Genomic DNA, 144,179 nt, shown 5'->3' with positions numbered 1-144,179 from the left:
GAGTGAGGCTGACTGCATAGCACTCCAACGCTCAAGTTAGTAAGAAAAATGAACAGTGAACTTTCAAATGGAGAGTGAAAATCGTACTTGTAAATGGCATGCTATCTCCCTTTAAATAGAAGAGTTTGTTAGCAGATGAAATTTGAAAGTGAGCGTGTAGTGCGGATGGCCGCAGGATAGATCTGACGGTGGAGAATGTGTTCTCCGATGGGGTAGTGTGAGAAGACTTAACATTATATCTGTCCATTCTCATCACGCTTTGTGTTCTTCTGGTATTGGACTTTACGCTATATTGGGCCTCTGCAAGCAGCCCAGAACATTATCGATTTATTTGAAGTCATTTGTGTGTTGGGGTGCTCATAAGTCAATGAGTTTCCACAACGTCTCAGCAGTGTCTAAGCATACTCTATCCCAAAAAATGAAAGGAAAAAAACAAAAAAGTGATTGTTAAATTTTGTTATTCCATCAAAATGTTTAATTTGACCTTTTGATGATTGGTAATGCAGGAGCACCATTTTTCTTTGTTGCAACGCGAGACTGAAAAACTTCGTAATGACATAGACAAGATGAGAAGTGAATTGAGGTCTGCACCTTAAGTTTTATATACAGATGTTTTCCACCTGAACTGAATTTGATTTCCACTGCCTTAGATTTTATTATAATGTATTTTTGAATTATTTATTAATTATCTGTGACAGATATGAGATTGACAAAGTAACCGCCGGGCAACGATTGGACTTGAATCTTGAAAGAGGGTAAGTGAAAAACTGAAAACGTTGTTCTATTTTTGCGGCCCTCTTGACGTAGTAATCTTGATTTGGTATAACTATAACCCTAAGTTATCGTCTTATTTATTTTCAAATCTAATCACAGACGCATTCGAGATGAGCTTGCTAATCAAAATGCTGAAACCACCAATTTGACAAACAAACTTGATCGAGTAAGTTATGATTTTTATTTATTAGTTGTTAATGGAATGAAGAATGTATAATTTGGATTAAAGTCTATTCTATACTGCTTTCAGGAAATCCATGCATTGAGAGCCCAATTAGAAGCCGCAAAATATGATGTGATCAAATACTGCATAGGTACCCTTGTATCCATATCTGCAGTGGGTCTGGCTGTGATTCGGGTCATATTGTAGTCTTCCGTGAAATCAAAGGTGAATTGTACTACGGTCTCTATTTTCATTTTTTCTTTAGCATTTCGGAAATCAAAAGAGTACCATTGGTTTTCATTGCTACAAGACCCACGATTCCATTTGTAACATTTTTGGGTAAGCTTCATAGAATTACCCTTAACTTCATGTGTAGTATCTCCTGTCCTCATTAAAATGCTAGAATTGATTAGTTTAGTAGTTGCGATTGAATTGTACCAATCAGAAAGTAGATAGAATTATTATTTGTGGATTAGAAGATTAATGAAAAATTGAAATATCATTGTTATCAATTGAACGTTAGGATGATTTACTCTTAAATCTTGATGTTGAAAGCATTTTTTTTTCAAACAATAGTTTACTTAGTACTCCTCTATGAATTATCTAGGCCGGCCTTTGATAATTTGCAATCCCTAGATTCCAGGCAACTTGGAATTTAAAGGGTTGTGTACTCTCTGAGTTTTGGGTACTATTTTACTTCCTTCACTCGCTATTAAAAAACTCTCCATGTTTGTTGACTTGTATGCATGGCTAACATAGTCTTCAAAGAGCGATTGAGAATGATACATGTTCTTGAATTTGATTGTTGGAGAAGGCATAAACTAGTTTTCAAGTCTCACGTCTCTTTGTCAGCCCGGAGTTCTCCATGCTTAGCTAGATATTTGCATACGATATCATTCAACACCTGAGCCTTTGAAAGAACCCGAACCACGGTGGGGATGTAAGCTAGGAGAGACTTTTTTTCCCACGTCTGCTCCATTCCCACCACCTGAGCAAAATATCAATTCTAAATTCTTTACCCGATAAAAAGATTGTAAGTTGGAAAGAGTGAGAAGGGAGAAAACAGAGGACCCATCTATTTCATCTTCTCAGGTACTGCAATAGTTGCTGCTACAAGTTTCCAAGCCTTGCTACAAAGAAAATCAAAGAACATTGCATAGTTATTAAATTCATTTAAGTATTTGCTATTCGTTTATCAAGTTAATGCAAGTGAGCTAATACAATCAAGCAACAAGTGAGCTAATTCAAATGGATTTTGGGCATGAGAGCACAAGGGCTGGGATTGTAAAACTACTTAGTGGTCTCCGCCAAGACAACTGATTAAGTCATCACCGTGGCATCTTTCATCAGTTAAAAGGAGTATGTTACGACTCAAGTTTTTTTTTTTTTTTTGATAAGCAAGATTAGATTAATAAAATAGATGTGAGTACTAGGGGTACTCACAACCCAATACAATATAGTTAACTAGCAGATTTTAAAGCTTCCAAAGGAGCTTGATACCAAGAATAAAAAGGGATAAAAGGGTAATGTTTCGACCCGACCGACAACCAAATCCAAGAAACCATCTTGATGCTCACAATGACTTCATCTAAAACTATAAGGGAGTTGTTAAAGATGAAGTTGTTTCTTGTGATCCATATAATCCATATTGTTGACAGCCATATGAGGCACGCTTTCTTCCGCTTCGATTTTCCTTTCAGAGCCTGCAAGAAGTAATATAAATGCTCATACCCCTCTAACGGTTCATCCAAACTAATCTCTAACCAATTGCCTATGTTACTCCACACACTCCTTGCAAAAGAACATAGAAAACACAAATGATCCAAGTCCTCGTTTTCATCCGAACACATGACACACAATTCATCTTCAATCGAATGAAGGACATTCCTCTTAGCTAATTGATCTTTTGTTGGTAGCCTGTTTAGAAAAAATCTCCAGCCAAATACTTTAATTTTGGACGGCACTGAAGATTTCCAAATTCGGGTAATTGCTGCAAGCTTATTCGCCTCCACCACGTCCTCTAACTGACCGATCCTCATCAAAGAGCAACAACTTTTGACAGTGAACATGCCTTCCCTAGATGGCCACCACTTGATAGAATCCGCAACTCCCACCGTTGGCCTATAACCGCCCAGAATTTCCAATAGTTCCATAGCCTCCTGCAAAAGCTCCGGTGTAGCCAGCATTAAGTCTGGATCTACATGGAACTCCCATTGCCATTGTTGATCACACCATACTCCCATCTCTTTGACAGTGGCTAAAGGTTTTGTAGAGCTGTTGTAGAGCAAGGGAAATATATCTTTGAAGGGAGTCCCTCCCAGCCACTTGCCATACCAGAACAGAATTTTACTGCCATCTCCTAAGCCAAAAGAAACATGCCCTGCAAAATAGTCAATTTCGTTAGTAAAACCGGTGCTTGCCGTCATCAGATCTTTCCACCACACCGAATCCCTCCTTTTCACTTTAAAATCGGACCCCATAACAACAGCATTATGTATATCACCATATCTTGCCTGCAAAATATTCTTCCACATTGACTCTTCTTCCACCAAAATGCGCCATTTCCATTTAATCAACAGCGATTTATTGAACAGACCTATATTCTTTACGCCCAGTCCCCCTTCATTCTTTGGTTTGCATATGTTAGCCCAACTTACCCAATTGATACACCTCTTATCATCTTTCCCACACCAAAGAAAACGGCTCTGAATACGGATAATTTCCTTCACAATTTTAACCGGAGCTTTGTAGAATGACATAGGATAGATCGGTAGGCTTGAGAGGACTGCATTGATCAGTGTCACTCTACCACCAATTGACAGAGTTCTCGATTTCCAAGTAGATAATCTATTTTTCATGCCGCTTAGCACTGCGTTCCATGAATCTGCTCTTCTCGGGTTAATTCCCACTTGGATGCCTAAGAATTTAAACGGCAGTTTCTCCCGCTTGCAACTCAGAAAGTGAGATGCTGCATCCAGAAAAGGCTCTGGAATATTGACTCCCAAAACCTTACTTTTAGAGAAATTCACCATTAGTCCCGATATCAATTGAAATCCTCTGAAGATTGCTTTGATCGTCCATAAGTTTCTCCAAGATTTCTTCCCAACGACGACGGTATCGTCTGCAAATTGCAACAACTTAGCTTCGGGTCCACTGTTAACACTGTACCCATCAAAAGATCCACCCTGCGATGCGGAATTGAATAAGACAGCTAAAGCTTCAGCAATTAACGTAAAGAGAAAGGGGGATAGTGGGTCTCCCTGTCTAAGTCCACGCTCCACAACGAAGTCTTTGGTTGGGCTTCCATTGACTAAGATTGACATCGAACTATTGAACACACACGCTTCCATCCACTTGCACCAATTATTGCCAAAACCAAACGTGCGGAATAGGCATCTCAGAAATTGCCAATTAACGCAATCATACGCCTGTTGAAAATCAACCTTAAAAAGAAAACATTCCTTTTTGCTTTTTTTTGCGTGATCTACAATTTCGTTAAGAGCCAATACTCCATCCAAAATCTGCCTCCCCGGGACAAATGCAGATTGGGACTGAGAGATTATAGAATGTAACACCTTCTTGATTCTATTAGCTAGGACCTTCGAAATGATTTTGTACAAGCATCCTATCAAGCATATTGGACGATACTCGTTGAGACCCTGGGGATTAGGATTTTTGGGTACCAAAGCAATGAAAGAGGCTGTAACTGCCTTGGGGAGAGAAGCCGAATAATAGAAGTCCATAACCACCTTGATGATATCCTCCTGTAAAAACGCCCAGCATTCTTGGATAAACTTTAGATTAAAGCCATCGGGTCATGGACTTTTGTCACCATCAGTATCCCATACCGCATCTCTGATTTCCTCCCTAGAGAATTCAGCATCTACCATGGTTCTTTGCTCCGCTGACAGTTTTTTAAAACCCTCTGAAGCAAGAGTTGGTCTTACCCCCAGAGGCTCTTTGAATCTCCCCTCAAACACACGGAATACAGCTTCTCGTATACCATTGACATCCTCAATCAAGTTCCCATCTCCTAAACTAACAGACCCTATGAAGTTTCTTCTCCTTCTTTCTTTAACAGAATGATGAAAAAATCTTGAGTTTAAGTCCCCCTCCTGCAGCCACTTCTGTCTTGATTTTTGCCTCAAGAGACTCTCTTTGAGTCTTAAGTTTTTCCACAGTTCATTCCTTGCCTCATAGCATTCCCCATTAACAACGCCACTTGTATTAATCTTCTTTGTGGCCTCTTCTATGTTCAAATCTATCCATCCAAAAGTTTCTCTATTCCATTTCCTCAACACACCTCTCAGGCTCTTTAGCTTCTCTTTAACTATATGTATATGACTTCCATCCACCTGAAAATTCTGCCACGCTGATTCTACCATGTTACTGAAATCATTCTCCCCAAACCAACAATTGTTCACTCGGAACGGTTTAGGCCCCCAGTCCTTAACACAAGAAGATAACCATATTGGCGCATGATCAGATATGTCCCAATCTCCCACCTTCTGCCCGACAATATTCCACTCCTCAATTAATTCTGCCGAGAGTAAAAATCTATCCAATCTACTCTTTGCACTCCCTTCCTTATTTGACCAGGTGAATCTTTTGCCTATAGCTGGCACATCTTCTAAATCCAGCAAATCAATGAAATCATTGAACTCATTAGAAACACTGTGGCTATCATTCCTTTCACGGCCCATTCGTTCAGTAACCTCTTTGATGGAGTTAAAATCCCCCCCCACGCACCACCACCCCGGATCAGATTTATTTTTAACATTCACCAGATCAGCCCACAAGAGTCTCTTCCCAGCAATGTGACAAGACGAGTAGATATTAACATAATAACAAACCTGACCTTTAAACTCTGCTCCAATGCCCAAAAATCCTTCAGAAGCAAAACTGAATAGTGGAGTTATGATTCCTTTCTTCCACATTATTAATAAACCCCCCGACGCCCCAACTGAATCCTTGCTTGACCATTCAAAATCGTCTGTTCCCCATAGGCTTCTAACAAAATTGATGTCCACTGCATGAGATTTAGTTTCCTGCAGAAAAACCATATCTGCTTGCCCATCTATTATCATTTTCCTCAATCTCCTTCTCTTGATCGAACTGCCACACCCCCTTATATTGAAGGACATTATATTCATTCCAAACACAATTTTTTCTCCTTCAAGCGCTCCATTCTATCTGAGTCCAGTCTTTCCATACCCTTAATCAGTTCAACAAATAGCTCCTTCTTTTCTCCCCCCGAAATACCTAATTGAGAAATTTCCTGCCACACCTTATCAGCCACTTCCTGCGATTCCCCATACATTTCTTTCTTATCACCACCTGAAGACAAAGGCATCAACGCAGAATTACTACACAAAACCGTGCCTTCAGAAGATTGAGCCGAATCACCATGATTTCCCAACACTTGCAGAGGTTCACCAATTTTTAGGGTTCGCGGTCGGGACAGAATTGAGAAGAAGGATTTGGATATCTGAAAGTTAGAATCTTGAGGTAAAGAATTGCTGAGAACCTTATTCTTTCCTTTAATTAATTCTTTGGCTAAACTTTGGACCTTATCTGCTCTAAAATCTCCACCTACACTTTGGGCTTTTTTGGACCCCATGCATTGGGCTTTTGTTATATGATGTTGTTTCTTGACCCAATCCTCCACAGCCCCAACCGAACTTGCCTTTTGTCCATTTTGGCCCAGTTTGAAAGTACTATCCTCATTCCAATTACCTAGTTGGATTCCAGAGTAATTAGAATCCAATTTGTCTACCTTTTTCATAAAGTCAATATCCAACCTTCTATTGTCAGATAATATCTTCTCTTTTTCCAGTGCTTTTTGAAACATCATTACATTCTCCTGCGCCACCTGACCATTTGTACTTTCATTTAATGTTTTTTCCCTCAAGACACGTCTCCTCGCCGCCGCCCCCTTAGATACATCATTAGACTCTTGGACAAAAGACATCATTTTGTCCACTGAATCAACACTACCCCAACTGCCGGAATCATCGACTGAATCCTCCCCTGAGTTGTTGCATGAACCTCCTTCCTTCTCATCATCTTTCAACTTAATTCTCAAGGGCCCATGGTTGTCTTCGACCACTTTAATTCTAAAGACTGATTCATTAATGGAGATGTTGTGGATTTGATTCAGGTCCAAGCAATATTTCGTTCTAACTAAAACCCTGGCCACATCTAGGTTTTTTAAAATCTTTGTATCTTCATCTGTGCAGATGAACACCCCCACCAAGGAAGTAATGAACTTAAATATTTTATCCTGCCAAGCGTGACAAGGAAGACCGAAAACCTTCAACCAAGTGACTCTTTCATTGTCAATATCAGATGGGCGCCACGGCCTTATCTCATTGAACCAGTGCGAGATCCAATCGGAAGCTTCAGCTATAATAGCTTTTAATGCACCTTCTTCGTTCTCCTCCATCAAGCATAAGTTTGCACCCATTGGAGTCACCTTAATACCAAAGTGTCCTTCTTTGTTAAACCTTTCTTGCATGTTATAAGTTTCACCTGGGATTTCCACTACTCCTACAAATGCCTTTTGGAATCGTGTTAAATCTTCATCTTTCACATTATACTCCAAATGCGCAAACGGTATTTTCTTTTCAAATCTCTGCACATTATTCACCTGCTCGCCTCTTACCATATGTGCGTATGATTTCCTTTGATTACCTTCTTGATTTCCTATATTGTTTTGCCCACCTGACTTCCATTGAAACGGTTGATTGTGCAGTTTTGGGCCACCCCAGGACACTGACTGTCTACCGGAATGCTTCTGGACATTTCTCCCTCCCTTATCGCCCGGCCACGTCCTGTTAAATCTTGGAACATTTGCATGGATCTTTCTGGACTCAATGATGATGTTATCCAATTTCAACGCCATCATACGCTCATCTTGCACGTTGAAGAACCTTACGAAACCAAATCGTTTTCCACGCTTATCTCTTCTTGGTGGGAAAATGACTTCGTCAACCTGACCAAACTCCTTGAATATGTTAAACATTTCCTTAGCACCATAATTTTCAGGGACCTCCGTGAAAAAGAAAGTTGACACTGAACTCCTGTCCCCACTGTGGCCACCTCTCTCCGTTTCCCACCTGGGCATGTTTTTATCCCTACTCCGCTTCCTCCTTGAAACCTCCGTCCATTCCAACTCTTCCTGTCTAACCATGATTCTTCTATTCTGGAGTGTATTGCATAGGCTGTGATAGTGGGTGTGGAAAGAGAAGTTTTAGAGAGAAGTCGGACCTTCTCTCTCTAGTTGGTAGGTCTAGCTCAAGTTAAACAACTCACTCAAAACCATGCATTCAGTTTTATAAAGTCAAAATATTGCTTTTCTCAATAGTAAAGTTTTACTTTTGTCTTCTTTAATTTAATTCCTTGGGGCAATTTATTTCCTAAAGGCTCAAGCTCCATAGGATCAACGGTCGAAATGAAGATGTGTCTGAGATGTTGGATATGATCACGTTTAACTTATTCAACTTTTTAAATTATTATTGATGTTGATGTATCGGTGTTATGTCCGGTATGTATCGGTGTTCTGAAGTCCGGAGCATTTTTTATTTCTTGCAACGACCAAAAATATGAAACAATTGCAAAGTGAGTTCATTAGGAAAAGGACGTTTGTTCCCCTCTAGAAGAAAAGATTGAGATAAGTGACATTATCTGCAGCTTTAAATGTTTTTTTCTTTGGCCATCCTTCTACAAAAGTGAACTTCTTTTTTATCTGAAAAGAAGTGGCTTCTTTCTCCTCCTTTAAACATTTGTCTTCTTCTCATTCTCTTTCCGTCTTTTGCTTTTGCACGTTTTCTGCCTTCGATAATTATTATGGCTTATGCGTGAAATGGAAATTGATATATTCTCTCTATATTTTAAAATAATTGTTTTTTAAATTTTTTGAAGAACTAATAATATATCCGTGCGTCCGCACAGGTAAAAATTATTTAGTAGTATAAAATTATATTATAAATTAAGAGTTATGTTTATGATATTTAGTTGCTTAGAATCTAATTGATTGTGTTCCATGATACTTCATAAAGTATTACATTCACATTTTTAACATTAAAGACAAGTGCAAATGAGTGATAACTCAACATCTACTAAATAACAAATTATCTTGAGAGTAAGAATGAATCGGTTCATCAATCATATTACAATGAAAAGATAAGAATACATATTAATATTTAAAATATTTTATCATTAAAATGGTCATTTTATGTATGCCTTTTTGTTTATATCTAACTGATTGTGTCTAGTGTCATTTTATCAAATGCAAATTAACTGTTATACATGTTTTGTTATTTGGATCTAACTTGTTGTTTCTCATAACATTAAAGACAAATGCAAAGCTATAATTAGCAAGATGTAATATGATTTTGAGATAGATATTGTAAAAATCATAACAAAGCTAAATAATAATTTTATGCAGTAATGAATATATATTGAATTGTCATTCATTTGTGTATTTATATAGAATTGTTACTTAAAATAAAATAGGTATCGTGTTGATAGTGCCCCGTAATAAAAATAGACAATTTGACATTTAAAAATAAGAATTTTGTATCTCAAATAAAGACAATGGTTAATTAAAATAAAATAAGTATTTTGCTGATAACGTCCCATAAAAAAATAAAAAAAATTGACATTTGATAATAAGAATTTTGTGTCTCAAATAAAGACAATTGTTAATTAAAATAAAAAAGAAATTTTGATGATAGTGACCCGACAGTAAAGTAGAAATTTTGACATTTGAAAATATTTTTTTAATAATTATGAATAATTTTTTAATAATCATAAAATAATTGTGTTTTCGATTGAGTAAATTTTTACGTAATTCTCTTTGTTCCATTAAAAATATTCAATTTATTAATTTATTTATATTTTAAAAAAAAATTGAGGGAGAAAAAATGAAAATGAAAATTGTGAAGTGTGTAGGGTGTTTAATAAAGAGAGTGAAAGATAGAAATAGTTTAATTTATAAAAGGAGGAAAAATATAATTTAAAATGAGAAAATGAATTTGTATTGTCATGTGTCTATATTTTATTGATTAGAGAGTGTAATTATATTGATCTTTATATAAGTACTAATATACCCTTTTTGCTTTGTAAATTTTAAAAGAGGAAAAAACATTTTTGATAGAGTGATGCCATCTTCTAATAATAGTTAGATAATAGATATAATAATATTGGCATAAAACATTGTATTTTTAGTATTTAATTTTATTTTATATATATATATATATATATATATATATATATATATATATATATATATATATATATATATATATATATATATATATATATATATATATATATATATATATATATATATATATATATATATATATATATATATATATATATATATATATATATATATATATATTGAAAATAGTGTATAGAATAATACGTAAATAACACAATTCAAGAAATAGCAATAATTGCAATATCATCAACTATCAACTTTCTATACACTACTAAATATCATATATTATCCTTTAGTGTTAATAATATTTACACAATATTAAGGACTTTTTTGTAATAACTTAATATATCTATTATTCACATTCTAATTCAACAAGAACATGACACGTGAGTGTGATTCCGATTCCATTACTTATTCAAATTTCAAATTTCACTCTAATTTTTCTTTTCTACACTTTTCACTTTTATTTTATTTTTCTCTTTCTCCATTTTTTTTTTATTTTTTTAAACATAAATAAATAAATAGAATTTTTTTAATGGAATGAAGAAAACATTATTATTTTTAAAAAAATTTACTCAACCGAAAATATTATTATTTTATAATTATTAAAAAATTATTCATAATTCTTAAAAAAAATTATTTGAGCAAAATACCTATTAACAAAATTTTTATTTTTTTCACGGGCTACTATCAGCAAAATATTTATTTTATTTTAATTAACAATTATCGTTATTTGAGACACAAATTTCTTATAATTTTTATTTTTTTCACAGGTCACTATCAACAAAATACCTATTTTTTTAATCAACAATTATTTTTATTTAAGACACAAAATTTTATTTTTAAATGTCAAAATTAAATTTATATTAAGATCATTCATTTTATAATTAAAAAAAATCATTTCAAATTTACGCGTATATTTAAATAAAATTTATATTATATTAAATAAATTTATTCGTGCAGACGCATGAGTATCTTACTAATTCAAAGGTAAAAATATCATTCATTTTAAAACAAAATTTATTTGTTAAAAGATGGTCATTTTAAAACTGAAGAAATACAACAAAAATGTGTATGGAGTTTTGGTGTCAAAACAAAGAATTTATTAAATTAACCATGTGGTAATCATATTTCATGTTAACACAAATAAACTAGCTAGCTAGGATAAAATTGAGGTAATGGAAAGTTTTTCTCTACGAGGTAAACTTGTGGTGAGTGTATAAATGTAAGTTGGTTTAGTAAATTTTGTGAACTATAAATAGTATTATCAATTTATCATAAACAAAATTTATTATTTTGTGGGGGTTGAATCCATTTTTATAATGTAATGGTAAAAAGTAATCTCTCAAAATAAGTAGGACTAAGAGTGATAAAACTTCTCAAAAATATATTATTTATGTATTTTAAAAACTGACTTCAACCACATAAACACTGATCAATCATGAAAATACATTCTTCATTCAATAAGAAAAGTAAAATATAAAAAAAAAAAAATCAACTTTAATTTTTTGAATCATCTCAACAAAAGCGATCCTATTTTACTGTTATTTTTGATTTTTTGCGGTTGAAACGATTTTATCTCAATTTTACCGACCTAACAATTTGTTGGTCCAAACTGAATCGGATTAGACTACAGTTTAAGGTTGAGCCAATTCAACTAATCGATTTCGTCCGATTTTTAAAACATTGCATCAAACTCTAGATTATAGTGATTCATTCTTAAAAAGTCAAAATATTCCATTTTAAAAATATAAATAAATAATAATTTGATGAAATTACAAGAGATCCTTTAAGAGTGACCATTTTATAAAAATTGTTCATTTATATATGGCAATTTAAAATCTAATGGTATAAATATATATTTACATAAAATATTAATTTGAGAGGAAAAAAACTTAAGGGATAACTTTGAAAGAAAAAAAATCAAACTTAAATGATTGAATTAAAATTTTGGCTTATAAAATAATAATAATAATAATAATAATAATAATAATAATAATAATAATAATAATAATAATAATAATAATAATAATAATAATTACAAATAAAAACATATACTATTTTTTAATCATAAAAACATATACTACACAACACTAGGTTTAATTTATTTCCTTACCTTGTTATATTTGTTTGTTAGCTCTTAACTTTTTAACTTTGTGTTAGTTAAAAAAGCATTATTATATCATGATCACATGGAGTGATCCCTCAAAGTGGTGGGCAAGTCATGTCCAAATAGCATGGACCTTAACCATATGCTTTTTTTTTAATTGAGATTATTTCAACTTTCACTATTCCATAATTCATTCTCATCCACTCAAACGCACGTTGTTCATTGAATGGCTGCTACTACCTATATATCGTCATTAATTCTTGATTATTTTGTACTATAATTACAAATAATTTCATGCCCCACAATCCAACAACTATTCACCCACATGCTGTCAAGACTTAGATTGTAATGGAAGGACTTTTCCTATTGTTGCACTAAAAAACAATATCACACTTCACTTGATACAAAATGTTTAATTAATTGAGGATTAAGACGAGGAGCCCATGTTTTCAAGACCTTAATTGACTCACTAGATGTCAACGCATTAAGAAGTACAGCTGTATTTGTTTTAGATTAATTAAATAGAAAATCGTGGGGATTTTGGAACAATTTAAAAATGGGAATGTTAATCAGTGTCCTCAAGGTAATGGTTAAGACTTTAAAATAGTAAATTTATCTCGGTAATCTCCGTATTTAATGTGTTGAAAATTGAAATATATTTGTTGCGTTGCGGAACTAGTTTACGCGGAAATAACGATGAAACATAGTTTCCGATGCACTTAACATCGTGGATTGAAGGATACGATCACGATACTTCTTGAACTAGAGGTATGAATCTTGATGCAGTGATGTTAACCGATATTCGATGTCTCTGATACGATTGATCTTGTTAAGAGAAAAACTAATTCATGTTGCATGTAATCGGTTGTACTTTTATGTCAACCGCCGATTACACCTGTGTAAAATTAGTTGAAAAACTAAAATAGTGGAAAAGTTTAATCGGTTGATATAATATGTCAACCGATTACGTTCTGAAAGTTTTTAGTTTTATTGTTAGTTAATTGTATCTCATCTATTGTATTGTTATATAAATACCCTAGGGTATCTTGTGATTAAAATGAATGAGAATTCACCATATTTCCACCCTCAATTACTCTCTCTCTCTCTCTCCACACTCAATTACTCAGTTATTTTCACCAACCTTGTGGTTCCAAGTTCTAACATTTGACTTTAATAGCCTGGTTTGATCCACAAACACCTAGTGTGCAATCATTAATTCAGTCTTCAATGAAAGTATCTCTGCAAACCTATACATCCTTGATGCGAAGAATTACGACAAATTGTGCAATCAAATGAAGGTGTTGTTTGGTTATCAAGATGTTCTTGAAGTAATCAAGAACAATGTAAATCCTCTTGTCGAAGGTGCAACATATTCACAACAAACATCGCATAATGAAGAAAATAAGAAAGATTTCAAAATGTTGTTTTTAATCCATCAATATGTTGATACGAATAGTTTCGAGAAAGTCGGTGATCGTGAATCATCGAAGTAAGCGTGAGAGATTCTTGAGAAAGCATACACATGGGATGACAAGGCGACGATTGTGAGGTTATAAACTCATAAACGTCAACTTGAGTTGATTCAAATGGAGGGGAAGGAGACTATCAACAATTTCGCATTGATAATTACTCGTTTGGTAAACCAAGTAAAAACATATGGAAAAATGATCACGGAGCAGTATACTGTCGCGAAAATCTTGGGTTCTTTGACGACAATATTCGATAACATAGCCGTAGCGATCGAGGAATCGAAAGATCTTACAACAATGAGAAAAGAGGAGTTGTAAAGCTCTCTAGAGGGACATGATCAGAGAATATAGGAAATGAATGTTGACAAGGAAAAGGTGGAGATCGCTTAGCAAACCCGTTTCAATGAGATAGACAAGAAGGCAAAGAGAAAGTGTCATATGAGCAAAAGTAGTGGAAATTTCAGAATTTTGGTGGAAGAAACTCCCAAAATTCTAAGAATTCAATATTAGTAGTAGTAGAGTTGTTGGATCAAACAATTATAGAGGTGGAAATCTAATAGGTAAAGGTGGAAAAAGAATGGTTGACAAGAGTAGCATGCAGTGCTTTAATTGTCAAAAGCTTGACCATTTTGCAAGCGAATGCAATTCCAACAAGAAATAATCCCAAGAAGATGAAGCTAGAGTTGCACGCCAAGTGTTCGATGAGGAGAACACACTCTTTGTCATGATCACAAAGGAGAATGCAGCAACAACAAGGTGCAAGGCAGCAACAGTTTGAAAAATGTTGCAAAATTGAAGTGTAATCGGTTGCACAATTATGATAATTGGTTACATACTAAAGAAAATTCCATGGTGACTTTGAAGGAAGTAGTGCAGTGCGGATACCAATGGTATTTAGATTATGGGTTTTCTACGCATCTGGAGGGGAGGAAAGATTGGCTTGTTACAATCAATCGTGCCATGAAAAATAAAGTGAAGTTCGCTGATTAAACCACTCTAGCGACGAAAGGGATCGATGATGTATCAATCGAGACAAGGAATGGTAGAAACTCTTTGATAAAGGATATGTTATATATCCCCTTAATCAAGTGTAACCTTCTAAATATTGGCCAATTGCTTGAGAAGGGTTACAAGATTCATGTAGAGAACAAGGCACTACATGTTATAGATGCAAACAGGGTTTTGATCCTAAAAGATCCTATGGCTTCCAATAGAAATTTCATGTTTGAGCTGAAGGTTGCGTAGGAGTCTTGTTACAGTGGATAGTCAAGAAAAGTGGTTATGGTATTATAGAATTGGGCATCTCAACTTTAGAGATCTCAATGCCCTGTAAAAGAACAGAATGGTAACGGGGGTGTCATTGATAAACATAATGGCTGAAATTTGTGAAGAGTGTGTGCAAGAAAAGCAACACAAGGGAAAATTTAGCTAGAGTGCAGGTTGTAGAACCAAGAACTACATGTTATGCATGTAAATGGGGTTTTGTTTCTAAAAGCTCTTACGGCTGCCAATAGAACTTTCAAGGTTGAGCTGAAGCTAATGGAGCATAAGTATCTTGGTACAGCGGCTAGTGGAGAAGACTGGTTATATAATTATAGGCTTGGGCATCTTAACTTTATATATCTCAATGCCTTGAAAAAGAATAGAATGGTAACGTGGCTTCCATTGATCAACATACCGGTTGAAATTTGTAAAAAGTGTGTGTAAGCGAAGCAACACAGCGAAAAATTCAGCAAGGATGTTGGTTGTATAACCAAGTGTCACCTTGAGGTGTTGTACCCAGATATGTGTGGACCAATGCAAGTTAATTCAATTGGTGGCAATAATAATTTATCACATTCATCAATGATCATAGCATAAAGCTATGGACATATCTAATCAAGATAAAGGATCAGGTATTCAAAGTGTTTAAGAAGTTCAAATCGATGGTTGAAAGGCAAAGCGGACACAAACTCAAAGTTCTTAAAACAAATGAGTGAGCTTATGAAGGAGTTTAAGATGATTGACCTTGGCCTCATGACATAATTCCTTGGCATTGAGTTCCACAAGTCCAAGAAGAGACTGCTCATGAACCAAAGAAGGTATGCACTTGAGATTTTGAAGAAGTTTAAAATTGAACATTGTAATGAGGAAGTTACTCCTGCTAAACCGAGGTTGGAGTTGTTAAACAATGAGGATTAGCAAGATGTTAATCCAACTCAGTAAAGGAGGCTGGTTGGATTCTTGCGTTACTTTTGCAATACGAGACCAGGTTTGATATTTAGTGTCGATATTATGATTAGATTCATGGGAGACCGAAGGTGTTATTGAAGGAAGGTTGAAATTGGAGTATTGTAGAAGTGAAGATCAAGTGGCTGATTTGTTGACCAAATGACACCAAGGTATCAAACTTATTATCATCACGCCTCCGATAATTTTGAGTTGTTAAAACAATTAATTTTGGTCCATTTCATTAATAAGTTAAATGATTTCTGATTGATATTAAATTTTATAGACAAGACCTTATATAATAATACTTTTATTTAACAGTTAATTATTATACGGATATGCAGTGAAAAATCACTGAAAGTGTCGTGATACTAAATTTGACATATTGATTATATATATATATATATATATATATATATATATATATATATATATATATATATAATTCAATCTATCTATCATTAAGAAAATCCATTTCAAAAAGAAGAAGTAAATATCAATCTATCAATCTTCATATCATTAAAAAAATTTCCACCATAAGCCACTGGACCCCATCAAGTGGCGGCAATATCACATTGTAGGGTACTCTTACTCCAATTAGTGCCACCTAGTATTTTAGTTAAATGCTTCCATCACACTTCTAGCTTGTGTGATGTGTCTTAGACTTTTATGGTGATTAATTTAGTTTAATTAATTAAATTTTTTTTAAAATACTCTTAAAATTAATTAGTTGGTTTGTTATAATGTTTTTAAAAATTAAAATTATTTTAAATAAAAAGTTGTTTTTTATTTAAAGTGTTTATTGGTTCGAAAAAATTTGAAATAAAACGAAATTCAAATCAAACTATGGTGTTTGGATCAGACAATTTTTAATTCGGACAAAAATCAAATCAAATCAATAAAATCCAATATTAATTAATTCGGGTAATAGATTTTTAAAACTCTACCCACAAGTCCATTTACTCGAACTAATCATATTAATTCATATAATTTATATCATCATCATAATAAAAATTATTATAAAATATTTAATTTAAAAAAATATGAAATATCATTTATTTATTTATAAATAAAATATTATGAATTCGAATTCCCGGCTTTATATTTTGTGTTTATGCATGACTAACCAAAGTTTAACGAAACAAAATTTATCTAAAATTTAGCATGTATGTAAACCAAGAAAATTTAATCCATATTTCAGCGATCCATATATAATAACAATCATCGATTTATTGTACATCATTTTATGTTATTCAATCTAATTTTGAAAGTGAATTATATAGTTTAGACTAGAGATATAATAAAATTCAGTTAATGCTGTCTTAAATACTAAAATAAACAAAATGTTTAAATTAAAAAATAAACTTTACAGATCCTAACTAAACTAAAGACTTTGTCAAAAAAAAAAAAAAAAACTAGACTAAAGATATTAAATCCAGTCCCTCTAAATTAGCGGGATACAAATTCAAATTTTACACACTCTGAACAAAACTTTAGCGTATAAAGTGAAGTACTCCTAATTAACTTTAATTGATTTTTGCATAATTCCAATTCTGAGTCTGACCCATCTCTCCCGCTCACACAAAAATCAAAAAAATACTATTAAACTTAGTTGAATAATTCATTCTCTTGCTATAGTGTTTGACAAAGAAGCAATCAAAATATCTAACTCTAACCAACCATATGTCAGCTTGAATAAATGGCTAACTTCACACCTAACTTCATTTTCTTGACCCAATTTCACATCTTAATTACTATTTCTCCAACTACTTTTCTTCATGCAATTAACTTAAAACTGTTTTTGTTAAAAAAAAAAAACTTAAAACTGTATTAGATTAATTAAAAAGAACAAAGCTAACAAAATGGGATAAAAATAAAAACAATCCATACCTTCCTAATAATATCCCTTACCTGCTGCCTACCTGACCTGACTACCACTACAACTACAACCACTAAATATTTTACAAAAAAACATGAACCCGGTTCAAACCAACTACAGCTCTTTCCTAATCTAAACTCAGCAACTCGTAACTATTTGGGTCTGAGCCGATAAACCGGATTCCTGTCCAACCATCCCTTTCCTCTTCCTCATCTCCAACACCTTCCGGTGGCTATTGGAATGAATTTCGCTGCTAAAAGTTGGGCTACAAGCCGGTCTATACTCCGAAAAAAGCCGACCGGATTTATACCGAACCCCACACGCGTTGCATAGAGTTTTAGCTCCTAACGGACCGGTTCTCCACTGCGGTGTCTTCTGCACTTGGCAATGACTACACCGTCGCTGTAAATGGGCCTCCTCTTGGGCTTCAACCCCAACAACTTGAGTCTGGGCCTGGGCCTGAACCTTTTTCTTCTGTTTCTTTGCTGGCGGCTCTACAAAAACCGTAGACGGGAAAAATGGACGTAAAATCAAAGGACTAAAAGCCCAGGCTCGAGGGTTTGGTTTTCTGCTCTTGACGGTTCTGGTTTTTCTGGTAATTTTTTCATGGTTCGGTTCATTTTGAGGATTCTCGTTGGTTTGAACATGAACCGGGTAGAGAAGAGAAAGCTCTGGTAGAGAATCATCTACAAAGTGAGAAACCCATTCAAGGCCTGCCACGTCATCATCCTGTAAATAAAATGTTTCAGTTTCAGAAACTTACCGTTTCAGTTACAAAACGGAGAAGAAGGTGAAATTTATAGAGACTCACCGGAACGAGCAATTCAGTTGAGAAAATGGAATCGTAGGAAGCGTCGTTGGAATTCGAGTTGCTATCTTCCGAGAGCGAGTGAGAGGAAAGAGATAAACTATCTTTTTCTTCTTCGTCTTCCTCGTTGTGTTGCTCATGGTGAAGAACATCGCCGTTGGAAAAATCAAGGAGGTCGTCAACGGAGAAATCTTCACCGGCAACCACCGTATTGGAGTTAAGGCTAAAAAGTTCCTCACCAAGCGTTTGTTGAAAAACAAACTCCCTTCGTAAACTCGGTTTCAAAGCTTTTGCTACCGCAAACTCCATTTCTCTGCAAATAAATTAAACTTTTAACCAGTTTCAATTTGAGGTTTAACTTTTTGTGTTGAGTTTTCATTATTATTATTACCTGTAAACAAGAAGAAGATGAATTGAAGTTAGGTTGAACTTGAAAGAAACTATGAATTTTTCTTTCTTCTCTTTCTCTACACTTATTGCTATAGTTTTTTTTTAATTTTATTATGGAATTTAAATACAGTAGCATATCTTCCTTTGTAAAAAGGGTGATCCAGCATGCGTGTGACATTTGGTCACGTGGTGGGGCTTGACTATTATTGGAATAGTTATAGTTACAATTATAGTTTTTTTATTTTTTATTTGTTATTAATTAATGAAACGTAAAGTTTAAATTTTCTTTTATCGATGATTTTTATATTTTTTGATGGCCCGGTCCAATGCAAGTGGTTGGGTTGAGCCGGCTAAAAACAAAAAAACGTTAAAATCAAACGCCGGTTTTGACTGTTGATGGAGATGATAAATCAACGGCTGAGATTGAACGTTTTGAAAAACAAATTCCGCAACGCAACGAATTTGTTACTAACAAGGAAACCGCCTTGGATGAAAAAGTGGGTCCAGTTTATTTGGGTATTTGCGAAAATAGGAATGGTTCGTTGCGTTGATTTTGCCTCGTGACGTGGATAATTGTTTTTGATAAATAAAAATATTTTAATTTTGTTGATGACTTTTTTGTTGAGGACTGTTTGGCGCGTGAAGTTATTGACTTTTAAAAGTAGTAATGTGAGTGAGATTCGTGGCTTCAACTAAGTTATCACGTTTGGACTCGACTTATTTTTGGCGCGTTTCTTTTATGCTTTGTGGACTCTTAGCTGTCTTCCTTAATATGTAAAATAATGTTTTCTTTTGCTTTAAGCGAAATACTTCTTTCTTTATTTTATTATTAATACTTATATTTTTTTACTTTACTACTTTTGTTTTAACATTTAGAAAACTGCTCTAAAATTCTTAGTTTCAAATGATTTACTCAAAATAGTTGTTCACATTTTTCTTATATTTTTTTAATACAAGCCATAACTTTAATTACACGTCACTTTTAGATTTTATTTGAAGGAGTATCTAGTCTAGGATTTAGAAACATTGCCGAATGAAGGAAAATGAAAGGAATTAAGAGATGTTATAGCTATTAATTATAGTGGGGAGATTTCATAAGACTATGAAACACAATTGAAATTTTCATTCACTCTAGTTATTACCTTTTTTTATTGACTAATTTTTTTTGGGAGTAGTCTAATTATTAAAATTAATCTTTTAAAAATGGATAAATTAAATGTTTCAGGTTTGAATTCATCAGAGTCGATTTTGACTTTTTAAAGCTCCAAGAAAAATAATTAAAATGTATTCTTAAAAAAAATTGAGCAATTAATTAAAAGTTTTAAAAAAAATGCTAACTAGTGCCCTCAAGGCAATGGTTAAGACTTTAAAAATAAAAAAATTTATCTCGGTAATCTGCATATTTAATGCCTCGAAAATTGAAATATTAAATTTTCTATAAAATATTTTCCTTTTTTGGAATGTTTAACCATTGCCCTGAGGGCACGGTGTTAGACTGTTAGTGATGATGTCAGCCGTCCTTGTTGATTTAGTCTTTAATTATATTTAATAAGTGTCCTAGTTTATCGGATGGTGATGTTAGTATTTGATTCTGTTTTGCTGGACCTATTCTTAAGCAAGTATTCAGGTCCTTTAGATTGTGTTAGACGTGACCTGGTTTTTAGCTCTTTCTGTTTCTTACCATGGCTATTTAAGAGCCTTAGCTTTACTTAATTTAATAACTCATTTATTCAGAATTAAGTGTGTTCTATACCATTTGAATTTTAACAATTGGTATCAGAGCTCCGAAAGGGGCCTGATAGTGTGAGTAAACACAAAGAGATCAAGATGTCAACCTCAGAAAAGTTCGTGCAGCCGTCCATTCCCAAGTTCGATGGCCATTATGATTTCTGGTCAATGACAATGGAGAATTTCCTCAGAAGCAAGGAGATGTGGAACTTGGTGGACGAGGGAATTCCAGCACCGGCAATCGGAAACGCAACAGCAAGTGAGACACAAAGAAAGAGTGTGGAGGAGGCTAAACTCAAAGACTTGAAGGTGAAAAATTTCTTGTTTCAAGCTATTGACAGAGAAATATTGGAAACAATTCTCGACAAGAGAACATCGAAGGCGATTTGGGATTCAATGAAACAAAAGTATCAAGGGTCCACGAAGGTGAAAAAAGCGCAGCTTCAAGCGTTGAGGAAGGAATTTGAGTTACTAGCCATGAAAGAAGGAGAGAAAGTAGACAGCTTCTTGGGGCGGACTTTAACAGTGGTCAACAAAATGAAGACAAATGGTGAGGTGATGGAGCAAAGCACTGTGGTTAGTAAGATACTTAGATCATTGACCTCCAAATTCAACTATGTCGTCTGTTCAATAGAGGAGTCTAATGATTTAAGTGTCTTGAGCATTGATGAATTGCATGGAAGTCTGCTTGTTCATGAACAAAGGATGCAGGCACACCAGGAAGAGGAACAACTACTGAAAGTGACCTATGATGAGAGATCAGGAAGAGGAAGAGGTAGAAGCATGAATAGATGAGGACGAGGTAGAGGACGAGGCAGACATGCTTTCGACAAGGCTACGGTTGAATGCTTCAAATGTTATAAATTAGGGCACTTCCAATATGAATGTCCTGATTGGGAGAAAAGGGCCAATTATGTAGAGTTGAATGAAGAGGAGGAACTTCTATTGATGTCCTATGTTGAGAATAACCATTCAAAGAGAGAGGCAGTATGGTTTCTTGATTCTGGTTGTTCTAACCATATGACAGGGAACAAGCAATGGTTTGTGGAACTAGATGAGCAATTCAGCCAATCAGTAAAACTTGGAAACAATCTCAGAATGCCAATGAAAGGGAAGGGCAACATCAGACTTGAAGTAGAAGGTGTAACTCAGGTAATATCAGAAGTTTATTATGTTCCTGAGTTGAAAAATAATTTATTGAGTATTAGCCAGTTGCAAGAGAAAGATTTGGCTATCTTGATACAAAATGGAGAATGTCGAGTCTATCATCCCAGAAGGGGGCTAATCATGCACACACATATGACATCTAATAGGATATTTGTAATATTGGTTAATGTTGTATTACATACATCACCTACATGTCTAAGTGTGAAAAGTGGTGATATTGGTGAGTTGTGGCATAAGAGATATGGTCACTTAAGCATCACAAGTCTGAATTTATTACAGCAAAAGGAACTTGTCCGAGGACTTCCCAAGTTTCAGGTGCCAACCAATGTGTGTACAAGCTGCATGAAAGGGAAACAACATCGGGAGATCATTCCAAAGAAAAGCAAGTGGAGAGCAACACAGAGGCTGCAACTAATACACTCAGACATTTGCGGACCGATCACTCCAGAGTCATACGGCAACAAAAGGTATTTGTTAACCTTTATTGATGACTTTAGCCGGATACTTTGGGTCTATTTTTTGAATGAGAAGAGTGAAGCTTTCACAACATTCAAAAACTTTAAAAATGTTGTGGAGAAGGAGTCTGGTCTATCTATTTGTGGATTAAGAACAGATAGAGGAGGGGAGTTCACCTCAAAGGAGTTCACAGAGTTTTGTAGACTTGAAGGCATTAAGAGGCAATTGACTACGGCCTACACACCTCAACAAAACGGGGTTGCCGAGCGCAAAAATCGTACTATTCTTAACATGGTGCGATGTTTGCTAGAAGAGAAGAAGATGCCTACTTCCTTTTGGCCAGAAACTGTGAAGTGGACGTGCCACATCCTCAACCAAAGTCCAACCTCTGCCGCAAATAATAAGACACCAGAAGAATGTTGGAGTGGAATCAAGCCCAGTGTTGATCATTTTCGAGTGTTCGGATGCGTAGGAAATGTGCATGTACCAAATGCAAAGAGGTTGAAGTTGGATGCTAGAAGTCAAAAGTGTGTGATGTTAGGGTATAGTGAAGAGTCCAAAGGATACAAAATGGTCAATCCTATGACAAAGAAGGTGATAATTAGTAGAGATATTGTATTTGAGGAAGAGAAAAGCTGGGATTGGAGAAGGACAGAAGAAGAGGCAAAATATGACATTCTTGATTGGGGAGAAGTTGATGAAGACACATATGCCTCTAGTGATAAAGAAAGTAAAGGTGAGAATTCACAAGAAGAAGGAGAATCTGATCATAGTGACATCTCCATTGATGCTACAACACCTACACTGCCTGAAAGAAGAATCATTCGAGCACCAGCGTACCTTCAAGATTATACAAGCGGAGAAGGAATCTCAGAAGAAGAAGAAGAGGTACAAAATTTAGCTTTGTTTATAGCCTCTGATGATCCTATTTACTATGAAGAAGCAGTGAAAATAAAAAGATGGAGGGATGCAATGGATGTTGATGCACCAAAGGAAGTCAAAGTAATTGGAGTAAAGTGGGTCTATAAAACCAAGTTGAATGAGAATGGTGAGATAGATAAGTGTAAAGCTCGGCTTGTAGCTAAGGGATATGCACAAGAGAAGGGAGTAGACTATAATGAAGTCTTTGCTCCAGTTGCTAGATGGGACACAATTCGTACGGTGATAGCCGTGGCAGCAAGAAATGGATGGACACTCTTTCAACTCGATGTCAAAAGCGCCTTTCTTCATGGTGAGTTGAATGAAGATGTTTACATTGCACAACCTCCAGGTTATGTGGTCAATGGGGAAGAAAAGAAAGTCTACAAACTAAAGAAAGCGCTATATGGTCTGAAGCAGGCACCAAGAGCGTGGTTTAGCAGAATTGAAGGCTACTTTATTAAGGAGGGGTTTGAGAGAAGCGGCTATGAGCACACCTTGTTCATCAAAAGAGAAGAGAAAAACAAGATCCTAATTGTAAGTCTCTATGTTGATGATCTCATTTTTACTAGCAATAATTCAATTATGGTGAATGAGTTCAAAGAGTCTATGAAAAGGGAGTTTGAGATGACTGATCTTGGTAAGATGGAGTATTTCTTGGGAGTTGAAATACGGCAGGGCTCTAATGGCATTCACATTGGTCAAAGGAAGTATGCTGAAGAAGTTCTGAAAAGGTTTGGGTTGGAGAGTTGCAATGGAGTTAAGAATCCCATGGTTCCAGGAAGTAATAGACTGACAAAACAAAAAGATGGAAAAAAGGCAGATGCAACATTATTCAAGCAAATAGTGGGAAGCTTGATGTACATGACAGTCACAAGACCTGACTTGGCTTATAGTGTGTGTCTGATAAGTCGTTTCATGGCCAATCCTATGGAATCTCATATGATGGCGGCCAAGAGAGTTCTCAGATACATTAGAGCTACTACTGAGCTTGGTGTATTCTACAAAAGGGGATGTGAAGATGAGATGCTAGCCTATACTGACAGTGACTATGCAGGGGATTTGGATGATCGAAAAAGTACTTCAGGTTATGTTTTCATACTAAGTGGAGGAGCAGTGGCTTGGTCATCAAAGAAGCAGCCAGTGGTGACTCTTTCAACCACCGAAGCGGAGTACGTGGCAGCTGCTTCTTGTGCATGTCAGTGCATTTGGTTGCAACAGATACTGAAGCAGATTGGAGGTACTCAAAGTAAAAGTGTCAAGGTTCTGTGCGATAACTCTTCTACAATAAAACTTGCAAAAAATCCAGTTTTTCACGGAAGGAGTAAGCACATTGATGTAAGGTTCCACTTCTTAAGGAATCTCACAAAGGATGAAGTGATTGATGTAACACCCTTCTAATACCCCGCATAAATATTAAACAATAATCAGAGTAAAACATGAAAAGGGCATTACAACTGCCATATAAATAAAATAGTACTCATGTCATGCCATAAAAGAGAACGTCAACCAAATTTATTCAGATCATCATGTTTAACACAGCGGAATTATCTTTAACATCTGAATAACAAACAGCCAAGTCACAGACTTAAAACACCAACATAAGAAATCCACCCAAAATAAAAAGAGTTTAACAAGTAACTCTAAACGACGCCCCCAGTGTTACACGACCAGAGCATGACACGGACCCAACTGACTCTAACGAACTACTTGACGAGCTAATCCTCACCAAGTACGAGAGCTACTCCTCAATCTGAAAAATAACAACAGTAAGGGTGAGTCTCATTCACATTTAACTAATGTTATAAGATATAGATAATAAAATATCATTTCACATGCCATTCACCCAATCACAGTTATGATCAGATTCAAACCATACGATCAGTAAGCAAACAACCAAATTAACACATATTATAACATTGGACAATCTTCCATTCATGTTATAATAGCAAAACAGCCTAATGCAATGCAACTACATGCATGTGGTACCAAAATCTGAGATAACTCAACTCACCGACCCACCATCGTCAAGGATACGGTAACACCCACTCACTAATTCCACACAATGGGAATTAGCTACCACTGATCCACCATCGTCAAGGACCAGCCACATAATGATTATGAATGCATGCCTCAACCATAACATGCTCATCACCCACATAAATCGATCAATATCATAATCATTAATAAAACACATATTTCACACCAACGATACATGTATAATAAACACCAGTTATAACCATAACATCATACAGGTAAAACATTCATTAGTGTACCTATAAGCATATCCTACCACAAACAAATAAGATCGGGTGTTTTAAAAATAATTCAAGCCACAACTCAAAACACCATTTGATTATATAAATTATTTGATTAGCTTCACTGTACTCGAAACGACACCAAAATCCGGTATACGGTTTAAAAGTTACACATTTTTAAACTTTTCAAAACGGCCGGTCGCAACAACTAACAGCACGCGGCGCCACAAACATTTCGCGGCGCGGAACGAATAGGAACTACGCCTTCGCGGCGCAAACAAGGGTTCGCGGCGCGGAACGAGAAGGAACTACGCTGTAGCAACCGGCTTAAAATTTTTCGAGTCGCCACCATTATTTTTATCTTAATGGAAGGGAATTAAATGGATAACCCTATATTTTTAGAGATTCTAAGTTCGTGAGTTAATTAAATAAAGGGAAGGTGTTAGGCACCCTTTACTTCCCTTGTACTCAAGGGGACCCCCTCTAGATCTAGGTTTTTTCTAAGATTTCGAAAGCATTATTTTCATATTTATAAGAGAAACATGATTTATTTATTTATTAGGGGACTCGCTTCAATTTTCGATTGAATGCCTACGTATCTCCTTATGGAGAATCAAAGTCCCAATTCGTAGTTCGGGTTTGGTTTGCGTTTTTTATAGGATTGTACAAGTGCTTTCGAACGATCCTTTGAAATTCGTCTGGTTTGAAAAATAGCGTAGTCGTAGGCGTAGTTCGAAGTAGAATTTGAAAGAAAATGCACAATCCTCTTTTTGAAATTTGATCTTGATTTTTTTTATTATGTTGATAAAATAGTCTTAGATGTTTTTTTTTTTTTGAGATTTTTATTTAAGATACTTAAGGTAGTTAGTAAATGATGGAGAAATATATTTAGAAGTCAATAAAATAATTTTATTTATTTATTATATCAACAATTAGTAAAATGCGATTATGTAATATAAAAATATTTTACTTATTGAGAATAATGATTATTTGATTAATATATAGACGAATTATAGATATTTAATAATAATTAGAATCAAAATTACAAATTTAAAAATTATAGCCGAGGGGTGTATTTTATTTCATGATAGTAAAATTTAAGGTGTAAACTGTAAAAGGAATTAGGTCCAGATGTGAATCTGAATCCAATAAGCATAGGGGGTGCGAATTACATAGCTTTTGTAAAAAAGAGTAAAACAAGGGGTGCTGGGCCCAAACAATATTTTTGTTGGAAAGAGTCCGCTGGATCCAGTGTAGACTGGACCAGGGACGTTACGGTGTGCTAACCTAATTTGATACGTTGATCAAATCAAACGGCTCCCAAGGTCTGGCCTCGGGGCCATTGATCTAAAGTAGTTTGAATGAATGGCTATGATTTAGTTTGGACCGAGGGTGTACGTGGAAAAGGGAAAACATAGGATTTTGTGATGATAAAAACGTGGGGATCACTTTTAATTCATTCCTTCCATTTATCCCAAAACTTTCTCTTTCTTCCTCCCTAACTCTCTCGTTCTTATCTCTTTCAAGAACAGTAAAAAAACAAATTGATATAAACTCTAGATCTAACAATTCATCCCCAAATTACCACACAAATATTTCAAGAAAAAATCCAATCAAATTCAAGTTCTATAACAATCAAGTAATCAATTTCATCCTAAAGCTAAGTTTCGTTTGAGTTTACCTAAATCCAGAAATTCTTTTCGTATAGCTTTCCTTTCCGTCTCTGATTTTCCTTCTTTGCTCTGAATCGCAGGTACGGAAGAGGATGAAGAGGTGCGGCGGATAGGCGGCGATTTGGGGTTTCAGACGTGAAAACCAAATTGAGAACGACGGCAATCCTTTTTGTGACTTTCGGTTTAGGGTTCCACCTATTCTACTTCTTCTTCTCAATTTTTTTCGGTTAATTTTTTTGGTCCCTTAATTCATTAGTTTTAGGTTTAAATTTATAGTGTTAGGGTTCAATTTGATTTAGGAAATATTCTGATTGTTGTTTATGAGATTTGACTGTAAATTGATTTCGGATTCAATTTGATTTAAAAACATATTGATTCAGACTTTAAGTTTTTGATTTGTTTATGTGTACATTTCTTGCAATATATATTCATTCTTTATTTGATTTGGAATGAGGATTTGGATTGAATGATTTTGATGGTTTCTGATTTGTGTTTGATACATTACGCAAGATCTGGTTCAATTTTGGGATGATTGTATATCAGTGTTAATTGTGATTAATTATATTTTATTTTGGGACTTTTGATTCTTAGGCCATTTCAATTGAGTTTTACTTTTGGAATGATTCTATGCAACTTATTAAAAGTTTGGATTTGATTTTAATTAATTTGATTCATTTTGCAATCTGTGACTTAATTCTACTAATCAATTTTGAGGACTATGTATTTGGAAAGTTTGGATGAAATGTGTTGCACTTGAATTAAGAAGGGATTTGATCAGTTTTTTTTTGCTGTGGTTTGCATTTATTCTTGTTTCGGTTACATTTTGATTTGGAATAATTTTAAATGCAGTTCTACTTTTTTGATTGAATTATACGTGAAGAAAATTTGCACATTCTTTTGGACAAATAGAATGTGATTGGTCTCTTGGAATATTTGATTCTTCCTCATTTTTTTCCTAAATAAAAGCCTAACAATTAAATTATCAATAAAATCTACATTTACATTTTTTTTTTTAAAAAGATTTTGACATGCTATTAACTATTGTGAATACAATTCTTAAGCTAACAATAAGACCCTAATTAAAATATAACATCTAATAAAAAAATATGAACCTAGGATACTACTAATAATAATCATAATAATGTTTAAGAAGATAATTTGTTTTTTTGTTTTGTTTTTGAATTCATTGTTTTGAAATTTTTCCCTAATTGAAAAAAAGTAGTAACACTTATTCTAATCGTTTTTTTAGTGATATTCTAATAAAACAACAATCCTAATAAAATTATAAGTGACAAAAATCTAAAACAGAACAACGATTCTATTAGTTCATAGTAGATAATAATTTCATAAGCCTAATAAAAGAAGAAAAAAATGTTAGATGCAGGGACCAAACTCATGTACTCGTATTACCTAAAATCCCTTGCACTTTCTTCAATACCGCTAAGCTACATCGATGATTTAAAATAGAAACGCGCCTGAAATTTTACGAAGACGTGGGCAATTTTGTTATTTTAAGAATACAAATAGTCTAAATTAAACTATTATATTCTTAAATACACAAAAATAATTTTTTATTAAAATGTTAGTAAATTTGAACCAAAATCTTTATAAAACCCAACGCTTAAAAATAATTTTGACTGTAGCACTAAGGCGGACAAATTTGGGGTATGACAGCTGCCCCTATTTAATATTGTTCGATCGAAGGGCGTGAGAATACGGAGTTCTCGCGTGTCTGGATCGAAGATTTATTAAATACCGGAAGACCCCAAAATTTGACCAGAAGCTAGAAAGTAATAAGCAAGGTTGACTTGGAAAATTCACCAATGCCTGAGTACAGTAATTGTAAATTTCGAATTCTTACCGCAACCTAAAGGATAGGTTACGCTAGTTCGGAAAAGATAATCTGCAAAAGCCTTTGGGATAGATATAGCAGATTGTATTGTAAGTTTTGCGTATTCGTCACAACCTAGAGAACGAATAAAACAAGTTTGGATAGCTCATTGTCGTTTATGGACTGACACAACGGACTATATCGTAGTCAATGTGTACTTATCGCAACCTAGAGGATAAGTGACGCAGATCAGATAACTCACTGCTGCTCAGCGAACTATCGTGGATTCCTTTATATCTTATCACAACCTAGAGAATAAGAAATAATGGATTCTAAACTCTTTTTAGATTTTGATCCAAGTAGAGCTTTGGAAAGATGGAGAACTGACTTGCCACGACCTAGAGAGCAAGTAGTCGCCAATCTATTCTTTATATATCACGACCTAGAGGATAGATAAAGTTTGCGTTTAACCAAGATTAGATAGTATAATGACTGTAAATAATCATATCTTATTCTAATTGGTAAACGTTCTCACCAAATGTTTGCACCAAGCACCAAATGTTCTCACCAAATATTTGCACCAAATTGATCACTGCCAGGGGACTAACGTGATAAGAAGGAAAAACATATATCTTCGCACATTTATCGCAGCCTAGAGGATAAATAATGCAAGTTTAAATAATTCATTGCTGCCCAGTGAATTATATCGTAGATTTCTGTTTATCTGCCACGACCTAGAGAGTAGATAACAAAAGGGAAGAACTCACTATTGCTTGGAGACTAACACAGCGAGTTGTCGTAGATTCTAGATTTACCACTACCTAGGGGGTAAACATAGCTGATAGTTCATTACCGCTGTGAACTGTATCGCAGATTCATATACCTATCACATCCTAGGGGATAGATAAAACAGGTTTTTGAACTTACTAACGCCTGGAGTGGGACTAATATAGTAAGTTTATCGCAGATAAGACATTTCTACCACAACCTAGAGGGTAGATAATGTGGGTTTAAAATTTTAATTGATAGTTGAACAACTAAATTGCAGATATATTATCTAGTGTCACTGGTTTGTGACGGTTGTGTCTGTTCTCAACCTAGTCTTGATATTTGTAATAGTAGAACTGAATTTTGTTAAGCTTGTATATTTAAATTTTGTAAGTGTTTTGGTTGAGGGATAGGCCTCGAGATTATTCGCAGTATGATGCTTATGACATGTCATGCAAATGCACCAAGTGTTTATAAATATTTTGCAGTTGTGTAAAATGTCCTCGTTGGATCATTGGATCTTTTGTTCAGAGGAAATATGCATGTCTGATTTCAAACTTCGCTTGTGCTCTCCTGTTTGATTCGTATTTGAACATTTTGAATTTGTTCTTTTTTTGAAGTTGATTTGAAAAAAGCATACCAGACGGTACTGGGTTTTGAAATAACATCGGTAAGGCTATCGAGAATCATCAATTAGGTGATTGGGTACTAGAATCTGTACTTAAGCTTGACTTGAAATTGGCTGTTTTGAAATTTCTCTTTGAAATTGACCTTTGAATGTTCCGTCTCGAAGTTGTTCTCTTTTTTTGAGAAGCTAATATTGGAATCGAGAATCATGCTTTTGAATGATGATCTTGGAATCTTACCCCTCATTGTCTTGAGATTGATTTTGAAAAAAATTGATCTTCGTACGTTGTCTCGTAGTGGTGCTTTTGAAATTTTATATGTTGACCATCCTTGTGAAACCTGAGTAAATTTTGAATACTTGTGTGCTCTAATGAAGTGTTAAGTGCGTATTGGGAACCATGGATTTCCTTTTGATTTTTTTTCGATTTAAAACACCTTTACCGTTTTCAACACTTTTGATTATTTATGTCCACGTAGTTTTAATGTATCGTTTATAAAAATAATCGTCGTATTTACAAACAAGCAGTAGTGATAATAGATTAGAGACACTAGAAATGCACCAAGTAAGAATTTATAGAAAATTGAATTTTGTTAAGAGTGGGGCCTGTAAATAGGCAATTGTTTTAAGATGCAATCCCTTGAAAGAGGTAATTACAAAAACGAAAAAAATAAGAATGGCAACGCAATTGGGTTTCAACACTGCTATACTCCGTATATTTATGATATCTCAGATACTTTGCTTTTGGAGGATAATGATTGGCTTGATTTGTCCCCTCATCAGTTGCTGTTGGGGAAAGAGTCCTCGGATCACAGTTCTTTTGCTTTGTTTGTTTTTGTCATTTTAAATAAAATCCCTTATTTTTGCCTGGATCGCCCTTTACGGGTTTTCAATCCACCGGGATGGTTGAGTATATTTTTTTTGTGCCCCTAGTTTTTGCCTGAACCGCCCTTTGCGGGTTTTCGATCCATCGGGACGCTCATTTTTGCCTAGGTTGCTCTTTCGAGTTTTCAACCTAGCGAGCTTGTATATTTTATGCATAATTTTTCTTTTGACTGCGTCCGAGTGTAATTGTTGTAATCAATCTCCACTGTTCGTTGTTGTAAGTATTGAAGCTCCCGAGAGGAAGGTCTTCTCGATAATATAGGGCTTTCATAGTTGAGCCTTTATTCTCCGTGCGTATCGAGTCGAGGTAGTAAAGTCTTATCCAACATCAAGTTGTCTTTTGTATTCGAGGGTTTTTTTGTAAAAGGTTTTCTCCCATTGTCCTTGATATAATTGCCCCTAACATAAGATAATTGAAGTTCTTTGATCGCCTTTGATGGAGTAGTGCCTGCGCCAATGTAGATTCTCCAAGCTTAGTTTTCATGAGTACTCGTGTGATTGAATTTTCTCGAGTACTGTTTTATGCTAATATAGAGGACCATGGTTGCCCCCATTTTCTGAAGTGTATTATGTTATACCAAATCGTGACCCAAGGATTTATAGAAGAAGTCGTCTTCGTGTCTTCATAGTCATTCTTGATTTGATTATATCCATGAGTGAGAATATAGGGTATCGGGATGTGCTATCTACCCGTGCTTTGATGCGAGGTAATAGACAATCATATTTGTTTTAAAGTTTCGATAATCCCCACGTATACAAACTTGGTCGTCTTCCTTTGATATTTGTAATTTGTTGTGGATATTTTGTAACTACTAGAAGACTTGTGTTGAATTGTGAGACTTCTCCATGAACCTTGAGTGTAATGTTTGATTGTGGTAAGCTTGGTGTAATTAGTAGGCAATCTTCTTCGGGTGTCAGTTTTGTTTGCCCTAGTACTAGGGTCAGGGCATGGCATGTTTTGATATAACCAAGCGAAACATGTTTGTACATTTGCGCAAACATTCATCCTTATTCAAAGCACCTCTGTTTTAACCTCCTTCTTGTTTTCCTTAGTGCTAAGGTTGACTACCTCGATCGCTTCTTGGTGTGGTTGTATTGTCTTTGACTCATGTGTTAGCTAACTCTTCAAGGAGTTCACAATCTTCCTCACCATCCCCTTCGGCTTGGTTAATCAGAGGATCACGGTCATACAGGACGATAGCAGCATTGTTACCAATTAATTTAGGAGAAGATATAACATTTGTTTATTTTATTGAATGAGAAGTGTATATGAAAATATTGCCATTTTGAAAAGAAAGGGACTAAAAGAAAAATGATCATAAATCGAATGCAAACACGACTTTTATTAAGAATAAACAAAGTTTTTAAAACAACGTGGGTGCCCTTATGAGTTACCACTAAGCTTTGGGCAAAGCATAGGGATTTGAAAACAACAAAAATGCTTTAAAAAGAAATAGATCTATGGGATCTCCATGGTAATCCAATTTGTTGAGTTTCTTCATCTGGAGCATTTTTTATGACGAGACTGTATACCCATTTATTATCAAGCAACGCTGGGTAGCTGCGCTTGAACTGGGTAGTAATGAGAACCTTTTGGATAATTGGAAACTGCCTTATTCGATCTTCTTGGTTATACTACCTTTATGGATGCAGTAGACTATACCATGATTGTTTTTATCATATGGGATGTTTAAAAACTTGCCCCATTTTCCTTATTCTTGATAGCGTTTCGTAGGTTTCCCCTGGATTCTTTGACAGTTTCTGATTTCCCATTCTCCACTATTTGCGAGTAATAGCAACACATGTCTCTAGATCGTTGAGACTTGTATGGTATTAGGTTTCACAAAGATGTTACCCTCGGCTAGCAATGATCATTGTTATCTCGACTATGCTTTGTATCTTTTGACTTGGAGTTGGTGGTGACTGCCCCTGTGTATCCTTGGTATGCCAACGTAATAACCTGTCTCAATAGTAACGTAGGATATAAGTGACCATGTCTTTGTTATAAGGTCCACTTCTTGAGATGGGGAACCTTTAACACTATCCAAGTTTGTGGTGCTTAGCCTCCATGTTATGCCTCATTAAGGTGAGCTTAGACATCGTATTTAGAGATGCCCCATTGTCAATCAACGCCTTTAGTATGTGGACGCTCCCACCTTTGTTCAAAAGTGTGGAGCCTTGATTATGAATCTCCTTCGTGGAATCAATTGTATCAGCCTAGAGATGCTCTTGAGATTGTACTTGTGATTACTCCAGAAAACAATGATATTTTTGATTGCGTGGTTGGAACTTGAGGATTTACACCAATGTATGTTGAGACACAGGGCTTCGAGAGCGACGATATGCTTGAGATCTTTGAAAGTGCTTTGGTCAAATCTTTTGTATTATCTTTTGACACTTGGCATATTTTGAATGATTAATCTCCTCGTGCATCTTGTTTGGGTTCCGTCATCATTTTGCTTTTGGCTAAGGCCTCCAAGTGATTGCATTTTATAGGAGCAAGAATCGTATACACAACGGTGACGCGTCGTGCCCCTTGTTGTTCATGATGACAACCTCTTTGATTTATTGGAGGTGATCTTTGTAGTCTTGACCCCCTTGACGTAGGTAGTGGGGATATGCCCCCACAATATACACTTTCCAACTTCTTTGAGGAGACGGAGTTGACGCGGTGATTTCCTCTTTATCAGTGCAATGATCCAATCAAGGAAATATAACTTTTTGTTTTTTGAAAAGGATTTTTGAAATGCATATGCGTGCTAAAACGAAATTTTTATTCATTCATTGTCTTATCCACAGGAAATTTCTTTCATATTTTTTTTAGGTTTTTATTTTTTTTATGGTGAGTACCCCAAGAACACAAAGATGAAAATGGAAACGAAGTACTTTTATTGATTAAGGAAACCTTTTAAAGGGAAGTACAATTGAACTGGACAAAATGGAAACGCCAAAAACCTAAAAATACAACTTAATGGAAAAACTGGATAAGAAATAATGGAAACTGAATCTTCTACTGTCGCATTGAATGTCTTACCCAAAGCCATGTTCATCCTTGTACTTCAGATGCTCCTTGTGAAGTTTCGAGATTGTGTGCCTTGTTATCTTTGGCTACTTGAGACAAGACCAAGTATTGTTTTCTCCAATACTCTTTTGTCTTTAGCAAATCTTCATAGCTTTGCAACATAACACGATGATGGATTCAGAGCTCTTCTAGATCTTGACGTTTCTTCTCATGCTCAGTTGTTTGTGCTAAGAGGAGTGCTTCAGTTTCCACCCTACGAGAACGTTCCATTATTTCTTGCCTTTTGCTTTCTCGGAGGATGCTGAGAAGATTCAGGAATCGAGCTTCTTGAATTTGATTCTCCTTCCCCAACTCTCGGATTCGTTGGTTACTTTGATGGAGGTCAGACTGTAGTTGGCTCTTTTCACGGTAGGCTTCGTAGAAGTGATGCTCTAAGTTTTCTTTTCCTCTTTCAAGTTGTTCAATGGAAACCATAAGCTCTTCCATTCCTTTGGCTGATGTTGTTGCAATTGGCGTTTGTGATTGATGGAGAAGATTGACCGTGTGAGGACGTTTGTTGATTCGAATTTTCTTGCGCTTATGAATCTCTCCCCAAGCTAGGATAATTATTTGGAGTAGATCGGTGTCACTCTGCCCCATATCATGAAGGATTAGCTGTTGAAGCTGTCCATCAGAAGGTGCATTTTCCCAAGGGTATCCAAGTTGCCGTAAAGCCAAAGTGGGGTTATAGTTAATGCAAGCCCGAGTCCCAATCAGAGGAACATTAGGGAAATCTCCACAGTTAAATATGACCTCCTTTATTTCAAGCCTATTAGGACACCATACAATAAACTCAGTAGTGAGAGCCTTTGACTTTTGCAGCCACTCCTCTTTTGTTAAGTTTTTGATCATATATCTCTGCTTACCAAGGTGTGACAGAAGCCATGAATATAAGAGAGGAATGCAACATTGTAGTACTCCTTCTCCTCTCCCGTGTTGTACATGAAGAGCATAATATATGTTGGCGAGCAAAGCATGAGTAGGGTCTTTGCCTAAGACCTTTACAGACCAAAATATGCCAATAGCGTCCGAGTCTATGAAACTCGTAACATTGGGGAATAAAATTAAACCAAAGATTAATAATGCAAAGATATCTCTACAGGGTTCCCATTCACCTTTGTCTGTAAGGGAGAGAGCTTTGGACTCTTAGTATTCCTTTTTGATTCCTCGGACTTTACCCTCTTCTTTGTAGTTAAGTCTAAGGCCCTTCAATGGTATAGCCCATGCTTTAGATAAATCTTCCACTTCAATGACTCGTCCAATTTCTTTGTAGGGCCCTTCTTTTATCTTGGAGAATCCTAGAACTTACTCAAATTCTTCTAGTGTAGGCGCCAACTGGAAGTCTTGGAAAGTGAAACATTTCAATGGAGGATCATAAAATTGAGTAAGGGCGAAGATAGCCCCTACTTGTCCATTTATCCTTACTAGGTCCATGATGTTGCCATAATGACTAGTAAAGTCTTCCCTAACATTCTTGGGTAACTTCCCTCTAATCATATTCATCTTCTCCAAATCAGGTATCATAGCTCCAATGTAGATTGTCGGCTTCTTATCCATATTCATCCTTTAGGGTACTCACCAAAAACCTTTATCTTTTTTTTTTTCATATTATTTTATCCAAAGACAATTCCTGTGAATCTGACAAATGAATTTATTTTTTTATTTATATTTTCAAAAATACAAAAATGCAAATGTGATGCAATTGCGTAGTGAGATGATGATAAGGGTATCCTTAATGGGCAGGTTCATAAATTCGTTTTAAGGATATCCTACCCTCCCCACTCGGGGGGGCTTTTCTAAGGGTATCGTGGATTACGCTATAGGGAAAGGCACAGGGGCCTCCCTTAAGCGGAGCCTCTTTGTAGACCGAGACTTATCTCATAGGTCATGCAAGGTCTCACCATGATGTTTTATTTTTGGTACAAAGAGTCATTGGTCAAATCCTAAGTCCTGACTCCAAGAGAGGCGAGCCCTCTTGAGACATTTCTCGAAATTTGACCGACTCTAGGCGAAGTTGTCGCAAAGACTCGTAGGGATGTTAAACCCCTTTGGCCAATTGACAATCCTTCTCTTAATGTTTCTCACTTTATTTGAAATACGATCCCACCAACAATACATATATGAAAAATAAATAAATAACAAAATAACAAATAAACAATATAATAAATAAAACACAATATGAAAAATAAACGCAAAAATAACAAAAACCCCAACAGAAAACCTAGACCTAAAGGTAGGGAATACTCTATTTTAAGAAAGTCCCCAGCAGAGTCGCCAGCTGTAGCAACCGGCTTAAAATTTTTCGAGTCGCCACCATTATTTTTATCTTAAGGGAAGGGAATTAAATGGATAACCCTATATTTTTAGAGATTCTAAGTTCGTGAGTTAATTAAATAAAGGGAAGGTGTTAGGCACCCTTTACTTCCCTTGTACTCAAGGGGACCCCCTCTAGATCTAGGTTTTTTCTAAGATTTCGAAAGCATTATTTTCATATTTATAAGAGAAACATGATTTATTTATTTATTAGGGGACTCGCTTCAATTTTCGATTGAATGCCTACGTATCTCCTTATGGAGAATCAGAGTCCCAATTCGTAGTTCGGGTTTGGTTTGCGTTTTTTATAGGATTGTACAAGTGCTTTCGAACGATCCTTTGAAATTCGTCTGGTTTGAAAAATAGCGTAGTCGTAGGCGTAGTTCGAAGTAGAATTTGAAAGAAAATGCACAATCCTCTTTTTGAAATTTGATCTTGATTTTTTTTATTATGTTGATAAAATAGTCTTAGATGTTTTTTTTTTTTGAGATTTTTATTTAAGATACTTAGGGTAGTTAGTAAATGATGGAGAAATATATTTAGAAGTCAATAAAATAATTTTATTTATTTATTATATCAACAATTAGTAAAATGCGATTATGTAATATAAAAATATTTTACTTATTGAGAATAATGATTATTTGATTAATATATAGACGAATTATAGATATTTAATAATAATTAGAATCAAAATTACAAATTTAAAAATTATAGCCGAGGGGTGTATTTTATTTCATGATAGTAAAATTTAAGGTGTAAACTGTAAAAGGAATTAGGTCCAGATGTGAATCTGAATCCAATAAGCATAGGGGGTGCGAATTACATAGCTTTTGTAAAAAAGAGTAAAACAAGGGGTGCTGGGCCCAAACAATATTTTTGTTGGAAAGAGTCCGCTGGATCCAGTGTAGACTGGACCAGGGACGTTACGGTGTGCTAACCTAATTTGATACGTTGATCAAATCAAACGACTCCCAAGGTCTGGCCTCGGGGCCATTGATCTAAAGTAGTTTGAATGAATGGCTATGATTTAGTTTGGACCGAGGGTGTACGTGGAAAAGGGAAAACATAGGATTTTGTGATGATAAAAACGTGGGGATCACTTTTAATTCATTCCTTCCATTTATCCCAAAACTTTCTCTTTCTTCCTCCCTAACTCTCTCGTTCTTATCTCTTTCAAGAACAGTAAAAAAACAAATTGATATAAACTCTAGATCTAACAATTCATCCCCAAATTACCACACAAATATTTCAAGAAAAAATCCAATCAAATTCAAGTTCTATAACAATCAAGTAATCAATTTCATCCTAAAGCTAAGTTTCGTTTGAGTTTACCTAAATCCAGAAATTCTTTTCGTATAGCTTTCCTTTCCGTCTCTGATTTTCCTTCTTTGCTCTGAATCGCAGGTACGGAAGAGGATGAAGAGGTGCGGCGGATAGGCGGCGATTTGGGGTTTCAGACGTGAAAACCAAATTGAGAACGACGGCAATCCTTTTTGTGACTTTCGGTTTAGGGTTCCACCGATTCTACTTCTTCTTCTCAATTTTTTTCGGTTAATTTTTTTGGTCCCTTAATTCATTAGTTTTAGGTTTAAATTTATAGTGTTAGGGTTCAATTTGATTTAGGAAATATTCTGATTGTTGTTTATGAGATTTGACTGTAAATTGATTACGGATTCAATTTGATTTAAAAACATATTGATTCAGACTTTAAGTTTTTGATTTGTTTATGTGTACATTTCTTGCAATATATATTCATTCTTTATTTGATTTGGAATGAGGATTTGGATTGAATGATTTTGATGGTTTCTGATTTGTGTTTGATACATTAAGCAAGATCTGGTTCAATTTTGGGATGATTGTATATCAGTGTTAATTGTGATTAATTATATTTTATTCTGGGACTTTTGATTCTTAGGCCATTTCAATTGAGTTTTACTTTTGGAATGATTCTATGCAACTTATTAAAAGTTTGGATTTGATTTTAATTAATTTGATTCATTTTGCAATCTGTGACTTAATTCTACTAATCAATTTTGAGGACTATGTATTTGGAAAGTTTGGATGAAATGTGTTGCACTTGAATTAAGAAGGGATTTGATCAGTTTTTTTTTTGCTGTGGTTTGCATTTATTCTTGTTTCGGTTACATTTTGATTTGGAATAATTTTAAATGCAGTTATACTTTTTTGATTGAATTATACGTGAAGAAAATTTGCACCTTCTTTTGGACAAATAGAATGTGATTGGTCTCTTGGAATATTTGATTCTTCCTCATTTTTTTCCTAAATAAAAGCCTAACAATTAAATTATCAATAAAATCTACATTTACATTTTTTTTTTTAAAAAGATTTTGACATGCTATTAACTATTGTGAATACAATTCTTAAGCTAACAATAAGACCCTAATTAAAATATAACATCTAATAAAAAAATATGAACCTAGGATACTACTAATAATAATCATAATAATGTTTAAGAAGATAATTTGTTTTTTTGTTTTGTTTTTGAATTCATTGTTTTGAAATTTTTCCCTAATTGAAAAAAAGTAGTAACACTTATTCTAATCGTTTTTTTAGTGATATTCTAATAAAACAACAATCCTAATAAAATTATAAGTGACAAAAATCTAAAACAGAACAACGATTCTATTAGTTCATAGTAGATAATAATTTCATAAGCCTAATAAAAGAAGAAAAAAATGTTAGATGCAGGGACCAAACTCATGTACTCATATTACCTAAAATCCCTTGCACTTTCTTCAATACCGCTAAGCTACATCGATGATTTAAAATAGAAACGCGCCTGAAATTTTACGAAGACGTGGGCAATTTTGTTATTTTAAGAATACAAATAGTCTAAATTAAACTATTATATTCTTAAATACACAAAAATAATTTTTTATTAAAATGTTAGTAAATTTGAACCAAAATCTTTATAAAACCCAACGCTTAAAAATAATTTTGACTGTAGCACTAAGGCGGACAAATTTGGGGTATGACATACGCCTTCGCGGCGCAGCTAGGGGTGGCAAAACGGGCCAGGCCCGCGGTCGGCCCGTTTGACCCGCCATTTTGGGCGGGCTGGGCTGAGGTTTTCGGCTCGGTACCTTAAGTTGGCCCGCCCCGCCTAACCCGCTTAAAAAATCGGGCCGAGGCGGGGCGGGGCGGGTTTTGCCCGCGGGCTTTTTGTTAAAAAAATTAATTTTTATTTAGAATTAAAATAACTTCAACTATAAAAACAACACTCTTCTCTTATAATTATATTGATTGAATTCTATTCTAAATTATTATACATACAAATTGAATTATAATTGTAACGTTCTTTCTATAACTTTCTAATACATGTGTTGATTGGAAAAGCTTGAAATAAAAGAACAGTTGTATAACATGCATAATTATTAAGTTGTTAATACATTAGCTCACATGTTTTCTTTAGAAAAAGATATTGATTTTAAGAAAAAGAGGGATTTGATGAGTCTATAAGTGTGACAAATTTTAGATTTCACTATTAAGGAATCGCTTAATATAAAAGTTTATTAAGGAATCGCTTAATATAAAAGTTTATATGAAGTAATTACTAATTAGTGAGAAAGTTAGCTGTTGATATTTTATGCACTACTATTTTATGCACCGTGATGTATTATGCGGTGTAATTGTTATCACTGTCTGTTTTATGTAAATTCTTAATTGGAGTTTTTTAGTAGTTAGATTTTAAATAGGATTAAAGTGATATGTATTATTTATTTTGATACGCTTTTTTATTGTGATTGAGTTTATTTTGTTATTTTTTTTGTTATAATTGATCTTTATTTGTTTTATTTTTTGAACTCTTTAGACTTAAGATATGTTGAAGTTATATTGTGCGTTTTTAAAAAAATACTTTATCGACCTTTTTGGTTATAATTATTTTTTTTGTAAATTATGTGGTAAATCAAATTTAAAATAAAAAAATAAATAAAAATTGGCGGGCCGGCCCGCCAACCCGCCAACTCGTTAGTAAACGGGGCGGGCATGACTTTTGAGCTCGAACACCTAAGTAGGCCCGCCCCGCCCCACCCCGCTTTTGGATGGGCTTAAATGGGGCGGGTCTAAACGGGGCGGGCCACCCGCTTTGCCACCCCTAGGCGCAGCCATATGCTCGCGGCGCGTACTGAACACAACAAAACTTCCTGGCCTTCTGCCAAGCAGTTCGCGGCGCCAACTCCTGGACGCGGCGTGAACTGGCGATTTCCAGAACTCCGAATCGCAGAAAACAGCCTGCGATTTCGTCCCTCTTTCACCGAATCACTACCAAACCAATCTCATTCCAACCAGATTTCGCATACAGTGAAATAACACATATTATAACACATTTATAATACATTCAACCATCCAATTATCACCATACATGATCAATACAATCGTTACAAATCAATTCTCCCAAAAACCTAACATTTCTACAACCTAAGCATAACCCAATTGATACGAACAACACGATCAAATTCTATCATACTACCTATAATCTCATAATAGAAGATAAACGGAAGAGTCCCCCCTTACCCGAAGGTTGATTCTTCGTTCTTCCTCGCGTCGCACTTCTTCGCTCTTCTCCTCTTTTCACGTTCAGACTTCTTTTCCCAAAATGCTGCAACCCTCTCTATTCCACAACTCCTTCTATTTTTCTATTTTATGAAAATAAGCTTATCATTAGTAATGGGCTTCACCACTGACACCCCCCCTTCTACTAAAAGCGACACTGGCCCATTAGTCTCATTATTCCCATTTTTCTCAGTTAACTCAAATAATTCTAATATTTAATCCAAAAATTAATTAAGTCAAATAAAGAATTTTATGGGGTGTTACAATTGATATGAAGCATTGTGGTACAAGTGAGCAGTTAGCTGACATTATGACTAAGCCTATGAGGTTGGAGCTGTTTGAAAGATTCAGAGAAGCACTTGGAGTGAAGTCAGCTGAGGAGGTAAACTGAAATGCTTCTAGCATGTTCAGTTTAGGGGAGCAATTGTTAGACTGTTGGTGATGATGTCAGCAGTCCTTGTTGATTTAGTCTTTAATTATATTTAATAAGTGTCCTAGTTTATAGGATGGTGATGTTAGTATTTGATTCTGTTTTGCTGGACCTATTCTTAAGCAAGTATTCAGGTCCTTTAGATTGTGTTAGACGTGACCTGGTTTTTAGCTCTTTCTGTTTCTTACCATGGCTATTTAAGAGCCTTAGCTTTACTTAATTTAATAACTCATTTATGCAGAATTAAGTGTGTTCTATACCATTTGAATTTTAACAGATTTAAATATAAATAATACTAATTTTGTTAATTTTTTAATATATTATTATAAAATAAATATAATAATTTATCTTTTTATAAAATAAAACCATCAATAATTGAATTAAGTTTGCCTACCATTTTATTCATTTCTCGCTATTAGGAGAGTCAAATTTGTAAGTAGTAATTACATAATGATAGTTTTTTAAAGTTATTTTGTGACACTTTGCTAAACCGTCAAAATTTATTGTAATTGAAATAGAAGTATGAAAAAAAGTTGAATTAGTTAAAGATTTATAAAATCTTCTAAATATTGTGTTAGGTTAGACTAACTTAAATCAAGTTGTTTAAAATATTTTAAACTTATTAATTTAATTTATTATTTATATATTCATAAAAATTAATTGAAAATAACATTAATATCCAATTTTGTAAATATATTATTATCAAATAAAATTTAACAATATGTTTTTTTATAAAACAAAATCAAACCATTAATAATTATATAATAGTATTTCTTAGAATTTAATCATAAAAATAAATTTTTGAATATTTAATTACAAAAAGTATATATTACCTAAAACTTATATTTAAAAAATAAAATCAGAAAGGTTAATAAAATTAATATTATATATATAATAAAAAGTAACAGTTAGCATTGAAATTATCCACTTGATTTGGTAATATATGAATTTCTTGATCCAAGTAGTTTTTTCATTTTATTAAAATAACTATTAAAAGCATAATGTCTTGCACCAAGGCTTCAACCCACAACAGCAAATAAGATGCAACCTCCCATGATCGGATCTGAATCACCTCCTGTTGGGTGTCTGTTGTCTTTCATTCTATTACAATCTAAGCCATTAACTTAATCTAATAGCATGAAAGAGAAAAAAATGAAAGAAGATTAACCTAATAAAATTAAATCCAACGGCCAATATTACACAGGAGAGATGGCAAAATTAAAAAAAGCTGGAGGGGATTTGTTTCTCCCTTAACCGTTGCACCGTAAACATCACATGTTGGTGTCCCACATGTCGATGTATTTCAAAATAAGACATATATAATTATTTTGCATTACAATTTATAAAACCCACAGCTAAATATTTGAGGCCGCTCTTTTTTTGAGGTCCTTGATTGTGAGCCTGCATACCCAGGCCTAAGATCGACTCTAGAAGTTACACCCTAAAGTCTATTGTCTTTATATAGTTATTAACTAAGTTGATTTAATAGGATTACTCTAGTTACTACTTATTGATTACTTTGTTGGGCTTGATTTAGTTTTGTAACATATTTCTAATTTTTAATGTTTAAAAATAATAAAATTTAGGGTTAAATAAGTTTTTAGTCCCTAAAAATATTGTAGTTATATTTGTAGTCCCTCCTGGATTTTGGTAATGGTTTTGGTTGGTTTTTGTAAAAACCGTTGCCTAAAGGCATGGAGAGACTAAAATTGAAAACTGCAATATTTATAGGGACCAAAAACCTATTTAACCCTAAAATTTATTTGATATAAGTAATTTATTTTTACAAAAATATTTTTAAAAACTTTTTAATTGTTTATGATTTTTTGAAAACAAAGAAACCTGAATAAGTTTTTAATTTTTAATTTTAAAAATTGAAAAGAGAAAAAAAAAGAAATAAAAACTAAAAAAATAGTACATTTTCATTATTGATTATAAGTAATATTGTCAACTTTTAAAATGTAATTTTGTTTAAATAAATCATATTGTTTTATAAAAATAAATATTTTAAAATCACAAATAAATCTATAAATAATATTTCTATTATGAGTTTAGCGTAAGAACGAAAAAGACAAAGTCTAATGCTGGTAAAGGCAAAACGAGGCGAAAGGATAAATGCATTTCACGTCTAACATAATTCAGATTAGCTTACTCGTAAAACCTATCTTCACCGTCCATATCCATTTGACGGCCATCTGCATCTTACGCTCACACTTGTATTCGGTTACTAACTAACTCTTCTATTTAAAGAGATAAATGCGCCATTTGTAAGGTAGGAATCTCATTTTCCATTTAAACTACACTTCTAACTTTCTTACTAACTTGAACACTGGAGTGTTAACCTTGTAAGCCAACTCCGCTCCATCACATAAATACCTTGAACCCCCACAGCATCACACCAGTTCAACCTCTTCGATCGTCATTCAGTTCCATAGCAGAATATTGGCATCGTTTGTGAGAATCGGCCTTTAATTCCTACGATTTCCATAATTTTCTCAATTTGACTAATTAGAGTAAAATCTCCTTCAATTGAAGTAGGTATCTCCATCTTCAATTTAGCTCCCTTACGATTCAGAATCAAACTTTTCAAACCAAACTCACCAGATAATGACACCATCGAAAGCCACTCGTTTCACCACTAAACAGCAAGCTAAAGCAACAAGAAATCCCCTTCTGCCTCCGTAAAGGAAGGACGGCCAAATCTCAGTATCCACTCCTCCAATTCCTACACCACCAAATTTCATGCAACTTGAGACAGTCTAGAGAACCTCTCAATTCCCTTCATTTGTTGGCCTCATAAATCGTTGAACGACATGTTCTAGATGATTCAGCAGTAAAACTTATAGGTCCTTACAGACAACCCCACTCTAATTAAAGAGAGCCTACACAATGATATTCTAAAGAACAACATTGTCCAGGAAGCGGATTCGTGTAAGGTCGTCGAGCCGAGAAATGACTCAAAAGAGGCAGTCACACTCTCCCTAAAACTCATTGACCAACGAGAAAAGAAAGGAAGGAAGAAGAAGCCCCCTCTCAATCGTGGTTTGATACCATTTTTCTTCCTCTACGTGAAAACCCAATTTGATGTTGACGTAATTTAGACCCACCACTGCCTCTAAAGTACCTAGCTAGCAAGATAAGGGTGAACCCGTAATTACAACTTTGTGGCATGTTATTTGTATATCAACATTGGCACTGTGGGCTTTGATTGCTTTATTCATACATTTGTGGCGTTTATGACATCACCCGTAAGTCATTTATGATGGGGCTTTAATTTCTTTTGATTGTACGCCAATAACGTTTGTGAGGGGAGGATTGTCATGTCTCTTAACTTCCTGACAAGGGATACTATGTTGATTTCAATAGCTTTGTCTTTTTCCTCTGTCTTATTCTGCTGCAGGGCCCTGTATATCCTCTTTGCCTAAGATAGGTCGCGCTCATTGTCACTGGTTCATTGTGGACTTTAAGATACCTTTGCTTGAGGTGGACTAAGGTGACCACAGTGTCTAAGGTAGCTTCAAGGGTCTTCCTAGGATATAGTTATAGATGCTTTTGCAGAGAAATACCAAAAATTGTAAGTCAACCATCTTGAAATTGTAGACTTTATGAAATTATGAACTAAGGTGATTGATGAGAGATTTGGAATTGATTGAGGGAGACTCCATCTTGAAACTAATCGTTCTTGAAGATTTGGTTCAAATTTTCAGGTAGCTTGCAAGATTGAGGTTGTTGTCATTGAGGCTCTTCTCTCCAGATTACCTTGGTAGTGAGTGTGTGGAAGGCTACGGACAAGGTGGAGTTATTCTCAAATCTCCAGAAAGTTCATCGCTCAAGGAATCAGTGGAATCAAGGGGTGATTGCTACACACTAAGGCTTGAAGCAAAATGATGAAGCTAAAATATTCAAGAAGCATGAATCGAGTAAAGATTACGCAAAAGAGTTTGGTATTACGCTGTATACAAGTCAAGATCCAGATAAGAGATTTATTTTTCTCAATATTATTATGGATTATTGATTGTATGAACTCTTGCAAGTTTTTGTCAAAATAAAAAGAAACAAAGCATGTTCCAATGGGAAACCATTAAAGAGTAAAGTAGGCAAAGCGAGGACGAACGCCGAACCACTATATATTCCAGTGTACTATCTCTCTCTAACTCTCGCATTTAAATTTCATAGGATATTACATGCTTAGGTTTTCAATTATTAGTGTATTTTATCGTTTATTCAATTGGTAGAGATTTATTACATAACATAAGATGTTGTTAGAATTGGTGTCTAATTGAGCTTTAGTGATGATTAAGTTTTATGGAATTAGTACTGTTAGAATCCGATTATAATTGAAATATTGTATAGGATACATCTTGTGTAATATACAATTGTTCAATTATTCATTGCTGAATAATCTGTGAGTTTTGTGAATTGTGTATATGTCAGCGTGATCAAATCCAATAAAAGTATAATTCTCATATTTTTCGTTTTAAACTTTTGAAAAATCCTCAGATATTCTATTTTTCGGAAAATCAGTCGGATTTTGTTTTTAGTTTATTCATCCTTCCTCATTTGAATTGTTTTCCTATATTATCGCCCAACAATTGGGCATCAAGAGCTGGTCTTTTGATTAAGTCTAAGCGACTCCAAAAGTTTGAGAATATGGCGGACAATGACGATCCAAATGGAGCTTATGATAGAGCCATGATTTTCAAAGGTGAAAAATATACTTATTGGAAAGCGAACATGTACATACACTTAATATCAGTTGACAAAAATCTATCGTGTGTTGTCACCGAGGGACCCTTTATCCCTACAGGAGATGATGAAGTTGTCAAACACCCAAAAGAATGGTTCAATGATGAAACAAAAAAAGTCTTCATATAATTTGAAAGTGGGGAGCATACTTATCTCCGCCTCAAGCGCGAAAGTGTTCTATGCAATTTCACATCATACAAGTGTCAAAGGTATGTGGGAAGCTCTCCAAACTCTCTATGAGGGGACAGATGATGTCAAATATTCTAAGATCAATATGTTTATAGAGGAGTTAGAACTATTTTGTATGGAATCCAAAGTATCTGTGAATTTCATGCAAACTAGATTCCTTCACTTAATCGACAAATTAAGCAACTTGGGTAAAATCTTTTATAACAAAGATTGTACTAGCAAAGTAGTGAGATTTATGTTCAGGGAGTGGCAAATGAAGGTTGCCGCTATAAAAGAATTTAATGATCTTAATACTTTGGATATTACAATTGTTTGGGAAATTAGCCAAGCATGAAAATGAATTGAAACGACTCGCAGATAGTGGAGTAAATTCGAAAAAAGAAAGAGAAATGGAAAGAAGAGAAACGGGATATTTCTTTGAAAGCTTCGTTTTAAAAATGAAGAAGACAAAGGAAGAAAGTGATAACTCTGGAGAAGAAGATCTTAAACAATAGGAGATGAATTTATTTGTTAAACGCTAAAATAGATGCTTAAAAAGAAACAAGCTCAAGCATTCCAACAAAGGATTGATAAATTTCATAAATACTCACCCGCCTAAAAGAGAACACAAGAAAAAGGATGATGACATTACTTGTTACAAGTGAAGAAAATCGGGACTACTTGTCCATGTTCATCAAGTTTGATGAGAAAAAAAAAGGTCATGTCACGTATGGGGATAACACAAGAAGTAAAATTCTAGGAGAAGGTATTGTGCAAAATCCCTCCACAATCACCATTGAAAATGTGCTTTTAGTTAAAGGGCTATAACATACAAAAGATACAACGTGGTTTTTGATACTCTTAGTTGTTTAATTAAGCATAAGGCAAGTAAGGATCTTGTGTTTAAGGGTTCTAGGATTGATAATGTATATATGCTTTATCTAGATTGTATGTCAATGCATGAAACTAAGTGTTTTGTCACCATGGGTGACGATTTTTAGTTATGGCATAGACTCTTAAGTCATGTGCATATAGACGTGTTAAATAAAATAGCATCCAAGAATCTAGTGATTGGTCTTCCTAAAATTAAATTTTTGAAAGACAAATGGGAAAGGAAACGAGAGTCTCGTTTAAAATTTTTTTTAAAAGTTTGTTTTGACATCGAAACCTCACGAGTTTCTCCATCTAGACTTGTTTAGCCCTTCGTGGACAATAAGTTTAGGAGGAAGTTACTACGGGTTTGTGATTGTTGATGACTACTCTACATTCACTTGAACGCTATTTTTGACCCATAAAGATGAAACTTTTGAAGCTTTCTTTAATTTTTCTAAGCTTGTCCAAAATGTATTTAGTTTGTAAATTATCACACTTCGTAGTGATCATGGTGGTGAATTTGTTAACCATTAATTTCAAAAAATTTGTAACAAAATGAGATTGCTCATAACTTTTCATGTCCTCCACAATAAAAATGGTGTTGTTGAGCGTAAAAATCGTGTTTTAGAAGAATCGGCATGTGTCATGATAAGTGAAATGAGCCTACCTAAATACTTTTGGGCAGATGCGATTAATACTGCATGTCATATCTTAAATATGGTGTTTATTTGACCTATCCTAGAGAAGACACCTTACGAGTTACTTAAAGATAGAAAACCAAATATTTCTTATTTTCGCATTTTCAGTTGCAAATGTTTCATTTTAAATAACGGAAAGGACAATCTTGGTAAATTTGATGCTAAGTGTGACGAAGGGATATTCTTAAGGTACTCATCTATGAGTAAGACTTGTAGATTTTAAAATCATAGAACTGATCCAGTAGAAGAATCTATTAATATTGCATTTGATGATTCCTAACAAAAGATGGGGAAAGGTATTTGTTCTGATGTTTCAAGTGTGATAACATAGAACTTGATCAATGAAGAAAGTTTCAAAGTGGATCCTACTCCTTCAACAAAGGACGAGGATATTAATGAAGATAAAGATGAAAACTTACATGAGGATGGTAAACAAGAGACCTCGAACCAGTTGTCTCAAGATTGGACAATCACAAAGAATCATTCGTTAGATCAAATTTTGGAAGATATCAAAAGAGGTGTAAGTATTGTGATCTTAATAACTTTTGTAAGTACTCTGATTTCATTTATAGGACTGAACCTAAATTGATATTCGATGTTTTACTTGACGGGGGATTGTTACTTGCTATGTAAGAAGAACTTGTCTAATTTAAATGTAACGACGTTTGGGACCTTGTTCTACGTCTAGTTGATAAAACCGCCATTGGCACTAGATGGATATTTAGGATCAAGATGGAAGAAAATGGCGTAATCACTAGAAAATAAAGCAAGATTAATGGCAAAAGGATATAGTCTAGCTTAAAGAATAGATTGCGATGAGACTTATGCTCATGTAGCTTGTCTAAAAGCTATTAGACTCCTTTTGAAATTCGCTTGTTGCCTGGATTTTAAGCTTTATCAAATGGATGTTAAATTTGCTTTTCTTAATAGTCCGATAAACGAAAAAATATGTATGTCTCAAAACCCTCGAGTTTTGAGGATCACAATAATCCTAACTATGTTTTTAAATTGAAAAGATCCTTTTATGATGTCAAACAAGCTCCTAAAGCTTGGTATGAGTGATTGAGTGAATTTCTAATCAAACAAGGATTTATTCGTAGCAAAGTCGACACCATTTTGTTTATTAGACGTAAAGCAAAACATATTCTTTTAGTTCAAATGTATGTCGATGACGACCATGGTCTCTAACTTCAATATATCCAAGTTAGTGATGAATGGCATAAATTCCTACAATATTATGTGCTCAAATCTCTTCGAGAAGATGGGATTGATGAAAGAATTTTTTTGCCAAAGTTCTGATTTGCAGGCCTTCAACGACAATGTAACTCGCCCTTATGAGTATGTAAAACTAATGGCTACCTTTGGGGAGGGAAGAGATATTAGGATCGTCGACTCCCAGCTCGTGTACAACTATATCCTAGGCATACCTTTTGCAACAATATTGGATGCAATGGCCCTCCAATCAACCTCAAGCTAAAGTACCACAACGTGTATGATGATCCGACAACAATCAACGCAGATGTTTCTAGAGGCAAAGAGGAACTACAAAGCCTTGCAACATGACTAGAAAGAAGGTGAGGCAAAGGGCTAAGACTATAAAGATAAATGTGGCCTCTTTGATTAACAGCTAATTTTAACTATTGCCACCAAAACTCCTCCGAGTAAAGCAAGTAGTCAAGACCTGACGAGCAAAAATAATTGACTCAAGACAAAGCCCAAATACTTGAAACATTCCATGACACCCTCTATGGCCAAGAACTTGTTGGAAGCACCTCGTACTTCTTCCAATTATCAATCCTGTTCAATGCTAAGATCCTTGACTCATTCATTTAGCATCTTCTTCTCGTGTCGAAGACGGTCAGACAAGAAAACTTGTCCTCGACCAGCATCCCCAAACGCCAAAATGGTCGACATCGACGAGTATAAAAATCCATCTTATCGAGATCCATTTGACGATTTTCCTCAAAAAGATCCAGGAAATAAAAATTAATCTTCATTAAAAATTCAATACTTGAACTCTTTATTAGTCTCGGGCCCGGATAAGCTAGTTGCACAGGATGTCGCTCCACCTAAACGGAAGCTTTCCCTTTTACAATTATAAACCAGGAACATTTATGAGAAGACTTCTATATTTAGATCTCTTCCAGCTTGGGGTGGAGGTTAACCGTCCAACCGCGGTTCAGACGGAGGAATCTTGAACATCCACTCGAGGGGAAGGAGTGAATTTTCGAACGAATCGTGCGACAACCAGGCCAAAAGGCGTTCCATTTGGTGTGCTCGAGGCAGAAACTCCCCCAATAAAATGAGAGTTTCAAATTTCGATCAAAGCAGCAGTTGTTCGAATCTGCTTCTTCAAATGTCACATTGCATCCTCATTTTTCATCACATTTGCACGGTAAATGACATAAATATCAGGATAGGCTCAAAAAAAAGGAAAAAGGAAAAGAAAACCCTGGCTCCACTCGCCGAAGATTTTTTTCATCTCCCCTTTTGGTTTGGCATCCAATAGCCACTGGTCTACATGCCATTCTATGATCGACATCTCGGGGCACCATCGACACAATTCAAATCCTTGCGAAAAGCCACCGGCTGACTTTTCAGATACAATTCCTCTAGGGACATACCTTCTTCTTTGTAAGTATATGAACTAACCCTATCAAGTGGTGACTCTGAGTCCAGTACTTATGAAAAATGTCTGAACAAACAGGTGTAAATCTAAATTCCAAGCAGCAAACCTTTGCTCAATCAAAAGGTCTAATAGTAAAAGTTAGGATTAAAAAAACTCATACCTGCGGGTATCCGCATATAAAGTCTGTCGGCGATACAGGGCGGATAACTTAATGGATATCCACGGATAAAATAAATGGATATTTAAATACCCGTTTGTTAATAGATATGCGAATTTAATGATACATGTCCGCGGATATCCATATCCATTAATAATTTATAAAAATTATTTAAATATTAGTATTAATTTTCTATTACCATGTCTTTTCATCTTTTAAAAAGTTTTTTTCTTTTTTGAAATTTTCAAAATCTTTCACATTTCTTACAAATCATATTTAATCATTTCATATTTAAATACTTTAGACTTCACTTCAACAATTTCATCATACAACCAACTAGTAGCATCTTTCCTCTGTCTAAACAGTATCTCCTTTCCTATTCCTCTGTCATCCAGGCTTCCACCATAACTCACAATCACAATATCTTTTATTTGTTTTGGTTAAAATTAAAATGTATGATTATTATATTTGGATTTATTATGTTTTGATGAAAAAAAAGAAAATTATTAAGATAAATTCTTATTGTTAAATTGAGAGTGAATTGTGTAGATGTTGTGTGATAATAATTTTGTATCTTCAAAAGAACCTAAATTTTTTTTTTTAAATATAATTTTATAAAAGATGTTATTCATGAATATCTGTAAATATCTGGAATCTTACGCCTTGCATATTGAGATGTGTTGTAAACAAAAATGATGCAGGTACAACAAAACAAAGCATGCAAACTCAAACTCAACAGCATCCAAAAAAAAACTTGAACCACCATAACTCACCATGAATTCAACCTCTCAAATCATCAAGAAGCTACAGAAAAAAATTATTTTTTATTAACTAAATATTAAAAAAAAAAATACATTATAGTTACGCCCATTCCGCTGACGCATGACGAGCTACCAGCACTACAGAGAGAGAAGATTATTAGCTACGAGCAAAATATACGTGTTGTTAAGTGTAAACAACACTGAGACGTAAATGGTCTAGAATTCCACCACCAAATTTAAACTTTCTTCCAAAAAGAAAAATTATTCATTCATTAAATAGCATAAAATTAAAAGTTTGTTTAAAGCTATTATCATGAAAAAGACTATTTTTTTAACAATCAAAATAAGAAACAACTGCTAGAAAGTTTTAATGTTCAGATCAGTATACGAATTTGAATTTACTAGTAAAAAAATATTCACTAAAATTGGTAGTTAGAGAAAAGGAAATTTTTTTACACCCTTTAATCTTCTTAGAACCTTCTTAAAACTTCTAGCGAAATTTACCCTCTAACTTTGAAGATGTATATCTAAACGTACCATATTTTTCAATTTTTGAGATGTCTTTCTAAATTCACCCATTGATGAATTTCAGAAATACATATCAGAAATTAATTTTTTTTTTTTTCTTTACTTATTTCATTTCCTCATTCTTATGATTTTTTTCGTATCATATTATGCAATCCGTCTTTTTTTCTAACTATCATAAAAATTTTGTCAAATTACTCTAGCGTTTTTTTTTACAATTCTTTATACCAATCATCATTTATTCATTTTAACTTTAAAATGGTGGAGATGAACACATAATAACATAAATATGTCATAAAATCTTGTAACTATTATTTAAACTACTAATAAAAATTAAAATAATTAAATTAAAATTGAAAAAATAATTCATTATAAAAATTTAATAACAAAATATATGTACTGTAAAGAAATAAAAATCTTAACCATCTATATATCAAAATAAAAATAGACCTGCAAGGAAAAAAATAAGGAAAATAGTTAATAAGTGCGCACACAAAAAAAAAAGAAGTAGAAGAAAAAATTAATCTCAATTTGTTAACGAAAATACAAGGAAAAAAAATAAGTAGAAGAAAAAATTGATCTTAATTTGTTAACAAAAATGCAAAGAAAATATAAAAATAAGATAAAATAGATTCCACGTCACCATAAAAACATAAATTGCAGGGTATTTTCAGAGATGTATTTTCGAAACACCTTAAAATTTGATTTGAGGTGCGTTCGGAAATACATTTCCAAAAAACATTCCGAGGTTTTCAGGTTTTTTCACTCCTAAAAGTTACAAGGAAATTCCCATTAGAGTAATACTAAGAAAATCTGACTTGCTGCAATTACTGTAACATGCACAAAGACATGTGCAGTAGCGGATCAACTGTTTTCGGACTAATAGTATGTTTAACAAATCAACACAATCAAGATGACATTATGATTTTAAACAAAATCAAAAACATGGTATATTCTAGTATAAAATTTTAATGCTCCTTTAAATGAGAAACTTCTCACGGACGAATTATTTTGCAAATCCTAACAGTCTAATCATATTATTGGTGACAAGTTATATTAATTTTAAGAATACTTGTATGATAAAATGTAATTAAAAGTCTTTATATAAAATAACCTATCAAATTAAATTTATAATGTGAACAAGTAATATTATTTTACTAATACACCAAGCACTAGTTATATCACCATGTGAGGTTGGAAACATCATAGGGTGATAAATGCAAAGCATGTAATTTGTGCTCCAACAACCGGGCACTATCTCTAATCCTCACACCTAATCACTCACAACAAGGACACGTAGTTGGAATATCTTTAATTGAGAACCTGAATATCATATCCAAAATAGCAGAACCACATGAAAATTTAAGGCACGTCCTTTTGATTGACCCTAAAAAAAGGTATGGTCCGGAGGGTCCATTACAAACGTTTGTGTGGTTCTTTCTTCTATCTAAATAAATATGTGTAAATCAGAGGTACACTATACATTATTACTGTAAGAGAATACATTATAGCTATTACAAACGTGATATCCGGGTTTACTACCAAAATTGGATGACTCCACTCCAATATGCCAACAAGGAGACAGAGAACATATATCAAAGTAATCTTCCGTTTAATAACATAAAATTACCTTGAGAGGAAACTACTATAAGTTAAGTTTCAACACACCTCACCAATCATGTAACTGAGAAGTGATGTTTTTCTCAAGTGCATGATATTGTGTATGCATGTATCTCCTAGCTTTCTCAGAACCAGGCTGCTCAAGCCACTTGTCATATAAATCTTTAATAATGGGGTTGTCGAATGGTTCTGCTGTCAAAACCTATCACATGGACAAACATAATCATTCCCAGTATAAAATATTGAACCTCTGAAAAGAAACAATAGAAAACCCCGGTGAAGCTATTTACAAATTACTGACCGGTTTGAAGCAAGTTTTAGGAATCCAGAAAATTGGGTTCAAAATAATAAATAGTGTTAAATCAAAGACAAAGTTTTAGGAATCCAGAAAATTGGGTTCAAAGAAAGAACACTATTTTATTAAGATTAATAAAGAATGGGAAAGAAAACTATCTTCCAAGGGTTTCTCCTTCTCCGATAGAGTTGCTACTCTATTTACAAGAATTTACAATACTCAATTAGCCCTCTCTAACTCCATAACCTCTTGATTTATACACGATAATCCCAACAGCCCCATTAGTGAATATTTTCCTCCAAGTCCTTACCTCATATCCTAACAAATCTCCCCATTTAACCTATATAATAACAATACACCCCTTCTCAAAACAATTCCGTCCTCAAGATTAAAATCTAAATTATTCTTGTTTCATAGGTTGTAAGAAAAACAAAAGTATGTTTCTTGGAGCCCACTGTTTAGAGCTTGATAAAACAGTTTCTGTTTTAGCCCACTTCATATTTCACAGTTGAACACTTTCCAGCCATAGCAACCAACCTAGAACAATCCTTCCCACACAACTTAAGTACAACTTCTGATTGGTATCCAAACAAGCATACAATTGGGCTAGATGTGCTTTGGGTTAGGCCCATTGGGTATATTGAGATGCTCACTCATAGAATGTACCTCTTTTGTCTATGCTGTGCCTCCTGATTTTCTATTCACCGTGTCCTCTCCCCTACTGATCTAAAAAACTGTCATGTGTAATACTGGCAAACGAGCACAGTTACCACCCTATTATGTGCTTCCAATTTCTCGTTTAGTCAATGAACCTGCCTCCAAAAAGGAATGGACAAAAGAGAAACACATGCAGAACATATAACCTTTTTTGGATACCCAGCAACCCCACCTCCAAATTTTGTTGCTGCTCCAAACCCATGTCCCTCTTTATTGTCTTTGGCATTTGACCCATGTTCCATTAAAGTTGGAATCCTTTTCGTTTTTTGAAAGAAATAGAGGGCTCCATTTAGAGAGATAGAAACAAAGAAATTCATTTTTTTAAGAATTTAATGATAGTGGGATTCACTTGATGTGGGACATATTTAGATCTTAACCCTTAACTTGAGAAATCGAGTGGATCCTAACCCTATGGCATCATATAGATCTTACTTAAAGGACTCGAAGTGGGGATGGTGTATGCATCATAAGCTACAACGACAAATGTTGCGAAGGACTGACTTGGGGCTGTAGGGAACGACCTTTCGTCCAATTCCTAGAGATATCGTCTAGCATTGGATACAAAGGTATTTGACACTGGCCTACTCAATAGATTATGTATATTTTTAGATTAGGCAAGTCCCATAATGTTTAGATGTTGACCCGATTCGAAAAATGCCCGCTTATCTTTGTTATCCTCCTTTCTTGTCTATATCGACCCTATGACTACACCCACACAGGTGCTTTCTTCCTCATCGACCCAGCAGTTGTCACATGTAGACGTCTGGGCTCTCAGCAATAGTGCAGGGCCATTCAAGAGTCTAGTTACTTGGTTTTCTATGCAGGTTTGTGTACGATTTCTGATTTTACAGTTTTAACAATGACACAAGGCTGACTGAAATCTTCTGAAAACAAGAATAGGTCTCTTCACTACCACACCGACCCAGTAGTTGTCACATGTAGACGTCTGGGCTCTCAGCAATAGTGCAGGGCCATTCAAGAGTCTAGTTATTTGGTTTTCTATGCAGGTTCGTGTACGATTTCTGATTTTACAGTTTTAACGGTGACACAAGGCTGACTGAAATCTTCTGAAAACAAGAATAGGTCTCTTCACTACCACACCTCCACTTCTTGTCAGTCTTTTCACCCAATGTGAGACCCAGGATCTCCCTAGAGAGTCATTTGTTGCTTCCGTTTCCGTCACAAACCCAAGTATTTCTTTTTTCGACCCCATCTCGCTTGACAGTGTTGGATTTATGGCATCCTGTATCTTTGCCTCCCACACTTCAGATTCCATTTTTGGCATGTCCTCTCCATATGACAGACTAGCAATAAACTGTATGTTTTCATTTTTTTGCAGTGTATGTATGTTACATTCAACATTGACCTTGCTCCCTAGTACTGATCACCAAATTTTCTAATCAAAACTGTGGAAAATGATTCCCAGATGAAATATGGGTTTTCTTGATGCCAAGAACAGTGTATGCAAAAACGAGAGTCAAGACGTAAAATCGTACGATTCTACGTTCCAAATCCATGCCGTCGTGCTGAGACTCTGTTGGAATCGGAATCCCCAAACTCGGAGAACTCGTACGAGTTGTGCAGCAAAATCGTTCAGCGCTAAAAAGATTTGGCCGCCCCTTTTTTGGGTTTTTTTTTAAAAACCCTAATTTTTTAAATGAATATGGATCCGGGTCGGGTTTAGTAGATATTTTAATTAAGAATATGAAGAAATTTGCTAAACAATGTATTAATTCTTTCTGTTCTCAACAAACTGTTCCAATTCCACCCATTAAAACTCTTCTATTCCACGTAAAATCTATGTCATTATTGCTATTATTTTTTGTCTGTTCGTTTTTTGACTAATCCATTCTTTCCTATAAATAAATATTATTTCTTATAATCAGGAGCTTTATTACAAAGAATCATTAATTCACTATAATAATTATTATCACTATTGTATTACTATTAAAATGAATAATAATTATTTATTATTTATTATTCACTATAATTTTTTATAAAGATTGTTTTCCATATGAATTAAGTTTTTTTTTTTTTTGTTATGAATTTATGGATATGATGGTGAATTTAAGATTTTTTTGGAATGTGTTTCCTTTATTTATATGATTATTTTTAGACACGTGTATAAAATTATGCATATATAAATATATTTTTAATCAATAGTAAAATCTTACGTTCCGTGTTACGATTCTCGAGTTACGATTTTTCAATCCTCTATCGTTTCCGTGTAAACTCTCGAGTTTTTAAACACTGGCCAAGAACAAAACCAAAATAGTGTTGCATCGTCTATGCTCATGAACCCAATGCAACTTATGGAACCCATGAATATCCTAAACCTCAAAAACAAATTCTGCACTTGCCATCCACCCAAAAGGGTCTATCCCCATAAATGTTAGCAGATTCCATTTACGCACTTCCTCCATCTCAAGCAACATTGGCACTCTCTCAATTGTTAGGAACCCAAAGAATTGAATTCATAGAAAAAAGTATTTTATTGAAAGAAAACGAAAGAATAAAAAGATATAGAAATGATTGGAGAGAAAACTCTCCTCCAATATTTCCCCTTCCAGTTGCTACTCTATTCACAAAAGTATACAATATTCAATGATGCTCTCAGCCTCTACTTCCCCTCCCATTTACTAATACGTAGTATCTTCCTCGCTAATTCCTTATGAAATATCCTAAAAAACTCCTTATCCTATACTCAAACACGAATTGTAGTACATGGACATAAGCAAATTTTGTAGAGCATACATCCCATGTCCTACAAGAATCTAAGGATCTTCGGTTATAGAAAGTATTTTATGTTCTCAAATATTTGTGCAAGACGATAAGAAAAAGTCTTTTTTACTCTTTTACAATAGAGAACAGTGAATGCAAGATAACAACTTTGTGATTAAAAATTAGTGTGAAATCTGAAAATAAAAACATAGGCATGTTTAGTTTTAGAAAACATCTTTTGTTTTTATTTTCTATTTTCATTTTCAATTTGCAAAATTGCCCTTGCTTTTATTCTCTTCCCTGTTTTTAAAGATTTGTACAAGGAATATTGAAAACTAAATATAAATGTTTGAAAACAGAAACTAAGGGACTGTTTTGCCAATAAAAATGAAAACAGGAAACATTTTAAAACCAAATAAGAACATCACAAGTCTAAGCATAGCTCGATACTTCACTGTTCCCGAGCAAGTCATACTTTTAAAGAAAGGAAGTAAAACTTGAAAATCTAGCAAATCTAAGATAATACTTACATTTTCCATGTAAACTGATTCTAATAACTGACTCAGCCCTTTAGCGGATTGCCCTGAAATTGGTTTGATTTGACCACCCCCATTTAAGCAACCTTCATCAATGAGCATTGTTTTCAGTTAATACCTACCCTATTTCTGAGTCTCTGGAAAAAATTAATATTGAAAAACACTAAAAGCAACAAATTAATGCAATTCCAGATAATTGAGAAATATGGTACCTGAAGGGCATGCCATGATTTCCAGGAAATGATAATCAGATTTCCCTGTTTTAAGTTTTCGTGTGTTTTGCAAATTCCGGAAACCATAACAGAGAGCAAACTTCAACACTGTTTCTCCATCCACCTGTATAGACAATAAGATTTAGAATAGTGAGCACGAGTAGTACTAGCCTTCCCGAAATAGGATGCAAACACTCTTAGAAGAAACCAATATCTATCTATCCATTATTGTTACATTAGAAAGGTATCTCAACTGTTTGATATGGACCCAACATAGCCAAACAACCCAATACCAATAAGATATCATATTCTAAGCTGGAATGGGAATAATCCAAAATAAAGACGAAATCTCAATAAATAGTAAGAACTAACCCCAATTTACAAATCCTGATTCAAAAACTAATAACCTAATCTTAACAACAATGTGATATGAAATGACATTTTAAAAAATATGAAGAGGTCGAAACCCTGATTTGTAATGTGAATTGGCAGTATCTAACCCTTGTTTGGATCTTGTGGAAGCTTTATAACACCATATTCCTCTTAAGTAATTAAATAATGGTAAATTCTTTGGTACCCATGAGTTTAAGTTGGGTACCAGTACCTTTAGTACAAATTGAATTTTACTTTTAATTTATTTTCAAATAAAATAAAATATAAAAGTGATGTGGCATTGAATTCTACTATTTGATTGGTTGAGGATACCGGTACCCAACTAAACTCAAGGGTACCGGAGTGTTCACCTTAAATAATATAAAAAAAAAGAAGTGGAACATGAATTTTATATACAAACCTCACAAAAGATGTATATATTATTATAAGCAAATAACCTGGTTTGCATGATAATCATTCCCTTTAGAAGGGAATCTAAGGATTGCTTAGGGGCTGGGGGGATTTAAGGAGAGGAGTGACAAAGAGGGATCGAGACTCTTAAGTTTAAACCCCACTCCCGACATAACTTCAGCAGAGCATCTGACTCTATTTTATTGCAAGTCTCCTATTGCACCAGTGTTGTTAATATCGGATCGCGGAAAATATCGGATCACCAAAAATCCGATATGAGAAATATCGGATATCGTAACGGGCAAATATCGGAAACCACAAAAGCGATTAAAATAAAACATGAAACACAAAAAAGCTACTTGACATAAACAACTTTTAAATTAAAAAGTTTAAATAAGATTAAACTCAAAATGACAAGTTCTAACAACCAAGTAGGTCAAACTTCAAAATTCAAAATCAAAATGACTTAAAACGGTAGTTCTTCTAAGCATAACTTCTAAGCTTCAAACTTCAAAATAAGGAATAACTAGTAGTTCTTCTAAGCATAACTTCTAAGCTTCAAACTTCAAAATAAGGAATAACTAGTAGTTCTTCTAAGCATAACTAGTGATAAAGGTCTAATTATTCCCCAACATAATCATTGTCCTCATTTTCCGATAGTGAGGCATATCCTTCAGCTTCTTCAATTGAATCATCTGAAATAATATCCTCAAATTCTTCTTCTGATTCTACAAAAACAGGATCTTGCTCTTCAACCACATGTTGCTTTCCTTTCCTAGATGCAGCCGACTTCTTTGTTTTAGATGAAGTGCCAATAACATTGGGGTTTGGAGTTGCTTTTCTCTTTTTAGTTGTTTGTCTAGTACATCTTGTAGGCTCTCCAACACCTGCTGCTCTCTATAAACAGCTTCCCAATTATCACTTCACCTCTTCAAATACTGTGCACCTCTTCACAGCCCATTATTAATTATTATGTTAATATCCATACTCTTGACCACGTAATTATTACTCCACCTCTTCAAATATTGTGCACCTCTTCACCTCTTCACAGCCCATTACTAATTATTACTGTCCATCTTTTACTGTCCCACCTCTTCACCTAGCCTACTTTAACCTTCCACCTCTTCACATTCAATATTTAAATTATTTTTTAATATAACTTGTTAAAAAAATAATCAGAAAAAAATAATTTCTGATATGGAATCCAAAACCGGTATACCGGTATAGGGGAAAACGGCCGATATGCGGAGCGTCGCGAAATTGAAACGGAATATCGGATCTCGTATCGGAAAGGCAAATTCCGATATGGAAAACCAGGCAAATTCCGATATGGAAAACCGGTATATCGGCGATATAACCGATATTTGACAACACTGTATTGCACACATCTCAAAGGTCTATAACCTAAATAAGCTTTTGAAATACTGAATTGCTCTGTATTTTAAGCACACTCCAAACATCTTGATAGTAACCATTGCACAAGTACATACACAAGTACTTGTATTTATTGAATACTTGTTTCCTCTCATTCCATTTTTGCAGTTTTTAACTTTAGGATTGCTTCACAACAGTGCATACAACTGGTCAACTCCAGCATTCCGAAACCCACTATATTTTAAGCACACTCTAAACATCTGCATAATAACAATTGCACAAGTACTTTTATTTATTTAATACTTGTTTCCTCTCATTTCATTTTTTGAGTTTTTAACCTTAGGATTGCTTCGCAACAGTGCATACAGCTGGTCTACTCCGGCATTCCGAAACCTACTATATTTTAAGCACACTCCAAACATATAGATAATAACAATTGCACAAGTACTTGTATTTATTTAATACTTGTTTCCTCTCATTCCATTTTTTGAGTTTTTAACCTTAGGATTGCTTCACAGCAGTGCCTGGTCGACTCTGGCATTCCGAAACCTACTGTATTTTATAACACTTCATAATATTTCATACTTGTCAAATCCTGGAATTACAAATTTATATTTTGAATTTTTGCATGTAAAAACACCAACAGTTTCTCTGCCTGAGAAACAAAACTTATTAAAGTAAAAAGCTTTTAGTTTGGGACAATTTTGGAGCACTTCGACTACCTCATTCCTGTCATGAATGGTAGTATGAAACCAAAATAGTTGAAGTTCAATTAAGTTTTGAAACAGAGGGAAGGTTTTAAAATGACATTTTTAAAAATATGAAGAACATACACAAAGAGAAACAAACTCTGGCTATAATGGACAGCAATCTCTTGAATTTTATCTTGGTAACGTCATGTCAGAATAATAACTCACAAGAAATAGAGAGATGAGTTTCAAAACATATTGCCCCTGTAAACTGCTGAAAATTCATGTCATTATGGAATAGTTCTTCACAGGTAGATAACAACTTTTTTATAGTAAAATACAATAGATAAACCTTTCCTAAGGTGGATAACAACCTTTATAACATACATGGTTCTTCAAATGGCTCTTCAGTTAGTTATTATGCTAACATAAATACCAATTTTTTGTTTAGCTAGATATTCAAATCAAAGGTCCTAAGATCTGACAAAATTCCTGAAAAGAATATTTATATATAAAGAAGTTTGTAACAACTTACCTCCAAAGTAACTTCCTGAAAATCTGAATTTCTAATGTTTCTAAAGTTCAAAGGGCCATCAATATGTCTTCCAAAAAGTGTTTTAGCAGCATATCGGAATATTGTTTCTGCATAACCTCCAGAGCTTCCACGGACCCCGTATAGGTGTCCTTCTTCATTAATATTTGTTAACCTGCAAGCACCACACTGTGTCAGAATATCCTTGTTTGACAATCACGGCAACTTAAGCAAAGGAAACAGTTATAAGTCTCTTACAGTTTATCCAAAGGAGCCTCTTCTATGCTCTTAAAATCAACTTCTTTTGACTGAAAGATTGAACCGCAAACATGAGTTAATATACACATCAATAGTAAAAGAAAAGAATTCTCACAAAAAATGATGGTATGCAGGTATGCATAAAATTTACTAACCTGAATCAATTCCAAGATCTCTCCAGTTGTCAGTACTGAATCTACCTCCAAAATCAAGTTATCTTCTTCGCCTTCATGCCCTTCAGCATGGGGCTCTAATTGAAAAACAAAGTCATCCCTAGAAGCCTCTAGCTTCTTATCATAACAAGGCATAACTGTGACATGGTATACTTCTTCTGGCCTGTTGAAACAAATAGTCAATCATTTTAATAACCATGTTACTCTAGTAGTTGCAGCATGCCAAACATAACATAGGTTGTAAGATATCATCAAAGGATTAGTTAACCCTCACAAATTTGGGGTAAGTGATGATGAAGACAACCTAGATTTTAATGATTCTTGAACTTTTATTAGAGGGTTGATGTTTAGTTATTTTAAGATTTAGATGTAAGTGTTTGTTTTCTTGAACTTTATTGCTATTTGGAAGTATGTTGGAATGTTTTGGAAGTATTTTATTGCTCAAGACTTCATGAAATTTGAGTTTTTATTGGTATTTATATGTTTTCAGCCTGTAAGTGCTATTAAAATATTTATTTTTTAGCGTCCTCGTAGCTATAATAGCGCCCGCGCCGCTCCCATTTTGGGGTTGACCGCGACATGCCGCTTTTCGAGATTAACAACATAGCTCTCAAGTTATTATTTGGATTTTGGAGTAAAATCACAACCTGAGTTTCATATCTTCGCATACATAGCGCTTTATGATAGTTCCAATTGTTTGTTGGGGGCTCTTCACTGTTGAAATGTAAGGTAGAATAAATGATCCAAGTGTCTTTTCAGCATAGCATATCCAACCTGCATATGTTCACACCAATAATCAAAACGTAAGAATATTTCCTCCACGACTCAAGACTTACCACTAAAACCTATTAAAAAGTAATCATGCTCCTTTCAGTCTTTCACAATAAAAATGAGGAGCCGTGTCGGTGAAAAGCATGGATCGTAGTAAATACAACTTTCTGAATTCCAGTTCAATTTCCTACTTCTAAACCCAGGATTAAAATAATCATACCATCCAACATATCTTCATACCTTCTACCTAAGTTTAAACACGTGTCAAATATGACTCCTAGAAATATAGTTACTAATAAGTTAATACCTTAGTAAGGTAACCTTACATAATTTTTAATAACACTACACTGAGTTTTGTTCTTAGATTTGAATATTGCTATGTCATTATGCATGTTTCAATTCATGTCTAGCATCCAAATATATACGCTTCACAGAAACGATAGGCCAAACTTAAGTTGAATTTCTATACCTGGGCATGCAGATGCAATCATGGGTAGGCTTGACTTACTCCTCTCATCATCTACCAATTGATTTTGTCTATATCTTGTGATGAATTCCACACAAGATTCGACTAGGGTCAAGTCTCTACTGCAACTTGTATCAAAAATAGCCCTCACTCCCAAAGATTTGAAAAATCTTGTCAGTTTTTTGAAAGCCTGAAAGATCAAAAGTTATACACTTAACCCTGACAGATCAAGAACTTGGAACTTAGCTTCCCAAATTTATTTCAAAGAAGCAGCTTATAAGAAACACTGAGAATTTGTGACCAAGAGCAAAGTGTCACCTGAATAGGAGAAACACCAAAATGGGCTGCAATAGAAGCCCTCGATTGAGGAGAAACAGACACTATCACTGCCTTTCCTTGATTAATATTGGATAGAAACTCATCCAAACCTTGCTTCTCCAGCAAAACTGTCTCTGCTGATGTGACACATCCACTGTATTACCAAACAAACATTATAATTTCGTAAAACACTTAGTAACTTGCGCTTTGACATTAGCAACTACATCGTAGATTTAGAAGCATAATCAACATCAAGCTTTTAATTAACCTTTTATGTGCACTTAATACAGAAAATACAGGATGAACTAACAACTATATATCTAAAGCTCAAAGCAAGCAGCATTTATTTAAGGCTTTAAAATGCTCTTCTCCAATGTTTGCGACTTGTAAAGAATCGCTTGGCCCCACTCAAGCATACTTAGCAAAAAAAAACTCCACAGAACCAGAACATTGTAGGGTTGAATCCATCACCAAATAATGTGATTTTGTCGGTTCTCAAGTGTTCACATGACCAGTAAAATCAACTCGCAGCAAAAACAAAATAAATTATTGCCAGTACTTCCAACAAGCCAGTCATTTGTGAACTGAACCACCTGCAACCAACACATTCTTCACCATGAATCTCATTTCCCTTGCTTGAAAACATCAATTTAGAACCAATGTGGCTCCACCAAGAACTACTACCTACAAAACTAACCCTAGCCAGTGAAACCACGTTCAAAGCTTCAACACAAACAATAACCTCCTTCTTACATTCATTTCCAAGTTCCAACACAAACAATAACCTCCTTCTTACATTCATTTCCAAGTTCCAACACCAAAGCATGAACCTCCATAGAAGGGACGGAAGAGATGGGAGAGGAAATGGAAAGGGGAAGAGGGGAGTCCAAAGGGTGAGTGTCGTGCTTTTCTACAAAATAAATGTATTAGCTGGTATCTTGTCTAGACAGATTATGATGCATGTCACCATTTAAAATGACTGACAGCTTATCTACCCTTAGATCAATATAAACTCCTGAGTAATGTTATTGTTCTTATCCCCTAAATCCCTCTAAGATGAAGAGACAAAGTATTTTCACTCTGCAACAATATCATTGGGCATATTTACCAAATACTTAAAAGACAAACATCACAACAGCCAAAAACCAACAACGACGATACGAGACAAAAAGTAGAGAGAGAAAGAGCTAGAGAGAGATGATTACCTGCATGCCAAACAATCCTTGAGCGAAATTTTAACAGGTTCCGACTTCACTTGTTTGTCAGCGATTGACACCTAGAGTTAAGAAAGCAAAGCAAAACTTAAGAAACAAGCTTTCTTCGGTTTCACAACTATTGAGCAAATTAAAATGACTTTATTAAGTTAAGCTGCAAAACAAGAATTCAAAACTTTCTACCTCGACTTTATTGGGCTTTTTCGCCCCTTTGAGAGAGACTATGCATGCCTGTGACGGTGCAATGAAATCATTGAGATCTCCTATCCGAAGCGCCGGCGAGAATTTCTCAGACATCTCTGACAATTGGTCAAGGATTTCTTTCGATAACTTTAAAAACTAAGAGCTACACAATAACAGTAACCATTAAGTTAACAAACAGGACATGTTCATAAAGAATAAAAAATATTAGGGTTTCAATTTGAAGGTAATGGAAAAACGAACACGAACAGTAATCGTACTTAGTATGAATTGAACTTAGTATGGATGAAGGTTGAAAGGGAAATACTATAGAAGGAGGTGGTGGAGATAAAAGGTTACCGTGCGGGAGATGCCGGTGAGATGGAATGGAAGACAGAGACCTGAGAAGCTGTGAAGACAACGGAGAAGATGGTGTGGCGGCTGCAAAAACGCAAGTCGTGGCGAGGAATTGTAATGAACAGCAACGTAAAAAAGATTAGCTCTGCGATGAAGGGGGAGAACGGCGGCGCAGCGAGAAAAGAGAAACTTACGGCGAAAGTGGTTGTGCCGCGAACGAATGAACGCGCGGAGAAACGATTGGAGGAACGGCGGTGCTAATTTTAGGTGTTTGAATCAATTTGTTTTAATTTTTATCGGTTTAGTCATTATTATAAACAAATATATTTTTTTATTTCATATTTGCTTATAATTTAGGCCGGAGAAAGTAATAATTATTATTTTATAAGTTACTCTAAATTTGAAAGTTTGAAGAGGAAGTCAATGGAGAGTTTTGAAAAATATGAAATATTGGAGAAAATATCAAAAAGATTTTAGTTTGGAGAATTTTTATAACACCAAAAATTCTTTAATTTGAAGAACTCAAAAATTATATTAAAATTTTTTTTTGAAGATTTAAATAAAATATTCAAATATAATTTTTGTTGTTATAATATTTCAAAAAGTAAAAATACATTAATGATTTGTTGTTATAATATTTCAAAAATACATTAATGATAAATATTATTTTATTATTTTAAACAATTTTTTTTAAAATGTTAACAAATTTTCTATATTTTTTTTTAAAAAATAATAATTTTCGAAGTCCTTCTTGTCCCTCACCTTCAAACTCTAAAACATAGCCTTAAGAATATTTACAATGGTTCATGGATTCAACTCCCTTCTTTTTTTTAATTTTTACACTCCAAATCATCTTCTCTCTCTTTCACCTAATAATTCAACATTCACTCAACTTTTACTTACTTACTATAATGGTTTAGTTTAATAAAATTCAACACCCCACCCCACCACTTTTATTTTATATTCTTATTTTCTTTTATATTTTTGTGTTTGTGATTAGATATTAATAACAATTATCGATTGAAATTAAATTTAAATAATTAAAAGTTAAATATTTTTTTTAATTTAATAATTTATTTGAATTTTATTTTTCTAATTTTATATTTTTAATTAATTTTTTTCATTGCAAGTATAAAGATGATCATTAAAAATAAAATTACAAAAAAACTTAAATTGCAATACAATACAGTAAGTAGAATTTTGGGTGTTAAAAGGGTTATTGTTGGGATCTATTTCACTAAACAGATGTTTAGAACTACAAATAAGAATTTATTGGAGCCTAAATAGAACAACCAAAGAGAAAAAACACGATTTTTTTTGTTCAAATCAAATTAACCAAGTCTCTATTTATAGACAACAAAATAATGAATTTTGGTGAAAATAAAAATAAATTAAAAATTGATTTATTATAAAATAATTGTCCCAAATAATTATGATGAAATAAAAATCTAAATAATCAAAACAACCAATAAGATTTTGCAAAGTATATGATGTGGTTCTCACTCTCTTCTTATTCAACATGTTGAATATATTCAACACCAATTAATCCACATCATGTTCAACATTTCATTCAACACATAATTGGAAACATTCGACTATTAAAAAATTATTCAACATCTCCATTGTAAGTAGGGGTGGCAAAACGGGTCATGGCCCGCCGGGCCGACCCGCGCACCCGCCAAAAAAATGGCGGGTTTGGTTGATATTTTAGGCCCGTCGTCCGCCATAGTCCGCCGCTCCGTTGAAATCCGCTATTTTTTAAGTTAATTCTACTAATTCTAATTCTTGATGGTTTTATTTTATACATTTATTTGTTAATATATGCAATTTTTTTAAGTAAAATTTGTTAAAAAATGCTTTATAAAAAATTGTTTTAAAAATTATGTAAAAAATCCAATTAAAATGTAAAAAAATCTATTAAAAAAAGAAAAATAATAAATAAAAAAATAGGCAGGCAAGCCCGCCGCCCGCCACCCTAGCGGGGCGGGCTAGGTTTTTATGCCCATTTTAATTTGCGGGCTTGCCCGCCCGCTTTTTTTTTTTTTTTTTGCGGGCATATGACACCGTCCGCTTTGCCACCCCTAATTATAAGTGGTTTAATGTATGAGTTTGGATCTGCTCCAATTACTAAAGTTCAAGTTTTGGTCATGTTGCTTAAGCCGATGATTGGCACGTGAAAAAATAAATTTTAAAGGTTGTGATTTAATTGAAATATTAATTTTTAAAACGAAACTAAATGCACTAATCATCTTCGCTTTTACTACTCATCTCTTTTTCGCTAACTCTCTCTCTCTCTCTTGCAAAATATTTTCTCATTTATCTTCTATCTTCTACCTTATGCAAAATTCAAAGAACTCAATTCCTTTTCTTTTTTCATTTTTATTTTACTTGTATTGTGTTACTCACTGCTCTGCTCGAAGACTGGCCACCGCATCACCATAAGCTGCAGCCTCTTTGTTCGATTACTATTTATCTCCTTTTGTTTTTCAATTTTTTCTGGTAGCCATTTTCACCACATCACAATTGTTTTCAGTTTAGCGACGACATTACACTCGACGGCAAGACAATATGGTAGTCATGACAATGAAAATTGTGGAGTTCATTATGGGTTTGAAGTGTTAAAGATGTTTAGGCAAAATCAAAATATTATTTTATTAATAAATAAACACATATATTTCCTTTAATCAACACCATTGAAAAATATGAATATATGTGTCAAAGATTAGTAAGTGGAATTGAGTAACTGGACAATTCAGAAAATGGAGTGGATACGGACTCCTAATGTATTCTAAAAGAATTGAAAATATCACATTAAATTTGATACGTTTTTTTTATGTTTTTTCTAAAACCCGCTTAAAGAATATTACATTAGGATTAAATATATTTTTATTCTTTATTATGGATGGAAATAGGTCGGGTCGGTCTTCAGTGTCTATAGTCTAGTCTATTTAAGGTCATATCAGACTTATTTAATAAAAAAGTCAAATATATACTTTTTTAAAAGTCTATTTAATTAAATATGTCAGACTTGTGCTGTTAAAAAAGCATACAAAGTATTATAGGCCGACCTATATTTTCATGCATATTAAAATTATTCTAAATAGACTGGTCTTTATATACTTATATGTTAGAAAAATGGTTAAATAGGTTGGCCTATATATGCATATATATTAGAAGAAAAAAATTAAATAGGTCGACTTATATAGGTCATTTAGAAAGCTTCTTAAGTAGTATGGATTAAGTGAAAACCTTAATGAGAAGTAGGTTTTTAAATAGATCAGGTCAGGTCAGACTTTTAAAAAGATCAGACAAGGCCGAAAAAAAGAGCTTATACTAGGTCATAAAAAGAGCCTATAGTAGGCAATATGACAAGCTCAGGCCATATAATTTTATCGTAGGTCAAGCTCAGGTCTTCTAAAGCCTAACATATACGAACTTATTTTCACTCATATTCCTTAAAAATATTTTAAAATTTATTTTTAATCCCTATTAAAAAAATGACATATATTGGTTCCTGTGAAAAATTTATGCATGTAAATTTAGTCTCTTTATTTTCTAAAATTTTGAACAAATTTTATTTACCCTTTAACTTTTTAATTTTTTTAATAATCTTTTTCATACATCTTTAGAATACTGTAAAATATTTATTTATCAAATTTTAAAAAATTTTAAAATTAAAAGAATTAAATGGAATTTTTTTTAATATTAAAAGATAATGATAAAAGTAATGAAAATTTTGACTTAGAAATTAAATTTTGAGTTTTTTTAATAAATCTTTTATATCATTTTAAACATGTCTACAAAATAATTATTAAAAAATACACATTGATTTAACAACAGAGACTAAAACATATTTAGCCCATTAAATTATATACATACTATGATTTTGAGAAAATAGAGTGTTTTTAAAATAAATTTACATTATTAATAAACGATGTGTATCTCGCTACATCAAACATATAGATTGATAATTTACAAAAATGAAAGAAGAAGATTAAAACAACATTTACTTAATAAATAAATAAATAATGAACATATCATTAAGGATGGACACATTAAAAAATGTAATCAAAGAATTAAAAAACCATTATAGACTCTCACGAAATGAACGGAGCGGAATGAAGCAGAGCAGGGTGGGATGGAGCGGAATAAGACTAAATGGAATGAAGATAGCATTCTATTGTTTTGAAATTCTATGACGGAATAAAGTAAATTGTTTATTCCGCCCAAATAGGAGGAGAAAAAATATGGCGGTAAGTGATGGAATAGAATGAAATCCATATCACTCCTTTCCGTTCAGCTCTATCTGTTTTTAAATTATCCAAACAATAAAATATCATTTTATTTCATTCAATTTCGTTCTGCTCAATCCGATTTCATCAGTCTAAACAAAATTAAAATTAAAATATAATTATTTTTTAGCATGAAATGTGTTAAAAGATTAAAATTATTTGAATTTAAATTATGATATTTAATTTTATGAATGATATAAATTTGAGAACTAAAATTATAATTAAATGTAAATATTTTAAAATTAAAACGAGTACCTCAAGAATATTTACAAAAATTAATTATTTTAATTTCTAATAAATTGAATATATATTTCTAAAAAACCTCATCACTTTATACATTTAAAGAAGATTTATAAACTCTCGTTACCATTTCTCATATTTTATGGTTATGTTAAAGTAAATCACTATCGATTCTCTATCTTATAAGAAAAACTTATAAAAATAATATAAAATATCAATAAATTTTATCAATCATTTTAATTTACTAAAGGGTGTCATATATGTTTAGACACAAAATTATATAGTATAAATTAGATATTTTCTATGCATAATTATATATTATTAGTCTCTCAAAATAAAATAAAAAAATCACAATGAGTAGCAAATTATCTAAAATTTCGTTGACAAGAGGTAAATAAATGAAAGAGATATAATTTTTTTTAAATATTCAAACAATCAAATTTCCTCAACATTCATTAAACCCGAGGATAGATAGACTTAGGGATGCTCATGGACGGTTTTTGTCCATAACCAATCCATATTCATATATTATCCATTTGGTATAACCGGATTTTAAAACCAATTTTCATAACCGGATTTATTTTTTCAAAACCGGTTATAAACCGGTTATATCCATGACCAAATTTTATAACTGGTTTTAAATTTAATAATTTCATTTTTAAAATTTAATTTTAAATTAAGTTATTAAAATATTTTATTTTGGAAAATCGACTTTTCATATTTTTTAAAGACACGATTTTTCAAAAAAACTCGAATTTTTCGTTTTTTCAAAATACTCGATTTTTTGTTTTTACGGAAAAACTCGATTTAATGTTACAATCCAATAACCGGTTTATTTGAACATCCCTAAACAATTAAGATAGAGAATCGATAGTGATTTACTTTAACATAAACATAAAATATGAGAAATGGTAACGAGAGTTTATAAATCTTCTTTAAATGTATAAAGTGATGAGGTTTATTGGGATTTTTTGATCCCAATAAGGAATAATTATATTTTGGACTATGGTTGGTGGATGAAGCCTCACAAACAAGACAAATTGATAAAAGACTTTTTCCTAAACAAGTTTCAATACTAAAAGCAAACTTTCTTTTATACGAGATTAAAAGAACATCTAGAAGAATAAAATTAGTATTAGATTTTTTTGAAACAATGAAATAAGTATTAAAATGGAATATAAGAAGAAATGAAATCGACTAATATTTTTAATATTGGTAAAAGGTTATAACTTTAGCTTAGGTGATATTACTAAAGAGAGGGAGATACGAGACATGATAATATTGACTTCCAATCCATGCTAATACTGTTAAATTTTAAAGTGTTGATGATAGCAGAAAGAAGCATTCTTCTGCATCGATTATAATAAAGTTTTTTTTTTTGTTTTTGTGACAAATAATAAGGTTTTCTTAAGATCTTCTAGAAGTTGTCAATTGACTTGGTAAAGAGAAATTTTTTAATTAGACCAACTATTCAATTTCAAAGGTTAAGAAATGTACGATCAAAGATATACGAGAGAGGATAAATTTGCATCTTTGAAAATCGATGGTTTAAAACAAAATCATTTAAAATTAAATTATAATTTAAAAATATTATGTAAGCAAACAAGGAAATAAATAGCAGAATAAAAGATAGATGAGTAAAAAGTTAAGAAGGAAGAAAAACATCATTTAGTCTAAATTGACCTATTTTTGTTTTTAATTTTTTTTCGAAAGTATCAACTAAATATGAAAGCTTTTAGAAGTATATGCCTACGAATTTTTTTATACAAGAAAATTAAGTTTAAAGGTTAGCTTTCAACCAAACAACAAACAATGTTTAGAGTGGTTATCCTTCAAATCAAACAAATTTTTTTTCACATGTTGATCTCGAACCAAAATGGAGTTTTACACTGGCTATCATCTGAATCGAAATGGAGTTTTGAGTTGATCATCCTCCGAATAGAACCGGGATTTCACATGGGCTGAAGTCCAAACCGAAATGAGATTTTACACATGTTAATATCGAACAAACATAGTTTTTACACCAAGCTGAACTCATGAAATAGTTTGAGATTTTACTCAGACTAATCTCGAAGCGATAAAGCTTTTAGACGGACTGAGCTTAAGAACCGTTATAGATATTCTAATTGGTTGATCTTCATGAACCAAAAGGGAGCTTTTCTTCTAGGAGAAACTCATGCCAATTTCCCAAACCAAACAATAGTTTTTAGTGGTTTATCTCACAATCAAACAACTTCTTATAGAGGAAATATTTACTCAAATTCAAAGCACTAATGGCAAAATATATGTGAGAAAATGAGAGATTTAGAAAAAATGACGAGAGATTTAGAGAAAACGACGAGATAAAAGAAAGTGAGATCAAAGCTCATTTTTTGAGTGAAATAAAATGATAGAGAAATTCTCTATTTATATGTCATGGTGTGGTATAAATTTGAAGACATTTAGTGGAAAATAGTCATCTATTCAATTAAACTAATCGATTTTTTGATCCCAATAAGGAATATTTTGATTTCTTGTTATTGCCAAGCATTAAGGGACTCCTTCCAATCAATTGCAAGCATTACAAAGTGAAATAATCAATTATAACATTATGGTTAATCAATTATTTAGATGTAAAACTTCTCCCAATTGATCAGACAATTCCCTAATCACCTAGCTAAATCTTAAAAACATTTTTAGGTGGTTTTAATAAAACAGGATAGGCTTCTTAAATATTTTTAGCCTGTGTATGATTTTGCCATAGTACTTTAAAAAGTACCTTTATGCCTTTGCATGACACAGGTCATTCAAATAGACACGACCAAGCGAGCATTCACACTTCCTCTATTTTACAACTTTGAAGCTTCAAGTATTGACGTCGTTATTTTTTTACTTTAGCATCACATAAGAACCTTGAAACTTCTAGCTTGATGAGGTTTAAGATATCTTCAAGTTGATTATCATGATCTGAGAGGACAAACCATTGTCGAACCTTTAAACAAATGTCTTCACTTGAATTTTGTTTGACTACAACATTGACTTCAAAGAGATCATATAATCTCTAAGAGCATATTTAGGAGGATAACTTGATGAAACATCTTGAGCATCTTTGACCGCTAGAGCTATCTTCGATAGATAAATACCTCACTAGATATTGTTTGATATCATGTTTTATAGTCATTAAAACCAAACAATTGACTACAACTTTTCTATCAACAAATTCTACCACTTTATGTGACCTTGATAATATCTACAATGACATATGTTCACAATATCCCCTTTTATGACAATGACAATACATGTCTCGGGAAAGTGGTAAAAGAGAAACCAAATAGGTAAACTTTGGAGTGGTTAAACTCTTCATCACATGAGCGTAGGGTATACTTTATTCCCCTTTACAGTATAGTTCTCCCCCTTTAGCATAATAAAAAAGGCGAGAAAAAATGACAAACAAGCAAGCACATAACCATGATTGCACAAGTAATGAACAAGTTACCTGATAAAGAAATGAACAAGAACATAGTCCAAGGTGAGGTACAAATGAATAGGTCATAAGACTGTACTTATCCCCACGTATGGTAGTGTTTAACTTTGAGATAAAAAGTTGGGTAAGCTTTATAGGTATCCCTCATCTTGATTCTTTCACGAACAAGGTTAAGTTATCTTTGAAGCTTTCTAAATTGAGAGTCACTTCTAGAGTTTGCTTATTTCTTGTCGAGATTCCTTTTAGAAGATAATCATTCAACTTAATAAATCAGTGGACAACCTCTTTTTAGCCTCCTTGATCTTTTGAGATTTGAATAAAATTAGCTCATATGCATACTCCTTATGCCACCTCATTCGCTAACATTATTACCCATTTGCTTATAAAACACTCTAAAATTAATCGAAAGGTTATTAAAAATAATTTAAATGACTAGGGTTTCTGATAGACCAGTTTCCAAAGGGTTAATCAGATTTTTTTATTGTTCAACCTATATTAAGTTTACTACCTCAAACCTCAAGATAACATGAGAAGACTCCCCATTTAAAAGGGAACAACGAGTAATCATAAAAGTCCATTCCCACAAATCGCTTGATATGGGAACTTGATAGACATCATTTGGAGTGATACGATCACCATTAATCCTTATACTCTAAAACAATTAGGACCATCAAGACTGTTCAACACCACTATTAATGTCAATGAATACCTAGGTCGAAAATAACTTGTTGAACACCCCCACCGATGCTAGCAATCATATTTTTAAGAACTACTATCAATGTTGCACCAATCGAGCACCATCATTGATGCTTTAACAAATAAATTATTGAACACCACCATCCATCCAACAAACATTTGTTGAGGATTACCATCAATTCTAACTACATTTGAGCACCACCATCGACGCTTTAACAAACAACTTAACCAAGGGTTAGCGAAAATAATTTTAAATGATTAAGCAATTTATAAACCACTTATTTAGAAGGGTTAATAAGCGTTTTCCGGTTTTTTCAACCTCTAAAAATTGTATTACCTTAAACCTCAAGTTGCTTGAGTAAACTCACCCTTTTGAGGGAATGATAAACCACTGTCGTAAATCCTTCTATGTGAATCTTTTGATACGAGAGTTGATTTAAACACAATAAGGTAAAGAAATGAGAGTGACAGAGAGAGACCAAAAATTTATAAAGGTTCATCCTAAATTTACCTACTCATGTCCCTAATAATTCTTCTTGAGATTATCCATTAAGTTTGAGAATTTTTAAAAGGATGTGCCCACGAAGCTACTTATATAAGGACATTACGTTTAAAGGCTAACTTCCAAGCGAAAAGAAAACATAGTTTAGAATGGTTATCTTTCAAACCAAATAGAGATTTTCTAGAGGATGATCTCGAACCAAGATGGAGTTTCACACTGGATATTCCCTGAACCTAGATTCAATTTTATGTTGGGTATCTTCCCAACCGAGATGGAGTTTTATGTTGGTTGTCCTCTGAATCGAACAAGGGTTTTACATAGGTTTTCCTCGAACCAAGATGAGATTTTACACTAGCTAATCTCGAACCAACTGAGCTTTTACACTATATTGAGCTCAAGAACCAATATGAGATTTTACCTAGACTAATCTCAAATCAATAGAGTTTTTAACCAGGATGGGCTCAAGAATTGTTGTGGAGAATTTAATTATTGATCTTCACAGTTGAAAGAGAGCATTTCTTCTTGGCGAAACTCATGAACCAAATGAAAATTTCCTAAGACATCTCCCAAACCAAACACGAGCTTTCATTGGTTTTTTATCGAACTGATCTTGAATTTACTAAATTTTTACAACGGACTTAACTCAGAAACCAAATGACATTTTAACCCAGAATGATCTCAAATTGATAAAGCTTTGTTAAGTATCTTTTGTCTTGAGAAAATATTTGTTAAGGAATCTCAAATGTTCCTATTAAAATAGTACATTATTAATTCTAAATATAATATATATTTTTTCAGTCAAAAAATAATACTAATATATATATTTTAATGAAATTTATGCTGGTGGTGTTTCTTTTGATAGACATAGTAATCTGGCCAGAATCATTAGTTTTAAAATGGCTGCCCCTCCCTTTGATTATTTGGGAGTTCCCATCTTTATTGGCAAACCTAAGGCTTTACACTTCCAATCTCTTGCAGGTAAAATCAGAATGAAGCTGGCAGCTTGGAAGGCTAAGCTCTTATCAATGGCAGGCAGAGTTTTGTTGGTGAAAACTGTTATCCACAGTATGATGGTTCATAGTATTGCCATCTATGACTGGCCGGCAAGCATTATCAAATCAATTGAAGCCTGGACTAGAAACTTCATATGGAGTGGGAATGTAGAGCAAAGGAAGATTGTCACTGTGTCATGGAAGAAATGTTGCAAGAGACCTAATGAAGGTGGGCTGGGAATAATATCTCTTAAGCAATATAACAAAGCTGCTAATCTTCATATGTGCTGGCATTTCCTCAATAAGAATAGTGAGTGGTCCAAGGTTCTTGCTTCTAGAGTGTTTAAAAAGGGAAAGATGATCAAGTATGCTATTAAGTCCTCCCTATGGAAAGGTCTCAGGGAGCAAATTAGTACTGTCAGAGATAACACTAGGTGGATTATTGGCAATGGTAAGAAGGTTAATTTTTGGCTAGATGATTGGACAGGTGAGCCTTTAGCTTTCAAATTCAATATCCCTGTTCAATACCATGCTAACCTGGTCTCTTTAGTGGCTGATTTTTGGAAGGATAATCAGTGGTCGCTTCATGAGAATTTGCTGCTTGCTAAACCTGACCTTATATCTAGTATTGCCAATTTTAAAATCGATGATGTGGACACTGAAGACTTTCTGGCCTGGAAAAACTTGGAGAATGGGAATCTTACCATTAAGTGTGCTTATAGAAGTTTGGAACAGGCTGGTACTGAAGAGATCTTTTCCTTCCCTTGGGACCATGATTCAGCTCCGGCTCATTCCATTCTTTGTTGGAGGCTGCTGCATAATAAGATCCCAACTGATGATAATCTTAAGATAAGAGGTTTTTCTATCCCATCCATGTGCTCTCTCTGTGGAAATCAGGCTGAGATATCTCCCCATTTGTTCTTTGATTGTCACTTTGCTAGAAAGTTGTGGACCTGGATCAGCTCTATCCTTTCCAGCCCGTTTATTATCCACTCTATTAGTGACTACATCAGGATTTTGTGCAAGCCTTGGAGTCCGCAGGCCAGGTCAGTTGCGAAGGCTTGTATGCTTCATGTGATTTATTTGATTTGGCAAACTAGGAACCTGAGCAGATTTGAAAATAAACATACACACTGGCAGTATTGTGTTAGCAGCATCATGGCAAAGGCCAAACTGGTTGGTAACCTCACCAAGAGGAAAGCTGATGATTCCATGATGAGTTTCACATTCCTTAAAGCTTTTGGTATCAACATTCACCCCCGGCCAACCTCTCGTTTGATTGATGTAATCTGGTGTCCGCCGGTTTTCGGTTGGATTAAATGTAATGTCGACGGTATGGCTAAAGGTCCTTTGGCTGCCTGTGGTGGCATTTTTAGGGACTGGCAGGCCAATCACATTGTTAGCTTTAGTACGTTTATTGGAGACGGTTCTCTGATTATGGCTGAATTTGTTGCGACTATTATGGCAGTGGAAAAAGCAAAGCAAATGCATTGGAAGAAGTTGTGGATTGAGACGGATTGTTTGTTGGTTGTCAATGCTTTCACTAACTGTAATCACTAACTGTAATTTAGTGCCTTGGAATTTAAAATCTCGTTGGCTTACGTGTTGGAACTACACTCTTAGCATTGATTTTCGAATCACGCATATTTACCGTGAAGCCAATTTTTGTGCAGATTTCCTGGCATCTTTAGGTTTTAAGAGTAAAGCATCTTTTTGGTTTAGTTAGGTTCATAAGGAGATTACTAAGGATTACTTGTTAGACAAAATTGGAACCCCTAGGCTTAGGCTTAGGACTTAAGAGGTTTGGTTTGGTCCCCCTCTTGTATTCTTTGTAATCCTCTTTTTTTTGTTTTAATATATTTCTCCTTTATCCAAAAAAAAAAAGAGTATTTAAAAAAGAGCGTTCCGTTTTTGTAAATTTGGATTTTCAAGAAAACGAAAGGTGTAGTAAATTTCCATTTTCAAACATTTTGAAAACCCTCTCTCTCTCTCTCTCTCTGCTACAAGTACAGCTTCATACTTTCTTGCTGGTGGTGTTTGGCGTGTGAATCAAAACTGTGCGATTCAATTGAATTGAATTGAAGAAATCGTTTGGGTTTGTTGAATGGAAGCTATCAGAAAGCAAGCATCGAAACTTCGAGAACAAGTCGCTCGCCAACAACAGGTACATCCTTCTTCTTTTTCTGCTATTCATTTTATTTCATTCTTGCTGAATCTTTGACTATAATTAGTTCAATTTTTAGCTGCTAACTTTGCATAGATTCCAACTGCCACTAATATGATCTTTGCTATACCATGATCTTTTATTTGGGCTCATGATTTTTATTTCCGTGCTGAATCTTAGGTTTTATTTGGGAATATTCTTCCACCAACGAGTCTTTAAGATTGTGAATATTTTAAAAAGGTCATTGACTTTGTCTAATTTGACTCTATTAGTCTTAGAGTTTGGGACCGATTTCGATAGTAATTTTGAAAACTACATTGTAGTAACATTTTAAATATAGATACTAAATTGATAATAGTTTGTTAATATAGGGACCAAATTTATAATAGGTGTTTGAAATATATGGATCAACTCGACCGTTTAATAGAGTCGAGACATTTTTGAAAAATTCATAATATCAGATATCTATTATAGAGCATCTATGTAGTTTAGTCCTTTCTAGATTCATGCTAACTTGGTGGTTTAGTCCTTTCTAGATTCATGCTTACATACGAAAAAGGGAATAAACCGTCTATGTAGTTTTGAACTATCATTTTCTCTTCAATTTAGTCTCCAAAGTATATAAATGTAGTAAGTGTCTCGTGTCCCTAAAGTTTATGTAATTCGCCATCTTAGTCCCTGCTATTAAGATGCTAGGGACTGATATCATGGATATTCATATACTTTAGTGACTAAAATGAAGTACTTCATATACTTTATAGAGGCTATTTATCATTTATATACTCTAGGGATTAAATTGGAGTGAGCAATACTTAAAGGACTGAGTTGATGGTTATCATGTGAAAGAGGAAAGCACTGAGGTGTTTTCTGATTATCTGAAGATGCTTTAAAAGGGAGGTGGCTTGCATTGCATCTTTGGTTACTTGGAAGCTGGAACTAAGTTGATTTATGACTTGAAACCACTTACATAATCAATTTTAGTATTTGTTATGCTATGATATTATATTTAATGGATGGCTATGGATAGAAGCATTGCGGTCATTTCCTTGCATTTCAAACTCAATATATCATGTCTTAGCACTTTACTTGATGCATTTCATTACCAAAAAAAAAAAAATGATTGGATACCTTGTATATGAGCTGCTATAGTATCCTTCCAAGGCTTACTGCCTAGATGCAAATTGTGTCGTCCTAAGGCGTGTGATGCCAAGAAGAATAATGTTTGGGTCCACATACATCGCCCATAGGTACATCAACAAAGTAAAAAGAAATAAAAATTTGGATAAAATGGGTTTACATTCACAGTATTTTGTAGTACCTGTATTCTTGGTGCTTTCTCTTTTATTATAGGAGTGAACATAAATCAGAAAAATCATCGATTCTTTGCTTTAATATTACCTTATCTCCCCCCATAGCTGTGCTTATTCTCTAATCTTTTGGAATAAGTTTCTTAGGATAATTTTGTTGACAAATCAATTCATTTCTTGCTCCCGTTCTCAATTGTTCCTTACTCTTGCTAGCTTCATCTATTTAGGTGTTAATAATTAATCTCAATTACTGTGGTTTAGGCTGTGCTGAAACAGTTTGGGGCTGGGGGATATGGAGGTTCGGATAATATGGTTACTGATGAGGCAGAGCTTCAGCAACATCAGAAACTTGAGAAGCTTTACATTTCAACACGTGCGGGAAAGGTTACATGTTCTTCTCCACCAATCCTCTAATTTGGTTTGTGTTTGGTCTCAACTTATACCCTTCTTTACTGAGGATGACATGTATTAATTTTTCAGCATTATCAAAGAGATATTGTCCGTGGAGTAGAAGGTTATATTGTTACTGGATCAAAGAAAGTTGAAATAGGTTAGTACTATTGGTTGGTGAAGCTGTCATGAAGTTTTCTTTTCAGTTAGTTTATAGAACTTAGTACATAATGGGCCTCTGGCACCGCTAGGGAGGGTAGAGTCTATGTATCATCTGTGTTTGTTATATCTTATATTTCTGCATTTCTTCTATTCCATTATCTGTATTTCCATTTTTTAGCTGTATATTTTCAACGTAAGGGTGATATTTTGAAAGAGTTAGTTAGATCTTATTTTCCATCTAAATACTAGTTCCTATCATATTATTATTCAGTTTATAATTCTATATGTGTTATTTAATAGGAACAAAGTTGTCAGAAGATAGCAGGAAATATGGTGCAGAAAATACATGTACCAGTGGTAGTACATTATCAAGAGCTGCGCTAAATTACGCACGTGCCCGTGCACAAATGGAGAAGGAACATGGGAACTTATTAAAAGCTCTCGGCACTCAGGTACCTACACTCAAATATATGCGTGCGCGCATACGAATACACACACATCATACAGTTAAGTTTCATACCAATACTTACGATTTTGCACCAAAATGAACCAGATTTCTATTGACGATATGTTCCTCTTTAATTTGCGGTTTATTTTTAGCCCAAGCTTCACCGTGCTAGATTTAAAATCACGAGTATGCTTTCTTTTGTTTTCTTCAGCGTTTCCTCAATCCTCTACCGTAGTCTGTTGTTCACTTGATAGTTGGAACTTAAGTATTTCTATTTCATTCTAATTCTAGCATTCAGTTGTTAACACTATCAAATGCTCCGGATCCTAGTTTTTAGCCTATTAACATTGCATTAATTGTTTAGTTCGTGGTATAGTGAAACTGAAAGTGAAGTATGGTCAAATAAAACATTTATTAAAGGTTCTGGGAGTGCAGAGAAGTTTGTTCTATAGGTGTCAAAAGAAATTCTATAGGCTCTCTTGTTTGCTCTTTGACTCGCGTTGTTGTTTATTTTGTACTTGTCTTTTGGTCTGGTGTTCTATATTAGTGCATATCATATTTTTTTTTATAATTGTGGTTCTTTTAAAATCACAAAGTGGTTTAAAAACCAAACTGGTTTGTAAGTGGTTTTTGAAAAATAAATAGGCACAAAGAAAGCAATCTGCTTTGGTTTGAAAGAAGTGAATCAGTTACAAACAACACCATTCACAAGCCTTAGGCTTTTTGTGATTGTCTTGACTTAGAGGTTGAGACAAAAAGAATGAAAACGATTCTATAGGAATGAGCACCCAATATTTTACCAATTTCATACATGGATACCCAGTAACGTTTTCTTTTTGATATAGGTCTGGTTGGTTTTTATTTTAAAACGGTATGGGTTTTGGCAATACTGCATTGACCAAGACCTTTTCTTTAATACTATGCATCAGCCATCGTACCACCACTTGTAATTGCATGATTTCAGGGTTCAAATAAGGCTTCATTTATGTAATTCTTGAATTTTTTCCAGAATGGGATTTTATAGAATTATATATACTTCAATCTGAATTTCCGTAAGTAATGTTTGCTTTTTCTCCCAAGTTGAGCGTTTTTAATTTTAATGAACCTGAATGTGAGTGAATATCTAGGCCAGGTCCCAGTTCAGTATTGAATCAAACTTACTAATTAATATCCGGATCATTTAGTTAATCTTTCTCACTTATTTATTTATATGCCAACTCATCGTTAACTTATCTGGTGTATGCTTGCATGCTATCTTTATTTGATCATTGATTGAAGTATTGGCTGATGCTTAGGTTGCAGAGCCCTTAAGAGCAATGGTGACGGGTGCTCCGTTGGAGGATGCTAGGCATCTTGCTCAGCGTTATGACAGAATGCGGCAGGATGCTGAAGCCCAGGTATCTTGAATTTCATTTTTTCAGTAGTTGCTAGTTTTTTTTCTTTTTTCTCTTTGGTAAATATCTGAGTAATAGTTCATAAATTATTTTTCGTTTGTATGAACTTTGTAATTACTCCGTTTTTTAAACCTAGACAGGCTATTGAAGTTTCTAAACGCCAGGCAAAAGTGAGGGAAACACCGGGCCATGCTGACAATGCTATGAAACTGGAAGCTGCTGAAACAAAGCTGCAAGACCTGAAGGCCAACATGGCCATATTGGGGAAGGAAGCAGCTGCAGCAATGACAGCTGTTGAAGCGCAGCAACAGAGGTTAACTCTCCAGCGTCTTATAGCTATGGTATTACAGTTTCACCATATGATGCTTCAATATTCAGTTCTTGTAAAATATTAGATCAGTTATAAATTATAATCTATTACTTCTCCCACTTAAATTTTGCAATCTGCTTCTGAAAATGAAGGTTGAAGCAGAGCGTGCCTATCATCAAAGAGTGCTCGAAGTACTTGATCATCTTGAAGGAGAGGCAAGTGATGGTGTCTCTTGATTAGTTTTTCAAGTCGTATATGCCATCTGACTGTTTCATCATTTTCTTTTGAAAACAAGATATCATTATGTGTTGTGTTTATATGTAATGACAGATGGTATCAGAACGGCATCGTATTGAAGCCCCTCCTACACCTAGTGTGGACAACAACATGCCGCCACCTCCATCATACGAAGAAGTGAATGGTGTCTATGCTTCTCAGGAACGTAATGGCATAACAGACAATATGGGTTACTTCTTAGGAGAGGTTAGACTGTTTCTTGTAAGAAGGTTATAGATAATGTGTTAAGAACTAATAGACTGCTTACTTTACTTTCTGTTGTACATTTTACTTGTGCAGGTTTTATTTCCCTATCACGCCGAGTCTGAAGTTGAACTAAATTTATCTGTTGGGGATTATATCGTCGTTCGTAAGGTTTGTGATTTACCCGCTTATTTCTTGTTTACGTGCTATTGCATGTAAAATAACATTATCGTATTTTAAACCGTCATTTTATTTTGTGGGTCAAAAGTTGTTCCTAACATGATTGTGATTTTGAAAGGTGTCAAACAATGGATGGGCTGAGGGTGAATGCAAAGGAAGAGCAGGTTGGTTTCCATTTGGTTATGTCGAAAGGAGGGACCAAGTCCTTGCAAGCAAAGTGGCGGAAGTGTTTTGAAGTTTCCTGTTGGTTTCTTGCAGTAGGGATTTTGTATGTGTTAATGTTTTGGTTTCTGATTAGCAATAGATAGTGTGTTCTTAGCATATAGTATAGTAATTTATAATATAGGTGAAAACTTTTTTCATGTGATTATCCATTTATAGAAGGTTGCCCTTTTGTTCACAACTATTTTATTGCATTGGAGATGTTCATAACTTCATCTTTCACACCTTGTGTTCTTAGTTTATTAAGCACTTTTCAAGACTACATCAAGAATCCATCCTTTTGGTAATTATTTAGTGCAATCACATTGTATTGATCTGTTTCAAGATAATTGATAAAATTAGCTTCGATAAATCGTTAACGCTTCATTTTCTCGAAGTAGTAGTTGAAATATCTGTTCAAACGATATTTATATCATTTTAAACGATTCTTATGTTAAAACTGTTTTTATTCGATGGTTCGTCTTGCTGTAAGATCTTTTAAGAGCATGCCTTTTACAAGTCCATACTTCTATCATGCTGCCTGAAGCAACATACTCATATTGAATTGGAAAGATAATCTGGAGCCACAATACCAGGTATGAAAAATCTCAGATAAACCTCTCCCAACAATTAAATTCTTTGGCACACAACACAATAAAATCTTTACTACTACAATTAACTATAAAATTACAGACATATTTTATTTATTACCGTATTTAATTTTTCTGCCATTAGTTCAACTTTTTTCCTAGTTCCAACTTTGATTTCCAAACTAATCTAAAGTAGAGTAGCCATTACATCTGGTACAAAAGAAGAAAACCCAGTGAGGAGACCAAAAGGAGAATAATTGACACATAGCTGGAAATTTTGTTAGTATTAACAAAAGGTGATTTAGTTATAAAGTTGAAATTCTTATTGAGTTGTATGCATGTGTTGTTTACTATCAGAATCTAAATTTCTGTTTATAAAGTAAGAGAAAAAATGAGGAAAGTAGGGTTACTTCAATAGGTAGCCATTACCCTTTTCCTATCCACATCCACATATAGAACTTGGAGCCCAAAAATGTCCTACTAGTAGCTGGCTTCTACCACGACAAATACAAACACCAACAGCACAACACAAGCATCAATCAACGACATATGAAAAAGGACCACTACAAATTAAAAATCAATGTTCCTTGCATGTGCCGTAAAGTTACTATTACCACAACACCTTTATCAAACTCATTATTCTTTTGCTACTATAGCACTATGTATTTCACATGTTGGACTCTTTTTGCAGAGTCCAAAAGACTCATCTAAACCAAAATGGAAACAAACTCCAATGCTACAATTTGGTACCTTATCTTTGTTTTCATTTATATTGGTTACTAATGTGTGCATAGTTGTTGGTTAGTTGAAACTAACCCATCTTTAAGGTTTGTTTTAGTTTTCATTTTGAGATGACCCTACAATTGGACCTTGCACTTTTGCTCTCATTCTCATTTTTGTTAAGTTCATTCATGAATCAATATCGTTGACCACACCAGTGTCATGAATAGTTTTTAAATTGTTTGCGGCGTTTGCATTTAAGGGAGCATATATCAAACCGAGAGAAATAATATGGAGAGATATAATTCAAATTTATTTAAAATTTAATTTTTTGTTTTTAGTTGGAATCACGGGAGTGGTTGTGATAACGAAGAAGAAAGACAATTTTAATTCTATTTTTTAATTAATAAAAAATTGTGATTGGTTGTGGGTACATTCAAGTGTCATAGTTGTGTCTATCTAAATATTTTCTTCGAACAGATTAATTAATATAAACTCGCGTTTAGTTTACACACTATATAAATAAGTAGATTCCCAATCCACCATTTTTTGAGCTCTCTAAATTTTTTTAACTTTGACCATATCTAGGTTTATAGTTACTATTCGGACGCACTTTATTCTGAAAGCATCATTCTGAATCGTTTATAGTCATAATTCAGTCTACTCTCCCAATCTCTGTCTCATTAAAAAAAAAATTTAAAACTATCACTTTTCATCCAATCAAGTGCTAAGATCTAAAATTTATTGTAAGCAATCAAATAATTTATCAAATATGTTTAAATTTACCGTGTATGTGTTACTTATATAGTTTTATAGGATCTTGAAAATCTTATGTTAGAGGTCATTACTCATTATTATCATCATGCATCAAGAAGGCCCCTTTTGAAGCCATCCCCCAGATTGATTCTTCTAGAACCAAGATGGTACCTTTTGACGCCAACCCTCGAATTGATTCTCCTAGAACCGTGTAGAGTGCACTTCGGGAGCTTTCTTTTGGATCATGATAGATACGTTTAATACACGATTAAAGTATTTGTTTTATTTTTTCTCATTTTTATTTAAAATTACAGAGAAATAACAGATGAACGAAAAATGATTTAGGCACAATAGAGTGTCTCAACATTTATATATGCGTAGAGAGAAAATGCAGTCGTCGCAGACCTAACTTACAAAATTTGAATAAGGATAAATGTTCGACATCGATGATTTCAACTATGAGTTAAGACCGTTATCTCATTATTATGGTTCTTGTTCTTATAAAAGGTCTCGTGGTCACCTGTAAACACCTGCTCATGTTCCCACTCCCACCATAGAAAGATATTTCAGGGGCTTCATTAGACATATCACTGTTTTATTTTGTCCGAACAATATTTCTCCATGCATATGGAACAAAGAGGTAAATATTTAATTTAATGATTTATCAACTTGATATTAAATATTTATTATGTGAACAAATTTCTTTTTGCAATACCGTGAGACACTAAAGTGTGTCAATCACGACAAAAAGATATCGACATTGGTGCAACTTAATGATGTAGGAAGACTTTTTAAGCCATCTGAATTTATTTCAGGCCAAAAAAAACCATTTTAATATTTTACGCAATTTTCTATTTTATTTCTGTTTTGGATTAAAAGTTCATTAGGGTTTCTTTTTTCTATTTTATTTCTGCTTTGGGTTAACAGCCCATTAGGATTTCTTTGCTTGTGTATTTAAAAACTTTTGGCGTGAGTCAAAGATCATTTTTTCAATTAATAAAATTCAATATTTTCTTTCTCTAATGGATTCTAGAGCTTATCTTACATGTTTTGGGTTTGCAATCATGTGATTTTATTTTAGGTTTAGCGCTTGCTAATCTATAGTGTTTTCGACTACGTCAGGTGGCATCAGAGCAGATTTTATACCATTTCTTTTCGTAGCTTTATTAACCATGGAAGATTAACCATTGGCCAAAGCAGACCTTGAGGGTAGTACTGTGACTTTTGCCACCACCCTAACTGGTTTGACTGAAAAGATGATGAATTTAGAAAATTAGGTGAACAACGCCAACAATGGGAATCAACAAAGAGATAGGAAAGGAGAAAAGGTTGGGTTCTGCGGGGTGTCAATAATCATCTTGTTGTTATTGTTGAAAATTCGAGTTCAGAAGAAGAAGAAGAACCTTATGAGGAAGAGGTAGTTGATCATGATAATCGACATAACCATGATTATTGAGTGAAGGTTGTTATTCCATTATTCTATGGAATGATGGGAGTGGGGAGATTCTAAATTGGCAGATCCATGTTGACAAGTTTTTCAATGTTATGGGTGTTCTTGAGAACAAATAAGTTAAGATGGTGGTAATCAGACTGAAGAGTATTGTTGATGTTTGATGGGATAAACTTGTTGTTCAGAGGCAAAGGCAAAGGAAGAGACAAATCATATCTTTACGAAGAATGAAACAATTGATGTTGGAGAAATTTTTACTCAAGGATTATGAACAAATTATTTATAAGATGTATATTGAGTGTGTTCGGGGCAAGAGAATTGTGACTGAATATACTTCCTAGTTTCTGCATTTCTCAAAGCATAATGAATTGGGAGAATCAGAGAGCCAAAAGGCACCTCGATACATCAGTGGCTTAAAGGGATCTTTGTAGGAGAATATGGATTTACAAACTATATGAACTGTGACTGAGGCCAACAAATGTAGCTTTGAAGGCAAAATTGGTGAAGAAATTCCTTCAAAATTTCTCACCTTTGAATCAATAGGCGACAAGGAAAATAGTGCAACAAACAGGGACTCCAACCTTGAGACTAAGGGAATGAGAAACCCTAGCAGTGTCCAGTAGGTTAAAGCACCAATCTTGAGGCAGAATAATCCATATGTTAAACCAACTGGAGACATGTTTTGTTGTTGTAATGGAAGAGGTCACATATCAAATGTTTATCCAATAAGGAGAGTCATTGCTATTGCGGAGGAAAGCTGAGAGGAATAGGAAAGAGTACGACACACAATTGAAAATGATGAATATGCAGGAGTTGATTTTGTAGAGGAAGAATTTGATGAGAGGTTAAACATTGCATTGCATATAATTTTAATAACATCGTAAGATGAAAGACATCATAAGAATTTGTTGAAAACACATTATTTTATCAAGAACAAGATGTGTGATCTGATTGTGGATAATGGCATCATGAAGAATCTGGTGTCACAGAATTTAGTAGATTATTATAAGTTGTCCACTGAACCCTATAAGAAGCCATACACCCTCGATTGGGTAAGCAAGGGCTCCCAATTTTGAGAAACACTAACCTGCAGAGTTATTATCTCCATCGAAAAAACATTACAAAGTTTGATAATGATATCATTAATCGAGGACGAGATAACATGATGATGTTTACAGGGGGCACATATAAAATTGTTATGGCTTCTATTTTGCACTTTGATAAGAATCCGGGAGGAATAAAGTATAGTTTCTTGATGATGACACAAAGTGAAAAGGAGGTTGGTGAAGAAAGAGTTAGCTCGCTAAGCAAGCTGGTGTCGCGCTAAGTGAGACTAAAGCGACCATGAGCACTTGCAAATGAACTTGAGTTTCTTAAGGAGGAAGTTTCTAGGTGTTCTAAGCAAGGTTCGAAGCTGGTTTAGCGAGAATTACAGGTTATACCACTATAGATAGGGGATTAGACTGTTCAGCTAGAAATATATTGAATATCATAAGAAAAATCTTGTTATAACTTGGTGTAATTAACTTGGTGTAATTAGCTACAGATGTTTTTCAACATTTTTCTTATAGGGCTTAACTATAAAGCTACGATGGGTAAGCGTAGCTAATTTTTTCTTTTGTTTGAGGTTAGAGGTAGTTGTCCTAAGAATCATGTTTTGATATTGATCTTGTATTTCTAATAATTTTTCTTAAGCTTTACTGATGATGAATTTTTTTGTTCTTAATGCTTATTTTGGATTAGCTACCTAAACATATTTCCAAGGTATGACTTGATATTCAAAAGGTATCAGTCATTAATAGATCCAAGATTTTCATCTATTGGGTATGCCAAAGTCTTGACATAGGTTTAGGTTCATTATATTTATATAAACCATTAAAACTTAATATTGTCATATTGGTTAATAGATTGAGAGATCGTCTATTAGGTAATACAACTGATCTCACGTCATTGACTCGGACGTGAGCTGGGATTAGAGCTTCGAGTGTTAATAATAATAGGTGATTAGAATTTCATATTAATTATCAAGGATGCTACATAAGAATAGGTCAATAAAATCTAACCCCAACAAGTTTTCTCAACTGTTAAACATCAAAGTTCATTTTACTTTATGTAATTTTACTTTTTGTATTCAGAAACAATTCAAACACCTCATAGACCATCCTTTGAGTTATAGAAACTATTAATCTACCTTTAAAAAACAATCATTTCATGTAGAAACAATAAAGTTTCACTTGATATCTGCACTGCAAAATGACGGTGTTGTTGTCGGGGGACTGATGTAAGTATTTAAAGATATTACAATAGGTTTTAGGGTTAAATATATGTTACCCCCTGCAATATAGGCGAGTTTCAATTTACCCCCCTTTAGAAAAAATTGGATTACCCCTCTGTAATTTTGAGGTACCCCCTAAGAGTGTAAAAACCAGGGGGTAAATAAATATAAAATACATGGGGTAATTTGTGCCCTTAGGGGAAAAAAGACATAGAATTTTCACATTTCAAGGGGGAATACAATTTTTTTTTAAAGGTGGTAAACTGAATTTCACCTATATTGCAAGAGGGTAACGTATATTTAACCTTAGTTTTTATCATTTTAAGTGTTATGTTTATCTTTGTTCATATATGTGCACAGATTATTTATAGTTACTAACCTACTTACAAGTATTTGCTAGTCGTTTGATAATTGTTTATGCGAGAAAAGGTTTGTGTAGTACAACTTCTATTGCATCTTGAAATATAACGAACCACATGCAGAAACAAAAACAATACTAGAAAGGCAAAGTTGATACCCAAGCAACAATATTTAGAAGAGTCTTTTATCTCAAAATCAGAAACCATGTCAGACATTAGTAAGATCAACAACAACGAGGAAAAAGCCAACAAAAACAACAATAGTGACAATAATGGAAACAACAACAATGGTGGTGGCATGTCGTTCCATAATAGTCCAAGACGACTAGCTTATATAGCTATATCTCAAAATAATACCCGTCAAGCTAGGATGAAAACATGATTATTGCATATTCTTTATGCTAGCCCTGGTCCAAGATTAAATCACAAAAACTCATATACATATCTCACAAAATTTTACGAGTTGTTCAGTGCAGTCGGAGCTCCGGAAGCTGAAGAAGAGGCAGTATCCATGAGGATGTTTCCATATTTATTGATTGACAAAGCAAAGGAATGGTACCTTGATCAACCAACAAAAGTGATGACCAACTAGAATACTACTAGAGGAAAAGTTCTTATAAGGGTTCTTTCTTCATAATAAGTTCATGGAAGCTAAAACAAAAATCATTGTATTCTTCCAAGGCACAACTGAAACTCTATGAGAAGTGTATGAGAGATACAAATCCATGATGATAAGATGTATAAAATACACTTCTCATGATCTCACCCAAATATGTATCTTTAGACATGGATTACAACAACAACCAAATTTGTTGTTAGCTGCTACTACTGGGGGTTCTCTAATAGAAAAAAACGCAAAGGATGCAATTACAATAATTAAACCAATGGCGCTCAATGGCCATTAAAGTCAATACAACATAAAACCTAACCAATGAAAAGTTGACACCATGGAGTTAAACACCAATGATGCAATGCTAGCACAAAAATAGGTTGTTGAAACAAACAACAGATGAGTTGACAAAGCAGCTGTCAAAATTCCCACAACTGGCGATGTTGCGACAATCACCCTACTAGATTTTGTTAGCTATGTTGTGGCAATCACACTACTAGATTTTGTCCCCCAATTGATGATGTCAACTATGTCGGAATCCAAAAAGGATAGGGTAATATCAAAATTACGACTTCTAGAGGAACAATTTTAATCAAGACTGGAGACCATAGTCAGGCCCTTCAATTAGGCAACCATATCAGCATTATACACAAGCACCTCCACAAGAAAACTCAACAAAGATGGATGACATATTTAACCAGTTTATATAAATATTAATTGCCACCTAGAAGAATACTAACACAATCATCAAAAACCTTAAACTTAAATTGGTCAACTAACAAACCAGTTGGCTAATAATTAAAGGTATGCTTTTAATGCCAACACGTAGAAAAATCAAAAGATCATTGTCATTCAGCTGTTGTTGAAAAAGATGAAAAAGTTGTTGCTGTCAAAAGTCAAGAAGCAGAAGACCCAAAGGATACAAAGCACATGAAATGCATCGATGAAATCCAATAAACATCATCATAGAAGGAAACAGATCTCGACAATGTTGTACTATTTCTATTGGTGATAAAAATTTGGAAAAGCACTCATAGACTTGGGTGTCAATATAAACTTTATACTATAGACAATAGTACATAAGATCAGTGAACTCCAGATAGAGTCAACCATGACAACATTACTAATGGACAATAAAACATTCATGAAACAAATATGAATAATCAAAGATGTTATTGTTATTATTATAATTGAAAATTTATCATTTCTTGTAGGTTTAATGGTGTTGGACATCGAGGAAGATCCAAAGATACCTCTTATCTTAGGAAGAACCTTCATAAAAATCGCAAGGATGCTTGTGGACATTGAAAAAGGTCAAGTGAAGGTAAGGAGAAAAGACCACAAGGTATGTTTTCATATGATCGATATAACATAGCATTAAAATAGTCAACCAAAGGACGTTAAATAAAGCTCTTCTTGGGAGGCAACTCAATCCATTTTTTAAACTTTTTTATTTTTAGGATAGACTTCTTTAGCAATTATTTAAGTAAATAGTGTTGGAAACTATGCATACGACAAAAAACCAAAAAGTATCTTGCTAATCCCACTTTGGCATGGGTCAAGACCCATTTAACGGGTTTTTCGCAACATCACAAGTCCGGAATATCCTGCTTAGTATGGTAGAAGCCCACTTAGTAGGAATGTGGGTGCATCATTGAATACTCAACTCGTAAATTAAAATAAAAACATTATAAACATTGTCTGCACTATTTGCGTGCACCAAGCTCACAAAAAAGCAGTGGCAATGTAGAAGAAGGTCTAAATCCTTCACACTTGAGCTTAATCCTCACACACCTAAAAAATTCAAGGTTCCCACAAATTTCTATCTTCAACTCCATAAGCAACTACATGTATGTTGTTGAATACAACTTTTTTGCATGAAAGCATGTACACTAATATGTGTTTCCATCACTCTCATGCATGATTGTCAAACTCGCGGGTAGACTCGTAAACTCGTATAAGTTTACGAGTCTATAAAGCATAAACGAGTAGACTCACACATAGAATCATTTTTTAATAGACTCAGATAAACTCGCACAAACTCGTATAGACTCGCGAGTCTATCATGAGTTTACGAGTCTATAAGTTTTTTTATTTAATTTTGTTTTTTTAAACCAATAAAGGTCCAAATTCCCCAAAAGATTTTATTTTTATTTTTTTAAAATCCCTTATTTTATTTTGCTCGTACAAGAACTAGAAAATATCTCTCTTTTCTAGTCTCTAGTACGAGATTTGTATGGAGATATGACTCCAAAATTAAAGAGGTTTTCAATTCTTGACCAAAGCTTAACTTGTAGTTCCTCTGATTATGAACAGAAATGGAGTTCCTTTGAAATGGTACTGAATTATTATTTGTTTCTTTATAGACTTCATTTTTAGTATTTTAGAAACATTGAGTTGAATTAATATTTAGGGTTAATACCATTTTTGCCCCCTGTCATTTGACCTCTTTCTGGTTTACCCCCCTGTAAAAAATTTTTTTGCAAATGCCCCCTTGCCATTTCAAGATTCTATCATTTTAGACCTTCGCCAGATCTGGCACATGCCAAGTGCCTATGTGTCCAACTGAGTGGCATTTTTTTTTATTTTCCATTTCTTTTAAATGCCACATAAGTTTAATTACATGCCACATCAGTATCTGAGAGTTATAAGTTTTAATCATCTTCAACCTAGCACTTCGTCTTCTTCAACCAAGCAGTGAAAATTAGGGCACGAAAATGGAATCTACAAGGAGCTCGTCAGTTGGCAATTCAACCAGTAGATCAATACCCAGATGTGGATGCAACGAATCAATAAAGATGTTTGTCTCAAACACACACGAAAAACCTCGGAGGAAGTTTTGGATATGCAAGAATCGTGGAAAGGTGATTTCTGTTCTGTTTCTTCGTTCTAAATAGACTATAGTACCAATTCTGATCCATGTGAAATGTGTATTTGGCTCTGTAGAGTGATGCAGCATGCGATTTGTTTCTTTGGGATGATGAAGTCGTGGAACACATTATGAGAGGTGGGAAGAAAGAAGTTTTCAGAAGTGGAGAGTTGGTTATCAATAACAGTGAATTCGCACTTGATCAAATGAAAGCTTTTGGATTACAGTTTGGGAAAGAGTTTGGAAAGGAGTTTTCCAAAGAATTTGGCCTAGAGGCATCTTCAAAAAAGGTTGAAAAGTTGAAGAAGTTGCTGAATGAAGAAAGGAAAAAAACTTCAGGTTGATGGTGGCCTTGGTAGCCTCTTGGACGTTGTTGTTTGTTGTATACAAGATGTGTTAACTGTTGTGTCCTTTTTTTTTTTGCAATGTAATGGTGTAATGGCCTCGGTGTAATAGAATGGATTTTGCTGTAACGATTTTGTTTGCAACTGTTGTGTACTTTTGTTTCTTTAACATGTATCATTTCAGTTGAATGGTGCAATGTAATGGTGTTTCTAAACCATATCAGTTTAATAAATGTAATGGTGTTTCTAAGCATGTATAATTTACACAGGTTAGGTCAACCATATCTTATAGCATTTCAAATTCATAATCATAACTTCATAATAAAAAAAGCACCATAAGTGCATATGTCATAATTGTTACATATTCAAAACACAACCAAATACATAATCAAAAAAGCACATAGTATTGTTCATCTGTTATAGTTGCAACAAACATAAACTTAACATAGCCAATACAAGTCAAACAGAGTTCCTATTTTTTAGAGATATCACTCGAAGACTTCATAGCCCTTAGACAAGTCCCTAGCTTTGGGTCTGAGCCAACTTCAATATGCTCCTGAGTTAATGTACCCTGTTCATCCTCTTGAATGACAAGAGGGTTATCACTACTTCCAGGTCCCTGTTGAGTCAAATTTTTCAGCACCCTTAGCCTGCTACTTGATCTCTTCTGTCCAGCAAGAATCAATTTTTTCTTGATCTTGAGCTTCTTCACCACCTTTGGGGCAGCAGTAGTGATTATTTGTGGACCTTGGGCTTCATTTGGCATCTCATCTTTCTCGATCACAGGTCCTTCTTCCTCCATTTGATCAGCATCATCGTTGATTGCAGGTTCTGCAACAGGGTCTGCAACTTCTTCATCAACAGGGTCTGCAACCTCAGCATCATTGTTGATTGCAGGTTTCTTCCTAGGAGCCTTCCTCTGAAAATGAAAACAAGTTAATAACAAGATTATTTCTAAAACATTACAACCAAAAATTCAAATGGAATGGAATGGTACCTTTCTTTTCAAGACAGCCGGATTTTGACTTGTAGCCTTACACTTTCTTGAGTTATTACCAATTTTGTCACACTTTGTTCACCTATATGTTACTCCAACCCTCCTCATTCTTGTACCTCCTTCACCAAGCTCCCTGAATCGAAGCTTCTTAGGCCTACCAGGTCCTTTCTTATACAATGGAGGAAGTAAGTCATCTGCTTCAACTGGTGGCCACATATCCATCCCATTAATTGGCTAATTGCAACACTATTTGCCTCTCCATGTTTCTCCCTAGAATACCAATTATCCACATAGTCTTCAGGTTTAAATTGCCTATAGACCAATGCTGCACAAGCATGACTGCAAGGAATACCTACTAAATCCCAAAACCTACAAGAACATGTTTATTTTCCCACATCAAAAACAAATTGTTGACCATTGTAGGCATGCCTGACCTCCCATTGGTCATTCATACACCAATTTGGATTCCACTGTCCACTCATAAATACCTCTTTATCTAATCTCTTCCTAGGAATAGGCATAATCCTATGTGCCCACTTTTCTAGCTTAGTAACAGTAGATGCAATCATATTCATGAGATAACTCCTAATCCATTCACACATAGTTAAAATTGGCTTATCTCTAGCACATAGTATTGTGGCATTAAAGGATTCAGAAATGTTATTCATTAACACATCGCGTTTAGGGTAAATGTTAAAGGCATGCTTACACCATGTCTTTGTAGGCACCTTCATCAGCCATTCATAAGCTTTTGGATCAACTTTCTTTAGCTCAGCCATCTTCTCTTCCCAAGCCTGATAATAGGTTGCCTTAGTTGCCCCCATCATTAGGTCTCTAATCAAAGTACCTCCACCAAATTTCTTCTTGAAATTTGCATACAGATGTCTAAGACATAACCTGTGTTCAATTCTCTCAAACGTTTCTTCAAAAACACTTACCAAACCCTGGATATATTCAGATTTCACAAATCAAATATACAAATAGATTTAACAAATTCATTCTAAAACAAGTATACATATAGATTTAGAAATACCTTTTGTTGGTCTGAGATGAAGACATATCTTCTATCTGAACCAATGTCATCCAGCAACAGTTGTAAAAACCACCTCCAACTTTCTTTGGTCTCAGTCTCAACAACCCCAAATGCCAGTGGAAAATACTAGTCATTTGGATCCCTACCCACTGCTATCAATAGCTGACCCCCAAAATTAGTTTTCAAGTGACATCCATTCACACCAATAAATGGTATGCAACCTTGAATGAAACCCCTTTTACAGCCATCCAAACAGAAATAGAAAGCCCCAAATCTTGGCTGAATAGATGGAATGGGTCTTTCTACATTGATCTTCACTATGTTTCCTGCACATGCTCTTTTTAATTCTACAGCATACCTCCAAACCATTGCATATTGTCTAACAGCATCCCCCTCAACAATTTCTTTTGCAATCTCCTTTGCCTTCCATGACCTACTTGGTGTAATCCCTATTGAATATGTCTTCCTCATGTCTTGAATGATATCAGTTGTCTTCACTTTATCACTTGTCTGCAGCTTGTTTACAACAGTCTTTGCTACCCACTTGGACTTAGCACACCTATTGTTTAAAACCCTAGCACAACTGTGGATCCCCACCCATGTTTTAATTTGATATGTCTTGCTGGAACCCACTTTGAAACATAGAGCCAAAAATCCACATTTGCCCTTACATTCTACCCTTACCCGATCCCTTTCATTTTTCACAAAGGTAATTTCCCTACCATTCAAAACTGACCATTCAATTATGGCATCTTTGAAATCAACCAATGAATTAAGTTCCATTCCCAATTTAAACTCATAATCCCTCACAAGCTGCTCCTTCATAAACTTCTCATACTTTGGCATTTTTTCATCTTCAGATGCATCTGGATCAGAGCTACCCAAGTATTCACTTTCATATATGTCTTCTTCCATCTTTTCAGTTTCCTTTTTCTTAATTTCCTTGGCTATTAATCCAGGTGCTCCAACTATAATCTTCTGCTTTTTTGTTGGTGTCATCTTCTTTTAGGCAAACCTCTTATACCTGTAGGACTTCCCACCAACTTTAATTCGAGATGAGCAAATATTGGGCTTTTCTACTTCAACACATTTAAAACCATCATCCACTGCAGTTGTTCTCTCATCTTCTAAGTCATCAAACCTAACATGTGTTGCTTCATCATCACTTTCAGCATCACTAGAATCCCTACCCAGACCCATCTCAACACACTCAGCATCACTATGTCCCTCACATTATGTTCCACAAATATGTGTGCTTCAGTGTTGTTACCTACAGCAAATGTAGCAACATCCAATGCTCCATCATCACTCTTAAGTTCAACAACATGTTCATCTATACCTTCAAGTTTGGACCAAACCCTAAATTAATCTCTAATGTATCCCCATTCGATTACCATTTCCGTCACTTCTTCTATACCCCAATGTTCTATATCTTGATTCAACACACTTGACTCAACCTCACCCTTGTAAGACACAGTATTCTCCTTAACAAACTCCCCACCATGATGAATAACAACAGTGAATTTACCCAGAATCTGTAACGAGCAATCTAACATTAGACGCAAATCCCTAAACCTAAAGAACGAAATACGAAAGGATAAAGGGGAAAAAATCCGCATACCTTTCGGACGCGAATCCATTTCGAGACTAGGGATGACCGTCACTTCAGATGCTATCTTCTACTGGGCACGAAATGCTTCAGTTTTGCGTAAATGAACCACTTAGCAAGCTTGACCAACTCCAATGGTGATTATCATCTAGGTCAAATTGGAAAGACCAAAATGAACCACTTTTGCGTAAAACTTATAACTCTCAGATACTGATGTGACATGTAATTAAACTTATGTAGCATTTAAAATAAATGGAAAATAAAAAAAAATGCCACTCAGCTGGATACATAGGCACTTGGCATGTGCCGGATCCGGCAAAGGTCCAAAATGATAGAATCTTGTAATGGCAAGGGGGCATTTGCAAAAAAAAAAATTACAGGGGGGTAAACCAGAAAAAGGTCAAATGGCATTATGCAAGTTCATTCAAAGAGAAGAAATATGTTGCCTAAAAAAGATAAATAATTTGGTTTATGTCATATGCGATTTGAAGTTGAAAAGTAAAAAATGTAAAGTAAATAGTGTTGTTCTTTCATTTTAAGATATTATTTTAGATGATGAATGGATAATTGAAGATCTCGATGAAGAAAATGTGCAAACTGCAGTTATTATTGAGCAAGATGATGTCATTGTTTACAATGTTATGTAAGTTGATGTTATTGTTACTAATGTTATGTAGTGGTGGGGTGACAATGCTGAGTTAGGTGGAAGTGAAACTCGAAGTAGTCCAACAATGGTTAATGATGAAGAAGTTTATTCATATAGGGTAGAGTTTGATGACGATACCCAAGATACCAATGAAGAAGATGGTGATGATACTGGCGGTGATAATTTCACAGGAACTTTCGATGATTGAAACCATTAGGATATACGTTTTATGTTTTTTTTTTGCTTTTAGTAGTAGCCAATTAAGAAGGTATTAGTACTTTAAGTCTTTAACTACATACTCTTCTATTTTATTTGTTTTATTTTTGAGTTTTTTGCTAAGAAATTTGTTATAGAGTATGAAATTTAAATTTTAATGTTAATTGGTGTTCTATTATATATATTTGTGTCATATATGAGGTATTTACATGTGTAAAAATTTAGGAGTGTGTGTCATATATGTGTCACTTACAGGTTTTCGAAAGTCATTTTTAATTTTCCATAGACTCGTACGAGTTTGCGAGTCGAGTCTATGAATCCTTTACGAGTTTGAGTAGACTCGCGAGTTTGACAACCTTGTTCTCATGTTCTTAGTCCTAGAATCATTGATGTACTAAGAAACATACCATGCAAGTGTGTTTGGAAGGTTATAATATGTTAGGTTAAATAAGATTTTGGTCCCTATAAAATTACCAAAATTTGTTTTTGGTCCCTATTAAAAAAATGACATGTTTTAATCCCCACACAATTATTATGCACGTAGTTTTAATCCCTATTGTTAAACCAATGTGGATTTTTGAATGATTATTTTACAGACATGTTTAGGACGTTATAAAAAGTTCCTCGAAAAAAAAGGAACTAAAAATTTGATTTATATGTCGAGATTTACATTACTTTTGTCATTATCTTTTGAAATTTAAAAAAATTATATTTAATTATTCTCATTTTAAAAAAATTATCTCCATCCCCAATCTTGCTACGGGAGAATATTTCCATTCATCCCCAACCCCACAGATTCCCACGGATATCCACGGAGATCGAATCTTAAGAAAATTTCTATAATTTTTGATCAAAACTATGACACTAGTATTTTGTTATTACCATATATTTGAAGAGTAATTACCATAAGTATAATGAACAAAAGATAGTGGTTGTTGTGATGATGAAGAGAATGGAGGAGATGATGAATGAAGGAGACAAAGATAATTGAGAAAAGAAAAGTAGGAGACAGTGTGTATATTCGATGTATTGAGTGTACTTTCTATAATTAGGTACTGGGTAGTGAAACGGTACATTATACAATAAAACATAAAAATAAAATGTTCCACTAATGACTCTTCATTTACTAATACATTAATATTTTTTATGTAAACTTTATAATTATATATTATATAATATATAAAATATAAAAGTTAAATAGTATAGTCGGAGTCGGGGAATCCACGGGGAGGAGGATACATTCCCAATCCCCGCCCCAAAGTATCATCGGGGGAGCTTTTTCCTCCAATCCCGTCCCCGCAAGGAAAAAGATCTCCAACTTTGATGCTCCAAACAGATAATCCCCACCATTAACAGATGCAAATTGACACCCCTAGGTTTAAGAGCCTTGACTAGGAAGAAATCCACAACCAATTTAGCCATATACAATTGATTGTGGAAAGAAAAATACAGTTAGAAGACTCGTGTGACTTTTCTAACTATGTGTAAGAACTCGACGACAAAGGGTGAAATGTGCTGGCAGACCCTCTAGACGAAATCAATCTTGATATTATAAGAGAGTTATATGCAAATAATAAACCCTTAAATGACGATGGCGTGATCAAAGGTATTATAGGTAAGAGGTCGATATGTCCCATGCGATATGAAAACCATACATGAATACTTAGAAGATAATTTCGTGGAAAATCCCGATGAGGTAGGCTCCTTCCTTAAGGAAGTTGTGAGAAATAACTGGGACTATGATAGGATTATGACCAATATCGGCATTAGATTTGAAACCTATGATAGGATCATCGCGGAAGCTCGAATATGATTAACTTTTATACTATTTAATGTCACCCATAAACTCAAGACCTCTTCAGTAATCTTGCAGTTCGACCAACTTATTTGATATACTTTGACCAAACAAGATATAAACATACCAAAAATCATATCATATAGGATTTGAGTCATTTTGCATTCAATTTCGATACCTCCTTTAACCTTATGGTAATTAATCATTGGACTCTGTAGAACATTTGAAGTGGATCTCACATACTACCACTATATTTGAGAAACCCCATTGTACAAGACCGAATATGTGGTTGGTACTCTAGCTATAGTTTCTCTAACCATTCAAATATGGTATACATACCATCTTAGTATTTGGTATAACGACCAGTCGTAGTAATTTCTCAAACCAAGAGAAATAATTCTCTAAAGAGAATCCAAGCAAAAATTATACTTGATAATTTCTCAACTCAAACAAGTAGAAATTAACATTATTCTTTAAGGAGAATTCAAGAAAGTACTCGGAAAATTCAACGAGTAGAAAGAAAGGGGGAGAAGTCGGCGCTTCGACAATTCGAAAGACGCAGAGTTATGAGAATGAGGAAGGAAAAACTCAAAATAAGTTTTTGGTGTATTTTGAAATGAAACAAGTGACTTACTTATATAATGAAGTAAACTAGTCAAGATTTATAATCTAAGCGATGTGGGACTAAGGAATTTTTCCAACTAACATACAATGTGAGACTTGAGTTAATGAATTTTTTCAATTCATCTCCTTATATTAAAATATATACATAATGTTCCAACAACAACGGCATCACATTTCAACTGTATGGATTTCAGTTGCCATTTACTACGTTCCAGCGTCATTGTTGCCAAGTTTATTGTTGGATCCTTCATGCAAACAAAACATTAGTTTTGTACCAAATAAAACATTTGTTTTATTACTATTTTCCTTTTTTTTTCTCTCGCTAGCAAAATCACACATAGGTATTTAAATATTAAAAAAAAACTACATATGAACAAAACTTTTCTCTAACAAGCTTTTGTCATCGACAATGTGAAAGGGACACATCTTTGCTTATTTTGTTTATTGACAATGTGATTGGTTTGTACATTTTTGCTGACAAAGGTTATAAGATTTCGTAATCATGTTAAAAAGCCAAGAACACTTACTCTCATGTATAAATGAATGAGTCATACATCTATTTCAACTATATGGTTACAGAAATGCTAGAGCTACACCAAAATGTAACACCAACACCATATGTATATACTATTTGATGTACATTTGTTTTTTAATAATTTTCTTTTCATCTTGGGTTTTGTGCTAACATGTAAATGGTTTAAAAATTTGTTATGAAGTATATACGGTGTAGCCAAATTGAATGTAAAGGTAGCCGACCTCATATGATTAAGCTAGTTTCGATTCCATTGTTGAAAAATGATAATATTATTATTACGAGTGTTTTCTAATAATCTCTTATAAATTCAAAATAACTAGAATATGACTCGCGCATTGCGTAATTAAGTTTAATCTATGTTCATATAAAGTAAATGAAATAATTAAAGTGATTTTTTAAATATGACTTTATTAGTGTATAATTAAATTGTCTCTCAAAAAAATAAAATTGTTTTGTTTAAATGATATATAACTATTAAATTATAAATTTTTATTATTCTAGTGTTTTTTTTTTTGAAGAAGCTAAAAGATATATTACCAACAACCAAAAATTCTTTCAAGCACAAGACATACTTGAAAGACTACAAAACGTTATTACAACACTTCACACTGTTTAAAACTACACAACAAAACGACGACTCCGTAATTGAAACTATCTAATACAATTCGTGATACATTGCATAGGATTAAAACTTTTGAGCTCAACATGTAATTTTGTTTTTTTGAGAAGTGGTGAATTTTATAAAATATTTTGTGAACTAAATATATTTAGTTGAAGTGATTCTTGTGTTGTCAAAATTTTTAGTTCAAATAAATTTTAAATTTATATCTTTCATAATACTTTTTATAATGAGAATAAAATATAGTAATGAGTTGAATTCTGAATAAGTTATTGATATATAAGAAAATAATATTTATATTATATTATAATTGAAGTTTGGCAAAATAATTTTAATATCAAATGTTAAAACTAACCATTGGTTTGTCATAAGAGTATTCTTTGTTGTAAATAATATGATGAAAGAGTATTATAACATTTTGTTTTTAAAAAAATAAAAAAGCTAAAATTATTTTAGATATATTATATGAAAAATATATGTAAAATTTATTTTATTAATTAAAACATTTGCAAGAAGAATAGAAATATTATTTTATAAGTTTTATGGGAATATGTAAGTAGTTGTAAGGTTAATATATTTTTGTATTTTTTATTTTTATAATAAAAAAATTATTGCAAACCGATGATGATACTTTGAGGTCACTTTTTTATTTTTGCTATATTTGGTTTAGCCATGGTCATTGTTGTCTCGATCTGACAATGACCTTATCAAAACCTTTGAGGTTTTGCCCTTTTTGCCATACATGGTCTTTGGCCTGTAGTCATCGTTGTCTCGATGACTCTATTAAAACCTTTGAGGTTTTATCCTTTTGGACAAATGCATTTATTTTTAATTTATTAGTAAACAATTGTTAAAAACCTTTTTTTTTTTATAAAAAACCTAAAGGCTAAATGGATCCCCTTGAGTACAAGGGAGGCAAAGGGTGCCTAACACCTTCCCTTTGCCTAAATTACCTACTTACCCAAATCTCTTTTTTTTTTTTTAAGGGTTTCTCACTTGCACAAATAAAGTGGGTGGCGGCTCTAGTTTTTAGGCAGGTTGCTACAATCTCACCCGATGAATTTACACCATATAAAAAAAAGAAAAATATATCTAAAAAACGAGTGTAAAATATTCTTCTTACACTAATGAAGGTTACGATATGTCACAACACTTTATATCACATCGAGTATTAAATCTTACACACTCAGTAAACAAGTGAAATCTAATAAGTAAGATCAGATAGTTAATTGATCAAATTTAAACTAATGATCTAATTATTAGAACAATTCAAACTAAAAAGATTAGATAACTCTAATTTTTAATGGCCATCGTATTATATTCTAGTCATTATAAATGATGTAGAAATGAAGGAGTTACCTATAACACTTTGAATTCAATTGAATTAAATAATTAAATTTAGATGTATTTTTATTTTCTTGAGTGATTTAATATGTTTCTGTTATTATTTGGTGAATATACGAGGCATATGGTGTATAGGCATAACACATGCTAGCACAAATGTCTCATATGATGTCAAGATAGATGTTACGACATCTGAAAACAGACCAAACATATCAGACTGAACTTGATACTTAATCAAAATTGCATAATGATAAATAACACATAGAAATGATAACCCAATTCAGTGCAACAACACCAAATCTAGAGGCTAGCAAGCCAGGAAGGAAATCTACTATTAGTAGTATTAGTTCAAAGCCTAAATAGTCTCAATTTACAACTTCTCACTTAATCATTACCCAGTGCAACTTCTACCTAGAAATTGACATCTAAACTTGAGAAATCATCATCTCACTTCCTAAATCACCTTAGTGATATCTAACACCCTCAATCCTAATGACTGTATAAAAAACAACCCAACTTAGAAGATTACACTTCAAATACAAAAGACTTAGTCTTGCTTAAAAGTTTCGACTAAGACCAACTCTTAACTTAATGCTTTAAAGCTTTAAGAGTGAGAACAAACAACTTGACAAAAAGTCAAGTAACAAATAGTCTATCACATAATATCAAAAGATATGTGGGTGACTCGAATCACAAAAGACTCCAAATACCTAAGACTTCTAACTTTCCCCTAATTTTACAATTGAGTGATAGATGATTAAATTAGGTCTAGGGATCTCTTTAAATAGTCTTCAGCTGTCCATGGATTTCGAAACACTTTACTTGATCCACAAGCTGATAGTTGCAACAAATCTGCAGAGAAATCTTTTTGAATCTTGAAAACAAATATTGTCTCAATCATCTAAATTTATAAACTTTAATTCTGGTGGAGATTTGATTCTTTTGATCCAAATTAAGTCTTCTTGACCTGCATAAATCATTGAGATATATCCAAAGAAAATATCACAAAATCAATTTAAAACAAATAAAACCTCTAAAGATTCCAAACAACATGTGATGATCTTCTGGTTCAGAATGTCACGACATCAGTCAAGACATATGGTTTTTAATATAAGCTCATACTCAATTGTATCAAGAGATCAATATGTTATGACATCTTACTTAACATCTTTCAAGCACCATGTTTTAGCAAAATTCTGCCAGCCCAAAATTAGGGAGCTAACAATCTCCCCTTTGGAATATTTTGGCTAAAACAACCAAAGACCAAATTGTTCAAATATATGACAATTCAAACGCAGTTACACAAACACAAGCTACATGATAAACATGTTAACTCTATACATGAGGAAGAAGATAAGAGATACTCCCTTCAACATAATGTACATGAGGAAGAAGATAGGAAATACTCCCCCTTAGACACAGTTCCAATATGCCATCTTGAACTCTCTATGTGAAGGATCACATAACTCAGAGCACAAGATACAACTATACTCATAACTCAGACAACAAGAGACAAACAAGATGTTAGATCATCCAATAGGACAATGTGTAGACACAACCAAAACAGAAGTGGAAACAGCAGAAGCAAGAACATAAACAATACAAACAAATACAAACTCCCCCTAAATTGTAGAGTTCCTCAATTTAGAGACTAGACTCAATGACATTTTTCTCCCTTTTTTAGCCAAAAATTGACGAAAATGAGTAGAAACGACACAACAAACCCAAAACAAATAACAAAAAGAAACTGATTCAATAACTAATTGCTTGATCTAATCGGTTCAAGTAAAAGACTCACCCAAACTGGATTGACAAAAAGGAAAAACATGGAAACAAAAAAACAAACTAGACCCAAAGAAACAAAAACTAACGAGGGAAATAAAAGACACTAAGAAAAAAACAAACTCCGTTTTTATATTTTTTTCTCTTTTTCCTTTTTTTTTGTATATATATTTTAAAACAAATAGCATATAACAACTATCCAAGTCTCCTTGTTGAGTCAATGAACTTAACCTAGTCTTCACTAACATCTGAGTCTGAATAATATAGATGAACATGATTCTTCTCAAGGGGTTTCATCTATGTCAAAAATGTTTTCCCTATCCTAGATGCTCCAGTAGATGTTTTAACATCTGTTGCCATGTTGAAACCAACATTCTTTGGATCACTTCCCTTATCCTCGTTGGACCTCAATAGGTGAACCTTCTTAGCACCATAATCTAGGGAAGATTTGCTCATTGTTGAAACACAGTTTGTGAGGATGTAAAACCTTTAAATACAAGAAGAGTTACCTATAGTGTAACAAAAACCTTGTTTGTAATGATATTCTAGTCAAATAAAAATGTTTTTTTGGAAGAAGATAAAATTATTCTTAGTAACAATGCATCATTCGTTTTCAGAGAGATGCACGTTCCTTATCATCTTTTTCTCTCTTCCCAAGCTTTAATTGCTGGAAGATGTTACAATATTTGAAATGACATTCCTATGCCATTGAAAATGCTTTTTGAGATTGCATATATCATAAGATGAAGGCATATAGTTGGCAAACCGACCAAATGGTTACTACCATAATTTTTTAATAGTGCAATTCCAAATTTACCCCTCATGTTCTCAATGTAACTTGCACCTCAAGTTATGATGAAAATACTTCATGCAGCTTCTCAGACATAACAATCTTAGAAGTGTCAATATTTGCCTGTAGCAAGACTTCTAACACCTTGGTGACTTTGAATCAAAGACTTGTTTTTGTATATAGACTTAAATCCTTGAGTACCTTGATTTAAGTAGCTTGTCACAAAACAATGTCATGACATTCAGTTTTTCATTGAACACATAGTAATCATCCCAATAGAGAATATATCCTTATTCAGCATTGTGTCAATCTTTTAGATATTGATCAAGATAAAATAAATTCTAACCCTATAGACATGATTATTTTTCAACCAGAACATCCTCCTTTCATTCCATATTTATCAGATTTATCCAAAAGCTTTTACTCCAAGATATACCATCATTAGTCATTTCATATATGAAACTACCGATGATTTTAGACTTAAATAAACTCCAAATAATGAACTATCTTTTATACAAAATCTTGTTTACTTGAGAGCATTCTTACTTAGTGCCTGCTAGCTTTTTCATAATTTTTGGAGTAACCACTTGTTGAGACGATGCTTCAACATCTGGCTAAACATCACTAGTAGTACTTTTTTGAGAAGCATACCTTGTTCTCCTTTTAGGATAAGATAAGAATCTTTGAAGACTTCTCAGATAATATATTTTCCTTTGTCATAAATCTCACAAGAAAAAGAATATACATGTTTCTATCCACTAAGATATTTACCTTGCATTAAACTTGGTTAGATCCATTAGAATAAATTATATAGCTTTTGTAACTGTCTGATGTTGCACCTTCTAGTGTGACATCTTGACTTCATCTTCCTTAAACACCAAGTAAGATAATAAGCAATTAAATACTTGTGGTGGCCACAAATAGAAAATGTTTTTAAATCCTCATAGGAACTTCATATATCTCATTAGAGATAAACCATTCTTACTTGATGACATACACCTTTAGACTTTGCTTGCACAACAGACTCATGTTTACCACAATAGTCATTAGTCCTTCTGTAAGAAGATAATTACTAAGACTTAGATACTCCATTCAGTAATCTTCAGTCATCTAATGCCCTTAATTCCCCCTTTTTATATCACCAACACAAATAATAACTGATAGAATGAGACTAAATAACCACCAGTTAAACACTTTTACTGTAGTCAAGTGTCCAGAGCAATTAGAGTCAAAATACCAATTACCTTGGTTGAAAAACTAAGATATGTTTGAGAAATTAGGCAATTTATACTTCCCATAGTTTTAACCACTGCTTGGTTAATCAATGTTGATTTTGACCTTAGAGAAGTCAAAGAAAATACTAACAAAAGAACCTGTTGAACTCAACTTACCACATAAGAAATTTCTTCAGTGCAAGTATATGCCTATAGCTAGAGTAGCATGATTTTTAGCACAATGTTGATACATTTAGACAACATCCTTTACTCAACTTTCCCTTGACGAGAACAACCTCTTGTCACCTAAGTTTCTCTTGCTAATAAAAGCTTGAAAACTCACTTCCTTCCAGGTTTCCAATAATCTCTCCACCTTAGAAACTTTCTTTAACTGAGATGAATTATCCTTACAGACTTGATTAAGATACCAAGTATGAAAGTTGATAGAATTACCTCATCCCGTAAAACATAGATGGTAGACAGACCTTCCTTCTCTTAGTCCATAAGAAAAGGATTAGTCATCTCCTGTTTTCTTCATGGTTGACAACCTTTTACATTATAGATGCATAGATCTTTGAATGAACAATTATCTTGTCAAGAAAGAAATCTTCAAAACAGAAATCCTTATTAGAAGTCCATCTTCCAGTCAAACCAATAACATCCTTGGTAGATATAAAGTCAGGAACACATCCCTCATTTAGGCTAAGAAATAACCAAACAATGCAGTGGTTCATTGAGATAGGTAGGACATTCTGCTCCACAAAGAATCCAAGGTCTTCACACTCCCTTCATTTAATGTTTTGACATTAGTTGGATTTTACCTCCAGCTCCAGCTTCATCTTGAGTATCATGGATATATTGATGTTAGAACAGACGTTCTGGACACTTGTCTAGACATTAAGTTCATTCTCCTCAAAAACAGAACTGATTGAATTGATTTCCAAGGAACATAATAGCTATAAGAAATCCTTTATTATAAATCAGAACACAAGTTCCTCCATAGTTGGAAACAAAAAAAATGCTCTTGTTTTTCTTCAAAATTTGTCACTTTCATGTCAAAACTTTTGATTAGAGACTAGAGTACTTCTTCCTGAGTATCCCATCCATAAAATTTTATGTTTATTAACATTTAAAAATATAATATAATTCATGATATATAATATAATAAAAATTTCATTAAAATAAAAATACACTTAGTTTCTATAGTATTCATTTATTTATTTTAGATAAAAGTTTTATGAAATAGCATGATCAATTTTTGGAGAGAAAAATACACTTCGTAGTCATAATAAGCGTCCACAGTTTTTTTCTAATGCAGTTATTCCCGCTCATTTTCACATTACTCCATTTTCGAATTGACTATCGCCGCTTCTCCATTATTTTATTCTGCTACTTCCAAACCCTATAATTTAATTCAAACTACCCTTTCCTTCGCCACCTCATCACTCGGTAAAAACAAATCTAACAATAAATTTTCTTTTTAATTTATTAAAATACTCCTCCAATTAATTAATTTTTTAAAAATAGAAATAAAGTTTGAAATCAAACCATCTTCTTCTTTCTCTCTCGCTAACCCCATTTCTTCCACTGATCTTCTTCTTCACTGCAACGATTCATCTTCCTTCAAAAATACGTAACAATCACTCTCTGTGAGAATATTAATATCGAAAAGCACATACAGCGAACAAAGAAGAAAAAAAAATTAAAAAAGCTATGAGAACCAAATTTTACTCCATGTGAGAGTTCTGACACATTTTCTTCTTCTACCACGCACGCTACTTAGATATATATTTTTTTTGAATTTACTGAGTCACCAACTCGGTGAGCGAGTGAGTTAACTGAATGGCGTCTTCCTCCCGAGCACGGAGTAGCTCGCCGTTTTCTCATCGGAAACCTTCAACTCCTTACTCTTCCACTTCTTCGTCTTCTTCTCTTACTAACGGAAGGATAATACCTCGTTCTTCGTCTTCCACTACGTCGTCGTTTTTTAACCCTGGAGGTCGATCCACCACTCCGAGTCGAGGTCGGAGTGAGTCAACGAATTACGGCTCGCGCGGTTATAGAGATCGTTCTCCGGTTGCGTTTGGGGCGGAGGAGTTGATTGTTGACCCTGTCGATGCGTCTAGGTCAGCGGATAGCATTTCCGTCACGATTCGGTTTCGTCCGTTGAGGTAATGCTTAGATCTGTGTTTTGCTTTCAGATCCATTGTTTGAGGTGAGATTGTATGTAACTGTTTGATTTGGTTGCAGTGAAAGAGAGTATAATAAAGGAGATGAGATCGCTTGGTATGCGGATGGAGATAAGATTGTTAGAAATGAATATAATCCAGCTACTGCTTATGCATTTGGTATTTTGTGTTCTTGTTCTGATTGATTTTGTTGGAGTTTATTTCTTGTTTAGGCTAATAGTTTTCATTAGGAAAGTCATTATTATGGTTTAGTGTAGAAACTTGAAATTGTGGATGTTAATTTATGATTCTGATTTGATTCTCCACAGATAGAGTTTTTGGACCACATACCGTATCAGATGAGGTGTATGAAGTAGCTGCCAAACCTGTGGTGAAGGCTGCCATGGAAGGTGTCAATGGTATGAAATGCTAATCTCTGGAGTCGAGGCTAATTTAGAATGTGATGTGTGAGGAGAGTCTGATTTGATACTACCAAGTCATTTTCATGGATTGGTCAAAGCTTTTTGAGTTTCGTCTGATATCTTTATTAGGATTGTTAGGGCGACTAGTTAGTTATGTATACTGTTTAGTGTTAGAGTGACTAATGAGTCAGCTGAATTTTGAAGATACCTTTTTCCTATTATAAAGCTTTTCTGGTTAATGTAAAGTAACTTTAACTTCAATATTTCAGGAACTGTGTTTGCCTATGGTGTGACCAGTAGTGGTAAGACTCATACTATGCATGTAAGTGTCATTCTTTATCTAACTGCTTTTCTTTTTGATTTTATGCTTTCATCTGATGTTTTGTGCTCAAAGCCAGAGAATCGTGTGTCACTTTTCATCAATCATCATGTTGCAATTTTATAGCTTGTTATTTAGATTAGAGTTTTCTCTGGTAATGTTGATGTTTGTAAAAAAGGACTGTGTTAGTAATTTTGTGCTGGTTTTGGTTTTTGAGCACAACAGTGCTTATTTTACAAGACAGCTTCTTCTTGTAAGTGCTGGCCTTTTGTACTTATGCTACACGATGGCTACTTCTCGTATTCTGGCTGTTGATTGATGTTTTTGTATCTAAAGACCACTTCTCGGGAAGATTAGTTTTTTGGCAATGTTTAAAGGGTTTTGATTTACGTAAAGTTGTTACAGGTTTTTTTTCTTTTATCCGGGGATTAGTAATTAGAAATCAATTACACCTGAGGCATCTTATATTATTCAAATCATTTTTGGTAGAAACTGATAAATACCAGTGATGGTTAAAAGGAATTTTAGAAAGACTATGTACAGAAGAAGAATGCATGTTGCAAATAAAAGTGGAGAAAGTCTTGTATCTTGAATAATGGCAGTCAGCTAGGGAAAATGATTTGATGATTGAACTAACCATTTGATTTATTATAGGAGCATTAGTTGCAACAGTATGCTTGCTTTATAGTTGAAACTTCATATTCCTGTCCAGTAGTTTTGCTGACCCATTCTTGTTATATACTACCTATTAAAAATAAAAAAATGCCCCTGCTCCTGTGCTGTTGTTTTCCATCCCCGTAGTTGAATCATAGGAAGTATGCTGTTATAATATATAAACTAACTTAGTATTAAAGATATCTTGTTACCATGCTATAATGCGTTCATCTGCAATTGCAAATAATAATAAGAAATCTACTGTCTCCAATTGCAACTTCACTATTGATTAGAAATATTATTGTGTAACTAGCTCTGCTCTGTGTGTGTATGCAATTAAGTCTGACATGGTCAACACATGTGAATGCTTGGTTCACTTAGTTCACCAATGTTAGCTCTCATATAGTTTGCGGTTCACAGGAGTTTCCTTTTCTGCGTGTGATCTGTAATAATCATATTGGTATACTTTACTGCACAATTGTGTTTTTAACTTTGTTTTCAAAAATAATATTTGCAGGGTGATCATAATTCTCCCGGTATAATACCATTAGCCATAAAGGATGTTTTCAGCATGATTCAAGATGTAAGTTTGCTTGTAAACTCAGTAATTATTGATTTTTTAAATTCCATGCGTCGTCGTTGTTCATTATATCATGTTCAATGAAGTACAAATGTCTCTTTAGTCTTTACCCTTTTGTCACAAATATCTCGGTGCAACAGTGTTGGTCAATTTTGTGCTCCATTTAGTTATTACTTATTTATTACAAGAATGCTTGAGCTCTATGTCCGGATTGGTAATTATTTATTTCTGTTTCAATTTGGTATGGTTAGAAGCAGAGTTGTTAATCCCGGATAGCGGAGCGGAGCGGCCGACCCCCGGGAATGGGAATAGTGGGAATAGCGGCATCCCGGATAGCGGGATAAATTTTTGTATACTAATAATTATATAAAAAATTATAAAACATATGTCATGAAATACTAAACTAATTTCACATCACTCATAAAATATTTATAAAATCTAATGTCAAACAAAGAGCAATGCTTAATAATTCAAAACATAAAGATTCAAAACATATAGATTCAAATTCAAACTTAGTACTATGATATGAAAGTGAATTCAAACTTGCAACATCACTATTGATTAGAAGTATTCCGTCCCATCTATATCTAATTGTACTTTTGCTGCAGACTCCAGGAAGAGAATTCTTACTTCGAGTGTCATATCTAGAAATATACAATGAGGTAATGATTGAACTTTATTTGCCAAATCATGTCTATTCCTTCTCTTCAATGATTGTGTGACATAGATTGTTATTGTTGCATGCATATTGTGTTTGTGTGTGTACACATGTTGTTTCCAAGATATTTGTTTTAAATGATATATGGCGGCTGTTTATGCTTGGTTTCAGGTGATAAATGATTTGCTTGACCCAACTGGTCAAAATTTACGGGTCAGAGAAGATTCACAGGTTTCTCGCTTTACACTTATCTTGTTTGAAATCTTAGTACTGTTGTCTTTCCATCTATTTTTGTATCTACCTATAATCACGAGTCTCTTACTCTGTTTTAATTTGTTCTTGAATACACGACCACTGATATTCCCTCTTGGAATATAAAGTTTACGTGCTTTTGCATGATCATTGAGGGTCTTCATTGTCAGAAGATTGAAGTTTTAATTTATCACAATCCTTTTCTTTCATAAAAATATTCAGTTTCATGTTAAAACAATGGGTTAGAATTTCATTAAATAAAATTCAATTATGGCATTTGTGATTTGAAGAGTATTTAGAGAATCAATGTTGATTTAGAAATTGCAAGCACTTATTGTTTAGTATGTTTAATTGGGGTTATTCAATTATGGCGTTGGCTTGTAGGGAACTTATGTTGAGGGTATAAAGGAAGAGGTTGTTCTATCTCCTGGACATGCCCTTTCTTTTATTGCTGCTGGAGAAGGTAGTTACATTGATAATGATTTACACATTTCCTCCAAATTTTTTTTCAATAATATAAAATATATTATCCGCGGATAATAATTGTCTCATAAGATATTTTTAATAAGCTTGTTTCTTTTTATGGCAGAGCATCGTCATGTTGGATCGAATAACTTTAATCTCTTTAGCAGCCGGAGTCACACAATATTCACGCTGGTAAACTTGCTCGATATGACAGTATTAAAATTGTTATAAAACATTTATATTTTAATTACTTGTGTAAAATGAAATAAATTACATTCCAATGCTGTAAGTTGTCAAATGTCTAAGCAGATTGCTGCACTTTCCTTTTATACATGTATGTTGGAGCTGATTCATGATTAAATGACCAGAGTGTTAAATTATTTCACAATTAATGTATTTTGTCTTTCTGTTATGAATGAAGCCTCATCAATGTTCATAATATATTTAAAATTTATTTTAAAATATAAATCTAAACTCTATCCTAACTATGACATTTACAGATGGTTGAAAGTAGTGCCCACGGTGATGATTATGATGGAGTGATATTCTCTCAGCTTGTATGTAAAAATTATTTATGCCTTAATTGAAATTATATATATATATATATATATATATATATATATATATATATATATATATATATATATATATATATATATATATATATATATATATTGGATCGGTATTTTCATTTTTCGCTTATTTCTTCTTTCAGAATTTGATTGATTTGGCTGGATCTGAAAGTTCCAAAACTGAAACAACTGGATTAAGAAGAAAAGAAGGATCTTACATCAACAAAAGTCTTTTGACACTTGGAACAGTAGGTGTCATACAATGTATATTTTTGGGACGGAGAAGTTTTGTCATATCCTTTTTTAGTACCTGAATCCACCATTTTTAATTTATGTAACTTTAGCTAGGGGAAAGTTGTACTATGACATTCTCTTTGTACATGACGCACCAGTTTCAAAGTTTGCAATATCTTTTTAAAAGATATTTATAATGGCCTCAAAATGATGCATTTCAAAGTTATTTTTTGTGTGTAAGCAAGCAAGCCAAAATAATTGTATTTCCTTGCTAAATCTGTTAAATTTTGATGAAACATTTATCTGCCACACCGAACTACCTTTCAAGAAACAGTCTTTTGTATTGGGGGCTCAGGGATTGGGTGCTCTTTTATTTTTCGTTTTCCTTCTCAGGGAGGGCATGAGTTAATGTCTTGATTTTATGATTTCGATGAAGGTTATAGGCAAATTGAGCGAGGGGAAAGCATCTCATGTTCCGTATCGAGATTCAAAGCTAACCCGCCTCTTGCAATCTTCTCTTAGTGGGCACGGCCATGTTTCAGTGAGTTTGGAATTCTATAGCATTTTCAATCATATGATTGTTGAACAGTAACTTTTCCTGTCACTTTTAATTTAATTATTCTAGGTTGCCATTCTATTTTAATATGCTACTTACGATTTTACTATAGCTATTCTAGTTTCTCATGTATGGATTTATTGGTACAGAATGTGTTAGACTGTTTGTCTGCACATGAGTTTCTTATTAACATTTGTTGTAACATGAAAATTTCAGCTTATATGCACTATAACTCCTGCCTCCAGCAATATGGAGGAAACTCATAATACTTTGAAGTTTGCCAGCAGGGCGAAACGAGTAGAAATATATGCGTCACGTAATAAGGTCGGCTCAAACTATTAACTATCTATACAATTGCATGTATACACTTGAGATTCCTGATTCATGGTGGAGTTATTTGTTGCAGATCATTGACGAAAAGTCTCTAATTAAGAAATACCAGAGAGAAATTTCTGTTCTCAAACTAGAACTTGATCAACTAAAAAAGGGAATGCTAGTTGGTGTCAGTCACGAGGAGATTATGACCTTAAAGCAGAAGGTTTTTAGCTTTGTCTGATGTTCATTTCATGCTGTGATTAATAAACAGGCTTTTGTGATTGTCTAACCATATTTTCTTATGTATTGTGATGTTACATGTGTAGTTGGAAGAAGGTCAAGTGAAAATGCAGTCAAGATTAGAAGAAGAGGAGGATGCCAAGGCTGCTCTTATGAGTAGGATTCAGAGGCTAACCAAACTCATTTTGGTTTCTTCAAAGAATGCAATTCCTGGATATCTGACTGAAGCTCCTAACCACCAGCGAAGTCACTCTTTTGGCGAGGAAGATGTGAGCCACTGCTTCAATTAACTAGTGTAGATTGTGCTATACTTTTTTTTTCTTTCTTTTCTCTCTATCTGAACTGGCTGCTAGTACTTTGGAGTGACTTTGCGCAATTGTTAAAGCCGCCTCCTTGTAATTAGGTAGTTAAAAGTTCGAGTTGTCAAGTTAAAGTTGGTTATGATAAATTTGCTTTGGGTACGGCCTTTTCCCTGTATCTCGCCATGGCTTGGGAGAGTTACAATATTAGGTTGGCCAACCCCACCCCCGCCCCCACAGAACCTTTTCTGTGTGGAAGTTCTAGCGCTATCAGCTTCTTACTACGATTTGCAGTAAAACTAGTTTAGCATATTAAGTTTTTCTTATTTTAAAAATTTTCATAGCCAAGAAATATCACATTGTCAAGTGCTGGACTCCAATCGAGTTTTACTAGGGACTACTACTATCTAATGTTTTTGTTCTTCTGTCACTGATTAAGTACAGTGATATAATCCATTCAGGGAAGGAAATGCTTACATCCTAAAAGACTTCTTTGGATAGGCAAATGTTAGTTGTTAATTAGTTCTGGGTTGTGTGTAACTATAAAAAGGAAAGACACTGAGCAGGGGCAGTTTTTATCCTAGCAATTAGAATGGTATTTCCCAACTCTCAAACATTTGGGAAGGGGAGAGCCCAAGCTCTCGAAATCTTGGTGGATTTGTGTCTCTGTTTAAATTGTGTAACATTACTTTCTGTTTAAGTGTGTGACCCATCTCTGACTGTACTTTTCTCCAGAGATTAACCAATAATATTCAGTTTTTATTCACTAATACTTCCTATTGATACTAGTTTCTATCACATTCTTTTAACATCTTAAACTTAGATTGAGTTGGATTTTGACTGCTCTAGTGCTAAACTCTCAGTTTTCTTGAATACATTATTACATAAGAGTGAAATATTTATCCAGATGAACTTTCTTTGTGTGTCCTTCAATAAGAAAGTGTTACAAATTATATAAAATGTTTATATTCACACCAATTTTTTTTATTTTTCCAGAAACTTGATGCCTTTCGGGATGGTATGTTGATTGAAAGTGATAGTAAAAAAGATACTTCTGCAGTGTCATCACATCTGTTTCATGATGGTAGACATAAAAGATCATCAAGTAGATGGAATGATGAATTCTCCCCAACTAGTAGTGCTATTACTGAATCAACACAAGCTGGTGAACTGATCAGCAAAACAAATCTGGCAGCAGTAAGTTCATTTCCTCTCATTAACGATATTGTTACTTTGCAATCTTAATTTCATATAACTTCTCTCAGGACTGCTATCTGATACTATATGGTACACCTTAGAATAACCATGGTGAAAAGTGCTTGAGTGGATGAGCTGATATTATTCCTTTTGTTTTTACCATACCTTCACTTGAGTATTATAGTTCTGCTGTACGAAGAATTCTTGGATACTGTCTGGCACAATTCTATTGCATTATGCTTCTTACTTTAAGTGGTCGATCACCACATATTCTTTTATAATTGTTACATGTACTGTTTTGTTGAATTGTAGGGTGGGGTGTCAATGTCTGATCAGATGGATCTTCTTGTTGAGCAAGTCAAGATGCTAGCTGGAGATATTGCTTTCAATACCAGCACTCTGAAGCGCTTGATAGAGCAATCTGTAAATGACCCTGATGGATCCAAAAGTCAGGTATTCTGCTTTGTCCTCAGACATCTTTTTCACTTAAATGTGTTGGCATGATGTAATAATAAATTTTCAATCAACAACTCTGTCTCTAACCTATTTATATACTATTTGGTCTGATTCCCACCCATGTACATTCCTACAGTGTCATTGAGTTTTTTGATGCCAGCAGTATTGCGAACATGTTAATGAGGTTTTGATGTCTCATGGCTTCTTAGAAAAATGCTTTGTTAATTAATTACAGATTGAAAACTTAGAACGTGAAATCCAAGAAAAAAGGAAGCAAATGAGGTTGTTAGAGCAAAGATTAACAGAGACTGGTGAATCATCTATGGCTAATTCATCACTAGTTGAAATGCAGCAGGTATTTAGTCAATATTAGAGATTTCAAGCCTACATATTTATGTAAATACTTGAATAATGCCCATTCATGCAATTGTTTTTCCTTGTGGGTTTGTTATAACAGACAGTCTCAAGACTAATGACCCAGTGCAATGAAAAAGCCTTTGAGTTGGAGGTGAGTATTTTAGGAATGTCCGTATTTCTTGGGTAGTAATCAGTTTAGTTTCAAAATTCTGATTTTTGTACGCACTTATATTTGGTCATTGAATTGTACACATTCAGCATACAATTAGGTTGACACTGATCATTTTATTTTTACTATTCTTAATATGTCTCTTGAAAACATCTGTAGATCAAATCTGCAGACAACCGTGTCCTTCAGGAGCAGCTAAATGATAAGGTATGTGTCTTCACTTGCAAATTGCACCCTGTGTTTTTGCCTGTTGACTTATCTTTTTTTCTTTCAGACTAACAAGTTTACTGAAATCCACATGCAATCCTTTTATAGATTTTTTCTTCCTAAAAGTTGTATTTGATTCTGTGCATGTATAATTATGAAATTTTGTATGTGACAGCCTTGCTTTGATTTTTCTTTTGTCTACAGTCTTCTGAAAACAAAGAGTTGCAAGAAAAGTTGAAACAACTTGAGCAGCAACTGGCAGCAAGTTCTAACGGTACATCATTATCTTCTGAACAATATGCATCTGGAGAACACACTACTGAGTTAAAAAAGAAGATACAATCCCAGGTAACAGAGATACTGTTGCTTTCAAAGTAGCACAGTTGATGTATTATTTGTTTTTTATTTCATTCCATTGTTTTTTGTGTGCTTTCCTTGCTATGCTGTTTTTTCCCTTGCACTTCTAAATCCTTCCCCTGCATTTATTACTTTACTTATAAAATCACTTGTTATGATTTTAATTTATAATCTTTGCTACGACTGCTGAATGATGGTACCATGTTGTATTTGATTGCACTAAACTGACATTTTCCTTCCGTCTTATCAGGAAATTGAAAATGAGAAACTTAAGTTAGAGCAAGTTCACTTGTCAGAAGAGAATAGTGGGTTGCGTGTGCAGAATCAGAAACTATCTGAAGAAGCTTCTTATGCCAAAGAATTGGCCTCTGCTGCTGCTGTAGAGCTGAAGAATTTGGCTGGGGAAGTGACAAAACTTTCATTGCAGAATGCAAAATTGGAAAAAGAATTGATGACTGTACGAGACCTGGCCAACTCCCGTGCTGCCATTCAAACGGTTAATGGTGTTAACCGCAAGTACAGTGATGCAAGATCTGGGAGGAAGGGGAGGATTTCTAGTCGTGTTAATGACATTTCAGGAGCTGGACTAGATGACTTTGAGTCATGGAGTCTTGATGCTGATGATTTGAGGCTAGAACTGCAGGCCAGGAAACAGAGAGAGGCTGCTCTAGAGGCTGCATTGTCTGAGAAGGAATTTGTGGAAGAGGAGTTCAGGAAAAAAACTGAAGAAGCCAAGAAAAGAGAGGAAGCCTTGGAGAACGATTTAGCTAATATGTGGGTCCTTGTTGCTAAGTTAAAAAAAGACGGCGGAACTGTCCCTGAATCAAACATTGATAAAAAAATTGATGGGGCTCAAAATTTTAACGATCGAAAAACTAATGACAATGAATGTAATTTTGTCTCTAAGGAGCAACTTTTGGATGTATCTAAACCACATGGTGAAATTCCAAAGGAAGAGCCCCTGGTTGTGCGTCTCAAGGTAACACCGTACTAAAGTAATTTTAATGTCTGTCCTAGAAAATTTTGAACCGAGTTTCTTTATATATAGACTGACCAGCAGGAAATTCATTTGATAAAAAATACTAACCCACCCAATGGTCATAGTTATACTAATAATTTGGGTCATCCCGAGGGATAGAAACAAAAAACATATCTGAATTTTGAAGGTATTTTAAAATATTCTAGCAATTGGATCACCAGTGCATAAATGGTGCCACTTTCAATTTCTGCAGTAACTACTCTTCTATTTTTGAACTTGAAAGTTTAGGTCTGATGACTAGGTTTGATATTTACTGCAAAATTTATAACTTGTGCCAGAAAGGTGTGCTGAGAGACAGTTTTTGAGTTGCAAATTTGTGATTTCAGGCTCGTATGCAAGAGATGAAGGAAAAAGAACTCAAGCACCTTGGAAATGGTGATGCAAATTCCCATATTTGTAAAGTATGTTTTGAATCTCCTACTGCTGCTATTCTTCTTCCATGCCGACATTTTTGTTGTAAGTATTTTCAATATATGTCTGAGACCCTTCTCAGATTCTTGGCAATTTTAATTTTTATGCAAGAATACTGACAGTCTCTTGTCTGCTCTTGCAGTGTGTAAATCATGTTCACTAGCTTGTTCTGAGTGTCCCATATGCCGCACGAATATTACAGATAGACTTTTTGCTTTTACATCCTGACCCTATTAACAGAGGTCTTTGCTATTATCTTAATAGCTTTTTGTTGTCTATTCAAATGATGTAAAATTATTAACATGTTTTAATTTTTGTCTGTTTCAAAATTTGCAGGGCCCTATCACATTGAATTAATATTATCCCATGCAATTACGGGTGCATTCTTTTATTAGTTTGCCTGTATGTAAGACCGTTTAAAAGGTACATCAATATCTTCTTTCTTTTAGACTAGCCCTAAGGAACTGTATAATAGGGGAAAACCAAGGGGTGCCAAGAAAGAATGTAAAAAAGGTCAAGGGTCTAAACACCAACCCTCAAGTACATATGAACGATGTATGTTAATATGGCAGAATTTTGTTGCGAATCTTCTGTTTATTCCTTTGCTGAGTATAAGAACAGTGAGATTTTCAATCAAACTATAGCACGTAAATGAGTTTAATTTTAATATATTGTTAGTATATAAAGTTTTAACTTGTCAATAAATCAGAGCTAATAAAAAGTACTTAGAGAAGTACCATCGACTTATTCTTTTTAACCAATTACTACAATTTATGTTGAAAATAGTGTATAACGTATATTATTAGCATAATTTAATGAATATTTTAATTGTTTGATATTTGTGATAGATTGATAATGTAAAAGTTCTTTATATTGATAGTAGATATGAATGGTTATTCTATATGAATTACATTTTTAACTATATATGTAACTTGATTTAAGTTCATTTTGTTGAACAAATCTAAAATAAAATAATATTTGATGTGCTTGGTGAAATAATCTTCGTTCAATCATAAGCTGGTCGAAGACTGATTATGTTGATGATGTTTATATGTAATCAATGAAGCTCAAATAATACTGTACTAACTACTGGTAAATGTCTAACATTCATTATTTATCATTCGAATGTGTTTAACTACTGGTAAATATCTTGAATAAATGAAACACGTTATCTTATCAAAATATCTCTCCCTTTGTTTCATTTGTTAATTTGAAGATAGTGTTTAAGGTACACTCCTCCCATAACTAATTCAAACGTCCCACAACTTGCTTTCAACTTATAGGAATCTCTAAGTTAGATCCAACTAAGTAATCCAATTTGGATCATATAGAAAAGAGCTTATCATGTGAGGTGGTATTGGAACTACAAAATTTAAATACACAATAATCAAAAGTACAATGTTCTATTCTTATCTTATTGTCACTACCTTTTCGATGACGACAAGACAACTTGCATATCTTAATAGTACAGTATTCTGTTCTAAGATTCACAATCTAGTCTCAAAAAAAAGTTTTGCCTGTCGTATAGTTAAGCTGAAAACTTTTCCATTCTTGAACTTTCTAATTTTGGTTAATGTACGTACCTCAGTAGTACCAATCACGTCTGCCCAAAGCGAATTAATATGAGTACAGTGCAAAGCAGCAATAATACAGTTTCAATAAAAGTTATCCATACTTTAACCAAGGACAACTGTTGGAACAAATTTCAAAAATGATTATTTATGTTAGTTAACAGCTTTTTAATTCTTAGATATCATATAATTAAAATTAGGGTAATGCTAACGAGTGCCCCAGAGGCACTGGTTAAAAGATTTAAAAGGTAAGTTGAGCATCATTTAATAAAGTAGAAAGATAAGTTTTTTTAACCAAAATATATGTATTCAATGCATTGAAACCATAAATAATTAACTTTTCCATAGAATATTGTGAGTATTCAATGCATTGAATATATAATTTTTTCTTTATTAGGAATGCTTAACCAGTGCCCCCGGGGCACTCGTTAGCATGACCCTTAAAATTAACATAAAGTCTGAATGAGAATGAGAATGACGTCTTAAGATATGAAGTTGTGATATTTATTGTGATTTGATGATTTCCTTTGAAACATATTGAATGTCGTATTTTGAGAGTTCTACTGTCTAAAATATATAGCATCTTTTTTAATAAATTTGATTTCTTCAAAACTTGTCGAACATGATAAATGGTTTTAACAAATATATCTTATGACCTTGAAAGTAAGGTCTCAGTTTTCTCGTCGCGAGGATGACAACTAGTGCTAACTTCTCAATCTTCTAATAACGTGTTTTCGTGCCTCTGAATATCCTGCTTACAAAATACACGAGTCTTTCTGCCTTATCTATCTCCTGGATAAGGATTAAGCTCATCGCGTGATCTTTGACCGAGAGATAGAGGAGTAGTGGCGACTCCTCCCTCGGACGAGTGAGGATGGAAGGTGACGCAAGGAAAGCATTTGACTTTGAGAAAGCTTCTTCGCATTCGACGGTCCATTCGAATCTCTCTTTCTTCTTAAGGGTGACAAAAAAAAGTAAAGCTTTGTCGCCCGCACATGAGAGGAAGAAAGATAGGGCGGCGAGGCGGCTTGTAATCTGTTGCACTTTCGTAATGTTGGTGTTGACTTGCTCTCAAACCGACAGGTATTTCAGGACTAGGTTCAAGGTGGAAATATCCGCCCCTAGAGCATTACTGGCGGGACGACCTTGGATGATGTTATAGGGTGATAGAGCGTCCATAATAAGGTAGCTTACATAAGTCGCATTAGCATCCGCGCCCTCGCCACTATGGGTGGCAAACGGGGATGCCAGCCTCGTTTAGGCCCGCCCCGCATAAGCTCCCGAAAAAACAGGGCGGGGCAGACATATTTGAGAGTGCGGGTCTAAAATTTTGCCCCGCCCCGCAAAAACAATGAGTGCGGGGAATACCCGCGGACATTGAACCTTTTAGGCCTAAAAATAGTAAAATTGTATGAAAAAGCTCATGCCCACAAAAAATGGTGCGGGGCGGAGCAGACACATTAAAGGAAGTAGGCCTAAAACCTTGCCCCGCCCCTCAAAAAATGTGGGCAAAACAGTCTTTCCCCGCGGGCCGAGCCCGTTTTGCCACCCTTAGTCGCCACACTTCGTCTCCAAGGTCATATGGCCATTTATTTGTACTTGTTTTCTTGACAATCCTATTAATGAGCCATAGAAAAATTTGACATCATTAGGATTGAGTTGTAGCTTTTGGAAAAGAATCTCAGAATAGGACATTAGGGGGCTCATAGGATCCATTAAAACTCACTCGATGTCCTAGTTGCCATTGTACAGTGATGACCAAGGGGTCGTAATCGTGAATGTTTATTCTAATGGCGCCTCTTCAAAAAAAGAGGTGACATTACCCCTTGTTTCCCCTCGCGAAACTAGGAAATATCACTTTTGTAGCAAACACATGACTTGCATATTTCTTCCAAGAGGAGCTAGATATGCCTCCACACGCGAACCCTTGGCTATGGTGTTTGTATTGGAGCGTAGAGTTTTGTCGGCTATCTTTGGGGAGAAAGATGGAAAGAGCTGTGGCACATGTTAGTTTAATCGGGACTTCACGATGGTGCTACTGTACAGGTCAAAAATACAGATATGCATGTTATTCATGCAAATGCAGAGGTAGTTAGAGGTTTTAGTAAGTTTATAACAAATTGTGGTGGTTAGGGTTTGTCTACGAAAAACCCTCTACGATGGTTTAATGGTGGTTTTAGAGGACCTGCTCACTTGAAGTGAAAGACTCTATATCTCAGTTTAATGCTTAGTAATAAGTGTATGAGTTCTCATTTCTTTCCTCTCGCCGGAGTATATATATATATATATATATATATATATATATATATATATATATATATATATATATATATATATATATATATATATATATATATATATATATATATATATATAAATGAAAATTTTTAAATTATATTTCATAATTTAAATTAAATATATGATTTAGTCACTAAATAAAATTTAGACAAAATCTTCTTATAATTTTTATAAACTAAACAAAAAATAATTTTTATCATAATTAATTATTAAAATAATTTTTATACTTGTGATTTCTAATTTGTATTTATTAATTTGAAAAACTAAATAATTAACAATTTATATAAAAATATGAATAAAGTTTAAAATAATTTTATCCTTATTTGATTTCTTTTATTTTAAATTTTTGCTAAGTAGTAATTATTAGTATATTTATTTTTTATTTTTTAGTTTTTATATTATCATAATTGTAATATATTAGTTATAATTTAAGTGATTAATGAATTTTATTAAATATTTTTAATTTTTTGAATTAAAATAAAAAGAATGAAGAGTTTTATTTTTTATTTTTAATTTATTAGTGAATTGGAATAAGAATGTGTGTAGTATTTTTTTATAACCGAAATTGGTAATTAGAGTTAGTTCAAAATTATTATGAAGATGACATGTTAACATTAAATTACTATGAAGATAATATGTTAACATTAAGGTTAGGATTGTGGCCAGAGTTATCATCATGACAACCTTAAATTTAATTTAAGTAGAAAATTAATCACTAATTAATTTCTACATATGTGTTTTAGAATTTATTATCAGTGCATATATTTTTTTTTTCATTGGATCCGTCCAAATACTCCTACAATTTTTAATAATATCTCATAAATTAAAATTGTGATGCTCGTATATTTGTTTTATTTTTATCTTAAAATTATAATTATAGTTTTTAATCTGTTACACGGTATAGATTAATTATTGAATTAATTTTAAGTACAACTAATTCAAACGTCCGCATAAAAGTAATCCGGTTTGGATCATATAGAAAAACAAAACATCTTATCATAAATTGCAACTAGAGGATTTAAATATGCAATAATCCAAAGTGCAATGTTCTTTTCTTATTTTATAGTCACTACGTTTTGGATGACGACAAGACAAGTTGCATATCTTATACAAGATTTTGCTCAAAGATTCATAATCTAGTCTCCAAAAAAAGTGCTGTTTGTCGCATAGTTAAGCTGAACCTTTTTCCATTCTTGAACTTTCTAATTTGGTTAATGTACGTACCTACCTAAGTAGTACCAATCACGTCTGCCCAAAGCGAATTAATATGAGTACAGTGCAAAGCAGCAATAATACAGCATCAATAAAAGTTATCCATACTTTAACCCGGACAATTGTTGGAACAAATTGCAATAAATGTTTATTCATAAAATCTAATGGGTAGATGGAGAATCCATGTCAATTCAAGATGACGAAAGTGGAAGAATTCATAAAGTCTTCTTGAAAATGATGTCGTAAGCAATGAAGTTGTGATATTTTTTTTAGTTTGGTCTTAATTACTCCTTAAATAATATGAAGAGAACTATAATATGGTTGTTTGCTAGAGCTAACATGGAGGAAGCGAACCGGATCAAAGATATCCTCAAAACCTATGAAAATGCTTCAGGTCAAGTGGTGAACTTTGAAAAGTCAGAAGTTTCATTCAGCAGGAATATGGGGGAGGAGATTAGGGATACTGTCCGTAACTGTCTAGGGATTAGCATTGTGTCAAATCACTCTAAATATCTTGGGTTGCCGATCATGTTTGGACGGTCAAAGAAGGAAGTATTTGCGATGGTGGTGGAGAGGGTGTGGAAAAAGATTAAAGGTTGGAAGGAAAAATTCCTGTCTTCTGCCGGAAAAGAAGTCCTCATAAAGGCTGTCGCCCAAGCAATCCATACGTATGTCATGAGCTGCTACAAGATCCCGGAGTCAGTTTTCCATGAGATTGAGTCTTTGATTGCTAGATTTTGGTGGGCGCAAAGCAAGGAGAAAGAAAGATGCACTGGTTAAGTTGGGACAAACTGGCAAAGGCAAAAGGTGAGGGAGGTTTGGGGTTTAGAGGGATCAGTGATTTCAACTCGTGCCTCCTTGGAAAACATTATTGGAGGTTACTGACGCAGGAGAACTCGCTGGTGGGTAAGGTCCTAAAAGGAAGATATTTCCCTAGGAGATCCATTGACATTTGTGAGATAGGCTACAATCCAAGTTATGCGTGGCAGAGTATTATGGAGCTAGAGATGTAGTTCAACGAGGCGCATGTTGGAGGATAGGAAACGGGGAGAAGGTAAACATTCTGAAGGACAGGTGGATTCCTAATAACACAGGTTTCAAAATTCTGGCTGTTGTGAATAATGTTGCGGAGAATGCCTGTGTTAGTGATCTCATAGACAAGAATCTTGGAAGTTGGAAGAAGGAAGCAATCCAAAACATCTTCCCTGCAGAGGAGGCGAAGAAGATAGTGAGCATTTCGTTGTCAATGACACCCAATGAGGAGAATATGATGTGGCACTTTGAGAAGAGTGGAGATTTTTCAGTTAAAACTGCATACCACGCCACACGCACACACAAAGATTCTCTCCAGCCTGGCCCTCCACTCCAGCAAATCATAAACTCTAGAACCTGATTTGGAAGGCTCCCATTGCTGACTGACAACGGAACTTCCTTTGGCGTGTTGCCAAGGATATCCTACCCACAAGAGGAAACCTGTTGAAGAAAGGTATGTCACTCGACCCTCACTGCCCCTTTTGTTCAATGGGCACCGAGTCTGTGCAACACATCTTCATTGAGTGTGACTTCGTAAAGCAGGTTCTGTTTGCTTCTTCTATAAGTTACCGTATTCCCTCTAGCATGAGTGTGAATGATTGGACCCAATTGGTCTTGGAATGTAGCGATGCTGGATGTTTACAATTAATCTGTGCTTGTCTTTACAAAATTTGGGCTGCTAGGAATCTGATTGATTTTCAAGGTAAATCATGTTGTCCCATTGCTGTTGCTGCTGGTGCGTTTGAGAGTGTGGAGGAATTCAACAGGATTAGTCCTGGCAGTGGCAAGAGGAAGCATCCACCTCTAGTGAGTCACAAAGAATCATTCCCCCTGGATGTTTATTTTGTTCAGGTTGACGCGGGCTTCTCGGGGGATGGGGATGTTGTGTTTGGATGTGTTTACAAAAGTCATGCCAAAGATGCGCTAATGGCTGCTAGCAAGAAGGAAAACATTGAGGTTTATACGAGTATGGCCGAATTGCTCGCGCTCTGCTGGTGCATTAAGATGGCTGTTGATCTGAATCTGGAAAAGGTTGTATTCCAATCTGACGCAATGGTCGTGGTTGATTGTGTTAATTTACTCTCTTGTAATGCTTCTTTAGAGCCAATAGCGGGAGATTGTAGGGAGTTTTTGCGTTGTTTTTCTTTCAGTTCTGTTATTTACATTCCTAGAGATTATAATTCGGATGCACACAATGTTGTGTTATTAGGGAAAATGTATGGCTCCAGGACCTGGTTAGACAGTTTCCCGGTAGCGAAATCTGTTTCTTTGACTCTTTTTGGCCTTCCGTTTCAATGAAAGCGATTTCCTTGTCAAAAAAAAAATGACGATATATGAATGATTTTGGTTGAGAAAGAAAATTTCTTACTATTCATGTTTGTAGAGAATTTCTTTAATAGAAATTATTATATAAAATGTTGTAATATTCAACTAAGATTTTTGCTTAGTTTTAAAAAGTCCAGTAGTATTAAAAAAAATAATCTAATTTCAATACATTATTTAAGTAATGCAATTTTTTGATGATTTTTTTTTTATTTTTAACTTAAAAAAATCTCAGGTTGGATCGGTTTGGCCTAATTCGTTATACAAACCATTCAAATTTCAATAAGTTGTGTTTATGTCGAACATGCAATTTGTGGGTTGTATTTCAAATAAAAATATTTTTCTTGATAATTATTTTAGTTATAAATAAATTGAAATACAATTCAATACAATTTCATTCATTTCTAACACGCATAATGAATGAAATACCTTATATAATGCTAAATAAAATTTATCCATATGACAACACTCTATAAGAATAGTTAATTCCACAAGACACATTATTTTCATAAAATATATATTAAGAATTTTTAGACTTAGAATTACGTAAACTCATTAGTATAGTAATAGTATAGGTGTTGAATAATTTTTTTTTTGGCAAAATCGTGGTTAATAGCAGTGAGATGTTAATTATATTTTTTTATTTAAAATAATAATATAAAATAAGAAATCACTAATGTCACGTTAATAGGTTGGTCAACGGGTTCGCAGGTTGAGAAACTCAAACCTGATACCCGATCAAAACTATATGGGTGGTTTTGAGTTGAATTTGGTATATCCATAAATAAACGAGTTCGAGTAATTAATGAATGGGTTCAATTTTGGTCAGCAGATTCATGGGTCGACCCGCACCTATGAACACCCATAACTACATTAAACTAAATCACATTAATGATTTGATTTAGTTTTTAATAATCACTTTAATAAAAAAAATTAAATGTCAAATACCTATTTATAAATCGGTTTATAATCAATTGTATTTATAAACAATTTTTAAAAGCAAAGTAGGATCGATGTATTAATATAAAATAAAATGACATTTACAAAAATATTAAAAAGAAGAACAAAGTGCACCTGAAGTGCTCAAGAGAAATAACACCCGAAAAGCCTAGGATAAAAACAACTTAAAAAGCAAAACAACAAACCCACAAGAACAAGCATAAGACACATCTAAACGGACCAACCAACCAAACTATCATGAAAAGGTGGACACACCAGAGCTTTGGAGAGAGCAAGTTAGAGGAAAGAAAGCACAACCACCTGCACAAAACACAAACCAAAGAAGGGTAGCTGGCTACCCAACACACTTCTAGATGCCAAGCTACTTGAACGACCACGCTCCTAGTTAACCAGAGAAACAACAACGTCCATAGTGTAAACTTGAACCCCACTTTTAACTTAAGCTACTAATCGAGGACATCCAGTGAGTAATCTCCTAACTTACCTTGTATTAGTGTCCCCCTCCTTCAACTGTGCCAACCCGAACCTTTGGAAAATTAGAGAGTCCTAACACTATATAAGCTCTCATAACTCCGAACACACTTGAGATCAACAAACTTACTCCTTGAGAGAGAGAGAGAGAATGATTTCGCCCTCAACAACATACTCTAAAGCTTATTCGAGCAAACCTTAATCTTAAACTTCAAATTACCATAAATCTCCTTGTTCCAAATCTCAAGAGCCCCTTTAAGAGCTTTCAACTTGTCCTTGAGCATGCAAGTCAACTACCTCAAACAAACCTTTGACCTCTATGACTCATAAACTACCCACTTGAAACTAGAATCCTTCATCCAGAAGTTATTAAACTGAAAGGGCCCAGACCCTTAAAGCTGATAAGGGTAATTAATTCAATAGGATAATGATCAGAAACATCACAAGCCAAACTCCACAAACTACCATGACCCCATTTCTCCTCCCGCTCAGCCAAATATAGAACCTAGATCAACCTACTCATGGAAACCCCATTTGAATGATACCATGGAAACCCCATTTGAATGATACCATGTAAACCTCCTTCCCAACAATAGTAAGCCTACTAATCCCATCTCTTAAAATGCACCAAACTCAAAAGATTCGGTCCAACCCAAATCCCAAGTTCCTACACTCACCCTTCCTCTCAGATCGACTAAGGATTGCATTGAACTCTCCCCAAAAGCACCCAACAGAACCAGATAACTACTCCACGCTTAAACCAAAATGGCCCACATCACTCTTTTATCTGCCAAAGTACACTTAGCATATACGTTGGCAACATAACAAGGTCGAGCGTTAACTCCCCACTCAAGATATACCCCAAGATACCTAGGCCCCGAAAATGTAAAGATCTTCCTCCCTTTACAATTCATTAGAATGAAAGCAACCCGTAAATATCACCGATTGCAATGGAAAAACTCTAACTAATTATTTGTATTGACACTTATAATTTTAATTTTTTTTTTTATAAAATTGTTGATTTATAAATATCATCAATTTATTTATATTAATACATAAATATAAATAAGTGTTGTACCTAGGAATTGAATCATAAACTAGCTGTTTACGTTCATTTAACTTAAATAACAAATACTAGTAGAGCTACCCCACTCATTTCTAATTTTTTTAATAACTTATAATTTTGTGAAATAATTTTAAATCCATCAAATTCTTACTATAAACGTTTGTAAAAATCAAAACAGAAAAATTTAAATCGTAAACTAGTTTCTTAATTAGATTTAAATTAAATAGCGGGAACAAGAAAACTTTCATAAAATAAATGAAGATTTTTGAAATGATATTAATGACTATTTTAACTCAAGAGAGTAAAAAACGAGTTATTATTATTATTATTATTATTATTATTATTATTATTATTATTATTATTATTATTATTATTATTATTATTATTATTATTATTATTATTATTATTATTATTATTATTATTATTATTATTTACACTGTAATTTAGTGTATAATTCACTTTTACATAAATAAATGTATCCAAACATAAATCAATTCTACTAAACTCAATTCTTTCTGATAAATCAATTCTACCAAATTCTATTCTGCTAGAATCAATTCTGCCCACCGCCAATCCAAACACACCCTAAGATATTTAAAGAGTAAATTAATTGAGATATTCTCAAATTTTATACTGTCCATGAAATAAATAATGGAAGCTATAAGAAGAAGAGAAGAAGGAAGCTTTGATCGATAAGTGGCAACACTTGTGTCTGTTCCTATCTTTTTTTCTGACTGCTCAGAGACTCATTTATTTTGGCAGTGACTTAGAATTAGTAGTCCTAGAGTGACATTTATTTTAATAGTTGCCTAGAATAGCAAAAAGAAAGTGATTATCTAAATAAGTTAGATGAAATTCAAAACTAATGAGGCTTGTGAATGAATAAAGTGAGTCAGATAAAGCAGACCATGCCTCAAAGTTGAGAAACACTCAGTCTGAGAGTGATAGCTAATGTGCAATAGAATAGAATACTACCAATATTAATAATAGCCAAGTTGCAAAGTCACAAAGAGAGAGAAAAATGAATAGAGATAGATATAGTGTATCTATGAAATATAGACTTTCATTCATTCATATGAGTTTTTAACAGTTTCTCTCAAAGTCAGAAATCACTTAATACAGCCACTGAGGTTGAGCCAAGTGGGAGCCGATGTTTCTGGACCCTAATTCCAAATATGCCCATAATTGTTTTGTCTTTTTTCTTTTACTTTCCCTTACCCCATTCAATAAAGCTCCTTCTTAAAGTTAAAGGAGTGATGTTGTTGTGAAGACAAAACACAAACACAAAACAACATAAGCAATCAAAGCATAAACTGTCTAGCTAGTTGCCGCTACCAAAAGATATGAAGATCCAATGTGATGTTTGTGAGAAAGCTGAGGCTTCCATGTTTTGTCCTTCAGATGAAGCTGCTCTTTGCCATGGATGTGATTTTACTATCCACCATGCTAACAAACTTGCAACCAAACATTCTCGTTTCCCTCTTGTTCATCTCAACTCCAAAGACTACCCTCTTTGTGATATCTGTCAAGTATGAATATCAATCACTATGCTCATTATCATTGTTTGAAATAGTGGTCGCGGTAAGAGGTGCAGTCACATCTTAGTCAGATGTGACTGATGCAACCTCGATTATTCTAGTAACATCAAAAACCATGATGTCACAACTCAAATTGAGGTTGCAACAAGTTGACCTTTGCGAATGCACGAGCATATATTCTATGTTATAATATCGACCTTATATATCCACGAATAAGTTGACCTCTGCGAATGCACGGGTATTTTACTAGTTGAAATAATATATTATGTGCTATTGTTGCAGGAGAGGCGTGGATATCTATTTTGCCAAGAAGATAGAGCGATTCTATGTAGAGAATGTGACGTTCCAATCCATAGAGCAAATGAACATACACAGAAACACAACAGGTTTCTTCTATCTGGTGTGAAGCTTTCAAACAATTCTTTGGACACAGATTCATCATCCACCGCCAGTATTGGTTCTCGATATTCGAAACCAAACATAAAACCAAGATCAGTTTCAAATGAAAATGCTAGTTCTTCTTGCAATGTTGAAGACAACATGGCTAGTGACACTGGTTCAGTTTCAACAAGCAGCATTTCTGAGTACTTGATTGAAACAATACCTGGTTACTGTTTTGAAGATTTTCTTGATGCTTCATTTCCACCAAATGGTTTCTGTAAGGTTTAACTTGCTCTACACTTTTTAATAGTTACTTATAGTTATAGATATTTGTCAAAGATATTATTTAAAATATTATTATAATTATAGTTATATATAGTTCCTAAGATCTTATATTAATTAATGACTATTTTATCTTTTGTTTATATATGCAGAGTCATTATTCAACATTTCAGTACCAAGATCTTCATGTTAACAAGTTTATGAATGGAGTTAAAGAAAACCAGCAAGTTTATGGATGTGCAGTACCAGGAACTGGTGCTACATTATTAAAAAAATCTAGAAACTGTTTGTAAAAATCTGTTGGAAAATATTCCTCTTTATTTTGCTTTCTGCATTTTCTTATTATTCATTTTTTGTTTACTTTCTCTTTTCTGTTTTTTTTTCCACTGTGTTTTTGAAATTCTCATCAACTGTTTTGGAGGATTTTTAGGAGCTTTGAACAGTATGGTTGGTAATAAAAATGTTGTGTGAAAGAAGTGTCATTAAGATTCTCTGAGAAATTTGAGAGTTTAATTTATTGCATATTTAAAATGAAAAAAACAAAAAAAGTGTGGGGATAGTTTAAAGATATTTATGGATGTAGGTAGGGGTGTTCATGGGTCGGTTTGGGTTGAATTTAGCCAAAACCATAATCCAACCCGTATATGGTACACTGATTTGGGTGAGAAAAAATAACCACCCACAATATTATTAGGTTGGTTTGGGTAAAACCACACATTTGTGGGTTGGATTGGGTTGGGTAATGAGTTACCCAATATTATTTTTCCTTATATAATTATTAATGATATGTTACATTTTTTCTTAATAAATAGTTTAATATGTTACTGCTATTTTTTTAAACATCAAATATCAAAATGTATAATAAAATTTATTATAAACATATATTTGTAAGAACCAAAGTTACATTACAGTAAAACCTATAATTACATAAAATACTTGCAATTTATTAGAATTAGTATCAAAATAATCAAAATGTGGTATCCTAAATAAGTTAAAATCATTACTTACTAAATAGTTAAAAAATTGAAATTGAAGCAAGCAAAATTAAAAAACATCAAAGTCATTACTTGTCAAATTATAAAAAAAAAGAAAAAATATAGTCACTCAATAACCCATGGATTTTGTGGGTTGGGTGTGGGTTTACCCATAACCCAATTATTTTGAATGAGTTTTCATTTTTGAAAACCGTTATCACCCAATAACCCGACCCAACCCACTTTTTTGGATCGGTTTGGGTGGGTTTTACTGGGTTTGTTGGATTTACCCAATCCATGAACACCCCTAGATGTAGGGTATATTTGGGAAAATATCAAGGTAAAGATAAAGATAAAAATTTAAGGCTTTTGAATATTATCAACATTTTCTTTTTGGGAATTCAATAAGATTACCCAAAAAATAGAGTAACAAAATAGAAAACCAGACACCACTAAATATTTACACGGTGAGGAGGAGGTTCTTGAAAAACTAAAATCTCTTTGAAACCAAATATTAGTACATACAAACACAATTTTTAGTATGGAAAATTCTAACATATCGTTGGTTTTCTCTGCACGCATTTCTTTTAAAAAATGGGGACGATTTTAACTCCTTTTTATATATATATATATATATATATATATATATATATATATATATATATATATATATATATATATATATATATATATATATATATATATATATATATATATATATATATATATATATATATATATATATATATATATAAAGGAGTTAAGATTCTCTCCATTTCTCAAAAGAAATGGAGAGTTCAATTAATAAAGTTTTTATGATATAAAAGTCAAATTATACAAATACATATCACATTTTTCAAGAATATATATGCATTATAGATCAAAATTTTAGTAATGGAGCTATCACTTTCTTTTGAGAAATGGAGAGGATCTCAATTCTATATAAAAACATTTTTTTTTGTAAATGATGTGACTATCGATTTTAATGTGACTATCAATTTTAATGTCTTTAGTTAGTTTATAAAATAATGAGTCATGAGGAATTTAAATAATACTCTGTCACAGTGCATTAGAGTTGGTTTCGAAAGATAGATCTGTCGTATTAGGTAGTAGTCAAAGCAATCGAATTAAATATGATCTGAACACATGATTTCTAAAATTAAGTTTGAAGAGATTGGTTTCTTTTTTTTTTAGAACAAACTAAGAACTTAATTGATTTTGAGCTTGTTTCAAACCAACCATAAAAAGATTTTTCCCCAACTTGCTTACTTCTCTAAAAAATTAGGAGAAATACCTTATAGAGAAACCATATATGTTAGAAATTCACCAAAATCTATGATGAATTTCTATCAATCTTGATGAACAAGATTGTTATCACCACACGATAAAAATGAAAAGAAATTTAAAGAAAAGAGATTAGGGTTTATGCAGAGTAATTCTCCGCCCACAAACTATGAAAAACTTTGTTATTCACATGCAACTGCAAATTCTGTGAATACAACCTTTTTGACTTGATTACAAATAATGAGGGTTACTCCCTATTTATAGATTTAGGTTAGCTTGCTTCCTAAGCCAAAGCCCAAAACTATAATAGCCCAAAATACTTATTTTAGAACTAAATCAAACCAATCTATTTTAGATCTAAAACAAATCTGTGTGTAATGAACTGTTTCCACAATTCTAAATGAAATTCTGGTGTGACAGATCCAGATGTCGAGACATCCGGTCTGTCAAGGAAGACTACAACAAGATACAGACACAAAATTATGCAGTACTGAAACATAAAGAACACAAGTAATTGTTTACCCAGTTCGGAGCAACCTCTCCTACATCTTGGGGCATACCATGTCAGGAACAAGATCCACCATCATCAGTATTAATTCGAAGCTAAACTCCCCGTCTACAACTTCTCACTTAATCCCTACCTAATGCAATCTCTACCTTAGAAGATCCATCTAAGACACGAGGAACCCACCTCAATTCCCTAATCTTTCACTTGTTCTAATTAACCTTTCAGAAGACATAATTCCATGACAATATCTAGCCAAGCCCCCTTAACTAAGAACACTAACTTAGAGTTGCTTAAAAGCTTCCTCCAAGACCAATACACCTTTTGCCTATGGGCTTCAAGGTGAACAACGTGTCTCTTGCTTAAAAGCTCCGAGACTTACACGGTGACCCTCCCACAATTCGGGAGGTTCACCTAACCTAGCCCTAATGATTACATCTTTTCAATACCCGGCTGGCTTACCAAAACCTAGGTTATAATGCTTTTATTTATAACTTATTCCCAACTGGATTTGGGCTTCTAATCGCAACTTATTTTTTGTTACACGTATGTAGTTACTTTTGCTATAAGCAAGATCTTCAATCTTTAGCTTCCTAAAATATCTCCATATTTTAGAAACTATATATTCTTCATATTCTTCGAATATTCTGCCATGATTCTTCTGATTGATTCTTCGAATATTCTTATTGATTCTTCAGACCTGTTTCGCAAATCACACCTTGATTGTTTGCATTATATCCCTGAATATTCTGCAATACTTTTTAGTAATTAAATCACTTAGATTTAATAAAAGCTCTTCACTTCAGCTCAGGAATGATGTCGTGACATCCCATGTGACATGTTATTCTAGATGTTGAATTACTTCAACATAGCATGTTCTTGGCATTCCATTGGGACTCTTGTTGTACCTGTTCTTTTTATATATTACATTATTGCCACTTATTATTTGTTTTACAAAAATTAAGCCAACTATAAAAATAGAGAGCTAACACTAAACAAAATCAAATCTTTTCGACACAAGGAATAATAATTTAACACACCACCTAATTCATTGTGTCTAGGCTATCTATGTTCATCATAGCTCTTTGTCTTCTAAACCCTTCGACCAGCACTCCCTTCGTCATGATATATGCATTCTGATGACAGGTTTCGTTGGTTGTTTTAGCCAAAATGTGCTAAAGGGGGAGATTGTAGTTTCTCTAAGGTTGATATGCATTTTGGTAAAACATAATGTGTAAGATCATGTTGAAAGAAATGCAAGATGACCTAGCGTTCAGACTTTAACATGTCAAACAAGATGTCACAACATTTGTGGTATGACATGCTGACTGCTGAAGCTGATCTGTCAAGTGAATCAGGCGTTTTTATTGATACAGCAATGTCGTGTTTCAGCTACAGAAAATTCAGGAAAATCAATTAGCTGATAGGTTAGCTGGTAGGTTTTTGGAAGCCTCTTTGCCGCATTTTGAAGCCCAGTCCAGTCGATGTTAAACTTATAAATAAAAGGGATGGAACCTAGTTTTAGGTGGAATTGATATTTGTGTTTTTAGGGTTATAGGAATCCTTATTTTTTCTGTAACTTCCATATGTGTGCATTCACAAACCTTTAGGTGCTGAATGCTGGTTTAATCTCCAAAGCTGTTAATCTCATAAGCTTTTAAGCATTGAGGATTGTGTGTCTTGGAAGAGTCTCTTATGTTTTTATTGTTTGTGTTATTTTGTCACAGGGTGTTGTGACTGAAGGGATTTGAGGAGGGCCTCATACCTAGGTGAGTCTTAGGTAGAAGTCATAGGAAGGATAGTGATTAAATGAGAAGTGTAAACGGGGTTGTTTAACTTCAAATTGATACTATTGAATATTCTGCATTGTTTTACATTATTGCTCCTGTTTGCGTTATTAGTTTCAACAACAAACATTTGTGTCGTGACATCTTATTCGGCATCACATATTTGATATCAGAATTTCACACATGATTAATGGGACGTTACAAATATTTATGAAACGATTACAACGGTTACAAGGCGGCTTATTGGTCATTAGACCATGGATTTCACTATAAATAGGGGTTTCCACCTGAGGGATAAGCAAGACATTTTTCTTGGGGGCACACACTCGACGATCATGCCACCCAAATCCCTCAATCCACTTAATATTTTCCTCTAATGTCTGCACCGAGGAGGAAGATATCTCAAACTCCTTTGCGACCTCACCGGATTCGCTTCCAGGAGGTAATCAAAAGTGTTATGCAGGAACAATATCTATTGTCACAAAAATTTTGGTGACGATGAAATTCATAGGGTAAAACAACACTTACTAGAGTAGTAGAAAATGTTGAAATTTGTAAGTCAGTGCCTGCAGAAATTCGTTTTAAGACGAAACAACATTTTAATGAGCGGAGCAAGAAAATAAAAACTTCAGATGTGGATGAAAGCGAGTCAGTAAGGATTTGCGATCTAAATTAACTACTGAGACGAGTTCATTCAAAAATTGTGAAGGTAGTTTTGGAAGGACAGTAGTTGTAGAAAACTGAGATGAAGTTTTTTCAGGTAAAATTAGATGATAAATTTTATACATTTTAGTACAATGTCAATATGCATTTTAAAATGTTTTCTAATTTTTTTCACATACATTATTCTAGATCAATGGTGGGAAACTTATGGAACTGAAGCAACCAATTTGCAAAAGTCGGCTATTCGGATTTTGAGCCAAACTTGTAGTGCATTTGGTTTTTAACAAAATTTGAGTGTTCGAGCACATTCATTCAAAAAAAAAAAGAAATAGGTTGGAGCATCAAAAGCTTATTGATCTCGTCTTTGTTCGTTACAACTTACGGCTACAAAATAGGTATTGCAATTATTATGCTTTATATGCTATTGTTTTGATACTTGAAGACATGAATATATGTAATTGTTTGGTTTGTTTGGTTATATGTTCTATAGTTAAGAATATATAATATGGTTTTATAGTTAAGAAATATGCTATTGTTTGGTTTGTAAACAAGGCTATTTTGTTTTCGTCTTGTTGACTAGAGAATAATAGTTCTATAATTAAGAATATATGATATTGTATGGTTTATTAAGAATATTTTATGGTTCTATAGTTAAGATATATTATATTATTTGGTTTGTTTAAAATGTATGATATTTTTTGATTTGTTAAGTTTGTTTGGTTCTATGTTTGACATTATCATTAATGATTCTTAACCGTTGAGGAGGTGGAAGCACTACACAAAGATCTTGCTAGTAAGACAATCCAACCTATTTCTTTTTTTTTATCAAATAAATGATATATTAATTCAAAAAACATAGAAAGTACACTGGAGACCTCAAGGGTCCAACCTTCCTGAAGGACTTACATCATCAAACGAGCCATATATGTTCTAAGTTTAAGCTTTCCCCACCCTCGATACACTATATTATCAATAATGTTGTCACCTATTTTTGTTCTATCACAGTCTGACCCAAAACTCACACAATTCCTATAAATCCAAACCCTATACACAGTTTCAGCCAAGGCTAACTTTAGCAACTCTGCTCTTATAGACTTTCCTCTACAGTTTTGAATCATCCAGCCCAGTTCCTCATTCCACGGTTTAGGATCATGGTTTATGTTGATCCAGTTTAGCACCTGCCTCCATATCCTACTAGTCTCGTATCACTCAAACAGCAAAGATCCATAGTTTCCTCATTCATACAAAAACAACACAAGGAATGATCCACTAATCCAAACCGATACAATCTGCTCCTAGCGGCTAACTTACCATGACAGGCCATCCAAAGCATGAATAGAGCTCGAGGTCTCACACTATTTCCACACAATAATCTGTACCAAGCAACATGAGTGTCATCTTTGCTAATCTGTTTGTAGATAGCTCTGATGTTAAAGTGTTGCATTTGAGTCCATCCTTGCACATCCTTGACATTATCGTTTTGTCTCAATATAGCTTTGAAAATCTAGGAATACTATACTTTTTCCCCCATGAGCATGATGTCTTGTTCCTTCAGATAGTAGCTACTAATCCATATCACCCATAAATTGTCTTTCTTATTACTGAGATTCCATAAATGTTTCAGCATAGCAATGTTATTGCAGACCTGCAGATCCAGGACATTCAGCCCACCATACTTGTGAGGTTTGCAAACTCTCCATGCCACTGGACTTTTCCTCTTGATATTTGTTCCACCTGTCCAAACAAAGGATATAAACACATCATTTATATGGTGAATAACCTGCTTAGGTAGTGGCAGACACTGTAGCTAGTAACTAGTAGTAGCAAAACATACACTTTTAACTAATTGGATTTTTCCAGCATAACTTAAGAGCTTTCTACTCCAATGGGTGATCCTTGCAACAATCTTATTGATAAGAGGCATATAGTTTTGAATTTCCAGTCTTTTGCTAGTCATAGGAACCCCTAGGTACTTGAATGGTAGTTCTCCTTCTTGGAAGGTGGTCATATCCTTGATTTGCTTCCTGATAGTACTATCCACTCCTCCAAAGAACACTTTACATTTTCTTGGGTTCACCACCGAGCCTGTAGAGTCATAAAATTGCTGCAACACTTTTATCATCATCCCAACAGAATGTGTATCACCCTTGGAGAACATCAGAACATCATCAGCAAAAGCAATATGGGTCAGTTTCACATCTTTGCATTTATTGTAATACTTAAACACAGGATTCCTCTGCATTTTATGCAAAAGCATGTGTAAGTATTCCATCATCATGACAAAAAGGAGAGGGGATAGTGGATCCCCTTGCCTTATTCCATGTTTAGCTTGCATGATTTTAGTATAGATACCATTGACATTGAACTTATGGGAGACAGTCCTCACAATGAGCATAATCCACTTTATAAATTGGTGAGGAAGACCAATTTCTCTCATGATTATCTCTAAGGCTCCCCAGTCCACCATGTCATAAGCTTTCTGTAGATCTAACTGCATCATACACCTAGGAGTCCCTCCCTTCCTAGAATAGCCTCTTAGTAGCTCATATGTGACAAATATATGATTATGTATATTTTGTTTTGGGACAAAGGCAGCCTGACTCTTACTTATGACACTCCAAATAACTCTTACAAGCCTACCAGACAGAATTCTGGATACAATCTTATACAATTTAGAGCATCCAGCTATGGGCCTATAATCCTTGATAGTTCTAGCTTCATCAGTCTTTGGAATTAGGGTTACAACAGTGCAATTTGCAGCCCTATATATCCTCTCATTTTCAAAGAAGTCTCTAACTGCATCCATCACATCTTTTTTGATGACCTGCCAACTAGCCTTAAATAATTTAGCACCAAATCCATCAATCCTTGGAGCTTTCAAATCACCTATACCCTTTAAAGCATCCTCTACCTCCTTCTCACTGATAGGCATAATCAACATTTGTCTTTGTTCAAATTTTAGTTGGGTCCCTTCTCTCATAGCAACAATATCAACATGGGTGATATTTTTGGATGTTGTTCCCATCAAGCTCTTATAAAACGACATCACAGTCTTCTCAATCTCAATTTGAGTGGTAATCACATTCCCATCCTCCCCATACAGAAGTTGCATACCTTTCGCTACAATTTGAGCCACTCTATCTTGGTTTTTTGCTTCAACACTTTTTCCTCTAGCTCAGTCAGATATAACAATTTAGTATTACATTCTTGATCCTGGAGGATTCTATGTTTATCCATAAGTTCCCGATTTAATTCCTACTAAGCAGTTGACAAATTCTCCCTAGCCTTTATCACATCCTGATGTAGAGTTGACATAGGTTTATTCAAGTCTCTCATGACTCTCTGCAACCTTTTCAACTTTTCCCAAACAATATACATAGGTCTGCCAGAGATGAGAGCACTCCAGCTCTCCTTCCCTTTAGTATCATACCCCTCCATGTCCACTACACAATTATAGAACTTGAAATGTTATTTTCTGTGCTACATCCTCTCTTTAGTTCTCAACCATAATAGTGCATGATCAGACACCCCTGGATTCATTATGTGTAATGTAGTATCCATCTGCTGTTGGAACCAGTTGGGATTGGCTATTACTCTATCAATTCTTGAATAGATGGTGCTCTCAATCTGTTTATTTGACCAAGTAAAATAAGCCCTTTTACCATCCATCTCACATAGATCAGCTCTTTCCATCATACTAACTAGGTCCTGTATCTCAGATTGAGTGACTTTCTTTCCCCCAATCCTATCATTCAGTTTAGTAACATTGTTAAAATCCCCTAGCGGAACCCAAGGCCGTTGTTGACTATTGTGAATATCCTCTATATCTTTCCAAAGTCTACGTCTCTAATATAAACAATTAGCAGCATAGATAACAATGATCCAGAACAGGAATTTACCAGCTAGGTCATTCAGGCCACAATGTATCAATTGACTAGTGCTATGTACAACTCTCAAGTCAATGACACTATTATTCCAGCTAATCCATATCCTACCATTATAGTGATTAGAATAATTGTCAACAAACATACCTCCAAGGTGAAGATGTTGTCTGATGCCCGTTACCTTATTCTCCTTAACACGAGTTTCCAACAAAATAGTGATCATGGGACGGATCTCTTTGAGGCGGGAGTTAACCTCAATAAATTTTCCAGTTTTATTAAACCCTCGTACATTCCAAGCCACTATCATGATTCATAATCTTGTTACACTAAAGGATTATTCAAGTCCCCCAGTGCAGCAAACCCATTCAAACAATCAGTGCTACTAGTCTCCTGGATACTTCTCTTGTTTCTATCTCTACCTTTGAGAACAATCTCCCATTCCTTCACTGATTCCTCAATGCTGATATCTTATATGCCTTCTGCAGGTGTAGTTCCTTTGATCTCTGGCCGTTTCAATTCACCAACTCTCTCCATTGTGGGGTTCTCAGGCTTTGCAGGCACTATAGGCTTTGGCTGCCATTTCTTAATAATTCTCTCTTTGCAATTATGGCCGAACTTCTGACACTTGCCACAGAATATAGGTTTCCATTCGTATTCAACTGGTTGTGTAAGCTTCCTTCCATATCCTTTATGTTAAATGTGCTATTCAATTCTTGTGTAACATCTACCTCAACTAAGATCCGAGCATACGAAACCCTTGCTTTACTAGCAGTGCATTTATCCGTCACTAATGGATTCCCCAAGGCACTCCCAATCTTGTTTAGACTCCTCACTCCCCACAAATGTAAAGGTAGTTGTGGAAATTTGACCCAAATCAGCAAAGTTCGCAGCATATCTTCCTTTATATTGAATCCTGGTTTCCAATCCCTTAGTAATAGAGGCATATTTCGCATCGTATAAGGACCCTTCATCAGAACTGTATCCTTATCGCTGTGTGATCTAAATTTCAGGATGAAATAACCCTCTTCATGGTACACCATATCTGGTAATTGTACAAAGTTCCACATCCGTTCCATGTAATGCTTTAGCATGTTCATACTTATATCACCACCAAGAGCATACATAATCAGTGCCGAATCCCAATACAATAGCTCTGACTCCACATCCTTCTCCTCGATTTCAATTTCAATTTCTCCATCTACCACCTTTGGTGCTACAAATTCCATGGTTAATCCCTTTGACGGATTGCGATTATCACTCAATACATCCACTCATAGCTCTCTCTCTACTCAACCACCTTCTCTTTCTTATCAATTAGGGTTTCAGTACGCTTCACAATCGGGATTCCATCTCCTTCATTCGTCTTCTTCCCATCAGCAGAAACCCTAGCAGGTTCAACAATTATCTCCTATACATCACTTAGTATTTCCTCCGTCCCTATGACGCTACCACCTTCACGACTTCCCGGTGACGTCGACACCGATTTCTTCGGTCGTCCTCGTCCCCTCCCCATCGTTGTATTTTTTATTTTAATTTATTACTATATGTCAATTGTTAAATTCTTTAAATAGATGTTGTTATAAATCAATTAAATTTGGATGAGGTTGACGTTGAGTAGGACCGTCTTTGAGGGCGTGCAAGGCGGGTTACCGCATATGGCTTCAAATTTTTTATGGTTAAATTGTAACTAAATATGGTCTCATAAATCTTTTCCTCTATTAAAATGGGGTTAAATAGGGCCTCTAATTATTTTGTCATGGTTGAACTATGACTAACCTACATAGGGCCTCCAAAAAATTGAGATGGTCTTGACGTTGAGGATGATGCACAACTTAATTCTGGAGAAAACAACCAAAGTAATGATATCAATGATGGGGAAGATGTTGTAGATGCAATTGATTTTGTTGCAGATGGTTTTGATATTGAAGAATGAGATCCCAACATTGAAATAATTTTACCTCCTTGGAACTAAAATTAGTAGACATTGGAGTTATTTTGTTACTCGTTCTTCAATTTTTAGAATTTGGTTTAATACTCGTAGTTCTTCAATTAACACTTCCTCTTATACTAGTTCATTCTACAAATTAATAATTTGCAAAATAAACTAGTGAAAAAGTGTGTGTATATATATATATATATATATATATATATATATATATATATATATATATATATATATATATATATATATATATATATATATATATATATATATATATATATATATATATATATATATATATATATATATATATATATATATATATATATATATATATATATATATTTATGAACAATAGAAATGTGCAAATGAGTAAATGACAATAAATACATAGGAAATAGTCTCACATAGAAAGTGGTATTCATATTGAAATAATACTTCAAAAAGAGTTATATTCATTAACTCAACAAAAGAAATAAAGAGAATAAAATGTCACATGAACAAATATGATGATCTTAAGCATTATATCACTTGTCTGACCGAATCCGAGAGTGTGGGGCCGGTAGGCGGCACTTGAGCGTGCAGTGTTATACGATGACGGTGGCACTCGGATGATAATAATATATATACTCTATTATAACTATTTTTCATTGAAATAGTAACTTAAAAATATAATAAAACTATATAATAATCATACTATCTAATTCCGGAACTTAAAAAGATAAATTAAGGAGAAATAACTTATGTGACATGGTAAACTATATGAAATTCTTTTCTTGTGTAGCATTCATTAATTTCATTACGTATATTATACGGGACAAGTATAGAAAAGGGCGTTACTCATGAAGTTTGTGAGGCAAATATAGAGATGTTTGTCCCACAAACTTGAAAAGGTTTTCACGACTCGAAAATTGGCTACATTCTGTTTGCTCTGCAGCATGCATATTCATGTGGGGCACATAGGTTATCACTTATCAGGACCATTTACTATTGGGGACCTCTTCATGAATTGTCATGGGTAAAACCTAGCTAGTGTAATGAATTTTGTGACCCCATGAGTAACTAGCCAGTTTATTAGCTACTATCGGTTGGAACACAGGTAAGGGATGAAGTAGTGGTTAAGGTTGAAGAATCACATTCGCGTGATAATATTATCTATGTGATGTAGTAGTTTTATTAGCTACTAGCCAGTTATTCGTTGTAAGAGGTTGATTTATATATTCTTGAAAATCTTTTCAATGTTCTACAATTTGTTCAAATGGTTAAGCTCAATTCTATCTTTCCATTTGAGAGGATAGTGTTGTTGACTCCCACACATCTAGTTTGGTTCAACCTCGTCTTAGGAGGACAAATCCAACCTCGTCTTTACATCTTTATTGTGGGTAAACTTAATTTATTCACAATAATATATATTTTTCTTTAGGAGAAGAGGAAACAATAAAGTAGGAAATATAAAATCTTAATCTTATTTTAATACTATATAAACCATGTCATAATAATAATAATAATAATAATAATAATAATAATAATAATAATAATAATAATAATAATAATAATAATAATAATAATAATAATAATAATAACAATAATAATAATAATAATAAATATAAGAGTTAAAAGGTTGTGCTCTTGTAGTATAAAGTGTAATAATAAAAAGTGTTACACTCTTAACCAATAGAAAATCATCGATATATCATGTCATTAAATTTTTTTTTTAAATAAAAAAAGAATAATTTAATTGAATATATATAGGTGATTGGTTGACAATGTAAAAATATTTTACACTATCAATGCATCACCCATTTTCTTTAAATATAATATTAATAATAATAATATTATAATATTAAGCCACCACTATTAATAATAATAATGATAATATAAATAATATATAATAATATAATATTTAGTTAATAATAATATAAAATAATAAAAATATAATATTCAACTATCATTATTATAAATATTATAACTATTTATCTAAATTATAATTATAATTAATAAAAATAATATATATATATATATATATATATATATATATATATCAAATAAATTTAATTCAATTATTTATTCAATTGGCACTATATTAATAATAATAATAATATTAAACCACTACAATAAAATAAATAATAATAGTAATAATAAGCTTTAAATTATACAAAATTATTGAAATAAAAAAAATTAAATTTGAACTTATCCTTTTAAATTAATACATTTCTATCCAAAAAAAATTCAATGCATCCATTTATTAATTTTATTTTAAAATTTTATCTTTCCTTTTAATTCTCACATTTTAAATTTATTTCTTTTATTTATATTTTTAATTTTTATTTATAGAGGTCAACTTTTTATCATTTTTAAATTAAAAACATTCTACTTTTTGTTTTTTTCAGTAAAAATAAATGAAAAATTAAGATTAAAAATATTATGACAAAAGACTCTTATAAATTAATGATATTTTTATATTATAATTTTCATAACTAAATTTAGATATTATAATATAATATTTATATCCCATCAAAAAATATCTCTCAAATAAAAAATAAGATAAATAAATATTTTTATTAAATATATCTCATATTTCTTAATTTATATTATTTTTTTAATTTTCTTCCTTAACTATTCATTAAATTGTCTATTTCAAATTTTTGATTATTTTTGTAATTTATCACATTTTTAATTTCATTATTCTAGTTATAATTTTTATTTTTTATTTATATGAGTTAACTTTTTAGCATCTTTTAATGTTGTTGCGGTAGAAAATTTGAGTTTAATCTGTTGATTAACTAAACTCGTATAAGCAAGAGTCGTTGTGGTACTCTATAGGAGTCTTTTGAAAATGTGTGTTACGTTAAAACCAATTTTGTTTGCTAAAGAGATAAAAGAAAATCTTTTTATATTTTTTTAAGTGTGTCCGGCAAGACGTCGCATCTTGTGCCTACATACCTTCTCTGTACAATAGAAAAGTCAGAGCATTTGCATTCCTACTAAAAAAAGAAATATAAGATTTTGTTTTGAAAAAATGTTTTAAAACAAAAAAGAGTACCAGCGATCTCTTATAAAGAGTGGGCAAGGGCTTTAATATATGGACCAAAAATGTAGGTTGACCAGTTTATTCAAACATAAAAGCAAACAAAAGTAAAGGTTAAAGATAAAGAAAGCGGTAAAATCATTTCCACAACTTTCGAGAATC

General features: G+C 33.7%; 7 protein-coding genes and 2 long non-coding RNA genes across 14 annotated transcripts in view; 7 read left to right on the top strand and 2 right to left on the bottom strand.

Annotated features, from left to right (window-relative positions):
- LOC131660433 (protein FMP32, mitochondrial) overlaps positions 1-1,449 on the top strand; it is a 4,523-nt gene extending 3,074 nt beyond the window's left edge. Inside the window, exons 4-7 of the mRNA XM_058929680.1 lie at positions 507-583; positions 699-755; positions 874-940; positions 1,025-1,449. Of these exons, the coding sequence (XP_058785663.1) occupies positions 507-583; positions 699-755; positions 874-940; positions 1,025-1,144 (321 nt within the window). The 3' untranslated portion in view covers positions 1,145-1,449. The remainder of the gene's footprint in view (positions 1-506; positions 584-698; positions 756-873; positions 941-1,024) is intronic.
- A 16,315-nt stretch (positions 1,450-17,764) lies between these two features.
- On the bottom strand, positions 17,765-19,184 carry LOC131660432 (GATA transcription factor 7-like). Its single transcript, XM_058929679.1, has 3 exons — positions 19,032-19,184; positions 18,644-18,953; positions 17,765-18,561 (listed from the first exon to the last, which is right to left on the bottom strand). The coding sequence occupies exons 2-3, from the start codon at positions 18,947-18,949 to the stop codon at positions 17,971-17,973; spliced, it is 897 nt and encodes a 298-aa protein (XP_058785662.1). The 5' UTR covers positions 18,950-18,953; positions 19,032-19,184; the 3' UTR covers positions 17,765-17,970.
- A 7,837-nt stretch (positions 19,185-27,021) lies between these two features.
- On the top strand, positions 27,022-27,627 carry LOC131655002 (uncharacterized). Its single transcript, XR_009299620.1, has 2 exons — positions 27,022-27,196; positions 27,311-27,627. It is a non-coding gene; the product is annotated as an uncharacterized LOC131655002 (long non-coding RNA).
- Positions 27,628-37,828: 10,201 nt separating this feature from the next.
- On the top strand, positions 37,829-38,434 carry LOC131655001 (uncharacterized). Its single transcript, XR_009299619.1, has 2 exons — positions 37,829-38,003; positions 38,118-38,434. It is a non-coding gene; the product is annotated as an uncharacterized LOC131655001 (long non-coding RNA).
- Positions 38,435-52,581: 14,147 nt separating this feature from the next.
- Positions 52,582-65,792, bottom strand: LOC131660431 (protein NAR1-like). 6 transcript variants are annotated; one of them, XM_058929675.1, is made up of 13 exons: positions 65,495-65,780; positions 65,138-65,300; positions 64,946-65,016; positions 63,741-63,894; positions 63,426-63,612; positions 62,833-62,959; positions 62,168-62,348; positions 62,013-62,062; positions 61,758-61,929; positions 58,377-58,500; positions 58,159-58,250; positions 53,906-54,097; positions 52,582-52,725 (listed from the first exon to the last, which is right to left on the bottom strand). In XM_058929675.1, the coding sequence occupies exons 2-12, from the start codon at positions 65,249-65,251 to the stop codon at positions 53,945-53,947; spliced, it is 1,425 nt and encodes a 474-aa protein (XP_058785658.1). In that variant the 5' UTR covers positions 65,252-65,300; positions 65,495-65,780; the 3' UTR covers positions 52,582-52,725; positions 53,906-53,944. The 6 variants fall into 6 exon arrangements, with proteins under 6 accessions (XP_058785658.1, XP_058785660.1, XP_058785659.1 ...); XM_058929677.1 differs by having other exon boundaries at positions 52,584-52,725; positions 53,944-54,097; XM_058929676.1 differs by lacking the exon at positions 52,582-52,725 and having other exon boundaries at positions 53,631-54,097; positions 65,495-65,575; positions 65,686-65,792.
- An 11,849-nt stretch (positions 65,793-77,641) lies between these two features.
- LOC131660430 (SH3 domain-containing protein 2-like) lies at positions 77,642-82,955 on the top strand. Its single transcript, XM_058929672.1, has 10 exons — positions 77,642-77,840; positions 79,409-79,531; positions 79,628-79,697; positions 80,000-80,151; positions 81,443-81,544; positions 81,682-81,882; positions 82,004-82,066; positions 82,182-82,334; positions 82,428-82,502; positions 82,630-82,955. Exons 1-10 carry the CDS (start codon positions 77,781-77,783, stop codon positions 82,744-82,746), a joined length of 1,116 nt encoding a protein of 371 aa, XP_058785655.1. The 5' UTR covers positions 77,642-77,780; the 3' UTR covers positions 82,747-82,955.
- Positions 82,956-107,419: 24,464 nt separating this feature from the next.
- LOC131660429 (kinesin-like protein KIN-7D, mitochondrial) lies at positions 107,420-118,485 on the top strand. Its single transcript, XM_058929671.1, has 25 exons — positions 107,420-108,060; positions 108,140-108,237; positions 108,387-108,476; positions 108,749-108,801; positions 109,970-110,035; positions 110,641-110,694; positions 110,862-110,921; positions 111,327-111,405; positions 111,532-111,599; positions 111,908-111,964; positions 112,123-112,227; positions 112,650-112,754; positions 112,986-113,093; positions 113,176-113,307; positions 113,411-113,593; positions 114,620-114,820; positions 115,133-115,273; positions 115,512-115,631; positions 115,734-115,784; positions 115,962-116,009; positions 116,214-116,357; positions 116,617-117,345; positions 117,732-117,861; positions 117,959-118,058; positions 118,153-118,485. Exons 1-24 carry the CDS (start codon positions 107,732-107,734, stop codon positions 118,042-118,044), a joined length of 3,237 nt encoding a protein of 1,078 aa, XP_058785654.1. The 5' UTR covers positions 107,420-107,731; the 3' UTR covers positions 118,045-118,058; positions 118,153-118,485.
- A 4,751-nt stretch (positions 118,486-123,236) lies between these two features.
- On the top strand, positions 123,237-124,290 carry LOC131657636 (uncharacterized). Its single transcript, XM_058927009.1, has 2 exons — positions 123,237-123,672; positions 123,887-124,290. The coding sequence occupies exons 1-2, from the start codon at positions 123,237-123,239 to the stop codon at positions 124,288-124,290; spliced, it is 840 nt and encodes a 279-aa protein (XP_058782992.1).
- A 4,741-nt stretch (positions 124,291-129,031) lies between these two features.
- Positions 129,032-130,365, top strand: LOC131655000 (B-box zinc finger protein 20-like). The gene is made up of 3 exons (XM_058924913.1): positions 129,032-129,278; positions 129,570-129,950; positions 130,103-130,365. Exons 1-3 carry the CDS (start codon positions 129,093-129,095, stop codon positions 130,241-130,243), a joined length of 708 nt encoding a protein of 235 aa, XP_058780896.1. The 5' UTR covers positions 129,032-129,092; the 3' UTR covers positions 130,244-130,365.
- The last annotated feature ends 13,814 nt before the right edge of the window (positions 130,366-144,179 follow it).

The sequence above is a fragment of the Vicia villosa genome, linkage group LG3 (genome assembly GCF_029867415.1).
Source record: "Vicia villosa cultivar HV-30 ecotype Madison, WI linkage group LG3, Vvil1.0, whole genome shotgun sequence".
In the NCBI taxonomy this organism is placed as follows: Eukaryota; Viridiplantae; Streptophyta; class Magnoliopsida; order Fabales; family Fabaceae; genus Vicia; species Vicia villosa.
The sequence above is the reverse complement of the archived record's forward strand: the minus strand, read 5'-3'. Positions and strand labels throughout refer to the sequence as shown.

Coding starts and splice junctions, on each gene's coding strand:
- LOC131660431 (XM_058929676.1), bottom strand. CDS start 65,251: ATGTCTGAGAAATTCTCGCCGGCGCTTCGGATAGGAGATCTCAATGAT. Junction 62,063..62,167: donor AGATCTTGGAATTGATTCAG/GTTAGTAAATTT, acceptor TCAATCTTTCAG/TCAAAAGAAGTTGATTTTAA. Junction 58,251..58,376: donor AATCATGGCATGCCCTTCAG/GTACCATATTTC, acceptor TCATTGATGAAG/GTTGCTTAAATGGGGGTGGT.
- LOC131657636 (XM_058927009.1), top strand. CDS start 123,237: ATGGAGGAAGCGAACCGGATCAAAGATATCCTCAAAACCTATGAAAAT. Junction 123,673..123,886: donor GGAGAAAGAAAGATGCACTG/GTTAAGTTGGGA, acceptor TATGCGTGGCAG/AGTATTATGGAGCTAGAGAT.
- LOC131655000 (XM_058924913.1), top strand. CDS start 129,093: ATGAAGATCCAATGTGATGTTTGTGAGAAAGCTGAGGCTTCCATGTTT. Junction 129,279..129,569: donor CTCTTTGTGATATCTGTCAA/GTATGAATATCA, acceptor CTATTGTTGCAG/GAGAGGCGTGGATATCTATT. Junction 129,951..130,102: donor CACCAAATGGTTTCTGTAAG/GTTTAACTTGCT, acceptor TTATATATGCAG/AGTCATTATTCAACATTTCA.
- LOC131660430 (XM_058929672.1), top strand. CDS start 77,781: ATGGAAGCTATCAGAAAGCAAGCATCGAAACTTCGAGAACAAGTCGCT. Junction 79,532..79,627: donor TTTCAACACGTGCGGGAAAG/GTTACATGTTCT, acceptor TTAATTTTTCAG/CATTATCAAAGAGATATTGT. Junction 81,545..81,681: donor GGCAGGATGCTGAAGCCCAG/GTATCTTGAATT, acceptor AAACCTAGACAG/GCTATTGAAGTTTCTAAACG.
- LOC131660429 (XM_058929671.1), top strand. CDS start 107,732: ATGGCGTCTTCCTCCCGAGCACGGAGTAGCTCGCCGTTTTCTCATCGG. Junction 108,477..108,748: donor TGCCATGGAAGGTGTCAATG/GTATGAAATGCT, acceptor TCAATATTTCAG/GAACTGTGTTTGCCTATGGT. Junction 116,010..116,213: donor AGGAGCAGCTAAATGATAAG/GTATGTGTCTTC, acceptor TTTTGTCTACAG/TCTTCTGAAAACAAAGAGTT.
- LOC131660432 (XM_058929679.1), bottom strand. CDS start 18,949: ATGGAGTTTGCGGTAGCAAAAGCTTTGAAACCGAGTTTACGAAGGGAG. Junction 18,562..18,643: donor CAACTGAATTGCTCGTTCCG/GTGAGTCTCTAT, acceptor TTTTATTTACAG/GATGATGACGTGGCAGGCCT.